The sequence below is a fragment of the Myxocyprinus asiaticus genome, chromosome 20 (assembly GCF_019703515.2).
Source record: "Myxocyprinus asiaticus isolate MX2 ecotype Aquarium Trade chromosome 20, UBuf_Myxa_2, whole genome shotgun sequence".
NCBI classification, from domain to species: Eukaryota; Metazoa; Chordata; class Actinopteri; order Cypriniformes; family Catostomidae; genus Myxocyprinus; species Myxocyprinus asiaticus.
The window spans coordinates 25,989,811-26,112,229 of NC_059363.1; the positions used below are offsets into that span (position 1 = coordinate 25,989,811).

Consider the following 122,419-nt stretch of genomic DNA (forward strand, 5'->3'; position numbering starts at 1 on the left):
TGTGATCTTAGTGAGCAAACCTTAGATAAAATCAAGAAGCAAACAGAATAGAATCCCAAAATCTTATAAACATTGCTTTAAGATTTGTGATTTCTTATAGGTTGGCAACCTTTTGCCCTGTTGAAGGATTTCATCCAAAGAACTGACCTGAGGTAAAGTGCCTTGTACAAGGGCATCAATGAAAGCACTTGGGAATGATAATTATTGTCCCATTGCCTAGGTCACAAGTTGTTCCGGCTAAACCAGATCCCTATTCATCAAGGTACTCCTGCCCTTAGGTGGCATTCAGACACTGCATTCTTAAAAAAAAAAAAAAAAAAGAAAAAGCAATAAATAGAACCAAATGGAAGTGTCTCGAGACATGTTTTGAAAAGTTGACTTTGTTTAACCTGACACTGCATCTAAAAAATGTGCCACTACGGTAAAAGATTTCCTTTCTAACGCATGTTAACTGGGAAACAATTGAAAAACTGGACGGATGCAAAGAAGCATTCGTTGTGTATGGGCTCTTAAGGCCAAAGTATCCTTCAGTTTTCTATCTGCCGGTACATACTGTGCACAGTGTGTGTGATGTAAATTTTGGCACAGGCACAGTCTGCACACACTGACTGTGTGCAGTCACGTCCATGCACGTCATCTATTGGCATTAACTGTCTAATGAGTGTCACAAAACATGTGCATGCATCGAACGGAACCACACAACAAAACAAAGTATACCCGAGCCTTTAAGTTCAATGTATACTTTGGTTTTCTGCATGCAGCCTAGTTTTTGTTGACACGTTGACTGTCCGCATCTTTGTGCGTCGCTGGTGCATGCAGCTGACTTAGTCTGTACTAAAAGACCATCACAAAGTAGTTGCAGTGTGCATGCGTTAAGCGCGTCCACATGGGCTTGCAGTCAAAAGAGTAAACTTTGAAAGGCTGAGTGGTCAACCGTGTGCGAGATGGAGCAGCATGTTGAAATGTGAAGTATACCCTTGCCTTTAGTCTGTCGAGCTGTCAAGATACATATGTTAATTTGCTACTATGCGTAGGAAATATACATTATAGTTTTGGATTGTAGGGAGAAACAGCCGGTGGAACTGAAATGGTTAGAAGGCTGATTAATTTTTGAACTGGCGTTAAGGATTCTTGTTTTACCCCTATGTAAACATGGGGAAGAACAAATGGGTAACTGGAAAAGTGCATCTCAAAAGTAGCCTGGTCATTCCTTAGCTGCTAACTCTCTCTAATATCTGTGAACCTTATGATGATTTGACCCATGGAGAATGAGGTCCTTTGTTGTCTTTCAGGGCAGCTTCAAACATTTTCACTCATTTAATTTATCTTGTATTGTTTAACAGGAGGCCGAGGTGCTCTATTTAGCCTCCATTCAAGAAAAGTGCTATATTAGTCTTTACTAAGTCAGGAACTGCAGTGTAGTATTATAGTGAATAATAAAACATTCATGTTACTTTTCACATTAAGTCTCAATATTTCTGGATAATGGACTCACCTAGAAGATGACATGCACTCTTTACCTCAACTGATGTTTAAGGTAATAGGTTGGTGTTTGCAGTTCAATGGCTCTGATCCAGGATTTTACAATAGCATGAATGTTGAATGCCATCTATGGATACTAAATGTTCACTTAGCGATGAAGTAGTCTGAAAACCTCATGAAAAGCAGATCTGGCAAAAAGGCTAGGATTTGGCACACATGGTCAAACTGAATTAGGTGTTCAATACATGCTTTCTACTTTATGTGGATCTTGGAAAACTGCAATATTATTTTCCTTTTGTCCCCTTTCTCCTAGGCAGAGGCATTTAATATCCTTGTTGTGCCTCACTTGATTCATTCATGTCTTGCTCTTTTGGTTACACAAAATACCTAGAGAGGTTATCCCAAGAGTAGAATTTGATGGGGATTCAAATTTTCCGGCCTTGGTTAAGAGGAGGTGGTAATCCGTACTAATGACTTAGACAGAGTTCAACTTCAGTGAAAACAAAGGCTGAACTTTTTAATGTGAATTGCTGAACACATTTATTTTGCCTGCTTTTTAAGTACTTTTGCTTTGCTCAGATTTCTCAATCTTATGAGTCACATGGTCAAATTTTATCATCAGCCCTTTTGCTGCCCATTGACCATTTTAACTCCTTTGTAAAAAGATAAAATTTCCTTGCTTATTGAAGAACACAAGATGCTCTTTGAAACGTTCTCAAATAGTTCAATTCAAACCAAATTCAAATTCAACTTTTTATTCAAAATGTTATGCAAATTATGCAGTATGTAATGGATTTTATTTAAATTAAAACATGAAAATGCAAATTAGAAGCTGTTTTGTGATGGCACTCCTGACTTTTGAACCCCATTCTACAGAGGTATTATTTTTTAATGCTAGCTCCATTGAATTCATATTTTTGTTATCCACAAAAGGATTATTAATGGTTCCCTGGTAAGCTTCTTGGACAGAAGAGTTTAGGGCACTTCGGGCTAATGCACTCTGACTGTACTGTCAACTCTGTGTTAACACACACACTGTCGCAGGCAACCAGAGCAGGACACCAAACATCAAGCACTATTAAAATAACTCCAGACATAACTGTGTTACAGTGCTGTTGAAAAGTATTTGCCCCCCATCCTGATTTCTTCTGTTTTTGTGTATCTTCAAACAAGATATTACATAAAACAAAGGCAACCTGAGTAAACACTAAATACAGTTTTCAAATATATATAAAGTACTGTGTAAAAGTCTTAGGTGCATTATATTTTTCACAACAACAAAAAAACAAACATTTGTCATAAGATGGTTCATTTATATATTCTGCTTTTAGTGTATCAGTTGGAAATATCAGTTATAGATTTCAACATTCCCTTTGCAAATAGATTTGAATAGGAGAAGAACAAGGGGCCTTACAATAGATCTCAACATCATTGATCAAGCAATTGAGACAGCCTAAATAGATAGAAGAACTGTGGCAATTTCTCCAAGAAGCTTGGAACATCCTCTGCCAACAACCAAGAAAAACTGTTGTCCAGGTGTACCTGGAGAATTGGATGCTGTTTTGAAGGCAAAGGTGGACACACCAAATATTGATTTAGCCTTTTTATGTTTACTGGACTTTGTATGACATTAATTGATATATGAAAATTATTTATGGCATTATTTTTGAAGACATCCTCACTGTGCAACATTTTCTCCCAAATGCCTAAAACTTTTGCACAGTACTGTATATATATTTTTTTATTGAAGCAAAATTTATCCAACTCCTATACCACACATGTGAAAAACTGACTGCCCCCTTAAACATAATGGCTGGTTGTGCCACCTTTAGCAGCAAAAACTGCAGCCAAATGCTTCCTGACATAACTGGAGATCAGTCTTTCACAACGCTGTGGTGGAATTTTGGCCCACTCTTCTTTGCAAAACTGCTTTAGTTCAGCCACATTGGAGGGTTTTCGAGCATAAACTGCCCGTTTAAGGCTCTGTCACAGCATCTCGATCGGATTCAAATCAGGACTTTGACTAGGCCACTCTAAAACTTTAATTTTGCTTCTTTTGAGCCATTCAGAGGTGGACTTACTCCTATGCTTTGGATCATTGTCTTGCTGCATAATCCAGTTGCGCTTGAGCTTCAACTCACGGACTGATGACCGGACGTTCTCCTTTAGGATTTTCTGATAGAGAGCAGAATTCATGTTTCCCTCAATTATTGCAAGTCGCCCTGGCCCTGAAGCAGCAAAGCATCCCCACACTATCACACTACCACCACCATGCTTGGCTGAAGGTATAATGTTCTTTTTGTGTAATTCTGTGTTTGATTTATGCCAGATGTAACAGGACCCCTATCTTCCAAAGAGTTCCACTTTCGACTCATTGGTCCACAGAACATTATCCCAAAAGGTTTGAGGATCATCAAGGTGTGTTTTGGCCAAATTCAGATGAGCATTAATGTTCTTCTGGGTTTGCAGTGGTTTTCGCCTCGCCACTCTTCCATGGATGGCATTTTTGGCCAGTGTCTTTCTGATAGTGGAGTCATGAACAGTGACTTATTTATTGATGCAGTAGAGGCCTGCAGTTCCTTTGCATGTTGTCCTTGGCTTTTTTGTGACTTCCTGGATGAGTCGTCGCTGTGCTCTTGGAGGAATTTTGGAAGGTCGGCCACTTCAGGGAAGGTTCACTACTGTGCCACTGTCAAGTTTTCTCCATTTGGAGATAATGGCTCTCACTGTGGTTATTTGGAGTCCCAGAGCCTTTGAAATAGCTTTGTAACCCTTCCCAGACTGATGTATTTCAATCACCTTTTTCCTCATTTCTGGTATTTCTTTCGACCTTAGCATAGTGTGCTACTGGGTGAGACCATTTACTTCATGCTGCTGAAAAAGTTCTATTTAGGTGTTGATTTGATTGAACAGGGCTGGCAGTAATCAGGTCAAGGTGTGTCTAGTCCAGCTGAACCCCATTATGAATGCAGTTTCATAGATTTGAGGATTTGGTAACTAAGGGCAAATACTTTTCACACAGACCCAGTTGGTATTGGATAACTTTTTTTCTTCAGTAAATAACATTGTCATTGAAAAACTGTATTTTGTGTTTACTCAGATTCCCTTGTTTTTTTGTTTGAATTTTTGAAACAGTTTGGTATGAGATATACAAAAACAGAAGAAATCAGGATATGGGCAAATTTTTTTCCACAGCACTGTATGTTAGTCTGTCTGTTTTTCTTCATTGTTTTGAATATTCATACATCCTGCTTTAAGTTCTGAATTACTTTTAAATTATGCTTATCTATCTCTTATTGATATTTCCAAAGATATAAATACATTTGTAAATTATTTTTTCTTTGTATAAGTTCGGTGTCAATTTGTTTTACATTAAGGAGCAGTATGTGCCCCCTGGATTTGATTATTTGGGGCATTTGTTGCCTTTATGAGGGCATTTTTATTTTCTTTTTTTTTCTTTTTTTTTTACAATTTAAAACAAACTGTGTCTAATCCGTTTGTTGAATACTCCAATTTAATCGATTCATTAATACAAATTCTCAAGACTGAGAATGATTACCTCATACTGTAATAATTAAATCAGCATTAATTCATATTGTATGCCATAATGTGTATAACTAGTACTATAATAAAATATATTAAGAACAATATCAGATTACGAGGGCATTTGTTTGCCCCCACGTTTCCCTAAATTTCTGACCCTGATATAGTTATATATTCCAATTAAATGCATATACAGTGAATTCTGTGGTCTCAATGCCAATATTCTTATCTTTTTCCTATGATTGCATTGCTCTACTTACCATTCACCTGGAGAGAGGGATTTAATTGTTCAGGTAATATAATATCAATGAGAAAAGCATCATCGGGGCATTTAACGTAAAAGCAGACACTGCCAGCTGGAAAAGTAGCAATTAGGGCATTTAAATGCTTGGGTGGGCATTGTTCAGGCAGCCTTTCATGAGATCAGAATAGCATCTATCACCAAGTATTCTGTTGGACAGTATTTTTTTTATTTTATTTTTTTCTATATGATCCACATTTTGCTTTATACATTTAAGGAATGCTTTAATAATTTTACAAATCATTTCAAATTGATAGTTTATAGCACTGCTACAGAAGCATTTAAAATACAGTACATGAAACATTTCGCCCTTGTTTCCAAAGTACAGAAAAAACTATTGTGAAGATTTATGTATTAACTGAGCTGGAAATATGTTCTTGTGGTTGTTCACATCCACCTCAGGTATGGGGGTACTCCGCATCCTAATAAATCTTGCTACCGTAAAGAACAATCACTTTTCATCACTGTCACTGAAAGCAAAATGGATAGCCCAGGTAGGTTAACCTCAAATGTATTTTCTGAACCTACAGTAGTTTCAGCTTGGAATGAGAGAACGCATTATAAGATCATTTAATTTTTAATCCTCGTAAGCATATTTCATCTTTTTTATCCAATGAATTACTCATTAAAAAATTTTAATCTTTAGTTTCTAGAGTAAACTTTACATAAAATAGGCATTTGTTATGCATCACACAGACACATCACACATTTTTAATGTATTTTATTTAAAAAATAATCACAAAAGGAGTTGTTCAGCAGAATGTTAGCCTCAGTCACCATTCACTTTCATTGCATGGATAAATATGCTTCTCCTTTTGAGCACTTAAAAATACAGTGTTACACAAATACAAACTTTCATACCAATGCTAATTTACAAGACAGAAAAATTTGTATATTCCTGAAACAGTGCGTGCAGAGGCATGCATTTGGTGAGCTAGCTGGTGCCATTCAATATGTTTAATGCAACCTTCATGTTGTCATTTCACCAGTGCTGACCCACCAGTCAAATGCAGGCACACCCTTTTAGCCCTGGTTTGTTGACTCTGGGCAGCAGGGCAGTAAAGGCCTGCACACGGAGTCTGGGCTATGGGTAGCTGAATTGTGCTACTTCAGCAGACCTTTATGCCTGTTTCAACAAGACCAGAACTGGGGGATGGGGTGTTGAGAAGAATGTGGTTTGTTGCATTATATTTATTTAAAAAAAAAAAAAAAAAAAAAAAAAGAACATCACCATTATGGAACGTTCTTGATCCAGTTAATAAAAATTAGAGATCAGTAACATTTTAAATTGCAAAGCTGGTGAGTCATCAGGTTGCAATAACCTGACAGTCCAGCTTTGAGCCATACAGTTTGTTTTTACTGGTTTCAGAATCAGAAGTTTCAGAATGAGCTTTTTTTGCCAAGTATGCTTACACATACAAGGAATTTGACTTGGTGACAGAAGCTTCCAGTGCACAAACAATACAACAACAAGACAGAGATCATAAAAAATAGAATAAAGAATAAAAATAAGTAAATGGAATATAAAGTTTCTATAAAAATATACAGTAAGACAAAAATATATGTATATGCAAATACAATCTGATATATACAGATAGAGCAAGGGAATGTAATGGCAGAAGAGGTAGGATATGTAAAATAAATATAATTGACTAAGCTGTGTATTGCACAGACCCTAAAGGCATTTCTACATAGTAAGTAGATGTGGGAGATTAAAGGGATAGTTCACCCAAAAATGAATATTCTGTCATCATTTACTGTACTCACCTTCATGTCTATTCAAACCTGTATGACTTTCTAACTTTTAGCCTTAGTCACCATTCACTTTCATTGTATAGAAAAAAGATACACTGTAAGTGAATGGTGACTGAGGCTAACATTCTGCCTAACATCTCCTTTTGTGTTCCAATGAAGAAAGAAAGCCATATGGATTTGGAATGGCAGGAAGGTGAGTAAAAGACAGAATTTTCATTTTTGAGTGAACTATCCCTTTTAGAACCTTTTACCTCAAACTATTTGTTAAGATTTATGCCCTGTACTAGATATATTCTTTGGCCGTTAAAAGGTTGTCCTCATGATTTTTTTTCTCTGCGATGCACTAGAGTTGCATAAAGCTTTTTGCACAGTCATACTAATCAAATCATCTCCATGAGTGAGTCTGGACTTCAGAAGCTCTGCAATCTGCTACAAAATGTGGCTTCAGAATCTTCTCCAATCTGCAGTTCTCATCTGGTACAGTGCTGCTCTTCCTCGCTGCTCTTATTCACTCATGTGGTCATGCTTAATTACCTTCCCGGGGAAAAGAGGTTTTCACAATCATGACGACCCCCATTAATTTTAACTGGTAAGTCTATGGCAGTGTTTTTAAACATGTTGTGAAGAGCAATGTACAGAGCTCCACAATGGCACCGCGATTTGTTAGTAGCAATTGTATTCACAACAGCTTTGTTACCAACCATTATCTGGTCAGGTTTTCAATGGACATTTCTTATAAGATATGTGAACACTGGGTTTCCTTTTGTTCAAGCACTTTCATTCAATATGAAAAAGGAATATATACTCACTGAGCACTTTATTAGGAACACCTGTACACCTACCTATTCATGTGACTATCTAATCAGCCAATCACGTGGCAGCAGTGCAATGCATAAAATCATGCAGATACAGGTCAGGAGTTCAGTTAATGTTCACATCAACCATCAGAATGGGGAAAAACGTGATGTCAGTGATTTCGACAGTGGCATGATTGTTGGTGCCATATGGGCTGCTTTGATTATTTCTGTAACTGCTGATCACCTGGGATTTTCACACACAATAGTCTCTAGAGTTTTCTCCAAATTGTGACAAAAATCAAAAACATCTAGTAAGTGGCAGTTCTGCAGGCAGAAACACCTTGTTGATGAGAGAGGTCAAAGGAGAATGGCCAGACTGATTCGAGCTGACAGAAAGGCTACGGTAACTCAGATAACCACTCTGTACAACTGTAGTGAGCAGAATAGCATGATACATTGAACATGGGCTACAACAGCAGAAATATATGACTGTGAATATTATAAATGAACCTCAAGGAACATATTAAAATAATTTTAAAAATGCATGTAATAACTTTAAAAGGACATGAAATATTGATACGAGTTTAAATTATGATATTATGTCAGAAGGAAGAGACCGCAGAGAGAAACTAGCACAGCTATGTAGGAAATCAGCTGCTTGGGACAACAGTCAGTTATACGGGGTAGGGGTTATTTTACAAAAATATTTGACTCAACATGCCATGACTGACCATAATCAAGTAATTTTTCTTTTGGTTGTTTTACAGTCTATAATTAAGGAATCTAGCCTGTTAGACCCTTCAGTAAATTTAACACACTTTTAAATCACTTTACTTTCTCAAAATTGACTCAGATTACATTTTAGGCGTGAAGACACTTGTTCTGATTTCAATGCATTAGCTTGATTTCAACCAGACTGAGTGCCTTCCTTTCTGCATCAGGATTCTTTACCTTTCCTGTAAGCATTTACATTTTTGAGTTGTCTATTGTATTTGTAAACACACAACTGACTTTGATGACTTCATGGATGGTGGAGCTGATAGAGAGGAACAGCCTGAGAGATCAAACGCTCATGGTCTCTATCACAGGCAGACAACTAGAATGGTGCCATGCATAGTGTTCTGACTATCTTCCTATCAGATTAGAGGAAGATGGCACTGAGGGACAGGCCAAAGACTATCTAAGGCTTTTATAGTCCATAAAAACAACAGAAATTCAACTTAATGAGTGAGCACAAAGGTCATTGTCCAGGACAAACTCAGGTCTAAAAGCACTGCATGTTTTGTACTAAAAGCATTTTTTTTTTTTTTTCAAATATAAGCCCAGACATTTGCTGAAAATGTTTCTGTTTTTGTGTTTTTATAATTGAACAAAATAAAGTAAAAACATTATTACAAATTAAATGACAAAATACCAGCTAACAAAATTAAGTGAAAAGTTTCAAACATTTCTGCAGACTGTGAATTCAGCAGCAGTGCATGAAAAGTTCTTCAGCTGAAATCGGTCTGTAGTTACCGAAATGCAAACCACTGCCCCCAGTGGCCAAAGCTGGAAATGCTGTTAAGCGTAGTGCTGGGTGGATTACTTGTGAATTGTAATCCGGTACTGATTACAAATTACATGACAAAAAATGTCATCAGTAATGTAATCTCATAGATTATATTTTTGGGGTAATCTAATCTGATTACTTTTGGATTACTTTCAACCTAATTCTATTTTATTTTATATCACATGCATTTAAGTAGGATAATAATATTAACATAAAAATACAAAGAGGAAGAAAATGTATTCCATTCTTTATTACTAACAAAAAGAGACTCACAAAAAGAGCTCTTTATGACATTTTTTAAAAGTGCATTTAACATTGCATGAATGAAATAAACATTAAATATAACAGCAATGACATTGCTAGGTCAAAGCTTTCATCTAAAACCACTTAAACACTTTTAACACTTACTGCTTACTGATAGTCCATCACCTATTCCAAAGCTGAGGTGCAAGATATTCTCTTTTGAACAGCAAGAATATTCTAAAAGAGCAGAATATTTTAAAATAGCAAAGTTCCACCGAGTCACACAAGCAACAATTCTGTCAAGTTTTCTGTCAAGTTTCATGCAGTGGCATCAGCAGCAACATTAGAGCGATGGGCTTTGTTTCATATTGCAGCACATTTTGCAGTTGAACTATTGTGTACCCTGCAGGCAGGACCCTTAAAGATGGCATCCACCAGATCCTTTAAAGCAATTAAATTCAATGTGTGAGCTGCACACCATTGGTGTAATTTCATTCTTAAAAATGAAATTATCTTTATAAATCCAGTGGTTAAATGCTGAGACCGCTCCATCTTCACCTGGCTGGCCAGTAGTGAGTATCAGTTCTAAGTGCAATACACACAACCCTCCCCCTCTCTTCCGAAAACACATGAAGACTTACTGAACGTATATCAGTGGTGTAGTGATTTAGAATGAAAAACTGAAAAGATTGAAAAAAGAGAATTATAATTATAAACAATGTACTGCCATTGCCTTGTTGATATGTAATCATGTAATCTATAAAAAAGAAACTGTAATCCGATTACGAGTTCTTTAAAATGTAATTTAATCCATTTACAAGAACTTGATTTTTCTAATCTGATTATGTAATCCATATTACATGTAATCCATTACTACCCAGCACTGGTTAAGCGTATGGGCATGTGTGAGCTCCAGTTCTGGCTGAAATGTCCACAAGACGTAAAACAAGTAGTATTTTTATTTTTTAAATGATGTACTGTAATACAGTCTAAAGGAATGTATATTTCAACAGGAGTAAAAAAGTGATTTTAGAGGGAAAATGCAACCTCTTAATCAAGCTCACTGTTGTTTATGTGAGCGTGATTAATTCCTGGTTTCTGTGGGACCAGAACTCATGTCTCTGAGGCTGCTCATGCAACACACTATCAGTAGCACTACAGCAAAAGGTAAACATTTTAACTGATGTAAAGATGTTAAATATAGGACGCCGCTTGTCAGTAAGGGTACGTTTACACGACAACGATGTACTGAAAACGGAAAAGTTTTTCCTTTGCGTTTTTGAAAAGTTTCGCGTACAGACGACAACGTTGTCAAAACGATCCCCATTCACACGGATCCATGAAAACGACTAAAAACGCTGTATTATGCATGCCAGGCCAGTAGTTGGCGATGTCAATTTGTAAAGAAACACTACGCGCCTGCGCAAATAAGCATTCTTCCACAGAGCGGTGAATAAAAACAATGAAGATGGCGATCGCTGATCGTAGTAGTGATGCAGTAAATCTACACTTTGCTGGAGAAGCGTCAATAAACTCAAAATCTTGAGCAGCACAAACACAGTCCTGTATTCTGCCATTGTAGTTTTGAATGTCTCGCGCATTGTTTTGAAGTACTCGCCCATGCCTATAGACTGAACACGTAATACGTGTGTGCATGACGTCATCATGTTCACAAATTCGCGTTTTTGTGTGTTTACACGGAGACGATAACGGCATCGTTTTCAAAAACTTGCACTTTGAAACCGTTTTCAAAAGTTTGCGTTTTCAGGCCCCAAAACGACGTTGTCGTGTAAACGAACAGCCAAGATGCATAAAAAGTTTTCCGTTTTTAGTTGAAAACGTTGTCGTGTAAACGGCCCCTAAATCGGCAGACTGGTGCCAATTTTACAGAGCCGGAACATTCGATAACAACATGTCAATTTCCTGTGTGATCATGTGGATTTCTGAATTGTCTTAGATTTGGTATGTCCTCCTTTTGCTTTAATGACAGCATGCTGGAGTTGGCAAGTTTGTGCAAAACCTGATGATCCAATGATTTGAGAATGTTCCAAAGAGCATCTTGTGATGACACTTAATCCATGCCTTTGCTAAAATTTTGTACAAAAATCAATGTCAAAAATTTGCTTGCATTTGATTAGTGAAATAGTAAAAAAAAAAAAAAATTAAAATACAAATATTTATTTTATACAAAAACTTATCTTTATTTTATTATATATATGTATATATATATATATATATATATATATATATATATATATATATATATATATTAGGGCTGTCGATTTAACGCGTTAATTCAGTGCGATTAATTATATAAAAAATGACGCAATTAATAATGTTCCCGGACCATAATAAGAAATACTGTATATTCCTTCCATCTGAGCAATTCAAGCTTGAAGTACCACCTGTTTTCTCCAGGGGGCAGTAAGCGAAACTTCAGCTGTTTGGGCAATGCGGTTTTTCTGAAAACAAATCATACTCGCCGACAGCAGACAAAACAAGAGAACGCGTTCTTGCGTTCAAACAGCTTGATGGAGCGCAAATACGTGTTTTTCTAAATATCAAACTATGTTTAACTTGACACAGCGACCTAAAACGGTATGTTTATGACGCAACAAAATAGAGATGCTCCAAAAGCGTCTGACGCAGGTGTGCATTGACGCGTCCATAGACAAGCCCTCATAATAAATCTTTCTCGGACAGATTGACGAATTCAACGCAAAATGGATTGCTGTGAACTGTAGGCCAATGATAGGCTTATGTTCAGTAATATGGAAATAAACAATATATTGCATACTAAAGCCACTTTTTGAATTGTCTTTGGTAACACACTTTACAATAACATTAGTTAATGCATTAGGTATCATAAACAATCAATGAACAATATATTGTTTACAGCATTTATTAATCTTTGTTAATATTAGTTAATAAAAATACAATTGTTCATTGTTAGTTCATATTATTTCATAGTGCATTAACTAGTGTTAACAAACACAACTTTTGATTTTAAATATGTTGAAATTAACATTAAATACGATTAATAAAAGCTTTTAAATTATTGTTCATTGTTATTTCATGTAAAATAATGTTGTTAACTAATGTTAACAATTAGAACCTTATTGTAAAGTGTTAGCATCTTTTTTAATCTTTACTCATGTGCTACGAGGTAATGTATTTTAATTATCTATAGTATAATTGTTTGTAATATATATATATATATATATATATATATATATATATATACTGTATTTTATGTATAATTATTTAAATGTAACTATATAACTATTTATAAGTATTTAATCATTATATATTGAATTATTGTTATTTAAGGGGCTTTCTTAGCAAATATTTATATATGTGATCAATTGCGATTAATTCGATTAATTAATCAGCATACCATGTAATAAATTTGATAAAATATTTTAATTAATTGACAGCCCTAATATTACACACACACACACACACACACACACACACACACACACACACACATATGTATATATATATATATATATATATATATATATATATATATATATATATATATATATATTATTATTATTATTATTATTATTATTATTATTAATTCCAAAATCCTTAAACTTCTCGTTTAATTCCAGGGTGAAACATAACTTTAAATTTCAGATTTTCAATGTAGACTTTTTAAACACATTTTGATGGCTACTGTGTTATGGTCAGCTAGCTGTTTTTCACCCCTGCTCTCACTTATAGTAATATTTTTGTATAAGTGTACAAAAATACTATTTCTCATAGCGACTTGGGGCAGAATTCCCAACAAAAGATAACAGGCAAATTCCAAGTCCAGGCTGAATGAAATTCCCATGTCATGTCGTGTTCTCTACCAGTCGTCCAACCATCCCCCTCCCTCTCTCTCTCTCTCTCTCTCTCTCTCTCTCTCTCTCTCTCTCTCTCTCTCTCCCCCTCTCTTTCTCTCTCAGACCTCCCTCTTTCCAATTCTTTCATACTCGCTGCTCTCTGGAGTTCCATTCTGACTTGGATGTGTCTGTCAGTTTGGTGAACACCAATTATTCTATCTTCTCCGTGTCACATTCCTGCTACAGGGGCTCAATGTCCTCCTGAAATGGGTTAAAAAGAGAAGCACATCATTATGATTATCTTTTATTTCCAACTACTTTTTTGAGTATCTTTCTAGGGCAGAGGCAGGAGAGGAGAAAGCAAGCTCTTGAAGAGAAGAGCTTGCTTTCCTTTTCTCTCTCTCTCTCTCTCTCTCTCTCTCTCTTTGTGGCTTATGGGATCAAATAGCTCACTTTTGCACAGAAGAATACTGAAGTGAGCCACGGTTTTCACGGCTTCAGCTCAGATATGTGCATGGGCAGGAGAAAGGACAGAATACTGGGTGAGTTTCAGTGGCTTCTTGATGGTGGGGTTAACAAAATTGTTGGGATGGTTGTGTGTCTTTGTGGATCTGACTCCGAAATTCCTCTTATGCATTAAACCTTGCACACTTACACATTAAATGTGATGCTGTCTTGATACCTGTGCAATCATATTTCAGTTAATATAAGGTGTATTATGTGCTGCTGTCTAGGTGCTTTACTGCCCTGTTGCTTTCATGTTTTTATGTATTATTGTATTTGGTGTAATAGTAAGAAAATACAGATAGTTTATGGATACCTGTCCAGGGACTTTTTTTTTTAGTCAAGATTGGGATTTGATGTTCAAATTTATATTAATATATAAGGGAATGTATTTATCTTAGGTCCTGTAACAATTTTTGCTTTCACTAGTTCCTTTTAAATGGTTCTGCGGTGTGACAGTTTAATTTTTTTAAATACAAATGGTCATTGTAGTCATGAGTTTAGAAAGGCTGGATGCATAATAATTATAAAATATTATAATTAATTATGGGTGCAAACTAATTAGAAAAATGCTATCTAAAATGGTTTTAGATGGAATAGCATGTCACAACACAAGACATGTCCACTTCCCAACAGTATTTTATGTCAGCTGCCTACTGTACATTAATATTTGGTGAGATCATAAACATTTGACTATCCATATGCATGTCTGTGCTTTAGAGTTTGTGAGCATCATTTAAGGAAGAGGTAAATGCATGGCACGCCACTGTCCTGATTGCAGAAATCAAACTGATCAATTCAGTCCTCACACAAAACTATTGTGTGGCTTCAGAAGACTATGGTGCTTTTTTTGGTGTATTTTTTGGTCTTATTTGGAGTTTAACGGCATTGTCTCTAAGACCTGTCATTGTATGGAAGATTTTTTTAATTGTTTTTATTAACTGATAAATAGTCAAATATGCCATGTTGTCTCTCAAATAATATGAGGTCATAAAAGTTGCATGCATAATGATTATAAAGGAATACTGTTTAAAAATAGTTTTGGAGTGTAGCATGTTCCACTACAGGATGTGAACCTCTCAAATTATTTCTTGTCAACTACCCAATTCTAACCCTGTAGCCTTCAAATCATTCTTATAAAGTCTATTTTATATGTGTTTTTTTTTAATTTATTTTATTTCTTTGAATTCCACTAGTTATTCTAGAAAGTTTGAGTCTGCTATCATAATGGCCTATTGAGATGATCCATATGTGTGGTTAATGATCATGGGATAAATGTTGCATTGTACTGATTTGGGACCAGATTCTCTTATCCACAGTCACAGGTATAAATTATACTGAAATACTGGCCTCAGATCAAGAGCCCAAAGTCACTTAATCAGTGTCAGGTGGGTGACATTGTAAGAGTACATTGGTGAAGTTGAAAGGGAACACCTTTGCTCTTCTTGTTAAATAAAAGCTGTTGAATAACTTTCCGGGGTGCTGAACTCTGTTTGAACAACAGCATGCTAGCAGGATTTCCTTTAACACTTCAGATTAGATTGATGTCTTTGCCTGCTCGGGTGGGCCAGCCAGGGTCAACATCATCCCTCAAGCACAACCAGACACCCACTAAGGACTGAAACAATCCTCACTGCTGTTTATGTGTGTTTGTGGACACCTTTGACACTTTAGAAACTCTGAGGCAAAGAAAATACCCCATGTCGCTCCAAACGCATATTAGTTTTTCTTCTGTGGAGCAAAACATTAGCTATTTTAAGAATCTTCATGCAAGACTTTTCCATACATAGTTCACAGTTCCAAACATGAAAAAAAAAAAAAAAATACACTAAAAAAGCGACATAAACATTAACCATATATGTGAAATCAGTCTGAATGATTCATTTTCGAATCAAACTGATCCGGTTCTCGAATTTGATAAATTAAGTCTGTTCGTCACAAAGCTATTGTATGGCTTCAGAAGTCTTGGAATATACAGCACACGTCCTATGGACTACTTTTATGTTGATTTTCTGGTCATTCTTGGAGCTTAACAGCATTGTATCTAAGACCTGTCATTGTATGGAAATTTAACATTGAGGCAAGAGGGCCATGTACAGTACATGCAATCACTCTCTCAATTGCAGGCACTGACCCACATATCTCCATTAGGTTGTTTAGCATCATCTTCTTATTTGAAGGCATCACGGGTTACTGCTGATAACAGGAGCTTCTCTGTGTTGAGCTTTATCCCCATATAGTGCCACCAGAGTTAGAGGAGAGGAAGTGACCTCCAGTCATTTCCAGTCATTTCACATCCATGCTTAAATACACAAAGAACTCAATGTTCTGATGTCTTGACCATTATTGAACAATTACTTGACAGCTACCTAGGCCAATGGTTAGAGTGTTGAGTCCTGGTGGCCATAGTCCACATGACAAAACAATTATTCCATTACAGAATTATATTAATTTTTTTCCACTCACCTTTGTAGTCCTTGTTTCTGTGTCTTGCTGTCACCTGCTTTGGTTCTCGAGGGTCTCTAATAGAAGGACCAGATGTTGGCAGAACTTCCTGCCATTCTAGTTCTCTCAGACAGCTGCTTTGTGTCAGCTCCCATCCTAGTTCCCGCTCCTAGTGCTTGGAAGGCATTAACAGTGTGGCCAGTGGGTCTGAACACACTGGTAGGCATTGTTCAATAGGAAAAGCTGCCTCAGAACTTGCAAGAGACACACAAGATTTACACTGGTCTAAATGAGTACACCATGTAAGTGTGGTGGATCCTCTGGATTTATACTGAATGGTGATTTGAAAGAAACACTGCTGTTTCACATGGGAGCCATTGACTGTTTTATTGCCTTTAAAGGAACAGTTCATCCAAAAATGAAAATATGGTTTTTATTTACTCACCCTTCTAACACTCCAAGCCTGTATGCCTTTCTTTCTTCAATAGAACACAAAAGAGATGATTAGCAGAATGTTGACACTGTGCTTTTCCATGAATGGAACGTGTATAGTGACCAGGGGTTGACAAACTCCTTAAGGCACAAACAAGTACCATAAAAGTCCATAAAACAAAAGTGCTTTAGTCAAAACCTACCGAAATGCTTACTTTTCAAACTTGTCATGCTAGGTTTGACATTGGTTCTCGTGGCTTATTGTCTTGTAACTGATTGTGACACACTATGGCTAGAAGCATACTTTACGTGAGTGCGCATACGCAGATGCGAGCTCTTGGCCCACACATTGCCTACGTGGTCCAGTTTAACATGCTTAACGTGCGTTCTTGTGGCGGTAACAGACCTCAGTACTCAAGGGGGCAACAGAAGTACCTTCAAAAGTCTGTGCCATTTAACTGGATGTGTTTTTATTCATGTAAGTTGCTCTAAATATATTGACTTTAACTTGCTCAGCAATATTCTCTTCATACTCTTGCTCCGCTATTACAGTAGTTGAATTGAAAGAGAAAACTCACCACAGAAGCAGACAAGCACACTAATGCCCACTTTACTGCCTCTTGTGGCAACGTTAAGAATGCAACGCTTAATTGAGTTATTAATTAACTGACTCATTGACTCATTTTGAAATTCAACAACGGACAAAATCATCTTCCATCTTGCATATAGTATGTTTCGGCCTTAAATTAGAACATGTGGAAAAACAGGACATTTTGTTGATCCTTTGATACCACACAGCATTGTGCTGGGTAGCCTTGCCCACTGTGAACTTTCATTAGTCCAGAATTCTGCCCTTTATTGCTGTACATTATTTGTACACTGCGTCACAGTGCAGTTTTGCATTAAGTGTGGTCAGACAAATCGCTTGTCACTGGAATCATATCACATGGCATCTGGTTAGGACACAGTGTTAGATTTGACCAAACTAAAATTATTTGGAGAGATTTAAAGTGATCTTGTCTACATCACTGATTAGTGTGCTTTGACATACCTAAAAAGTAGTTTGAGTCAAACTGAATCTCTCTTACATCTATTCAAATAAAACAGTACCAAGGAGCTGTTTTTTTATGGTTGTTCACTTTGCTTTATGTTTTATGTTCATTCTTTTTCCGTTGTTTCTCTGAACTCAATTTTATCTTTTCCCAGTTGGCTTGGCAGGCTGAAGTCACTAAGCAACCTTATAATGTAATACCACAAAGTAGAAAAAAGGCCTCTGTTAGAATAAATTAGGCTAAGAAATGCACAGGACCCTGGCAAGAAGCATGTGGTATTTTATGAGCCCCTTTCCCATTAAAACTCAAAGATTTGCCTATGTGTTGCATGAGATGTCTTTCGTGTAGCACTATGACCAGCCTAAATAATGTTTTCATGATTCAGCATGCGCAAGTGCTGCCAAGGGGCTGCAGCAACGCAATTACAAAAAGAACTAGTGGCTATGGTTAAAAACAAAATTGCAAGGAAATAAACTGAAACAATGGGCTGTTGTGTTTTCTTTTGGGGTTTACGTCATTTTAAAAAGCATGCAACTCCTATGAGTGATTGATATAAAGCTCCAAAATCCAATGGTTGTCATTTATAAAATTACAATTATGAAGATATGTGATTCTTTAGAGAAATTTATACAGCTTATAGGAAGTTCATAGATATCATGTCCATGGACTTTTTATATCAACATCAAGATGTTAGGTTAAAATGTCTATGAATCTATAAGGAACGGTATATTTTAGGTCCTTTAACTGGTTACCATTTCTTTAAAAAAAAAAAATTTAAATTAAACAATTTTAATCACCTTTTGTCTTTACTAGTTCATTTTAAATGGGCCTGCAGTGTGACAGATACATTTTTAATAGTACAAATATTCCATATATAGTCTCTCAAGTACTATTAGGTTGAAAAGTTACATGTGTAATCAAATGCAAAATGCTGTTAAAAGTAGTTTTAGGTGATGTACATTGCAGGATGTGTCAGCTTCCCAGTTGACCAATATGCTTGTATAATTAAGTTCATTTAAATCCTAAAATTTCAACAATAAGACCCAATGACTACTGATTACTCATAACTGAGTCTGTGGCACCCTCACACTCTAATCTACATTAAATGGCTAAAGCATTTTTTATTATTATTGTCAGGATCATTCAGCATGAACTCAGAGGCTGATCGTACTTGAGTTGCAATCTTGTTTTATGGTATTTTAGCCTACTTGTGTAAATATTTTAATACTTTACTACTGCCTGTGCTGCTGCCTCTCTTTCTGAACTGAAGATCATGTCTGGTGTTAATAGAGGTGAACCTTTGGCCTGTAATTATGGAGTAGATAATAGGTTAATTCTGAGTCAAGCCAGCCAGGTGCATATGTAACCGGTCCTGCTTGACCCACTCTGAGCAGGATTCGAACCGGCATGGGAGGCATGGGAGGAGGGCACGCTAACGAGGAGGCTAAAAGCTAAAGCCCCTTGCATCAGTCGCTAGTGCGCCTCATGAGGCCAGGGGAGTGAGGTTTACATACACTGCACGGCACGTACTAGTTGGCTCCTGTTACATTCATACCCCTAAACCTCACTCCCATCCGGGACATGGCACCACTGTAACCGGTCCTGCTCGACCCACTCTGAGCAGGATTTGAACCGGCATGGGAGGCGGGCGCGCTAACGAGGAGGCTAAAGGCTACAGCCCCTTGCATCAGTCGCTAGTGCGCCTCTTGAGGCCAGAGGAGTGAGGTTTACATACACTGCACGGCACGTACTAGCTGGCTCCTGTTACATTCACACCCCTAAACCTCACTCCCATCCGGGTCATGGCACCACTGTAACCGGTCCTGCTCGACCCACTCTGAGCAGGATTCGAACCGGCATGGGAGGCATGGGAGGCGGGCACGCTAACGAGGAGGCTAAAGGCTACAGCCCCTTGCATCAGTCGCTAGAGCGCCTCTTGAGGCCAGGGGAGTGAGGTTTACATACACTGCACAGTACATACCAGCTGGTTCCCGTTACATATACGTACCCTATAGCAGCTGTAGTAGCCATTTAACCATTTACATTGTACAATCTCTGAATCATGTATATTGGTGTCCAAAAGTGTCTAGATTGTTTGATTGTTTTTCATGTAAACCTGGAAGTAAACAGTGTTAGGATAAAAAAAAAAAAAAAAAAATGTAAACAAAGAAAATTTATGATATAAAAATAAGAAATATTAAAGATTCCGCACTAGGCCACTAAATTCAAATTAGCAAATTAGTGACAATGATCATGTTAATGCTAATTCATTTGCACAAAATGTTGGATTCGTTTTGCTTCCATTGCATCACACAAGATGTTTTTCGGAACATTCTCATATGTTGGAAAAACTGCGATGCTCTTAAAGGTTAACAGTTTTTTTTTTTTTTTTTGTATCCTTCATTTTGAAGGTTAAAAATATTCTAATATGTGACATTAGACTAAGTAAATAAAATTGGAATACATTTTGAAAATAATTAAATTATTGGGGTTGCTTCAACACAGAGTCAATAAACAGGCCGATCAAAGAACACACTGTGTTCCATGTGTGCTACTATGGCAAGATGCCTGGCTGAATGTTTATTTGTTTATCCAGTGAGGTCTGCTCTCTCTCTTTCTCTCTGCTGTGTGTGCATCGATGTGTGTTTGTGTGATCTGTCAGTAAGAGCATAATCTGGCCTCTGGCTTGCTTACGTGGTAAAGCCATTGCTGTGTTCTTTGAAACAGGACTTTTGTGAAGGACAGTGGAATGGCATGAACATCACAACAAGGTATCCATTAATTCTATTGTGTGAGAATTAATGCCCATTAAAATTCACTCGAAAGTACAATAATAATAATCACTAGCATCACTATAAATATTTCTCATATTTAGGGTTGAATGATACCTTAAATTGTGTGGCTTGTTCAAATTTTTACACGATCAGACTTACAGTACAATCTTTGCCCAGCGGATGATAAATTGTTGAAAAAATCCCATAAACTTGCATTGAAGGAGGGACCTGAGTCATATCTATGTACCAGAATATTATAGAGACTTGGGGGTGGACTTTTCACTTAGGCCAGTAATCAACCACCCACAACACCTTATGGTGGAGACTTTTGCATGGAAAAGCTCCACTCCCATTTTCTTCTCTAGTTGAACTATTTCTATTTATCACATCTGTCCCAGAACTGTACTTAATACTGCTGAGGATACAGAAGGCTGGACTGATACTGAATACTTGACTGAGCAATTGATGTTCTTTTCAATGCAGTCCTCCAGTAAATTACTGCCAATTTAAAGGTGCTGTAAGGTGCTGTTTTTATTATTATTATTTATATTTTTTAAATGACCTGCAGAAAATGTCCCTATTACATGTAGATATCACTGAAATAGGTGCTCATATAAGTGCCGGTACAGTGTCCATCCTCCGCAAAACGCACAGGGTCAGATGGCAAAATGCTCAGGGGCACCCATCCCCCTCCATCTGCTCCAACACAACTCTTATATATCTGTGCTTGTGCGTGTGTCTTTGGATTGTGGCTTTTGGAAATAGGGGGTGTGGCTAATTCATTGGCTGGGGTGGTGGAAGTTCCAGAACTTAAATACAGCATCTTTAATGGAAATTCCAAGTTGAAAGTCTGTCAAATTGGAGATGTATGTCTGCCTAATATGCCTCAATAGCCTCTGGCAATAGGTTCCTGCCTGAGATTCTCCTGTACATATTTCATGCCCATATGGATGTGGTGCATTCCATAAATAATTATCCACAACCCCCAGTTTAGAGAAACATTCACAGGAGAATAGGATTCTGCTCAAAACACTGTTCCAGTCTTTTACAGCCAAGGCATACAGAACAATGCAAACACAGGATACACACATTCACATTCTCCTGGGCTGTTTAACTAGACATACGTACATTAACCCTCTGATGCATGAATTATTTATTAAGGGGAAAAACGTCTTGTTTTGATGTTTCTTTTTACTTAAAAACAACAATATAACTACACCCAAAAAAAGTTTCCAAATGTATTTCAAGAATACATTTTTTTTCCTCTGTAGTGTACAATACACATTTAGAGTTGCAGTAATTAATGTAATGTGAGCTAAAGGTAAACTGTAGGTAACCAAAGAATATGCCCTTTTTCTTTTTTAATCATACAAGAAAAGGAACGTAAAGACAGTCATATGGAATTATGAGAAAGGGTCAGAGGTAGCCCACCCATGGTGGTTTGGGTCATGTATAATCATACCAGAAATGGTTAAAAATGCCATTTAAAGATCTTTACAATGTAGTGGACACCATGCAGGTTAAACATAGTCCTCCACTAACATACACAAAAAGTGATTCGACTAGTAATTCTCTTTAATCCAAAAGCTTGGTTCTGTTTCCAGGAAGCCTGTCTTAAATAACACATCATGTTTTTTTTTTTGTTTTTTTGCTTTTCAGCAGCATGTTAAACATGGCTCTCCTAAGCATTCAAGGCTCTTATAGTGGTTAGGGTTTTGAATCGGGTCAGGGAAACTGGAACAAAGTCAATCCAAAAGGGCAAGATCCTTCAGCAGCCCTCTGTTTTTCATAAAAATAGATCTCTCATCATGGCAATAAGAAGTTAAAATGTGGTGTTATAAAAACAGTTCTAAAAAGAAACAGGTCATAGTGACATTAAACAATGGCAGCGTGCCATCCTCCTCGCTTCTTGTCTAGGCAGTTGGGGTATGGAAAGGTTTGAGTTTCCCATCTGTGTGGGGTTAAGTACATTTAGCTCCTCCAGCTCCACTGTTCTGCTTCACTGAGCTAACAGAAGCTGAGTCGGAGAGTCGAGGCTGGCCACTGCATTCTGAAACCTAATATTAGAGGAGAAAAAAAAGTGAGGGAGAAAGAAAGAGCGAAAAAATGAGGTGGTGAGGAAGTGTAGCATTAAGGTTGGCAAATGAATCTGCCCAAAGTCATGTTTTGTGATTATAATGAGGGTGAAGTGGTGTGGCGCAGGCAAATGAGAGTGAAATAAACAAATGGCCATATTTACATTCTAAAGCCCTTTCACAAATATGAGATGACACAGATTTTATTCAGTTATGGATTCTGTCATTTTTCAAATTATGTTTTGGAGGGCAAGTTAGCATCTTTTTAAGACCCTGTGATATCACAATTGGAATTTTGTTGCTTTCAGTCCACCTCCGTTAGCTTTGAGGCCATATACGTATATGCTAGTATACTCACAGAAGTTGGCAAAATGTACTTTTAATACATTTATGCATTTACAATTTACAATCTTTCTATTCCAGGAAAACGGAGCAAAAATATTAATGACTCAAACACTCACAGGCGTAGCCAGTTTTTTTTTTTTTTTTTTTTTTCAATTAAATGCTCTCTAGAGTGAAAATGTCCCCTAATATGTCTTCATGTAACTAACAATAGCAAGCAGCCAATTATGGTTCATGACTGTGACATAAACAAAAAGCTTTTGGCTATTAAAGGAATGTTCCGGGTTCAATACAAGTTAGGCTCAATCGACAGCATTTGTGGCATAATGTTGATTACCACAAAAATTTATTTAGACTTGTCTCTCCTTTTCTTAAAAATAAATAAATAAATAAATAAAAAATAAAAAATCGAGGTTACAGTGATTACTTACTAGATCCGGCCCTGGGCGCAAGTCATAATTAATTTTTGTGTTATCAATATTATGCCACAAATGCTATCGACTGAGCTTAACTTGTACTGCACCCGGAATATTCCTTTAAAAAAGGAACACATTGCAATCAATAAAGATCACAAAAGAACAATATTCAATGCACCAGTTGTGTAGTATGCATTGTACTTAGTAACTAAGAACATTCTAAGAACAAAGTTCTACTATGACCTTCTTTAATGACTGTTTCTAGTAAATGTTTAATTTAGTTCAGCCTATAAACCATGCAGTCTCATTGTAGTAAGGGAAAGTATATTAAGTGAAAGGAATAATCAAGCAGAGTAAATATATGTGTTGGATTATGTGATCAGACATAGACATTTTGAGCAGTCACAGATACCATCTCTCCTAATCTTTCTTTATGAGGTGTGAGGAGATTTTCTGGTTATGTGGTTTAAGCCAACTCTAGATGGGACAAAAGTTGCACGAAACAGAAAACTCATTAGTGGTGGGAATTCAGTTTGCTTTATGTCTGATCAAATTATTGCTCACTCATTTTGCTCCGTTTACATTTTGGGCTCTTGATTTTATATATAGCAAAGACAAAATGGATCAAATATGGGACAGTATGATGGAAGTAAATGGCACTGCCTCTATTTGTCTTGTATGATGTCCTATTAAGGACAAACTGACCTATGTGACTAGATAGATGATTATTTGATCTTTTACAGTCCCATCTCTTTATTGTAATGAGTCTTTCTATCTTTATCTCTCTATCTCTGAATATCCTTCAGCCAGAGTTCCATTTTGCCATTCCTTGTGATCAGAAACAGCTGTTGGAAAACTGTGTGTAGTCCTCTATTTTTAAACATTTCCTATAAAAATAGAAATTTGAAACTCCCAGATAAATCTTATCTGCGGGATCTTCTTTCCCTGTTCTATAAAAACAGTGATGAAGTCTGAGTAATTCCTGGTCTTCTTTCATTTCTGAGTTCACAGTAAACAGAGACCCTTGTAAGAAGAGTTTTATAAGGCGACCTCATAAGGTATGAACAATATGAGGCTCCTGTTGATATTTAAGGGATTGAAATGGTCTTGGCTTGTACTTGGTTTATCCCAATCCTCTGACAAAATGAAAAGTTTATGTAATGTTTTTGCCCTATGAAATATGGGCACAGGTTTGAATGGCATGTTTCTGTTTATTAGTAAGAAATATTTGAAGGAAATGTAACTCTCTTACTCAATTTATTTCTTTTACCTGTACATAAGCAAACATAAGCATGTGGATAAGCAGTTTATCTGGTCACAAAACGTTCTTGTACTAAAATAAATCTCAATTCCTTATTTCTTAAACAAACTGTTCAGAATCAACATTTTGATTAGACGATCAGTGTTTGAATCACAAACTTCAAATTAGGAAAATAAACTATTTTACTTTTGCAGAACAATTGTTTATTCCAATCAGTATTGATAATAAATGTAACTGTTTATTGAACTTTGGTGAACATTTATATTGCTCTTGCAACCATTTTCTAAAACAAGCCACAGTTTTAATACAGTACAAATCACAGCTTATTTCTTTAGTTTACATTTAAGGCATGAAAACACAAACCACTGATTCTTGATATAAGAATACAAACGTCCTCTTTATTTTAAAAATCAAGAAATTCATTATAATAAAAATACTGGACAAAGTTAAATCTAAAGGAAATGTGTATACAGGGCATTTATTACTTAGATTTTAAAATAATTTCATTAGAATTTGTTAAAATGCATGCTCTATACTTGGAAGCACATAACTTAAACTGTCCTCAGCATGAGGTCACAATGTTAAACTGCCAAATAAAGTGTTAAAAAATGCAACAAATTCATAAATATAAATGTCAAATGAAAGTTAGGGATCTGTATGATCTCAAACAATACATAAAGTGAACTTTAAATTGTATTTTCCATAAAAAGCTGTCTATCAAAGTTGTGTCCTCACTTTGCATCAACTTTTTTTTATAATCCTGAATAAATCAGACAATGTCATAGTCAGCTATAACTCTGAGTATTCCTTTCCACCTTCCTGCTCATGGTGGATGCAACAGTAGGACACGTGGTCTGGTAAGTTTTACATTTTTTTTATATTTTAAACAATGTTTAAGTCTCTGCAGTCACAGCATCAACATGTCAACTCAGTCATTCCCATTATGATAATTTCTGTTAGAAATGTGGAATAATCGTGGCATTTTAGTTTAGGTTATAAAGGCAGCTTTTTATTTTTTTTATTTTCTCCCCAGTTTGCATGCCCAATTCCCAATGCGCTCTAAGTCCTTGTGGTGGCATAGTGACTCGCCTCAATCCGGGTGGCGGAGGACGAATCTCAGTTGCCTCTGTGTCTGAGAACGTCAATCCGCGCATCTTATCACGTGGCTTGTTGAGCGCGTTACTGCGGAGACGTAGCGTGTGTTGAGGCTCACGCTATTCTTCGCGGCATCCACGCACAACACACCACACGCCCCACCGAGAACCAGAACCACATTATAGCGACCACGAGGAGGTTACCCTAGTGTGACTCTACCCCCCCTAGCAAACGGGCCAATTGGTTGCTTAGGAAGCCTGACTGGAGGAGGCAGTTTTAACTGAGGAAGAAAAACCGAAAATGGCTCCAGTGTACAACACATGGTTAAGATGGAAAAATATAAGATTTTGTCAACTCCTTGCTTTTTAGTGTGTCTGACAGAGTTGATACATAATAAATAACTTACATCTTATGAAGTGAATAAATGTCAATTTTCAGGAAAAAGCGTTTTTATAAAAACCTGTTCCCTTTCATGGTTAGTTAGCTGAGACCTTTGTCTACAAATACTGTATAGTATGTAGACAATGTAGTATAAAAGAATAAAAACTAAGATTTAAAATCTGTTTTGTCCCTTATCTCAGGAATCATCGAAACACATGCTATTCCTTATTATTAATGCTTGTTTTCCCCTCTTCTTTTACTTATTTGTTGTCATGTGGAAATGAAGCTTTTAACTCTTAAAAAGCACTTGTAAATTGCACCTGTTAACCCTCCACCTGTCTGTTTGTTCTTCAGGAATTCACACCCATGGCAAAGGAAAATGCCTGGACAGCTAAAAGTGATCTGCTTGGTTAACAACGCTCTGCTGCAGCTGGCTATTTGGCATGCTTGTGGGGGGTCTAGTTGACATTGAATCATTTTAACGCTAGCTGTGAAAACTAATGACAACAGTTGTGCACCCATTATTGTCTCAACTTAAATATCAGGTTATAGTTGAGAAGCAGGTGCTCAAATTCCTTTTATAATCATTAGAGTCAACACATTTATAATAAGTCTGGGATTTGTGATCCTATGTAATTGAAAATGGGTGGACAATAATGCTGTTATAAACAAGGAAAGAAATAATTTAGAGTTAGTTGTTTGGCCAGCTTCTATCTGTGAAGTCAAATGAAAGAGTATTGGCTTGTGCCAGCTTTGAAGCTCAAGTTTGGGCATAGTTTGGCTTGGTGTCTGATTAAAGCCAGGCTCCGTTGGTCAGATCCCTGAAATACTACTGGCTTCTGGCTTCAATAAAGCCTTGCCAAACTAAGTTGCTGCTTTCCTCTATTGATTGTAGTACAGAATGTTAGTTCCATTTAGAGGACAGCACTGTTAAGATGAAAACACTGTCAAAGCATTTGTAATGGACAAAGGTGAAAAGACGAGACTGCCTTCAGAAAAACTAGTTCTTTATAATTGTATGCACGTAAAATAGAAGTGCAGTTCGTGTTTTTTGCAACCTGGTCTGATAGAATCACATTACAATAACATCTCGGTTACGTATGTAACCATGGTTCCCTCAGTAGGGAAAGAGACGCTGCGTCAGAGCTGACTCATTGGGAACACTCAGGTGGTCACAAGGTCTGAAGCCCTATACAGTCACACCAATTTTATTGGCTGATGCCGCTTAAGCGACGTCTAATAAGGAGCTACGTCATGGGCTCTTTATCAGCGTCCGCTTGGCACCATCCTCTTAGATAATCTTCTTAGATTTTCTTCACTTCAAGTGCACGATTTTCTCAGCCTGTGTTCTTCTAGTGAGTATTATGTTTTCCGTTTCGAGTGGCAATATGCAAGGACATAATTGAAAACAAAATAACCTAAAAGAGAACATTTCCGTTGCGGCTTCCCGCATTGCAACGAACTGAAAAAAACAACAGCGCTTCACTGAGGTTTGCCATTTTTTTGCAAAATGGTATCGTATCAGTTTCTTTATTAAATTAACATTCGAGGCGCTGCAACAACAATAACTGTTATTCACTTTCATACAAATCACGAGTAAAACAGCAGATTATCAGTTCATAAGCTTACTTTTCGCCCTGTTCCTTCCACAATGATGTCCTATGACAACAAAACACTTTAACTATTGTGCATGACATGTTAGGCGATACATACATTTGCATTAAATAACCAACTACATTTACAAGCTTAATTGATTGGGATCAAGTTGTGCGGTAGCTGAACTAATAGACTGTCTCAACGTGGAGGAGCAGGGTATGAGTTCAGGAGCGCGTGAGTCAACACGTAAGCCAAAAGTCTCATAAGCACCACAAAATGACATGGTTGCTTCAGCAATTGCATTGTGCATCTCCCATTTGCTTTTTTGACACTATCGGTTAGGTTTAAGGTTTAGGGTAGGCAGGTAGATTCTCTTGGATCAAAATGCGATAGAGCAATAACCTTTAAAAAACCTCATCTGTTTTTCATTGCTTTTTAAGACACTATCAGTTTTTCATTTACTACACTCAAACCTTACAATTTGTGTTAAAGGTTTAGTTCACCCAAAAATTATATTTCTGTCACAATTCACTCATTTTGTTCCAAACCTGTATGACAATGGCCATGTCCACACGTCACATCTCATTCAGTTTCCGACAGTATCATTTTCCAAAGTAAGCGGTTATGGAGAGCGTTCTAGTGTGGATGAGAGGCAGTAGTAAAAGTAGTGAAATTAATGCGTTTTCAAACAAAAACATATTAGTGTGGACGTGGCCTATATCATCATGGATTTGAATAGCTTTTCAGTCTTTAACTCTCAGTGTTTGGTCTTACTCATGATGAAGTATAAAGCCTTTATCATTGAATTCAGTTTCTGTGATTAAGCTTGATCATAGCTGATTGATCTAATCATCCTTTTCAGGTTTTAAGATGTAGTTCTAGGTCTCTCTTAACATTGTATTGATATTAAAAGAAGTTAAAAATAGTCAAGCTATTTAGAACTATTCAAATATGCTGACCGGATATGACACATGAGATTTCTGTGGGAAAAGAGCACTTGTCCTGGGAAAAGCCCAGTTTCTGAAAGCATGAAAAGGACAACAACTTCAAGATTTTTTTTCTTCAAGAATTTTGTCCTACACTGTTCAAATCATTGGAAAATAGCCTGAAGTGCAGATAGCAAAGTGAAAAATGTGAAAAGTTAGAAAAGTATGCTCACTTATTAGTTGGTTGCCACATGTAGCTGTTCTTGCATAAACAAGGTTTCCTTTCAAATGGTAAGATACAAAGATAATGGTTGGTGGTGGATTTTTTTCCCTGTTACTATCACATATTGCTCCTGCATCACATCTTCATGAGCATCGTGACCAAGTATTGTTCTGAAAAATGCCATAATTCTGAAAGCGGAAACTTTTTTTTTAAGCTCTCTTACTCATTGTGGTTTAAAGTAGTCAGATCAGTGATCTGTCCCAAGCATCCACACAGCGTCAACACATGTTATTGTTTTTGGTTCTTATGTCTAGTTTGGGAGGGTTTTTTTCCTGACTAATCACTGTGGTTGTATGGAGGAGTGTGTACCGTAAAAGGACACATAGTGAGACTGTGTGATGTATGACACACACACACATCTACTTGAACGCAGTTGAGGAAAGGATATTTATTTCCACTGAAGGTCTTATCGTAGCACTGAGGGGGCAGTTGAAGTGCTGTTATATAGATCAATATGACTCATACAGTAGCCCTCCATTTTTTGTCGTTTTTCTTTGTCCATCAACCCTGAAAAACCAAAAGGAGAATGCTAATGCTTTTTTCTCATTTTCTCTCCATTTCTTTTGGTCTCCTTTTTCATCTTCAGTGTGACCTCAGGATTTTTCATAGATGGACCTCTATGTGCCGACACTCAACCCAGGTAGGACTCTGATAAAGCTTTAAACTTATAGTGCTATCCTGTATAGTAGGGGAGACTGGGCTGTCACACAGGGAAGTTGTCACAAAGGCTAAATCTCAGTAAGGATAAGATTTAGAATCAAGTCCAATTATGCAAATGTATGTTTTCTCTCTCAGAGGTTTTGTATGTTGGTTTCAGATGCAGTTTAAAACCTTCTTAAATATATATTCTACCATCCAAAATAAGTTTTCACAATCATAATATTTTTATTGTAGCTTTTGGATAAACAAGTGGACATAATCACACAATCAAATGGCACACATTTAGGCAAGGGTCAAGTATATTATGAATACAGATATTTACAGAATGTTTTAAATGTGTTCTGAAGAAAAATGTATATTTATGAAAAAATTTTGTCGGGGCAGGTTGCCACAAATACATTTAATGTCATAAATTTATAATGGACAAAACAATGTTTTGATATTTTGTATGCTACCTTTTCCATTTTTGTTGTTTAATAAGTTGTTTGGTACTTCAAACTTATTTTACTTTTTTAATTTGGCTGAAAAGCCTTTTATAGGCTGTTTAATGTAGGTATAGATTTATAGAGAGCCGTAGCCTAGATTATGTTTTGGGGGTTGTGATGGTGGGGACACGATCCCTGTCACCCCCAATATTCACATGAAACCTATTTGCAACTGATTTAGAGGCAATTATTTCAGTAAGGATGCTGCCATAGAAGACAGCAAGGCATCTCACTAAGTTTTGGAACAGACCCAATATGTCCTGCTATTGGGGCATGTTGTCACGAAAGGTCAGCATGTCTTCAGTGAAGTGTATCTTTACTCCTAGGCAAGAACAGTGAAAATGTTCAAAAGCTTTTTTGTAGCCAAGAATTTGACTATGCAGAAATTGACAAAATAAACCTACCCTGAGAAATAATTACCAGAGTAAAAAGTGTGACAACTAGCCCCGGTCTCCCTATAGGTAAAATGAACCAATGAACCATGTAGCTCCGAAATTATAAATGTTCTACAATTACCATTAAATGGTGTTTGGTTACAAACAGACCAAATATTTTATGTCAAACTGGAGCACTTGAGTGCTAATTTATAGTAATTACCATTGCAGGAGAGTACCAACAGCATTACTTTATAGAATCTAGCACTTAGTAAAAAGTTATGAGATCACTTTGAATTTAGGCTTCTCATAATGTTAAATATTTACACCTGGATATACTGTTTAAACATCCAAATTATGATGCAGGGCCTGGAAGAGATTCATAATTATTAGGTAGTAATGAGGGAGAATGAAGAGCTTCATTAGATTTCACAGAAGAACAGACCCAACAGTAGAATGAGCTTAAGAGGACCAGGTAACAGTAATTCAGTCTAATTCCTCATTTCTGCTAAAAAAAAAAAAAAAAAGTAGCTCGTCTTCCTCTAAGTCAGACAGGATCCGAGACTCTGCATTCCTTTACACCCACGTGAAATGCTGGCTCTGGGTGCTGTCTCTACCTTTAGTCCAAACTTCTCTGAAAAGAACTCTTAGTAACCCAAACTTTTGGTCCAAGGGCCACACTGATTTTGTTTACAGTTTTTTTTAGATCAGTATATGCATTTCCTCTTCTTGTGATGAAAGACAAAACAAGCCAATATGTCCAGGCAATTTGGCAATAATTTATGGGTAAAATTTCCCAATGTCTAGTAGTGGTTTTACTAAGGGGAGAGAATGTCAGAGTAGGATGGTAAATCTATATATAATTCTTTATGAAAGCATATAATTTCTATTATGACTGTCTTTAAACTGTAATCATCAATCAACTTGTTAGTGAATAATAATGTAAACAGTGGATCAGAATGTCTCTTTTGTTTTGTTTGATCTTGTGTGACAGCTTGATGAGATGAAATTAAACTTTAGATTGTTACAATGTCTGAGGTTGTAAGTAATGCGTTATTCTGCTGTTCGGAAAATTCAGAAATTCTGTGATTCTGCACATCAGGTTATGGTACAGTCTAAATGCAGGGAGAAATCCCAATATAATTACACTCTGTAAAACAGCATCATTATAAGTTATGGTTCAGTGCTTCTGCTTATGAGAAATGAAGGTCGGTTCAGACCAGTTCTGACTTGCATTCTCTCTCTCTCTCTTTCACTTTCTTTTAGTATTACACAATAAGTTATCCATAGAACGTCAGTGGAAGAAATGGTTACTCCTTTCTTCAATGAAAGGCAAGCCAGTACTGAGGAGATGGCTTTAGTGAGCAATGCACTGGCTGCTTACTCCTTCATAGCAGGTAAAAACAAGTTTGATATCCTACAACTTCTCTAACTATCCTACCACCTCAATACTACCCTATCTTACTATACTACTCACTCCACTACTATCCACTTACCTCACCTCACTCACTCTGCTACTACCTGAATGCTAACCTACTCCTCCACTACCATCCTACTACCAAACTAGCCTACTACCCCGTATTATCTTACGACCCCACTTCTTCCGTACAACCTAGTTCCGGTTCCGTACAACCGGAGTTGAGACATTTATTTTCTGTTTTGACAAAAATGTTACATATTTTTCCATCTTAACCATGCGTTGTATACTGGAGCTATTTTGTTGTTTTTTTCCTCAGTTAAAGCTGCCTCTATAACCTACACTCAAATGCCAAAATTACTTTGGCAATTATCACAATGGGATGAAGGAGATGACATGTTGCAGCTGTGACCGCAGAGACTTCAACATTGTTTTTGTTTTTTTATTATAAAAAATTATTAAACTTACCAGACCACATGTCCTACTGTTGTATCCACCATGAGCAGGAAGTGGGAAAGGGGTACTCAAGAGTTATAGCCACTGATATATAATATAGAACTGGATTGCTCATGACGTCATAACAGTGAAGCCACTGCGCTGCCATATTGCTATGCCCAAACATTCCAATGTCCCTATTGACTTAACTGGAAATCATCTCATTTCAGTGAGTAAACAAATCACCGATTTCACATCTGAAATCTGCATGTACATCTCTACAACGCAAACGTCCTACACTTGTAATTATTTATTTATTTAAAGTCAGGAATTGTTCCTGTTTCTTGAAAGCCCGAGCAAGTTATGTATATCTATAACAGTATCCACCTCTAACAAACTTCCTCATCGATCAGATCAGCTGAATGTAAACTAGTTCACTGAAACTGAGGTAAGATACAGACAGACATTTTCAGATGTATTTATTGTGAACATCAAAGTGTTTGTTCAGAGTTAATTGTTTTATGTTTTCATAAAAAAGTGCCTCGTTCTTGCGGTCACTTGAATAAGAACGCGATCTCTCTCCCCCTATCACACGCGCAGTGGGCACGCAGAGAGTGTGGGAGATACGCTAGGTTTTAAAACATGCATCCATGTATGACTACTGAGAGCACTTGAAAACAATATGAAAACAAGTAAATCCCGGGCATTTAAGGCGATTTAGAAATCCCCGTCTGACTTTTTGAAAGTCCCTTTTGGGGGTAAGGACATGTTGTCACCCTAAACAAGCAGATATTGCTACTTTTCCTACTTACATTACAACTTGTGGACAGTTTTGCTGCTTCCTTTGGTGATTGTTGTGCTGCACTGATAGGCAGGTGAATGCTCTGACATCACGATCTGCATATATCTTCTCCCTCATTAAAGGAATATTATCCATAACCAGCTAATTAAAAATTAAACATGATTGTCACTAGAGGGCGAAATGCGACTGTCGTATCCGGAGGTCTGAGATGGTGAAACTGGGGTGTTTTTGCCTGTCAATCATTTGTATGCCCAAACTCTCATGCCCAAACTCTCTATGAGATGTACCAATATGCCTGCTCGAACACTTCCGGTGGCTTCACCTCCTGCTGGCAGTTTAACGTTGTGTTGGCGATCCAGTTGATATATTTATCTGTATATATCAGTGGTTATGGCTGACCATGACATTGTCTGATTTATTCAGGATTATAAAAAAATCTGAATGAGTTGATGCAAAGTGAGGACACAAATTTGATAGACAGTTTTTTTTATTATTTTTTTTATTTATTTTTTATGGTAAATATAATTTAAAGTTTGTTGATGAATTGTTTGATATCTTACAGATCCATACCTTTCATTTAATATTTATGCATTTTTTAACACTTTATTTGGCAGTTTAACATTGTGACCTCTTGCTGAAGACAGGTTAAGTTACAGTACATGTGCTTCCAAATTTAGAGCATGCATTAAAAAAGAATTTGAATTAAATTATTTAAAAATATAAGTAATGAATGCCCTGAGTATACACATTTCCTTTTGATTGAACTTTTTCAGTATTTTTATTATTATTAATTTGTGATTTTTAACATAAAGAGGACTTTTTATGTAGGACAAGGTTTGTCCCTTTTCTCAAGAATCAGTGTACTATCAGGGTTATTAAGGTATTACACTAACTTTTTTTAGGTTTTCCTTTGCCACACATTTAGTTTAACAAGGAAGAAACGAAACGAAACGAAACATTGGGGTCTGACACATTTTGGAATGTAACTGACTATTAAATTGAGCTTACATCTGTGTTGAGTGTGTTTCGACCTTAAAGGAATGTTCTGAGTTCAATACAAGTTAAGCTCAATTGACAGCATTTTTGGAGTAATGTTGATTATCACCTCCTTTTCTTAAAAAAAAAAAAAAATCGAGGTTACAGTGAGGCACTTACAATAGAAGTGAATGTGGCCAATTTTGGAGGGTTTAATCACAGAAATGTGAGGCTTTAATTGTATAAATGCATTAATTCTTCTGTTAAAACTTGTGTATTATTTGAGCTGTATAGTTGTTTAAATAGTACTTTTTACAGTCATTTTAGGGTTTGTTGACATTACATCTTCATGTTAACGAAGTTGTTAAACTGGCTATAACTTTATACAGAAAAGGTTAGTATTTGATTTTATCACACTAAAATCATGTTACACACATACAGTTGAAGTCAGAAGTTTACATAGACCTTAGTCACATACCTTTAAGCTCAGTTTTTCACAATTCCTGACATTTAATCATAGAAAACATTCCCTGTCTTAGGTCAGTTAGGATCACTTTATTTTAAGAACGTGAAATGTCAGAATAATAGTAGAGAGAATGATTTATTTCAGCTTTTATTTCTTTCATCACATTTCCAGTGGGTCAGAAGTTTACATACACTTTGTTAGTATTTGGTAGCATTGCCTTTAAATTGTTTAACTTGGGTCAAACATTTTGGGTAGCCCTCCACAAGCTTCTCACAATAAGTTGCTGGAATTTTTGCCCATTCCTCCAGACAGAAATGGTGTAACTGAGGCAGGTTTGTAGGCCTCCTTGCTCGCACACACTTTTTCAGTTCTGCCCACAAATTTTCTATCGGATTGAGGTCAGGGTTTTGTGTTGGCCACTCCAATACCTTGACTTTGTTGTCCTTAAGCCATTTTGCCAAAACTTTGAAGGTATGCTCGGGGTCACAGTCCATTTGGAAGACCCGTTTGTGACCAAGTTTTAACTTCCTGGCTGATGTCTTGAGATGTTGCTTCAATATATCCACATAATTTTCCTTCATTATTGTTGGGCCTCAAGTGCTCAGATAGGAGACAAAGGCAGGCCTACACACAGTTCATAAAGCCTGACTGAGGCCTGTAGGAACACTCAAAGCCTGATAACACAAAAACAGTGCCAAAATCAAACAAGGGACAGATCCCATCAAGCCTTGCTCACTTTACACCTAGGTGTGGAATTCTGAAGGATCAAACTCTCAACTCCTCTTGGATGAAATGCACGACAGAACACGTCCCTCAACCATAATGTCATCGAGAGTATAAAACCCTGGAGATTCCTCCTAAGCCTTGCTTCCAGCAACAGTATTCGCCGCGTCTAGTTGAAGCCTCGCTGCCCAAGGAAGTAACGTACGTACCTGAACTTTGGCCATACAATCTCCATCTCGCTGGACGAGCCGAGATTCTCCGTGTTCCACCAAGCACGCTAACGGTTCCGAAGGAGACTGACGAGCAATCCGCGTCTCACCCTTTTGCCTGCAGAAGTGAAGAAGGAAGATGTCTCTGAGTCGACTTCGCTGATATCTCCGCCAACCCACCGAGAATCAGCCGCCGTACCACCCGCCAACAGAGCGAGGAAGCGGCCTCCTGTCATCACCTGAGCTTCGAGGAACCGAGTCGGAGACGGACACACATTCTACCTGCATCCTCACGTGACTCAAGTAAGAGGTTTACATCTGGGCAGAGATAGATTATTATAGTGTATTACTCTTGTGTATCAAGGTTATTGCTTGTAAAGTTTACGGACCGCCGAGTCCACTCATTGCTGCTAATAATACTCAAGGTATTACTGTAACTTACTGTTACCACGAATGAGATTTGCTGTGTTGTAGTCCAACCTGTTGGGCTGTTTGTGCATTTCCGTCGCGGGTGAGACCGGCATACAGAGTTTATCCATTAAAGAACCAACGACCGTGGCGGATGGATTACAAACCGTTCACCGCGTCTCTGAGTGATAAAACTAACATTTGCAATCTCTCCCACGATCGCTAAACCGGCTTCAGTGCGGTCACCCTGTTCTCTCTCTCGTACTAACCGCACACACACACGACCCCTCACAAACATACCCGCACACACATTTGGCAAACAGATAACTTGGCGATAGAGCTCAGCTTTGTCCCAAAGTTATTGTATCAGCAGAGACACGTGTTAAACAGGCAGATGCCATTAACCAGTCTCTCTGCCCACATTCGCAGCCACATTCTCTGACTGGAAACCTCACGTGACGCACTCTCCACGAGAGCCACGCCTGCCATATTGTACACTCCTTCTCTACTCACACACACACACATACACACACCTCTACACTCCTCTCATGTATTATAGGCTTATCTGTTACCATATCCAATCATGTTACTGTTTAGTTTGTAGTTGGAAGTCGGAAGTTTATCGACTGCATTTTATTGATTATTGATTGATTTTACTTCATCAATAAACTTTGTTATACTTTAAAGAGGAGTGTTTTGGTATTGTTCTGCATGCACCTGTGCCAAGAGCTGGCAGGGGATGTCAGTGCTCGGATTCAAGCCTTCATTGTTACCCTTTTGAATGTCGATGTTCTCAGGACGTCGACTTTCCTAAGAGAAGAATCCTATATTGAGACTGATATACTGTCTGGTTATTAGTCCCTGATTCCAGGGTGGTACCCCGGCATTATTCATTCTTATTAATATTCTATTGGTTTTGATAATTGCTAATTATCTTTGATGATTTGAAGGATTAATCAGCTAATGTTGATTCTAATCAATGTTCTATTGATTTTAATAATGAATAATTATCTTTGATCATTATTATTGCTAATAACCAAACCTGCTCCTGAACAAAGCCCAAACATCATGATGGCATCTATTTTGTGAAGTGCACCAGTCCCTCCTGCACCAAAGCACCCCCACAACATGATGCTGCCATCCCCCATGCTTCACGGATGGGATGGTGTTCTTCGGCTTGCAAGCCTCACCATTTTTCCTCCAAACATAACAATGGTCATTATGGCCAAACAGTTCAACAAACAATTTTTGTTTCATTAGACCAGACAACATTTTTCCAAAAAGTAAGATCTTTGTCCCCATGTGCACATGCACACTGTAGTCTGGCTTCTTTATAGCGGTTTTGGAGCAGTGGCTTCTTCCTTGCTGAGCAGCCTTTCAGGTTATGTCGATATAGGACTCGTTTTACTGTGGATATATATACTGGTCTACCTTTTTCCTCCAGCATCTTCACAAGGCCCTTTGCTGTTGTTCTGGGATTGATTTGCACTTTTCACACCAAATTATGTTCATCTCTAGGAGACAGAATGCATCTCCTTACTGAGCAGTATGATAGCTGTGTGGTCCCATGGTGTTTATACTTGCGTACTATTGTTTGTACAGATGAGCGTGGTGCCTTCAGGCATTTGGAAATTGCTCCCAAGGATGAACCAGACTTGTGGAGGTCCACAATTATTTTTATTATTGTTCTGAGGTCTTGGCTGATTTCTTTAGATTTTCCCATGATGTCAAGCAAAGAAGCACTGAGTTTGAAGGTATGCCTTAAAATACATCCACAGGTACACCTCCAATTAAATACACTTCCTATCAGAAGCTAATTGGCTAAAGGCTTGACATCATTTTCTGTAATTTTCCAAGCTGCTTAAAGACACAGTTAACTTAGTGTATGTAAACTTCTGACCCACTGGAATTGTGATAGTCAATTAAAAGTGAAAAAATCTGTCTGTAAACAATTGTTGGAAAAATTACTCGTGTCATGCACAAAGTAGATGTTCTAAATGACTTGCCAAAACAATAGTTTGCTAATATTAAATCTGTGGAGTGGTTAAACAATTAGTTTTAATGTCTTCAGCCTAAATGTATGTAAACTTCTGACTTCAACTGTATCCTTTATGTCTTGTGGCTATTCTTTTGAAACAGTGAGTATTTTAATGTTAAAAAAATTGGCCTCCATTGTAAGTGCCTCACTGTAACCACAAGTTTGGCTTTTTTAAAGAAAAGGAGGAACATGTTGAAATTAATTTTTGTGGTAATCAGCATTATGCCACAAACGCTGTCGATTGAGCTTAACTATAACAAGTAGTTGCTGAGATGAACGCTGGATTTACGTGCAGGCTTTTAATGAAGGTGATGATTGTAATACAAATAATCATGAACTCAGGAAACAACAGCAACAAACAAGAACTGACAAAGAGGGAACAAAACTAGAGGGTATTTATACAAGCAGGAATAAATGAGGGAATGGAGAACAGGTGAGGATGATGGGAAACAGATGGCTGTGATGAGAGCAGTGCACCGTGGAAAATGTAGTTAATGGAAAACAGAGGGCAGAAGACAAAAACTATATCAAAATAAGAGTCCTTGGAAACATAACGTGACACACTACATTAACATTACATACATTAACTTGTATTGAACCCGGAACATTCTATTAAGTCTATCCCTCACAGCCTCGTTTTCATTCCCAAATAAAATATGGCGCTATAAGGTCAATAGTAGGCCTACCTACCTAGTAGTACCAGCAAGTTGTTGTTTCATTAACCACAATGCTAATTTTTTGCTCTTTTCTGCAGATCACCCGGAACGGGCGGCATTGTATTTTGTGTGTGGAGTGTGTTTGGGACTATTTCTCACTCTCATCACGCTAGTGGTACAGATCTCCTGTAGAACTGACTGCAAAACGCAACGAGCGCCCAAGAAAATAGGGAAACCTGCCGAGACCAGTAGCGACACCAGCGGCAGTGATTCGGACTGGGACAATACCTCTGACTTGTCGGCACGGCGCCACCGGCGCTTTGAACGGACGCTCGGTAACATGTTTACCTCCGCCGAAGAGCTGGAGCGCACGCAGCGACTGGAGGAACGAGAGCGAATAATTCGCGAGATCTGGATGAACGGACAGCCAGACATGCCGGGCACGCGAAGCCTGAACCGCTACTATTGAAGTTTTTGAAGCATTGCGGAAACAGCATCATGTGGACAATATCATGGATATTAGCTACACTTTTTGGGGGTAAATAGTAAGGGACTGATAAATGAGCAAAGCCAACACTTATTAGACTTCTGGGGACTGTTCTTCTGGTGGTGGCGCTAAAGTGAAGGAGTAGTTGCTGTTTTAAATAAAACCTGGTTTTATGAAGAATTCGTCATACATTATAAAACAGTGGAGGATAAAATAACATTCTTGAGCTTTTATTATGCTTGACTTGAAATACTGTAATTAGAGTTAAATTTCGTCTGAAATAATTAGAATACAAAAATGCTATGGTCACATTATTAGTGTGCATTTGACAATTCAGATACCTAATTTTTAACTTTTTACTGTTATTTAAGCAAAATGTATTTCTGTTACAAAATGTTTTATGATACAAAAGCTTTGTCTTGGAGCTCAGGGTTTACATGACCTATCCCTCTGTGAAGGATTTGTTGTTGTTGTTAACTGATATAACAAAGGACTGTGCCTTTATTTTAGAACAATTCTTCTAGTTTTAATCGTGCATGGAAGACAATCACCTCTGTTTTTATAATAAATGTTTCACAGTGTGAATTTGTATATGGTGCTAATTTCCTGTAGGTAAAATCCATTCATTTTTTTAGCTCAGCACAGGCAATCTGACAATGGTTCAGAATAGGCAAAATATCCTAATTCTTCATCAGCCATTCTGTTCCCATGACATTCAATACATGCAGCACTCCGATTCCACACTGATTCAATACAATAGTTAAAAAAAAATATTGAATTTGTGAGAAACTTGCATCTGGTTGCCTGTCAGGATCCTGTCACCTTTGTCAGTCTGGTTTATTGTGGTGTCTGGATCCTGACTCTTCGGTCTGGTTCGGTCTTGTTTCTGAGTCGGGATCTGGACACTCATGCTCCATGTCTTGTCTTTTTGTTTGAGCACATGGCTAATGATGGCTTCATTGCCATGTGCTCTTCCTGTCTAGTCTGTTGTGTTTGGTTTGAGCACATGGTTCTTAGTAAGTTCTTTGACATGTGCTCTCCTGTACTGTCTCTCGTCCTGACCCCACCCCCTTGTTACCTCGTTATTAGTTCATTTGCTTCTAATGCTCTCCTTATTACCATCCTTGTTTTCTTGCCTATTTAACCCCATTGTGTTTTTTCTCTTGTGCCAGTTCGTTGTGGATGTTTCCTTGTTACAGGTATTCTGTCTGTGCCACTGGAGATTACTGTTTTGAGCCTGGACCTCAAGGCTCCCCTTCTCCAGCCCTGCAGGGTGGTTTCTGTTGTGTTTTTGTTTATTTTTCATATTAATAAAGCCCATCTACTCTGCTTTTGAGTCCTCACCCTCTCTCTCTCTCCAACCCAACCATGGCAGTTTCCTTCGTTTATATTTAATTTTAAATGTGTATAAGGAGTAATGTGCCAAAAGTTTGTCTGTGCATCCAGTTGCTACATATTTCAATAAAATAAAACTGAATCTTTTAAAACATTTTCTTTTTGACAATACTCCTGTAAGTATATTCTGAAGGTCTCTGCTTCTGCTGCAAGCCAGCTTTGCACAAGCTATCTGAGGTTTGTATTATTGCCCTCTGCTGTCTGTTAAGAACATTCAGTTGAATGACCTTTATTTTGAATTGAGTTTAAATTCCCATTTTAGTACAGATTAGTGGTAGGACAACAAAATTACTTATAAATAACTTTCATAATTTTAAATATTTATAGTAATATGGTAAAGAAGAAATATATAGGCCTAAATGTAAAATGAAAAGTTAATTGATGTTCAGTGTAAAAACTATTAAATAAAAAGCAAACATGATAAAATATATCGTGAAAATATAGATGCTATAAGAGTTCAAACAGATCAAAGAATTCTGATGATGATGAAATGATTTATCAAGCTAACACTGGCATTTGATTTATTGTCAACTATTTTGACATTGAATTGAAAGTTTTGAATTGACAAAATTTTGTCATTTTATAATATATATATAAAAAAAACATGTAAACTGATTTTAATTCACTGAGCTTAAAACGAATTTATATATATATATATATATATATATATATTATAATTTTGTTTAGTTTTGAGGTCTGGTATTGGTGTCGAGGTATAGCATGGGTCCCTGTTTAAAAATTGTTTGGCCGTCAACTGCAGTGCAGCTCCATTATAATGGGACTGATTATGCCAAAATTCTCTTTATCTAAAGTAGCTTCTCTGAGACTATGCGGAGACTGGGGTTCTGCACTAAAGTAAACAGTGCTACTGGAGTCTGCAGGACAGGTGTCATACATTGCACCCTTCAGCATCTTTGATTCACCCTCTGGAGAATGTCTAAACTCAGCACCAGAGAGACCATTGATATGTTCAGCTTCTTCTCTGTTTTCTGTATGGTCAGGACAACTTTCAAAGTGTTCACCTACAACCAATGATGGCTGCTCACAGTGCTTCAGTCCAGAATCTGTCTTGGATACATCATTATTTCCCAGTAAGGCTGAAAGTCCTCTGTCTCCATAGAGGCTGTTGATTTTGCTCGAGTTTCCAGTTTTGAGAGCCAGGTATATTAACATACGATGATGGTGCCAGCAACCCTCTATAAGCTGAACAGAACAGGCTCCTGCTTGTTCCTCAAGAGACAGCACAGCCAGTAACTGAGAAAGTGCCATGCCTGTATTTGGAGAATTCAGGTGTGGTCTCTTTACAGTGTACATCAGAGGTTGTTCTGTTAATAGTTTTAAGGCTCAGTTGACTGAGTCTAAATCTCTGGAGGATCTCAGTGGATTTGGGATGAAGAAATCAGTAGTGAAGGACAACAAAAATGACACCTAGAAAAATAGAGAACAGAAAAAGTATAATTATAACAAGTTACATTATATTATATCAGAGCTGATTAGAAATTGTTCCCAGTTATAGTTGATATTTACTAATGAAGAAGCAACACAGGACAGACACAAGATCACTCATGTTATCCCACAAAGGTTCACTGAGTGAGTCTGAGGCCAGAAGTAGAAGAAAAGTGTTCTCCAACAACATTAACTACAACACAGAAAGAAGGTACTTATCAGTTATCAAAATCAATGAACTATAAAATTATAAAAAGATAAAGAATGGAATTAAAGATGAAAGACCTATAATTTCAGAGTGTTTCTTCAGTTTCGGGTAATTATTTATTAAAACCTCTTTAATTTAATTTAATTTAAAATGTATTAAAACAGATTTAAACTTTTTCTTTTTGTGATATAAAGGTCTTATTACTTGGAAACCTTTTTACAATGCCTTCATCATTTATTTGATGTACTTTTCAAATACTTTTTATGTATAGATTTTATTGTTTTAGCCTTGTCCCAGATATTAAACTATGAAAATCCATAATAAAAATATTTATTATTACATTTTTAAAACTTTGATAATTTGAACAAAGTAAAATAAACATAAACCATTTCGATATTTATTGTGTGAAAATGATTTCTATCCATTTTTCAAAAATTATGACAAGCACACTAAACAATTTTTCCCCTTTGCCCACAAGTGGACAAAAATGTCAGTGAAGAGCATGCTTGAGATGAAATATGAGACATGTATTGTTTGAAGAAATCAAGGTAAACATCACTTGTGAGCAGAATATTTTTATTGGGTGTAATGTCCAGTAAATTTGTAATTTTGAAAAATTATGCAAAAAGTATGAAAATATTTTAATTGTGTATTTAGGATAGAGTCTGCTATTTTATTTCAAAAACATTAATAATGTCATTTCCGCTCCAAGGTGACGCCATGCAAGAAGCAGACGTGTGAGCGACGAGCTCTGCGCACTTTGCTAATTTTTTATTATTCTCATGTTATAAACTGGTGAAATTCGATACACCCAGTTACACATTTGCTCTTTGAGGTAAAACATGGCAAAGAAGTCAAAATCCTCGGGCTCTGGAGACATTAAAAGTCACTTACGTGTTCAGGATGAAAGCCCCGACAGGCCTACAGACCGGGGACTCAATTTAGATGGCGCGGCGGGAGAGGAGATCCAGCGTCAGTTGTCCAACATGTCGGTGATGCTGACGAAGGATCTTGCTGACTTGGACGATCTCGCTGTAAAACGTCGATCGATTACGGTGATGGAAATAAAATTCTCTGAGTTAGTTGCAAGAGTGGCAGATGCTGAGAAACAAATCGATTATTTGGAGTCTTCGGAGAGGGAATCATCCGCTAATCTGCCCGCGACCAAAGTTGATTTGGAACGGGTTCTTGAAAAGCTTGAAGATCTTGAGAATAGAAGCCGCAGGAATAACATTAGAATAGTTGGAATTCCTGAGCATAAGGAGGGCAGAGATATGGTGAAATACCTGGATGAGCTCTTCCCGAGTCTGCTCGACATAACAGGCCACAAGCTGGAAATTGAGCGAGCTCACAGAGTCCCTGCTCGCAGATTGGCTGAGGGAGACAGGCCCCGATCGATTCTGGCCAGATTTCTGAGATCATCCGATAAAGATCTTGTGTTGTGCCAGGCGAGGAGCAAAGGAAAGCTTTCTTGGAGGAATCATAATATTTTCTTGTTCCCGGACTTTGCGAGTTCAACAAGAGAGAAACGCGATCAGTTCAGGGAATACAAGAAACTCTTGCATCAACGTAAGATCACTTTTGCATTTGCGAAGAATGGTCGCAAAGTATTTACATGTCCCAATCAGGCAATGTCTTTTATAGAATCAATAGGTGAGTAAACCATCAGATGTTTCTCATGTGAGTGGGTCGACTCGCTCTACTCTGGTTTTTGAGGAAACTGGGCGTCATTTTGGTTTCTTTCTGCTTTGGCTCCGCCTAGCGGCTGGAGTTTGTTTTGTGAATAACACTTTTCCTTAAAGAAACTTTTGCATTGACAGAAGATCACTTTTACATTGAAGTTCCCAGCAAGTTTGAGAGTGGACACTACAGATGACCACAAAATATCTACATGCTGCTCACACAAAGGATGTCTTTTATAAAGTTGATGGATTGAGTAAGTCATGGTATATACTTTTATACGGCCTCCGAGTGAATTGACTTGATCATCCGGGGAACCGGGATGCCGGATTTGTTTCTTTTTGTGTTGGTTCCGCCTAGCGGCTGGAGTATGTTCTGTTAAATAACACTCCTTTGGAACAGCTGGGGATTTATCTTTCGTTCTTCGTGCTTATGCCTCCTGCTGGCTGGAGTTTGTTTTGTTGAGTATCTTTACGGGACACTGGAATGATCACGTCATCTGCTGAACTCATAACAGCTGGCTCACTGAACATTCGTTTGTCTGTCCGAGGAATCTGAACGGTTTTATATCAGACGGAATTTGTTTTGTGGAAGATCACACCTTTGAGACAGTTCTGTGAATGAATCTACATGTTCTTTGTGTTCATTCTGCCTATTGGCTAAGGTTTATTTTACAAAGTATTTTCTGTTATGTAATTGTGCCTCACAAATTTGTGAGGCAAAATTGTGCATTACGATGGCAAAGCTGTCGTGGGGGCTCGTGGGCGTTCATGGACCTTTTGAGTTTAGAGGGATTGTCGCCGGTTGGCACTTACGTGCGCGGGGTTAATGCACACGTTTTTCTTTTTTCTGTTTGTTTTGTTCGGGGAGACGTTCGGGGTTTGATTGTTTCACTAATGGGGAATGTGGTCTGTATTATTTTATTTTTGACACAATTTATTTTTTCTACTTTATCAAAATGTCAATTGTTAAAATGAGTGGATTGTCTCTCTCCACATGGCATGTAAATGGGTTGGGGCACCCTATAAAAAGAAGGAAGGTTATTACGTAAGAAATATGATATAGTGTTTCTTCAAGAAACGCATCTTTCCCCACAGGATGCTGAAAAATTTGGGAAGATATGGGGTGGACATGTTTTTTTTAGTGCTGGCTCAAGTAAGAGCAAAGGAGTCATTATATTGGTAAATAAGCATCTATAATTCTCAAATCTCAAACAGATTAAAGATAAATTAGGCAGAGTAATTATTGTTTAAGCTGAAATTCAGGGGCAAAGGTTTATTTTGGCTAATATTTACGCACCTAATGCTGATGATCAGGGCTTTTTTTTTAGATCTTGAAGGGATGTTGCAAGCCGCTGGCACCCCTCATGATATAATATTGGGAGGAGACTTTAATCTATTGACGGACTCAGTCCTTGATCATAGTGAAGCAAAAGTGTATAAGCCCCCTAGAGCGACAATGACACTTCACAGGATGTGTAAAAATCTTGGTCTTACAGATATTTGGAGACTTTTGAACCCATCTGGTAGGGACTATACATTTTTTTCATCAGTCCATAAGATTTATTCTAGAACAGATTTTTTTTTTTTATATCTAAGTCCCTCATTTCATCTGTTGTTGATTGCTCAATTGGAAACATCTTAGTCTCAGATCACGCCCTGGTGAGTTTAGAGGTGTTGCCACATATAGAGAAAAATAAATCATATAGTTGGAGCTTTAATTTATCCCTTTTGCAAAATCCTGATTTCCAACAAATGTTAAAGACTGAAATCAGTGTTTATATGGAGACCAACTGGTCCTCAGTATCCTCTGTGGGCATGGCTTGGGAGGCACTTCAGGCGGTTCTTAGGGATCGGATCATACAGTATGCCTCATTCATCAAAAAATCCAAAGCACGAGAATTCGTGGAGTTGGAAGGAAATATTAAAAGTGCCGAGGCAGAGCTGAAGCGCCGTTTGTCGTCTGATGGCCTCAGAGAATTGACCTGATTGAAATATAAATATAATACTATTTTGTCGTGGAAAGTGGAGTTTTGGTTATTCAGGGCAAGAAAGTCATACTTTGAGTCGGGGACAAAGCAGGGAAGCTTTTGGCTAGATATATAAAGCAGAGAGTCTCTTTTTCTATCATTCCCTCAGTGAAATCTGCTGGTGGTGAAATATTTACCTTGGCCATTGATATTAATAATGCCTTTAAAGAATTCTATCTTGATATTTATAGCTCCATGATGAAGATATTAGGAACTTTGTGGAACCATTAGATCTCCCTAAACTGACAACTGAGCAAAAAAACTCTCTTGATTCTGAGATAACCTTGGAGGAGCTTGATGAGGTGATTAAGGCCCTGCCTACAGGCAAGGGCCTGACGGCTTTGCCGCTGAGTTTTTCAAATCTTATGCTACAGAAATGGCTCCACTTTTGTTAGAAGTTTATATGGAATCATTAAAGAATGGAAAGCTTCCTCCAACCATGACACAAGCCCGGATCAGTCTGATTCTTAAAAAGGACAAAGATCCAAGTGAGTGTAAGTTACCGTCCAATTTCCCTGATCCAGTTAGATGTAAAAATTTTGTCAAAAATTCTGGCTAACCGATTAAGTAAAGTTATGACATCTCTTATACATATAGATCAGGTGGGGTTTATTCAGGGCTGTAGCTCTTCTGATAACATTAGGCGTTTCATCAATATCATGTGGTCAGTAGCGAATGATCAATCTCCGGAAGGCATTTGATATGGTAGAATGGGATTATCTTTTTAAGATTTTGGAAATGTATGGGTTTGGGAGTACTTTTATTGGTTGGATTAAGTTACTTTATAGACACCTTGTAGCAGCGGTACTAACAAATGGACTAAATTCAGATTATTTTCCTCTGGATAGGGGCACCCGGCAAGGTTTCCCTCTTTCCCCATTATTGTTCAGTCTTGCCCTGGAAACATTAGCAACCGTGATAAGAAAGGAGGATGATTTTCCAGGGGTGATTGCGGGAGGTGTGGCGCATAAGCTTCTGCTTTACGCAGATGATATTTTATTATTCGTCTCCAACCCCTCTAGATCTATGCCTTGCCTCCACGTAATTATTAATTCCTTTTCCAAGTTCGAAGGATACAAAGTCAATTGGTCTAAATCCGAAGCTTTGGCTTTGACAGCGTACTGTCCAGTAACGGCCTTCCAGCCGGGCGCCTTCCAGTGGCCCAAACAGGGCATTAAGTATTTGGGAATTTTATTCCCAGCAAATTTGTCTGATTTAGTCAGAGTTAATTTTGATCCCTTAATAAAAAGGTTTTCGAATGATGTGGACAGGTGGGCTTCATTACACTTATCGATGATTGGGAAGTTTAATGTAATTAAAATGAATTGTATTCCAAAATTCAACTACCTGTTACAATCTCTCCCTATAGATGTCCCCCTCTCTTATTTCAGGCAATTTGATAGCATAGCGAAGTCCTTCATTTGGAATGGTAAGCGTGCCAGGTTCAATTTTAATAAGTTACATAGGCCGATGGACAAAGATGGGCTAGGCCTACCCAAGATTCTGACATTTGGCTCATTGGTCGCTTCCACCTGAAACAGCCCCTCCCTGGTTTTGCATTGAACAAGAACTTCTTGCCCCTATTTTGCCATTGCAAAGCCTTTCCATCAAACTAACCAAAGAAGTTAAATCACACCCCGTTATTTCACATTTGCACTCAGTATGGACAAAAGTGTCCAGAGTGTTTAATTCAGATATTTATCTAAATGTTGCTTCGAGCCTATGGCTAAACCCCAAACTATGCATTAATAAGTCCCCTTTTTGTTGGTCTGAGTGGATTGCGAGGGGGGTTAATACACTCGGTGATCTTTATGAGAGTGGTGTGATGAGATCCTTTGAAAATTTGGTTCAATATTTTGGGATCCCTAGATCTCAGTTTTTTTAGGTATCTTCAGCTACGACACTTGCTCTGTACTATTTTTGGGAATAGCATACACCCCCCTAGAGCGGCAGATACTCTGGGAGAGGTGATTTCTGCTTTTGGAAAAGGCCATGAGTCATCAGTGTATTACTCCTTATTAATTCAGAGTCTGGGGGACGGAGTCTCAACCACTCTCAAAAGATTATGGGAGAGGGACTTAGACCTGGAATTGGAGGAGGGAGAATGGGCTAGGATTTTAAAAAAACATAAAAACTGCATCTAGAGATGCAAGGGTGAGCCTTATACAATTCAAGATTTTACATCGGTTCTATTGGACCCCCTCTAAATTGTACAGGCTTGGTCTTAAAGACACACCCACCTGCTGCAGATGCCAATCAGAGTATGGAGATTTAACCCATGTCTTTTGGGGGTGTGTGGAAATTCAAAAGTTTTGGTTAAAGGTGCAGAGTCTGGTTTGCGAGGTGTTAGGTATTCAGGTATTATTCTGCCCCAGACTCTATATCTTGGGTGATGGGGCGGTCATTGACATTGTAAGTAGACACATAAAGAATTGGGTCTTAACCAGTTTCATGATCGCCAGGCAGATCATTTTGAGGGGCTGGAGGGCGGCTGGAGCACCCTCTTTTCAGGAGTGGTGCTCTTAGATGGGAAGGGTGGAGGCCTTTGAGGAAGTTACATTCAGAGGAATGGGGAGGTATAAAGTGTTCGTGGAGAAATGGGGTGGGTATTTGTAATTTGTGGATGTGTGATTATTGTTGTGTTTTTTTTTATTATTTGTTTATTTATTTATTTTTTATGTATTTTTTTTATTTGTGTGCATGTGTGTCTATGTCATTTAAGACCACTGCTATGTTGCTGGGGCTAGGGTGGGATTGCGAGGGGGAGGAGTAATTTTATTACTTCCATTAAAAAAAAATTTTAAGCTGAGCTGGCTTGTTCCCAAATTACTGTAAGAGAAATGAAGTCATCTACCTGGTGACAGATCAAGTCATCAAGTTGGTGTGTAGGATGAATAAACTGTAGGTCTGCAGTAGACTCTGAGGCAGGCTGAGTGACAGGGCCTCGATCATACACAGAGCAGACACATCAACCTGCTGCATTAGTAATGCCCCAACCTTAACTTGCCCACCCTGAGACTTCAAACAATGTCATAACCTACTAAAAAACACTATGTTAATTTTAATTAATGTTTTTTTTTTATGTTTAATTTAGTATTTAATGAATAATTCTAGCCAAGAATTTTATGTAATGTTTCTGACTTCTGAAAGATGCCCAGATGAAAACAGGGCACAAGAATGAGTGAAGGCTTGGGTTTTTCTGCTTCAGTGATGTGCCACTTCAGACTAGGCAGTTGCACAGCTGTGGCCGGCAGACACAGACCCAAAGTCAGCCAAGCCAGCAGCTCATTTCCCATGCAGAGGTAGTTCATAAAGAACAGTACAACTGAAAAGACAAATAATCACACAACAAAGTAAAATTTGATTACATTAGAGATCAGACTATGCTGTTGAATGTTATTTAGGAGGATCCTTGGACTGAAGACAAATGCTTATATGTGTGATTGCATGGCTGAAAAAAAGTGGGGGTTTTCAATTCACTTTGGAAGAACTTTTAAATAAATGTATATTACATTTCTCTTTTCTGAACAACTGGTGAACATTTTCAATAACACTTTATAATAGCTAATGTTCAATAATAATTAATAGTAAATAATTAGTAATTAACAAACATTCCATTTTGCAGAACAGATCAGAAGTTCTTTCAAATATGAGTAATATGAACAAATATGGATTCAGTTTCATTTCAGTTACATTTCTTTATATTTCAGGGTACATTAACTAATGATCTGTTAAGCATTATGTTTGTTAATAACGTTAAAATGTACTATAACGTATAAAAAATGTTCTTTATCGAGTATGTCTCTAATGTGAAGCAGCTGTGTCAGTAGAACACGCCCCCTCTAGTCTCCATTCATGAAAAGGGCGCTCAAATACAGTGAAACCATGGCAACAATAATGTACAAGAACACAAGAACGGAACTCATAAAACGACAAGTCCAAGCAGGCAAAAACACCATTCACGGCTCAACCTAAACGCAACATGTTGTCAAATATGTGTTTGTAGTCAAAGAAAGTGGTTTGGAAAGGAACTAAAATAAAAAAAATAAAATAAAATAACTCACGTGCCGCTTTCTCCAATAAAATAATGACTCCTGAAAAAGAGTAGAGGCAAACGTGACTCCATATGACCACTCTTCTTTATTGATTCTGCATTGTTGCACTGTACCTTCCTCTTTCAAAGTTTGTGGTAATACTTCAGGTTTGGAAGGACAGGAGCCTCGCGCTTTGTATAATATTGGCTCGTTCAGTTTTTTGGAGACTGGGGCTTAATGTGACGTCATAACTCGAGCAACCCAATATAAAAGTTATAACATCGCAGATATGTGTTATTCTTGCCATTAATTATGAGTTTAAGTTATTGTATGAAATGAGAAATGTCAACTTATTCTTTCACTGAGAATTTTTATTTAGTTAGTTTTTTTATGTAATTTTATATTACATACTTATATTTAATTTAGGCCTATTATAGATGATGTAGGGTACAACGTAGCTAAAGGTACCCCTTAAGGAAAATTAGCTTTTTTTTCTGGTCACAAAGTGTATCAAGTTTGATTAATATATATATATATATATATATATATATATATATATATATATATATATATATATATATATATATATTGAATATCGATGGAGCAAAATAATTTGTGTTTTGTTATAATAATTTGTTATAATAATAATTTGTGTTGTTTTGATTATTATTATTTTGATTGAAATTTTAAAAGGAAATTTGGGGTAAAAGGCCCCCACACTTGAGGCCAAATTCCAAAATGCAGATTTCATCACATTTACATATGAAACTAAATCACAAGAGCACTGAGATTACTCAAGTGAAGCGATTTGTGATCACGTGAGGGTCATCAGATTTTGCGCACATGATTCATCACGTGGTCTCTCTTTGCTTTATAAACGCCACCATTGTGCGTCGCGTTTGGACTGTTGTTTATTTCCGCCCAGTGAGGCAGTTTTAAGAGCACAAGGAACGCTGTCAGCAGACGAAACACAGGTATGTTTGTTATATTCTTAAAATATACATGTAAACCATTTAGGTATGTTAATATCTGATAAGTTATTCTCAGGCATGTTTGATCACATCGGTTGACAGTGCAGCATATCTCTAATATTGCAAGTCACCGTAGGAAACAGTTATGAGGAAATCAAGTTAATCTTTCTTTACTAAAACACATCATTATCTGATAAATTCAGTTATATGAATAAGGTTACCGTCTTGTATTGATGAGAAATGCATTCACGCTGTCTTTGTTTGTTTTGTTTTTTTAAGCTATGTAAACAAGGCCTGCAGTTAAAAGCGAAACGAAAGTGAGCGATCTGGAAATCAGAGCTCATTTTGAGCACATGTGAACGCTTCACTAGCTGTAGTAGACATCTCGTCGCCAGTTTTTCTTACAAATACACTATTAGGTTTCAAACACTGGTGATATCACATAGTAAACTGCTTTGATGCGGTATGTGGCTTTGGATTTTTATTTTTTTACATCTACGTTCTATAAAGGACTCTCAAGTGATTTAACCCATCTTGATTCAGTGCTTTTGAGTTTATGTAGTAGTCCAGTTTACATCAAGGTTATTGTGGATCAGAATAGGCTGGGATTGCCTGTAAATCAGCAGGTAATTTCTGCTGACTCATGCACTATCAAAGATCATGATGGTGATGTCAATAGTCAGACCACCTTTACAGGAAGTGTAACTAACATTCACTTTAATACCTGACCCTACTTGTTTTGTCTTCTGGTTGTGTAACCATTGAGGTGTAGAGCATGTTGTTCTTAAACGTCTTGAGCTTTCATTTCTGCATCATTGCAGCCCAAAGAGGACACTACTGTTGGCAGTCAGAGGTCCGTTTCGCCTCAAGTGCCACGGAACGTGTTCTTGAAGTTATGTAGCACTTTATGCTTGTGGTGTTATTTGAGATTTCAGTGTACTGTTTACAGTATTTTTATTGAAATGATAGGATGAGATGCTGTTATTTCTAAGTATTTGAAAAGGTCTTTGTTTTGGGGTTGCTTAAACCCCTTTCAGATATGTTGGCTGAAGTGGAAATGTAAAATTATTATTTTGTCTTTCAGAATGTGGCGACTAGCCTTCCTGTGCCTGATCTCAGCCCTCTCTGTTAGCTGGGCTCGACCGCGCCTTGCTCCTCTCTCCCATGAGATGGTCAATTTCATCAATAAAGCAAACACTACTTGGATGGTAAGCCATGCAATCTTACCAGAGATGGACCCGATAATCTGTTTGACTGATTATCTGATATTTTCACTTTCACTTTACCGGTTATTGGTTCTTTAATATCTGGTTTACTGAAAGATTGACAAGGCTTCACATTTTTAAATATTAAGTTGGGGGGTCCTGGGTAGCTCAAAGTAAAGATGCTGACTATCACACCTGGAGATGCAAGTTCGAATCCAGGGCGTGCTGAGTGACCAGTTGGACAGGTTGCTAGGGTGGGTAGAGTCATGTTGTGTTAACCTCCTTGTGGTCGCTATAATGTGGTTCTCGCTCTCGGTGGGGTGTGTGGATGCCACAGAGGATAGCGCGAGCCTTCACGCGCTACATCTCCGTGGTAACGCACTCAAGCCACGTGATAAGATGTGCGGATTGACCGTCTCAGACGCAGAGGCAACGGAGACTTGTCGTCCAACACCCGGATTGAGGCGAGTCACTACGCCACCACGAGGACCTAGAGCGCACTGGGAATTGGGGAAAAAAAGGGGAGAAAATCCCCCACAAAAATAAAGTTAGGGCCTTTGCACAAGTGTACATGGCTACTAAAACTAGTCAAATTAATTATGTCGAACGTGTGCAATAAACAGTTCACCTTTTAGAGGTTTAAAAAAATAATATTCGGTCATGAATATTGGTTATCAGACGCTTAACAAAAAGATAATTGGTATCGGATCAGTCATTAAAAAATGATGTTGGTCAATCTCTAAGCTTTATGCGGTCATTTTAAAGAGTACTATGAGTCTGTATTGGGTTTAAACAGTTTGTCTGTAAGGTGGTTTCATTCTCTTGTTTAAAGGGTTAGTTCACCCAAAAATGAATTCTCTCATTTACTCACCCTCATACATTTAAGATGTGTATGAATGACTTTCTTCTGCAGAACAAAAATGAAGATTTTAGAAGAATATTTAAACTCTGTAGGTTCATACAATGCAATTGAATTGTGACCAGAACTGTGAAGCTCTAAAAAGCACAACGTCATCATTAAAGTATCCAAACAACTCCAGGGATTTAATTGGTGTCATCTGAAGTGATTGGTTTTGGGGGAGAACAGACCAAAATGTAACGCTTTTTTTTTTTTTTTTTTTTCCCACTCAATCCTGACGGCAGTCTACTTGGCGATCATGATTTAAAGCTCTATTACACTTCCTATAGCGCCAACTAGTGCTCTGCGCTTGCTTCAAGTACTTGGAAATGTAATCGATTTGGAAATCATGATCGTGCCTAGAGATTGCAATGGCAAGATGTACAGTGAATAAGGAGGTATATTTTGGTCTGTCCTCATGCAAAACCAACTGGATGACTTCAGAGGGCATGGATTAAACTACTGGAGTCGAATGGATTACTTTAAAGCTGCCTTTATTTGCTTTAAGCTTCAAAGCTCTGGCCACCATTAACTAGCGTTGAAATGACCTACAGAGATGAAATATTCTACAAAACAAAACAAACAAAACAATTGTGTTCTACAGAAGAAAGTCATGGACATATGTAAAGACTTGAGGGTGAGTAAATAAGAGAATTTTCATTTTGGGATGAACTGTCCTTTTAATGCTGTAGAATATTAAACATTGAATTAATTTTTAATGTCTATATGAATTTTTCTCTTCTGAAGGCTGGGCATAACTTCCATAATGTGGACTACAGCTATGTGAAGAGGCTCTGTGGGACTTTTCTGAAAGGACCCAAACTCCCTGTCATGTGAGTGCAACTTGTGTATGGTGTAGGGGTGAGACATATAGAGGAAGTACAAATAGCTAATTTGCGGTCTTTCTCTGCATTTGACATTGCTCTGTCACATGCTGCTGCTATTTTTATTTCCTTGGTAAAGGATCTTTTATAGAATTGATTTACTGTACTGGATTGAATTGTCTTTTTTTTTTCTGTTTTTGCAAGGTGTGTTATTTTTTAATTGTTTGATCGCCGCCTGTATTTGCCATGAAATAGCCATTGTAGCTGATATGGCAATAAACGCCAAACATGCTGAACATTATTTCCTTGGTCAATTTACTGCTTTCACTTCTGCCTTCTCAATCTTGTGTAACACCCCATCTTATTTTAAACAGGGTGCAGTATGCTGATGATCTCAAGCTTCCTACTAACTTTGATGCCAGAGAACAGTGGCCCAACTGCCCCACTATTAAAGAGATCCGAGACCAGGGCTCTTGTGGTTCATGCTGGGTGAGGACTCTTTCTGGTGGACACAGTGTAATCATAAATGCAGTGATATATGGGTTAGTTTTGTGTCTTTACTGCTGTTTGACCAGAACTTGCTCATCTTTGCAGGCTTTTGGTGCTGCTGAAGCAATCTCGGACAGAGTGTGTATCCACAGCAATGCCAAAGTGAGTGTAGAGATCTCCTCTCAGGACCTGCTAACCTGCTGTGACCGCTGTGGCATGGGGTAAGTAAGGCTGCAGAGTGAGCTTGGGCACATTTAGCAAGGTTGTCAAGGGATTTCTAATATTGGAATACATTTTATCCAGTTTTTGTAATGTATGGTGGCTGACAAGGTCTCGTTTTCTTTGTAACTCCAGATGTAATGGTGGCTATCCATCTGCTGCCTGGAACTTCTGGAGCGAAGAAGGCTTGGTGACTGGTGGACTATACAACTCTCACATTGGTTGGTGTTTGTCCTGCTGTAGAAGTTCTGCATGTTTACAAAGAATGCTTAACTACATTTGTAATTTTTTTTTTTTTTTTATTTATTTTTTTTATTTTTTATTTTTTAAATAATAAAAAAAAAAACAGGCTGTCGCCCATACACTATTGAGCCCTGTGAGCATCATGTGAACGGCAGCCGCCCGCCCTGTACTGGAGAGGGTGGAGACACGCCCAACTGTGAGATGTCATGTGAACCTGGCTACAGTCCCCCTTACAAGCAGGACAAACACTTTGGTAAGAACACCGTGGAAACCAGATTCCATCTCCCTTGCTATTTGCTTTTAGTTCATGGCATCTCCCTTGTATAACTTTCAGTACCAGTTTAGATGCGAGATGCTTTCAATATTGAACGTTGCTGATCTGTTTGTGCTTAAAGATGTGAATTCTCGGATGGAATTCTTCTGTTTGGTCACACTGTTTGTCATTGCAGGAAAGACTTCCTATAGTGTCCCATCCAATGAGAAGCAGATTATGAAGGAGCTGTATAAGAATGGACCAGTAGAGGGAGCTTTCACTGTTTATGAGGACTTCCTACTTTATAAGTCTGGTTGGTTTCAGTCTATTATCTATTTATTTGGCTAAAGTCACATGAATAGGTTGATTTTGTTGGTTCTCTCCTAAACATCATCATCTGTTGTAGGGGTTTATCAGCATGTTAGTGGATCTGCATTAGGTGGCCATGCTATTAAGATTCTGGGTTGGGGAGAGGAGAATGGCACCCCCTACTGGCTAGCTGCTAATTCCTGGAACACTGACTGGGGTGAAAATGGTGAGGATTTTTTTTTTTTTTAAGGATGGTGATCCAAGAAATTGTCTTCAGTTTGCTACCTTTTTGTTGCAGTGCATTACCAGATTTTCTCATGGAATAATCTGCATTAATTGTGGGTTCATATGATATTCTTGTCTCAAGGTTTTTTCAAGATTCTCAGAGGTGAGGACCACTGTGGCATTGAATCAGAAATTGTGGCTGGAATTCCCATGTAATTTCTTGACATCTAGGAGAAGAGAGGTGGAGAAACGAGCGCCCTGTTCAAAATGAAGACAAGGAATGTCTCTAATTTCAGTTTAAGAGGACTGCCATCCTTGATGGCCATAATACAATGACCGACAAGTTGAGACATACCCTTTTAAGATAGGGGCCCTCTGATCAGGTACATTTCTTTTAGAAGTTTTTAATTTGAGCGGTTTGAATTTGAGTAAGACTTCATGTACAACTACTGAATGTGTCACTAGTGCAAGTCATTGAAGTCCAGTTTTAGACCACAGTATAAAAGTATTTTTAACGTAACTTGCTCTCAAAAAAAAGATTTGCTTTAGGTTAAATTTGTTTTTACTTTGTATTTGAGTTTTAATGCCTTGTCTCAAATGTAATAAAAATGTATATAGAGTCCCAAAACGCTTTGCCTGGATTTGATCACTTTCATTTAGCAGGGAGATATTTCCAAGCCATTATTTTGGTTCTGTCTGGGCAAAACTGAGAAACAACTTTTTTTTTTTTTTCCCCCCCCTTTGCATTACCTTGTATTGAAAGGAACCGTATAGATTTTATTTTCTTAGAGTAGACAAGTCAGAAATTGAGTTGGCACTAATGCAGGGGAAACACCCCCTTAACATGTGATTTATATTTTATTCTAAGCCTAATACCTGGTCACAGAGTTTAAATTCATAGGTAACTTTAAGAATTTTAAATTCATGTTAATAAACTGACTAAATTAAAGTACTTGACATAAGGCTGATGCACACTGTTCTTTTAAGTGCCCTTATAAACTAGATCCAGGTTGCAAACACTGCCCCATAATACAATTTATAAACCTACTGTAGAAGTTGTCAGTGTTTACCATAGACTTGTTGGTAGGGCTGTCATGATTATGAAATTTGACTGATTGTCAAACAAATAATTGCAATTGTTTTAGGGCATGATAATTGTTTAAATTGTCATACCGTATTAAGGCGCACATGTGCTTCATACACCTGAAGTCATTTCTCCGTATTTAACGTCAAATATGTAAATATTAAAAAAGGGATATGATTTCCTTTTAAGGCTTTAAAAAAATTGAGTGACGTGAGATGTTTTATATATCAAAATATTTCTGAATACTTTGTCTCTTTTTGATCAACTTTTTAGTTTTGGTCAATTTTACATTTACACTGTTTTTGGAACTCTGAAATTTTTATAAATTTTTTTCAATTTATATATATTATGCAATAGCATAAAATTTATGACCTAATTTCATACGTTATTTTTATTTTAAACCCGCAACCCCTTGCTTCTCATGAAGCAAAACCATTGAATTCGTTTCATTTGGTCACTCCACAGAAACAGAGTAATCATGCCCATTAACAATGCGTGTGTGAACAAGCTATGACCGGAAACATTTGCCATTTACGCGATCATTTTAAAGTGAAGCCGGAGAGCTTTTGCGATCACTGTAAGGGGGAAGTCACCCACTGGTCCAAGGACTGTATCCAATGGCGTGGCTAAAGGTCTCCTGCGTGTTCTGTCTTATCGTGTACGACATTAAATAATACTTTTGATTTGAGTTCCATGTTTTATTAATCTTATTTATTTTCTTTATTTCATCTGACTCCAATTATGAAAAACCTCGATGTATCTATGCTCTGAATTTTAGTAATTCTCTCTTCTAGACTGCATTTGTTATTTCAATGTTATTTGGGTCCTGTGCTGGCTGGACACAGGTCCTTTTTAAATACAAATTCATCAGTTTCAGATATTAGTAAGTTTTAGACTAAGTCCTTATAGGTTCTCTGCTTTATCAGTTTAGTCTTATTTGGCTAAGTTCTATAATAGATTCTCTGTTTACCGTTTAGCCCCAGTCAATTAAAGTCTTGTTTTACAGATTCTCGGTCCTACCTTTTAGTATTCCCATTTAATTCTACTTGGCTAAGATCTATAATAGATTCTCGGTTTACTGTTTGGCCTTTTATATACTTAACTAATGGGTTACTTCTGAAGTAGCTTAAGCCAACTGACCATAGATTTGTAGTTAATAAGAAATACTAGAAAATAGTCCTTCAGAATGAATCATAATAATTTATTTACCAGGTAATAGTAATAGTCAAACAATCAAATTAAAATAATAAATCAAACTCAAAGCCATCAGTGAACCAAGCATAATAAAGTTGTATTCCATCAAACATTTACCAAACATAAGAAATACAAATTGCAATTACCTGGTATTGAGAAAAAACTACATGCAAACAACGAAGCATGGGAGATCCGATTTACAGATTGCCAGAGCTTCTCTGCCATCCTTAAGTACCAAACGATTCCACTGTTATTTCAGATGTGCGTGTTTGATGTTATTTAGGATTTGGTTTCCAATTTAGGGAGTTGCAAGTCGAACTTCTGAGTAGGTTGTTTGTTTACAAAGAACAATGTTTACAAGTCTCTGTGTGAGACTTGGGAGGGGCATGCCCTGGATAGACTACTGTATTTTATTAAGTCCTTAAATCTTGTGATTTGACTGAGACCGTTTTACCAGTTGCACTGAGACCTCTTGAATGATACCAAACATGTATGATCAGAAAACCTTTTACATTACAGAACAGAATAAGGCATAACTTTAGTTTTTAGTGTCCTTAAAGTGACCTACAGTGAGAGGGAGCAGATGTGAGTGTGATTTGTGTTTTATGGTCCCCAATCAGTGGGGTGTGTTTTCTCAGGTGGAGATGCTGCTCTGTGTGTTTTATGACGTGGGTTCTCGCAGAGTTCTTTCACTTTCCCGGAAGTGATGCAGATCACTTGTGACACTTACACTATCAAAGTTAATATTTGTTTATATTTTCGCGGGAGTTTGGCGTGAGCTTCTGCTGACGGTGCGTCCATCACAGCGCTTAAAGCCGGACAGCAGCTGCTCTTGTTGACAGTCTGGTGCGGCTCAGTGACGCTCGGAGTTCATCTGAAAGACTCAAACCAGTGGCTGGTGGTTTTCAAAAGAGGGGAGGCACAGATGTTGGTTTTTAAAAAAAAAAAAAAAAAAAAGTGTACTCCTATATTTTTCTATTTTAGTGTCATTTTAACTTATTTCTAGTTTCGCAACTTCAATATGAAGTTTATGGAGTAAATTTCCCGCCTAAAGTATTGCGGTCGCAGATCAAAAAATAATAAATGTGAAAAAACAAATATATAGCAAAAAACAATATCGAAAGCAAAATAATCAATTGCAAACAAAATGATGCTTTCCTTGGAGATTTTTATTTATTATTATTATTATTATTATTATTATTTTATTTTATTTATTTTTTTGCTCTTAAATGTTTTGCACACTTGCTGTGTTTATCTTTGCTCATGTTTCCAAGTTCTTCACTTGTGCTTCCAGATTTTGCAGGTAGAGTTTTATGCTAAACAGGGCAGGGTTTGGTGTCCCCATTGGTCCAGTCTGACAGCTATTCTCTAGCCCTGGGGTCTTTAACCATTTTCAGGCCAAGGACCCCTTGGTATGTTGAAAGACATAGCATGGACCCCCGTTTCATATTGTCTGCAAACTGAGTGTTGCATTTTATGCCTATAAAAACATGTATGGTACCATATTATTGCATGTACTTATTAGATGTTCACATTGCAAAGCCAATAAAATAATCATTAAGTATACCAGAGGTCTGCAACCTTTTTGACCTGAAGTGCTATTTTTAATTTTCCTTTTTAATCGCTGTGCTACAACCCCTAAAAAATAAAAATATATAGACAAACAGAAAGACAGACTGTCCATGCAGAATAAACTTTTATAAGGTTACTGATAGGCCTATACCTGGTGTCTTATGTTAGTGGTCAATTTTATACATGCATTAGGAAACTTTTGTAATGAGGACAAAATAACTATGCACCTTTTGCTGATTTGGCAGTCACCATCGGTGTAGCCTATGGCAGCTTGATAATCTCAATGGTAACTATTTAGACATAGTACATAAACAGTACTGTGCAAGTTTTAGGCACTTGTGAAAAATGTTGCATAGTGAGGATGTCTTCATAAATAATGCCATAGTTTTCATTTATCACTTAATGTCATACAAAGTCCAGTAAACACAAAAAAAAGCTAAATCAATATTTGGTGTATCCACGTTTGCCTTTAAAACGGCACCAATACTCCTAGGTACACCTGGGCACAGTTTTTCTTGGTTGTTGGCAGATAGGATGTTCCAAGCTTCTTGGAGAATTCACCACAGTTCTATCAATTTAGGCTGTCACAATTGCTGTCTCATGTAATCTCTGACATGATGTTCAGTGGGGGGCTCTGTGGGGGTCATGACATCTGTTGTAGGGCTCCCTGTTCTTCTATTCTAATCTTTTCTATTTGCAAAAGTAATGTTTTAGAGTCTAAAATGTATTTTTCCATATTGACACACTAAAGCTGAAGATATAAATAACCATCTTAAGACAAATATTTTTGTGACACATCTTGGTACCTAAAATTTTGCAAGGTACTGTATATAAATATACACGCAGTAAATGGGGACCAAGGCTGTCGGTCCCTAATATTCTGTCTCGCATATCCTTTTGTATTTAACAGAAGTAAATCATATGAGATTTGAACATGAGATTAGATTAGTTTCAACTATATAATTGTGCAGAGAACATGTACAGAGCCAGTGAAATACAGTAGCATCCAAACAGAAGTGCAAATAGCAAAATGTATTTAAATTAAAGTGCAAGTGTTGTGAATGGCAGGTAACTATAACAAAGCAAAATAATGTAAAAATACAGAACCCAGAGTTGGTCAGGTAGGTCAAAAATTTGAGGCACGATTAATGGGTAAAAAGGAGGTATAAAACATGGCCAACTGAGTAGATGACATTAATATTGCTAATTATCCCTTAATTTTAAGTCTTCAGTTTTACCATAGCATTTTTTTTTTTTTTAGGTTAGTAAGATTTTAAGAGAACATGTCTCTAAAATAAGTGACTTAAAGGTAAGTCTGTTGACTCAAGATATTTATAAATCAGAACCAGAAAGAGCTTTAATGCCAAGCATCCATCCACATACAAGGATTTTTTTTTTTTTTTTTTGGTGACAAGCTTCCAGTGCACAAACAATACAACAAGACAGAGATAATAATTATAATACAAAATAGAATAAATAAGTATATATAGAAATACACAATAAATATACATAGTATGTACAAATACAAATATGTTATACAGTGCAAGGGAATGTAATGCAAAAGTGGTAGTATATGTTAAATAATATAACGGACTAGGTTGTGTATTGCACACTCACTGTTCATGAGATGGATAGCCTGAGGGACAAAAAAAACTGTTCTTTTGCCTGATGGTTCTGGTGCTCTGTATCGTCAGCCAGAAGGCAACAGTTCAAAAAGGTAGTGTGCTGGGACAGGATCAGAATGAGCTTTATTGCCAAGTGTGCTCGTATACACTATTTTTATTTTTTTTTTTTTTGGCGATAGGTGAAACAAGCAAGTGCAAACAGAACATAAAACAAGGTAAGAGTATAAATAATAGGACATATAACATAGAATGACAGATGTACACGAGCAAGTGTTAATGTATATGCAAGATAGGGGTATGTACATTTATTGAATTAAATATGCGTGAATGAGATTACATTAGGTGTTTACATTATTGCACTATGGGGGAGTCCTGAGGCAGTTTAAATGTGGAAAATAGCCTGTCCTTGTGCCTGGATGTCCTGGCGCTTGGTGCTCTGTAGCGCTGGCCAGAGGGCAACAGTTCAAAGAGGGAGTGGGCAAAATCATCAAAATTGCAAACAAACTAATGTTTTCCTTGGTTACATTACTCTGTTTTTTACGCTCTCTCTCTCTCTCTGACATTTTTTGCTCTTGTTTAAACTTTTTGCACACTTGCTGTGTTTTTCTTTGCTCATGTTTCTAAGTTCATCACTTGTGCTTCCAGATTTTGACTGGCAGCTATTCTCTAGCCAATCAATCAAAGTGGGGAGTTGACGTTACTCCAGTGCGACTCTGGCTTACGCTGACATATAACATATAATGCCGTGTGTACATGTACAAGTGGTAATATACATTGTATGGACAAAAGTATTGGGACACCTACACATTACACCTACAGGAGCTTTTATGACATTCCATTCTAAATCCATAGGCATTAATATCGTGTTGGTTACACCTTTGCAGCTATAACAGCTTCCACTCTTCAGGGAAGGCTTTCTACAAGATTTTGGAGAGTGTCTATTGGAATTTATGTCCATACTGCCAGAAGAGCAATTGTGAGATGTTGGACGAGAAGGCCTGGCTCGCAATCTCCGTTCTAGTTCATCCCAAAGGTGTTCGACAGGGTTGAGGTCAGGGCTCTGTGTGGGCCAGTCAAGTTCTTCCACACCAAACTCATCCAACCATGCCTTTATGGACCTTGTTTTGTGCACTGGGGCACAGTCATGCTGGAACAGAAAAGGGCCTTCCCCAAACTGTTTCCACAAAGTTGGAAGCATAGAATTTTCCAAAATGTCTTAAGCTGAGACATTAACATTTCCCTTCAGTGGAACTAAGGGACCTAGGCCAACCCCAGAAAAACAACCCCATAGCATTATCCCTTCTCCACCAAACATTACAGTTGGCACAATGCAGTCAGGCAGGAAACGTTCTCCTGGCATTCGCCAAACCCAGACTCGTCCATCAGACTGCCAGATAGAGAAGCATGATTCATCACTCCACAGAACACGTTTCCACTGCTCCAGAGTCCAGTGGCGGCATGCTTTACACCACTCCATCCGATGCTTGGCATTGTGCTTGGTGATGTAAGGCTTACATACAGCTGCTCGACCATGGAAACCCATGCCATGAAGCTCCCGGTGCACAGTTTTTGTACTGATGTTAATGCCAGAGGAGGTTTGGAACTCTGCAGTTATTGAGTCAGCAGAGCATTGGTGACTCTTACGCACTATGCACCTCAGCACTCGGCGACCCCGCTCTGTAACTTTACGTGGTCTGCCACTTCATGGCTGAGTTGCTGCGGTTCCTAAAGGCTTCCACTTTGCAATAATATCACTTACAGTTGATCGTGGAATATCTAGGAGGGAAGAAATTTCACGAACTGACTTGTTGCAACGGTGGCATCCTATTACAGTACCATGCTCTAATTCAGTGAGCTCTTTAGAACGACCTAAATGTTTGTAAAGGCAGACTGCATTGCTAGGTGCTTGATTTTATACACCTTTGGCAATGGGACTGAGTGAAACACCTGAATTCAATGATTAAGGGGTGTGGCCCAATACTTTTGTCCATATAGTGTATGTGCAAGGTAGGGGTATGTACAGTTACTGAATTAAATATGAGTGAATTTGCATATGTACATGACATTTATACATTACTGCACTATGGGAGTCCTGAAGGCAGTTTAATTGTTCATGTACCGAAAATAATGAATGATTACACATAACATGTCTATGTATTGAAAGGATAACATTAAACAAAGTAACAAGACTAAACGATTTCCATCTCTTTGTGATGCCAAGCAGAAAGCACCATTTCTCCAGTATCCTCCCAATTCTTTGATCCTCCTGAACCTCACAGCCATATACCAATATGTGGTATGCACATTGTTTACATAATATTTCTCATCAGTGACATTGGACTTGTCTGCCAGAACACTCACATAAAAGTGCTAAAGAATGCAAAATACAATGTCTTTGAAATGTAATGTCTTTTGAAACATTACTTCACTGAAGAAAGACAGTGAGATTGTACAATTTGATTTGGTGTTGTCTTGTGTCTTTATAATACCAGCTTCTAAACCTGACACAGCATGCAACAGGTGTTTGGATCAAACATGCAACATTAAGAATCAATGTTTTGATGACACAAACAGATATTTCTCATGATGTAGAAAGAAGTTAAGTTTAGAAACTTAGTAAAGATTAAAACAGCAGACTGACTGATGCCTAAAACATCAAATGACACAGCCAAGTGTCATTTTAGCTATAAAGCTAATGCCATGTAACATAAAAGTGCTGTAATCAGGATTTTCACTTCTAAAATGAGCTATTTTCAACTTAGATAATTTGATGTGACACAGTTCTTAGTTTAAATGAGACAAACATTGAACCACAGTGAGGTTTTCTCCGTTGTCTTAACAATTTTCATCTGTTCACATTTGAGCACAGCAGTAAGCCAGAGTCGCACTGGAGTCACGTCAACTCCCAGTTTTGATTGATTGGCTAGAGAATAGCTGTCAGTCTAGAACTCATGGACCAATGAGGACACCAAACCCAGCCCTGTTTTGCATGAAACTCTACCTGCAAAATCTGGGAGTTCTTCACCACCTGAATTGTCTCCCCTTTTCTCCCCAATTTGGTATGACCAATTCCCAATGCGCTCTAGGTCCTCGTGGTGGCATAGTGACTTGTCTCAGTCCAGGTGGTGGAGGACGAATCTCGGTTGCCTCTGCATCTGAGACCGTCAATCCACGCATCTTATCACATGGCTTGTTGAGCACGTACCGTGGAGTCTTCAATGTGCCAGAATTTCAGCCAATCAGAGATGAGGTGGTACATTTTGATTGGCTGGCTAGATCACAGATCAAACTGCTAATCAAAACAGAAGGAAGAGGAGAAGGGGATAGTTTATTTTCAAGAAAGGAAATGTGTAACACTCTGACCACATGAAAGCAGTTCTTTTATTGACTTAACTTTTTATTTAACCTTAATGAAATATGTGTTAGTCTGTACACTGCCAATAGGCTTACTAGCTAGATAACTATCAGTCTAGCTCTCTTAGTTTGGTCTATATTAGTAGTTGGTTCTCTTGACTAGTATTTGGTTATCCAGGTTTCCAAGTTACACTTACGTTGCTACTAGCTTGGCCATGTTAGCTACCACCTTCATCTGAAATTATATTAATTTAATCTCTCTCTTGTGTAAAACTACATTGTAAAATGTAATAGTGTAGTTTTTGGGGAACTTAATTTGACTTCTGTCTATCCCACAGGATATTCTGAGAGATCAGTTTATTAAAATAAATGTGACCAGATTACAGTCTACCATGGATCAGCATCCACTGAACCTTCTTCTTTTTGTTATTAGTACATGAAATACTATTTTCTGTAATAAACATGTAATTTTGTCCACCTTCTTTAGTGTGTCCTCTCCCATTTTTCGTCAGCTGTGTGTATTATAAATATTAGGAATATGATAAATATTACCTGAATTAACATATTCTTTTCTTGATAGTAAATGAGAAAAGCTGTTTATGTTTGCATTTCAAAGCTGTGGGGTATCTTGAAATGTTTAATATTCAGTTTATGTATTCTACCACAACCCTTATGGCAAAACTGATTAATGAGAAGAAACGGAAGAAAATGAAAAGAGGCTAATTATGTCTCCTGTCATAGTTTGGGGTAAATTACATGTACAGTGTATTGAAACCCAATTGTTTGAGACTGCAAAATGTTTTTAAAAATAGAAAGAAATCCCCATTAGCATTGCATGAACCCAGGCTACTATATTTTGTAAAACTTACATTACAGTAAATGAAGCCTGAAACTTTTGGGGCCTGAAAACGCAAACTTTTGAAAAACGGTTTCAAAGTGCAAGTTTTTGAAAACGATGCCATTATCGTCTCCGTGTAAACATACAAAAACGCGAATCTGTGAAAACGATGACGTCATGCGCACGCGTATTACGTGTTATATAAAGAATGATGGATTGATAGGCATCAATTTGATTTGTATAATTATCAATATGTGGTGTCTGTGCAAATAACAATAATCAACAATTTATTCATTTGGAGTGTTTTGTATGGAGTGTGAACATTGTACAGTAGGCAGAACCTGCAATTTGAAAATCTTGAAATTAATGTATGGATTCAGATGGGAAAAATGTATTTGTATTTTAAATGTTATTTATTTACTTAATTTTATTTGATGTACCTTTACCCTGCAATTCATTCGCCCACCGCTTATGTATATAGCCTATAGACAGAGGTGTGATGTACAGTATTCAATGATATGCTTAGAATATGAAAACATGAGTCAGTGAAAATGCATGTTAGATCCAGTGTACACAAGACCTCTTTCTCCATCAGAAGATATCCATATATCAGAGTTCTGTCGGATAACCAAAACCAGTAAACAGCAACAGCTTATGTTAACTTACTCACCTACCAGCGCAAGAGTCCGCAGGGGTTATACAGAAGAAGGCAGGAGACGAAGTGATGGTAAAAATGAGCAGAGTTTATTGAATAATCTTGAGAGTTCAGTCTATAGGCATGTGCGTGAGTACTTCAAAACAACGCGCGAGACTACAATGGCGGAATACAGGACTGTGTTTGTGCTGCTCAAGATTTTGAGTTTATTGATGCTTCTCCAGCAAAGTGTAGATTTACTGCATCACTACTACGACCAGCGATCGCCATCTTCATTGTTTGTATTCACCGCTGTGGCGCGTAGTGTTTCTTTACAAAGTGACATCGCCAACTACTGGCCTGGCATGCATAATACAGCATTTTTAGTCGTTTTCGCGGATCCGTGTGAATGGGGATCGTTTTGAAAACGTTGTCGTCTGTACGCGGAACTTTTCAAAAACGCAAAGGAAAAACTTTTTCCGTTTTTAGTACATCGTTGTCGTGTAAACGTACCCTTAGTTCCAAACGCACGGAGAGCGCATACAAGGAGAGAATGAGTGAGATCTTGCACACACAAACATATTATTAATCTTTGCAAGAAGATACATTGCTTTACAAAACTGAGTTTAAGCGTGGCCAAAATAACTTTTTTTAATATCATCATGTGCGGGCAAAACATTTTTGTGTGCTCAGAATATAAATATGCACTCACAGAACAATATTGTGCGCTCAAAATATAATTTTGCACGCTAAAAATAAAATTTTGAGCGCGCAGAATTTTGGCATGTATACTGTATAAATCCATAGTTATAGAAGAGACTGTGAAGTCTATCCCTCTCAGCCTCGTTGTCATTCCCATTAAAAATCAAAGATGGCGCTTGCGTAAATAAGTTCGAACAGAATTTAATAATCGCGAGAGTCCTACTTGTTGGGGACTGTTTAACCATTATCAACATAAAAAAAAACTTTTTAATTTATTTATTTATTCACAAGCTCCATATAAGGGCACCACATTTGTCTTTAAAACAACCCTCCTGGATAAAACATGCATTCTTAAAAAAGCAACACATAGGCCAAAATGATGCATTGCACATGGTGTTGATTTGTAAAATAATGTCACTTCATAAGTGAAAAGAAATGGAAGCAAAATTCGTGTCTGAAATTGAGGATCAGTGTCTCTTTGAGAAAAAAAAAAGACAAATATCTTTGCTTATAACTATTCTAACTAGCTGTGCATTTTTCACCAGCTGTTTGGCAACACAAAATTATTTTTAAGAAATCAGAGGCATCCAAATCTTCTGTTGCACCCAAGTCAGAAAAATGTACTTTGTAAAAATCGATCTTTGTAACAGCAGATCAAAAGTATACACTCCACCTCTAATTTTGGCTGTTTCATTCCAAGGAATTTTAACCCAAGAAAACAGTTGGGCATAGAAACATTATGCACTAATTTAGGTACAAAACAGTAAGAATGGATCTTGGCTATTACTTTTTTACTTGTCTTAATTTTTTTTTTGTTTTGTTTTTTTTTTTTTTTGCATTAAAATACAAGCTTTTCTGGGTTTGCATAGTTTGAATAACACATAAGATAAATAGAATAAAAACAAAGTAAATTAGAGTTTTGTACAGTTTGGTGAACTCTAATAATTAAATCATTAACACATGCTTTTGGACTCAAAATCTTTAGTACCTGGAAATACATTATGCTTCAGTCAAAAATTATATGCAGCAAGTGAAACTGAATAGGAGACTGACAAGCTTTGAGGTTTCCAAAGTATGGCTGATTTGTCTCTAAAGTTGCTCATGCTTAATTTGACATTACATCTCTAGGTCACTTTAATGGACTAGCATGTTCTCCTATTCCTGTTGACCATCTTGGAGCTCCTGCTCTTCTAAAGGCTGTAGACTGCCCTGCTCTTCTTAATTTTAATCTGGTATCTGGTTCTAATCTGATGGCTCCTCAGCCTGTTTTTGTTCTTCTTGAGCTGGATTTGTCTCATTATGATCTTCAGCAGGTTATAGTTGTTTCTGTCCAGGCTCTTGGAGGTTGTCTTTGACCTCTGCCACTTGCTGGTGTGTTTCAGCATCTCCACCCTCTGTTTTTGTATCTGTTTGCTCCTGTTTTAAATTGTCCTCCACCAGCTCAGCTGGTGCGTCAGGGGGCACAATGTTGTTTTCTTGCTGATGGTCCTGCGTGGATGATGACAGCAGCTCTGAGGGAGCCAGTAATCCATCCTGGTTCAGATCCTCAGTTTGTAACAGGTAATCCACCAAAGACACTACCTACAATGTAGAAAAGCTCAAGTCAAAACAGAATTTAAAAGCTCTTTTAATGTTGTAAATTTGTTTCCAACAGTTCCAAACTCTCACAGAATCTGTTGACTTTGGCATTAATGCATGATGAGACAGGAAATCTGTTAGAAGCTGCATCAATTCAAGGCCATCCATCTGCCCACTTCTATCATAGTCATACAAGGAGAAGAGGAAGAACACCTCTGTGACAAGGAGAAGAAAACAAATCAGTGGACGATTTGCATGATTTTATTTTACATAATCTGCCTTACGAAACCTGATAAACAGCACGTAGCCGCAGCCACATTTACCTCCACATGGTAATTAATCTACAGTATATGGAATGGAAACCAAAGTGTAGCTATAAATGAAATAGATTGTGTTAATAAATGTTTAGAGTGCATTTTCAGCATATTTTCTAATGGATTCAGTGCACTGTGAGTGGCAAAAATAGGCTCAGCTGCGAAACTTTTCCTATGCAGCACCACGCTGTTAACATTTGCTGTTTAAATACTGTAACCTGTTGATATGGGGGCCAAAATAAATACACGTTGTAACGAGTGCGGTGTAAACCAGGTCTACCATATACCAGACAGCTGAGATTAGGCAATATGTACTGGTTTTACATTTACTGTATAACTACTGATATATTAAGTACTACTTTGTAATATAAAGTAGAAAATAACAAACATGTACAGTACTGAAATTGTGTTTCATGCAAGTGCACAAAATGAAAAAGAAGCACTCAGGAGTAGGGGTGGGTAAAAATATTGTTTTTCCGATTAATCATGATCTTCATTTGAACGATCTCGATATCGAGGTGTGTGCACTTGCATACACTGGATAAGCCAGTAAGAATGGCGGTAAAGGTGTTTACATGCAATGTGAAATCAGGGTAATGGGCAAAAATCTACACGTGTCGATCGGTTTACTCTTAAGCCATTTATGACCTTACACAGATAAAGGAAAGCCATTTAATGCATTTATATGACCACACACATTGTCTGTTTAGTAAGCATTATCGGTGTAAAAACGTGCATGTTAATGTGCTCATTGTTAATGATTAACTACTGTATTATTAACCTTGTTCCCTTGTTTTAAGCTCCAGATTGGCCTGCCCCTCCTTCAGGTTGCTCTTGATGTAGCTTTGCAAGAGCCTGTCATTCAGAATCAAAGATCAGCATCCACTTTTGTTCAGTCTTATTTGATTACAGTATTTATTGAGAAAAAGAGCAAGGATTCAAAGTGCTGAGCGACTCAGTTCTGGTGTTGAAACATTTTAAATGAGAAAAACGTGCAACTGAACCAACTGCCTATCATTTTCATTTATCTATTAGATGAAGTATTAGAAGTTCTATCTATTAGATGAAGGCAATAAGAACAATGACAACACAAACACACATTCTGTCACCTTTTTTAGGCATAATTTGTTCAAGCAGTGAGCGTGTAATCGTGTCAGCTGGAGAATTCTCAGTTATCTAGAGTTATAAAGGACTTTGAACCTTGAGGCAACTACGCAATATATCAGGTGCACTATTGCACCTCAAGACTGGGGAAGTGCACTTTAGCTTTATTCAAAATAAAAGAAGTGATAACCTGTGGTTGTCTTCACTGGACCCAAAAGGATTGGCAAGGTCTGTTGGGAGAATGCCATCACTAGAAAAAGACACCAAAGCAAACATCACAAAAAAGGGACAAATTTACTTTTCACATTTAGAAAAAATGTTGCACAAATGTTGTTTTACTTTACATATCAATCCTATACACAACCTGCATCCACTATGGTAAATCTAATTTACATTCATCCAATTTTGTAAAGCAATGCAGCTTGGAATGTAGTCAGACAAGACACTCCTTGAGTAAATCTGTATACCCATATTATCAGCTGTTAGCACTATTATGAAATATATCTAATTCTGAGGCTAAATGATGTTCGTGATTAACCATTCACTGACACTAAATCTGTTCTACTCTAGCAATGGCCTTGATAAGTATAGTATAATATAGTATAGTATAGTATAGTATAATAGTACAGTATAGACCAGAACAGTATAGTATAGAATAGAACAGTATAGTATAGCATAGTATAGTATAGAACAGTATAGTATAGAATAGTATAGAACAGTATAGTATAGAATAGAACAGTACAGAATAGTATAAAACAGTACTGTATAGAATTGTACAGTATAGTATAGAATAGAACAGTATAGAATAGTACAGTATAGTATAGAACAGTATAGTATAGAATAGAACAGTACAGACTAGTATGGAATAGTATAAAACAGTACAGTATAGAATTGTACAGTATAGTATAGAACAGTATAGTATAGAATAGAACAGTACAGTGTAGTATGGAATAGTATAAAACAGTACCGTATAAAATTGTACAGTATAGTATAGAATAGTATACAATAGAACAGTATAGTATAGCATAGTATAGTATAGAACAGTATAGAATAGTATAGAACAGTATAGAATAGTACAGTATAGTATAGAATAGTATACAATAGAACAGTATAGTATAGCATAGTATAGTATAGTATAGAACAGTATAGTATAGAATAGTATAGAACAGTATAGTATAGAATAGAACAGTACAGTATAGTATGGAATAGTATAAAACAGTACTGTATAGAATTGTATAGTATAGAATAGAACAGTATAGCATAGTATAGAATAGTACAGTATAGTATAGAATAGAACAGTACAGGCTAGTATGGAATAGTATAAAACAGTACAGTATAGAATTGTACAGTATAGTATAGAACAGTATAGTATAGAATAGAACAGTACAGTGTAGTATGGAATAGTATAAAACAGTACCGTATAAAATTGTACAGTATAGTATAGAATAGTATAAAATAGAACAGTATAGTATAGAACAGTATAGTATAGTATAGAACAGTATAGTATAGAATAGAACAGTACAGTGTAGTATGGAATAGTACAGTATAGTATAGAATAGTACAGTATAGTATAGAATAATATAGAACAGTGTAGAATAGTACAGTACCGTATACAATTGTACAGTACAGTATAGTATAGAACAGTATAGTATAGAATAGAACAGTATAGAACAGTACAGTGTAGTATGGAATAGTACAGTACCGTATAGAATTGTACAGTACAGTATAGTATAGAACAGTACAGTGTAGTATGGAATAGTACAGTATAGTATAGAGCAGTATAGAATAGTACAGTACCGTATAGAATTGTACATTACAGTATAGTATACAACAGTACAATAGAGTAGTGTAGTGTAGTGTAAATTGCGGCCTACCTGGAGGTTTTCTGTACTTGTGGAGCACACATACCCAGTGAAGGAAGGATGAGCAAGAACAGAAGTCTTGCTATGATCATGTTAACTACTCCGTTGGGTTTCTTTGGCTCACCTGTCAAAAAACTTCCCTCTCAATATGCATTTGTTGTGTGGAATAACTCAAGAATGATAAAGCAACTAAATATGCTGTTTGAATCAAGTAACAAAAGTATGTTTAGCTTCGGACCTATAGATAATGACAGTTGACCCTACATCATACTGTACATTGCGACAGTGGAAGCATGTGTTCTCTTTCTAATCACTGCATAAAAGAAAGCTATATTTACTATAATGCTAAATATAATGAAGTTTTAAACTCGTACATGATGATTTTGGGAAATGAATAATATGTGAACTGCAGCTATACCTCGTTCTGCAGCAGTAAGCAGTCGCTCCATGATGCAGCGGTGTTCAGCGAGACCCACTCCGGCTGATGAATGCGGCAAAACACCGTGTGTTTTCATCGTTACAGTGTACACGTGGATTCCGTGGAGATGTCGTGGACCGAATAATTAAAAAAAAAAAAATCAGCTCCTCCTAAAACACTATTCCGCCTTCCATCAGCTATCATCATCGCCACGTAGATGGCGCTGACACTGCATTTGCAACATACAATTCACTTACACGGACCGCCTCTTACATTATATCCTATCATTGACTGAATGTTTGCAATTTGCCAATGACCTCCGCAAGTAAAGGCGGTAAGACATTTATTAAAGGGGATTTATTCTTATCGTACGTTTTTAACACGAGAGAACCAACAACCACACAGCAGAATAAAAGAAGAAAAAACGTGCTATTTTCCCTCACATAAAGAATAAAGCGTGTAGGCTAATGCACACATGTTTTATACAATCCAACTGCCGAGATACCCGTTTCTTCTTTATTTATTTAATATTATGATTCAAGGATTATTACCTTGGCTTGAATCATAATATCCACTAACTCATACAGCCAGCCCTGTGAGAAGCGTGAGATGAGAGTGCAGTCAGACAGGACACCCCTTTGAAATTGTTGTCCATATTTTGCATAGTTTGTCCTAAGGTGGCATACATCTATTTGTTCTCCTGGAGATGTTGGCTCAATAAGACTCCCTCAACAAGTATAATAATAATAATAATAACACATTTTCATTTTTGACGTTTGAAAATGGTTGTTATATTCATCATAGTTATAGGGTTAATGTAGCTTGACATAGTTTTGCCACAAGGTGGCATTCAGGCAATTTGAGCAAAGAAGAGTGCACACAAGCCAGGTGCTACCATCAACTGAATCGTTTTGTTTACAAATCCTTCGAATTTATTCAGTTTATTTGCTGGTGTGTGGGAAACAATCACATATGACAGGACAGTTAAATAAGATGTGAAAGGGTGTATTGCAGTACAGAGTCATTTAAGAGCTGCACGTGGGGTGCAAGGTCTGGCAGGCCATCAACTTTGAGAAAAAAAAATAAAAAATTATATATAGGCTTGAATATGTGGCCCCCACAGCTGTCAGTTTATACAAGGCCCCCTCAATAGGGCCCCGTGACTATGAGGGCCCCAGCCCACTTTATAGGACCTTTTTGCCTTCCTGTTTCTAATTTAAAAACTTTTCAGCCACTCTTTAAAAATTTGAAATTTCTGACTATTATTTCATACTTTAGGCTTTATAGGGTTAAGCTTTATTCTTTGTATAAAAAGTGCTGTCGAACAAAATCATTTATTATACTATTCATTGCTATAATTGCATTTCTCCCCAATATTACCAAAAAACTATTTTAAATAAAAAAAATAACTAGGCTTAGGTTGTTGGGAAAAAGAAGATATTGATATTTTATTTTGTGTGGTACAAAAGTACTGACCTAGAAATGTAAAGTTTGTCGAGACAAACCATAAAGTTGGTTTAATAAAACCTTGTCTGAAAGTTTAAAGTAGTTTTAAATGCTTGAAATTATAAATTTTAACAGGTCTTACAGTAAGAGAAAGAAAGAAAGAAAGAAAGAAAGAGAAAGAAGAGAGCATCTTAAAGCAGATTAAAGGGCTTGTGTGTAAGTTTTGACCTCTGAAGTTTGAAATCATGAACAATCAAAAACAGACTCTTAGATCTTTTAAAAATTCTGTTAATATAATCTACTCTAAAGAGTAAGTCTAAGAGCTTACATGATGCCTTCACAGGACTTTTCGATGGGAGAATAATAATGGTAGCCAAGCTGTAGAGTCATGGCAAACAGAATTTACAATAAAATGACCAAATGACCACTATTTATGAGCCCCACACCTTTCAGCCCTTCGAAGCTCTCACAATGAAGGGTAAAGTCTTTAAAGGAAATGGGGAATAGGGATGATCACTTCTGAATGGAACACACCCCATCATTCAGATGAGTTAGAAAATATATAGCAGCGCGAGCCAGAACTGCCTGAACTCTTTGCCAAGTTTCACCAAACCCATATGTACATGCTGTAATCCCCGTTTGAGATTTTTGCATCAATTTGAACATGTTCACCTTTCCCCCGTGACACTACTGATAACATATTGTGTGCACATTCTTTGAGACATGGGATCTGGTTCCATGGGAACCAGGAAGTAATCACGTTCACTCGGAAACACCGATTCTGGTCCTGGGGAAACCAGGAAGTATTTGTGTTTACATAAACAATGGAGGTTTAGGTGTTTAGAGCATTTTTGCTCTAAAATGACTTTGCTACTCCACTGACGATTAGGTTTAAGGTTGGGGTTTGGGTTAGGATGTAGGGTTAATAAAATAAAATAAAATAAAATACTGTTGACTGTATTATGTAATTTACAACTAAAAATACAACTCGCTTTTGGCGCCACTCTTTTGACATTTCACCTCAACAAGACTTTCAGCTTCGGCCACTGGGGGCAGTGGTTTCGTAGTTTGGAAAGCACAGACCAATTTTAGGAGCAGAACATTCGACCTGTCACCAAATACATACACAGTGTGATCAATCTGGCTGTACTGCACATAACTGATAAGATAGGTTGCATGAAAATACAGTATGTGTACCTTTGTTTTTCACCGGTTTAATAAAATTAATACAGTATACTCTTAGACTCATGGAAATCTAAAGAAGTTTGTGTTGTGTAGGAGATGGAGTATTAGATTTCCTAACAGCTTTGCCAGTTACATGTATTGCTTTTTGTATCATCTGTTAGTTCTTACTGCCAGTTAGTGTGTTCAGCCAGAATGCCACAATGTTTTCATGACCAGAAAACAAGTATATGCTAATCCTATCCATATGGCCAAGGGTGAAAAATACAAGATATTTACACATCTGCATGTATACCAATTTACAATTTCGCATGAGTGTGAAATTGGCCCTGTGAAAGTTTTTTTGAATTTAAAGGGAAAGCTTACTGTTGGGACAACAGTTTAAATCAGATTTTAAAAAATCTTAACTCAGCCAAGTGGCATTATAAAGTGAACACTAAACAGTCACTGGAATTAGTCCACCTATTGGGGGCAGAACGGGTATGACTCTATGGGTAAGAGTCAAGATTTCCTGCAAAGACTCTCCCAAGGACATCACTGTAGGATGGACCTGTCTATAAGGGAACAGTCATTCTGGGAAAAGTCTCACAAGAGTGTTTATTTGGAGTCGCACTGAAACTCTACAGCTACCTCTACCTTTAACCCGAGCCCTAACTCTAATCTTAACTTTAATAACAGCAAATGTGACACAAAAAGAGTAACTGACCTCTAGGCTGTCTACCAGGGTTGATGAGTTCCAGACTGGAAACAATTTTTAAAGTAAAATAACAAAGGCACAATCTGTTTACAACAAGAAGGTTCAAAAAGCACGCACAAGGAAGATCAAATCAAAACTGAGCAGAGATTAAGCCAACGAATGGAATTTAAAAGTGAAGTGTGTAATTATTTCGATGTTAAAATACTTCCTCCCATCCTGGGTTAGTATGCAAAGGCAACTGCAAAGGTGTGGTCACATTTACTTTTAATTCCATAGGCGAAATACAGTCATCTCAATGGGAATTCGTGCAATCGGGAATTTCACGCGATGGACTTCTAGTGGCTAAGAATTTTGCCTGGCGGATTTCATGTTTATGCAAATTTGCCGCATTGACCAATAGGAAGTTTCTTGGTTTGACAGTGACCTCTGTGTGGGCAGTGCTTTGTACACAGCTACACAACTGGAGATTCACCATTGACAAGGGTATAATTTTAGATATCTGAGTTTCTTTTTAACTTCACTACCACAGAGTACTGTATAAAGTGCAGCATTAAAAAGATGCTGCTTGGCAATTCGTTTTTTGCTGGTTTTACATTTGCTTTACATCCACCCATGCCAAATTAACCTGCAGAATTTCGCAGTGCAAAGGCAAATGTGACCACACCTTTAACCATTCAAAGATTGATTACCCAGAAAAGCATAAACACTTTGACTCAGAAATGCATTCAACACTGCTGAGATTGGGGCGGGACTATCTGTTTGTAAGACAAATGGCAGATGGAGGGAGTGTTCAGGAAACTTGTTTGAAACAATCAGAAAACAGTGCAATTCCATTTGTTGACACTAGTGGCACAGAAATGACACACTTGAGTGGCAACTAAATCATACTGTTCGTTACATGTGATTAGGTCTTAGCGTAATGTGTAGGTGCTGGACAGAATGACCCAGGGGCAGAGGTAACAGTTCCAAAATATTTATTCACAAAGTCAGAAATGCACCACCGCGCAGAGTTGAGAGTTGTGTGTTTGTCAGTGGAGTGTGTGCGTTGTGGAAGTCAGGAGAAATCCTCCGCAGGAGCTAGGCGATGAGAGAGATGTCCAGCAGACAATGAGAGCAACAGCAGAAGTGTAGATCCCTGGCACGCGGGGATAGGCCAGAATTCCTTCGTGGATTACCAGGCTGAACTCAGCGAAGACTAGAAGGCAAACAACAACCCGAACAATGCGGGCAACCAACAGAGTGACAAGATAGGACCAGCTAAACAAGGGGAGCGAGGTTAGTACTCAACTTAGTATAACAATCTGGCAAAGAATCAGAGAAACATGAGGGCATATGTAGGCAGTGAAATCATTCTGGAACAGGTGTTGCTCGACAAGCTAATCAGTGGCATGATCGGCGCCTCCCTGAGAACAATGAACATTCCCATGGAAACACCAATCATGCCAGTCAAGCACGCCTGTGAAACACAAGGGAGAGAAAATGACAAAACAAACCTGCGGGGTCACCAGAACCATGACACAGAGACCTACTCAACAGATTGGATCTGATCATTGATTAAAAATGGCTCTACGCAACGCTATCACGTCATATTTGATTAAGCTATACACAAAAAAACGAATTTACTTAATCCAGGCAATTTGAATAGATATGCAGATAGGTCTCATTATGCAAAAAGCAGCACTAATGCATTTTTTGTCTCTATAATGAAAAATATGTTAATGCAAATAATACTGTAACTAGAGCATGACAGAGCTGGCAGTAGAGAGATTCTTTGTGTTATGACTGATGCAAACAGCATTTCTGCACTCTATGCACGAGCTGCTCTTTTTTTCTTTCTATCTGATCCTGAGCAGTATCAGTGGGTTGAGCAGCACAAACAGAACCTGTTCAGAAGGTGCTGGACCAGGGAGAGATGTTTATTGAGTCTTGCTACAAAGTTATTTGAAGTCAGATGGGTTTCGGCCAGGATCTTTTAAAAACTATAGTGAATATGTTTGGTGCATTTTAAAGCATGATGCTTTACCAGTCATTCATGGTTACTGGATAAGGATTTGACCAAATTGGCCCGGTTGCTAGGGAGGGTAGAGTCACATGAGGTAACCTCCTTGTGGATGCTATAATGTGGTTCGTTCTCAGTGGGGTGCGTGGTGAGTTGAGCGTGGATGCCGCGGTGGATGATGTGAAGCTATGGCCTTGAAGCATGGACACGCGCTATGTCTCCATGGCTCAACAAGCTACGTGATAAAGTGAGCGAGTTGGCGGTCTCAGATGCGGAGGCAGCTGGGATTCGTCCTCCGCCACCCGGATTGAGGCGAATCACTATGCGACCACGAGGACTTAAAAGCACATTGGGAATTGGGCATTCCAAATTGGGTGAAAAAGGGTAAAAATCCCCCAAATAATAATAATAATAATAATAATAATAATAATAATAATAATAATAATAATAATATTAATTAATCATACTGATGAATGCTGCTGCTTTGTATGCTAAATGCTTCTGCCTCATACAGATTAGATAACCAAGAACTCGTTCAAGAACAGAAGTTTTTTTTATGCCTTTCTTTAAAAAAAAAAAAGTACCTGTATAAGAAACAGCAGAATTTATTTCTGATTGACAAGACTGCATTAGCTTAATGATTTATATCATATGCACCTCATTGATGTTCTCTTTTCATATCTGGCTTATCATGAGAAAAGAAAGAGTAGAAAGATAGTTGTAGAAATTAATTATTTTATACCGTATTTTTTCGCACATAATATACAAGCACTAAACAATTTTTTTTTTAGAAAAAAACAAGTTCCCACAAATCAGAAACAAATTACATGTTTCTATAAATTACTATAACAATAACAAAATGTACAGGCAGGTACATAAAATAATTACAAGAATAATTACATGTAGTTCATTAATATTACTCAGTAATTACCTAATACACAGTAACATGAACACTATATAATAAAGTGTGACCCACAGTAGATTTTAAAACAAGCAAAACAACAAAAAATACTATTGAAAGTAACAAAAGAAAGTTTTTTGAATTTGAGGCATTGTATTATGTTTCATTAGTAGAGTAGCGGGTTTAGTGGCTTTCTTTCTGTTTTCATGAATCAGTGTGTGAATGTTTTGCTTTCTCACCAGATATTACCTTTGGGAGCGTGAACTGTGTGTTTGAGGTAGTGTGTCTGCTTGGCTGTCACTCACACTCTGTATTAACTAAATGACATCGGAAGTCTGCAGTATCATGGGAAGTTACTGTACAGACTGTCTGCCTCAATGAGCTGCTCAGCTCCCCTGAGAACCGTTTTATGAAGTGTTTACAGAACTGGACTGAAACAACAGATTCTGGTCTTCGCATGATGAGTAAAGTGAGAAATGTATAATGGTTAAGTCATTTAAATTACTATAATTATTTTCATGTTTACCATTGTGCTGATCCATTATGTTTATAATTTACTGAAGCCGGTATTTTTATGTGACGTTAACAATAGTTAGTGCATGATTAGATTTAAACGAGGCTGACACTGCTTTGAGGTCAGTCCAAACAAGTGAAATCACTAGGCCTAAGTAAAATTGAAAAAAACAAGACCTGCATCTGATGTACAGTACATTCACTGGCATTGAGTTACAATTTTTCTTAATTACAGTAAATGAAAAGGATAAGTAAGGGATAATGTACGGTCACTCGGTTTTTATATTAAATAAACCCAGACAGGATGATCAGGAGTTGTCTTGTATCATCCTGAAGGGGTTTATTTTGCAATAACAACAGAGTGTCTGTACATGATCCAGCTTACATGGCTACTAAACAATAAATAAATAAATGGACATAAAAGATTGATTTCCATTGAAATTATGTAATTATGTGAGAAGTATTACATCGCTGAACATCTGAAATCCACCTCTAGTTTGAATCGGAGTTCTGCTGGTGTTTATTTTGTAATTATTACATGAGTCTCTGGAATACTCACATGGAATACTGGTCTGGAAGACCAGTTCTGATTGGTCAACGGCCCCATATAGCAATCTGATATTTCTCTGTAACAACCACACATCCACATATCAAACTGCTCATCTGGGTATTTGAGCCATCTTCACTGCTTCTCGGATCAATATGTGATCTCTACAAGTAAGCTAATAAAATAATTTCAACTCAAAGCAGTCAGACGTTTATTCATTACAAAATTAGCAGCAACAGAACTCCGATGCAAATAGGAAGTTGATTTCAGTTCAGTGATTTACAGGTGCATCTCAATAAATTAGAATGTCGTGGAAAAGTTCATTTATTTCAGTAATTCAACTCAAATTGTGAAACTCGTGTATTAAATAAATCCAGTGCACACAGACTGAAGTAGTTTAAGTCTTTGGTTCTTTTAATTGTGATGATTTTGGCTCACATTTAACAAAAACCCACCAATTCAAATCTCAAAAAATTAGAATATGGTGACATGCCAATCAGCTAATCAACTCAAAACACCTGCAAAGGTTTCCTGAGCCTTCAAAATGGTCTCTCAGTTTGGTTCACTAGGCTACACAATCATGGGGAAGACTGCTGATCTGACAGTTGTCCAGAAGACAATCATTGACACCCTTCACAAGGAGGGTAAGCCACAAACATTCATTGCCAAAGAAGCTGGCTGTTCACAGAGTGCTGTATCCAAGCATGTTAACAGAAAGTTGAGTGGAAGGAAACAGTGTTGAAGAAAAAGATGCACAACCAACCGAGAGAACCGCAGCCTTATGATTGTCCAGCAAAATCGATTCAAGAATTTGGGTGAACTTCACAAGGAATGGACTGAGGCTGGGGTCAAGGCATCAAGAGCCACCACACACAGACGTGTCAAGGAATTTGGCTACAGTTGTCGTAGTATTCCTCTTGTTAAGCCACTCCTGAACCACAGACAACGTCAGAAGCGTCTTACCTGGGCTAAGGAGAAGAAGAACTGGACTGTTGCCCAGTGGTCCAAAGTCCTCTTTTCAGATGAGAGCAAGTTTTGTATTTCATTTGGAAACCAAGGTCCTAGAGTCTGGAGGAAGGGTGGAGAAGCTCATAGCCCAAGTTGCTTGAAGTCCAGTGTTAAGTTTCCACAGTCTGTGATGATTTGGGGTGCAATGTCATCTGCTGGTGTTAGTCCATTGTGTTTTTTGAAAACCAAAGTCACTGCACCCATTTACCAAGAAATTTTGGAGCACTTCATGCTTCCTTCTGCTGACCAGCTTTTTAAAGATACTGATTTCATTTTCCAGCAGGATTTGGCACCTGCCCACACTGCCAAAAGCACCAAAAGTTGGTTAAATGACCATGGTGTTGGTGTGCTTGACTGGCCAGCAAACTCACCAGACCTGAACCCCATAGAGAATCTATGGGGTATTGTCAAGAGGAAATGAGAAAAAAGAGACCAAAAAATGCAGATGAGCTGAAGGCCACTATCAAAGAAACCTGGGCTTCCATACCACCTCAGCAGTGCCACAAACTGATCACCTCCATGCCACGCCGAATTGAGGCAGTAATTAAAGCAAAAGGAGCCCCTACCAAGTATTGAGTACATATACAGTAAATGAACATACTTTCCAGAAGGCCAACAATTCACTAAAAATATTTTTTTTATTGGTCTTATGATGTATTCTAATTTTTTGAGATAGTGAATTGGTGGGTTTTTGTTAAATGTGAGCCAAAATCATCACAATTAAAATAACCAAAGACTTAAACTACTTCAGTCTGTGTGCACTGAATTTATTTAATACACGAGTTTCACAATTTGAGTTGAATTACTGAAATAAATTAACTTTTCCATGACATTCTAATTTATTGAGATGCACCTGTATTTCTTGTCACATAATTACATAATTTTAATGCAAATCAATATTTTATGTCTGTGTATTTATTTATTTGGTTAAAAGCCTTGTAATAAGCAGGATAATGTACAGTCAGCTGGTTATTTTCACAAAATAAACCCCTTCAGGCTGATAAAAGACCCCTCCGCATCGCGTCGGGATCCTGATCACTCTAACAGGGTTTATTTTGTGATAACAACTGGCTGACTGTACATTATCCCTTACATAATGACTGTCTGACTGCTCATTATGCATCTTATTACAAGACTTGCTTGCCAAATAACTTGCCAAATAACAAGACTTGCCTGCAAAATAAATAAATAAATGGACGTGAAACACTGAATTGTGTTCAAATTGTTTTATTAGCTTACTTGTAGAGATGCACAGTGATCAGAGAAGCAGGAAAGATGACTCGCAAAACCCAGATCAGCGGTCTGATATGTGGATGTGCGGTTATTACTCAAAAAGATCAGACCACTAGATGGCGCCATTGACCAATCAGAAGTGAGTATTCCAGAGAGCCATATTATAAATAAAAATAAATTTCCAGCATGGGAATTGAACCTAGGTAATTCTGCATAGAGACCTACTCCTACTTGAGGCCCAACTAGACACTGCATATTTCCATTGGTGTAGAAGAACATTTTAATAATTTAGTAAGTGTAGGATCTCAACATAGTTATATTAAATATTTGTTGATGAAAATTGTGTGTTAATAAATTAGAAGCAATAAATGTGAGATCAACAAAAACAGCTCATCAACATCAAAGACCTGGACACCAGAGAACCCCTCAGAGATGTCCCACAGCTACTCCATGGATATATCTACACTTCATACTCGAGGCTTTTTGCAGTGCACAGAGTACAGTCTCAGAACTTTGGCCAAAGGAATCATCGATCAACTGGAACAAACTATCCTTTCTATATTGGGTTAAAATTAGTTAAATATTTTTCCCCATTAAAAAAGATTTACTCCAAAATAAATAAATTGTAATTTTGAAACATATGTATAAAATCATGACCACTCACATGAGATGAGGACTGTAGTCATATCAGTAACCTTATAAAAGTTGTTTTATTCTACATGGGGGAGGGGCGCCCTCATGGGGGTTGCCATTTCAGAATCACATGACCAGCTGAATACTACTCGCTTAATCTCAGTAACCGTCTTGTTATTGGACTCCTTCACTCTTGGATTAAATTAATCATGGGTGATTGTGAATTTCTACAGTGGCATCTGTAACTGAAAACTATTGATTTTGAATGATGCTGCATCCACACCACTAGGTGCCACTGTAAATCCAAGACGACACAAGCAAAAAGTTACTGAGTGCACCTTTAAGGTCTGGACCATTCTTCATTTGCTTAATTTAATTTTAATTTGCGTAGTCAAGCCAAGAACATGTCTTGCAAATCCAAATGAATATTCTTCCAAACCAAGTCTCATACACATGACCCAAGGCTGTTACATTTATGAGCAGATGGATCATCATGGTAACAGCTAAAAATAGAGCAGTTCAACAGAAGCAGAATGCTCTAGATAACAACTTCAGTAAAGGCAGAGGGAACAACATTTGTTTAGAAAAACAGCAATTTATCCTTGCCAACTTTCTAAGCCTCAAAAAGGAAAGCAAAGCACATCAAGTCCTCTCTAGCGAGAAAGAAACATACAAGAGCTCTCTTAACCAAAGTCAAATTCTGATTCAAATTCAGAGCCCTGAAGCTACAGTAGTTATTAGCAATAAAACATTCACCAGTTCCTGTATACTGTATATTTCTGTATATTAAAAAAAAAATAAAAAATAAAAGATTTTCAGAGAGAATTCTACTTTTAAGATAAATATTTTTCAAATCCAATGAGCAATTCTAATTTTACTACGCTTTGTAGTGTGCATGTAAAGATACAAAGTGTGCATTTTAGTGTGCAATGTAAAAATAAACCTATAAAAAGCAATCTGGGAACAGCAAGTGTTTATTAAATAATAAATTATGACATTTACTTCTTGCCATGCAGTTGAATTATAAATGAGGACAGACACATGTTCAGCTTGATATTTGGCATCAAATATCTCTCAACATTGTCTACATCTTCATATATTTATGCCTGTTAGATATTGCAAAAAGGATGGATGGATGAATTTGTAGATGGATTAATAGGTTAATGGACGGATAGTTTATTGGGTGGATGAATAGATAGACAGATAGATAGATGGATGGATGGATGGATGGTCTGTTTTGTTTTTGGAGTTATCCAAGTTCACACAAGTTCTGTTTACAGATATAAACTCTTGTGTTGTTTTAGTTCCGACTGACCCTGATCAGACTAGTGGCATAGCAAGAGGATTTATTGAGTGGCAATGTTCTTTCACACTGCGGCTCTTGTTGTCTTTGGACGTTCAGACATGCTTACATAATATCTGCTCATGCTTGAAGTGCACAGCCTTGATTGGCTCATAATGATGGCAAGATTTGTTGTCAACTTCCTTCTATATCAGGGAGTGCTATGGGACAGCGTTATGGGGGAATGTCTGATAGTGGAATCTGCGTTTGGGGCTTTTGTAGGGCACTTGTTTAGTGTGGTATCGCTCTTTCACACAAGGGCTCAATCCAGCAGCCCACTTTCCCACAAGCAGTCTATAGATCTTCAGCAGTCTTGCAAGGAAGATTGGATTTTCCACAGAAATTATCAATGTGGCAATTTTTCTAGACATGAAAACAATGTCCTCAATCGCTTCTTTAAATGCAAATCACTGAGATGTTAAACCATCTAGAAACATCACAAATAATGTCCAAATGCTTTTTGAAAAAAATATAAAAATGTTAGCATAACAAGGAAACCAAGCTTAATAATCATTATAAGACTTTTAGAAGTTTCAAGAAATGTTAGCTTAAAAGATAGTTTGCCAAAAATGAAAACGATCTCATCATTTACTCACCCTCAGGCTATCCCAGATGTGTATGACTTTTTTGTTCTGATAGTTTCAGAGTAAATGATGAGGGAATTTTCACTTTTGGGTGAAGTATTCCTTTAAGTGGATGTAAAGTACTACGTGGTGTAGTCAGAGTAAAGGCAACATGAATTTACAATGTTTCTACAATTAGTATGGCACAACTTTTCTGTCATTTGACATCTGCCAAATAAAATGTACCAAATCTAAAATCAGTAATCAAGGCAATGAAAATTGTGTAAAAAACAAAAACAAAGAAACATTCAGTAAAAATGTTGGCATCACATTGCAATGCATAGGTATTTTTTTAACAAACAGAATATGTTTACTTTGAAAAACTTTACTCAATCTTTCTAACTCATCACTGTTGAAACTGTGTTTGTATATGCACTCTTATGCACTAAAGTATGCACTATTAAGTGTGGATGCTGCTATTCATATTTCATTTAATGCAAGTGTCAAAAATAAAGCTTTTGCAATCTAAAAACAATAAAACAATGTTTGTGCAAAAAATTTACTCTTTCAAAGTCAAAACAGCACATTACCCAAGATGTATGCTATTATTAAAACCATATGATAAAATAGTTGTTTATGATCAAATAAATTGTTAATGAATAGTCTGAAATCATAGCTTGTTTCTCCAGTGGAGAAAACACACATTTCTATTTGGCCTTTCTTCTTTCTACCTGTTTCCACAGTCAAGTTACATTTGAATATATGTAACTATGTTACAGTTAACTTAAACCATGTCGAGGCTAAAGGCAAATATAGGTGATTGCCAAACAATAAATCAGGCATTCCAAGCCAGCCAGCAATAGGCTACTAGAAATGTATTTACACATTGCACTGACACACAACTTTCTTTATCCAGCAGGCATAAACTAATGGTCAAGCTAATTAACTTATGGTGATCATATGATCATTATGTTTTTTCGTTCCAAATACATATAAAATCAGAATCTAAAATCTCATTTTATTCATATTTCAGGAATATCATGTCTTGATTTTGTGTTGGAAAAAGATTTTGCTTACAAAATCATGCTGTTGGTGGCACATCCCACTGAAAACGGAAATAAAATTAGGTGAGACAGAGCAAAGCTGTGTCAATATCATAAACGCTCACCCATTTTTGCCTGGTACCCTGTAAAACAAACACTCACAGAATTTTTGCAGAATACACATCAAAAAACCAAATAAATTTGTCTGTGTTTGGATAAGATGATGTAAGAGCTGGAGATGTGGTTAATTAAAAACAGCAATATAAATTTTTCTTTATAATTCGACATGTAGCAGCTTCCAGAAAGTCTGTTCCTCATGGCATATAAGGCACAAATATGATTCACTGGATAATAAAAGCTGCTGTCCTGTTTTGATACAGAATATTGACCTCATCGAATATTATCTTAATCCCTACAAAATGTAGACAGATTAATTATACAAGGTACAAGGCATAAAGTTACCATTTCAATGATTCTAATACATCGATAATTGTGATAACAGCACAAAACATCCAGGAAAGAAAGACCTAGATATGAAAGTTTTTGATATAACTTTGTAATCATGCATAGATGTAGACCCATATATATACATACATATATATACATACATATATATATATATATATATATATATATATATATATATATATATATATATATATACATATGTATATATATATATATATATATATATATATATATATATATATATATATATATATATATATATACATACATATATATATATATACATATGTATATATATATATATATATATATACACACACACACACACACACACACACACACACACAGTTGTGCTCGAAAGTTTGCATACCCTTGCTGAAATTGTGAAATTTTGGCTTTGATTTTGAAAATATGACTGATCATGCAAAAAAAACTGTCTTTTATTTAAGGATAGTGATCATATGGAGCCATTTATTATCACATAGTTGTTTGGCTCCTTTTTAAATCATAATGACAACAGAAATCACCCAAATGGCCCTGATCAAAAGTTTACATACCTTTGAATGTTTGGCCTTGTTACAGACACACAAGGTGACACACACAGGTTTAAATGGCAATTAAAGGTTAATTTCCCACACCTGTGGCTTTTTAAATTGCAATTAGTGTCTGTGTATAAATAGTCAATGAGTTTGTTAGCTCTCACATGGATGCACTGAGCAGGCTAGATACTGAGCCATGGGGAGCAGAAAAGAACTGTCAAAAGACCTGCGTAACAAGGTAATGGAAATTTATAAAGATGGAAAAAGATATAAAAAGATATCCAAAGCCTTGAAAATGCATGTCAGTACTGTTCAATCACTTATTAAGAAGTGGAAAAATGTAGGATCTCTTGATATCAAGCCAAGGTCAGGTAGACCAAGAAAGATTTCAGCCAAAACTGCCAGAAGAATTGTTCGAGATACAAAGGAAAACCCACAGGTAACCTCAGGAGAAATACAGGCTGCTCTGGAAAAAGATGGTGTGGTTGTTTCAAGGAGCACAATACGACAATACTTGAACAAAATGAGCTGCATGGTCGAGTTGCCAGAAAGAAGCCTTTACTGTGCAAATGCCACAAAAAAGCCTGGTTACAATATGCCCGACAACACCTTGACACACCTCACAGCTTCTGGCACACTGTAATTTGGAGTGACGAGACAAAAATAGAGCTTTATGGTCACAACCATAAGCGCTTTGTTTGGAGAGGGGTCAACAAGGCCTATAGTGAAAAGAATACCATCCCCACTGTGAAGCATGGTGGTGGCTCACTGATGTTTTGGGAGTGTGTGAGCTCTAAAGGCACGGGGAATCTTGTTAAAATTGATGGCAAGATGAATGCAGCATGTTATCAGAATATACTGGCAGACAATTTGCATTCTTCTGCACAAAAGCTACGCATGGGACACTCTTGGACTTTCCAGCACGACAATGACCCTAAGCACAAGGCCAAGTTGACCCTCCAATGGTTACAGCAGAAAAAGGTGAAGGTTCTGGAGTGGCCATCACAGTCTCCTGGCCTTTATATCATCAAGCCACTCTGGGGAGATCTCAAACGTGCGGTTCATGCAAGACGACCAAAGACTTTGCATGACCTGGAGGCATTTTGCCAAGATGAATGGGCAGCTATACCTCCTGCAAGAATTTGGGGCCTCATAGACAACTATTACAAAAGACTGCACGCTGTCATTGATGCTAAAGGGGGCAATACACAGTATTAAGAACTAAGGGTATGTAGACTTATGAACAGGGGTCATTTCATTTTTTTCTTTGTTGCCATGTTTTGTTTTATGATTGTGCCATTCTGTTATAACATACAGTTGAATATGTATCCCATAAGAAATAAAAGAAATGTGTTTTGCCTGCTCACTCATGTTTTCTTTCAAAATGGTACATATATTACCAATTCTCCAAGTGTGTGCAAACTTTTGAGCACAACTGTATATTACTGTTTCTATGGGCATCTGAGGCTCAAGTTCTTTGGCTTATTTGAGATGTTCAATAATGGAGATCTCGCCCCGATCATGGCACTCTAGGGTAAGACCGTTCAGGTAGAGGCTGCCATTTTTGGTCAGAGTCAGGGGTGGTTCTTTCTCCAGTTCATCTGTTAAGTTAACGGACAGGGTCCTCTTGCATGGCATCATGTCCTGACCTGGATTTTGATCTAGCTCTGACGACAGCTTGCGTTTGATGTATGCCGCCCGCTGAAATTTGTCGTAAATTTCCACGCTTAGACGGCGCCTTGTTTCTTTGAATTCTGCTGACACATTGGCCGTCCATTCTGCAGCGTGAGCACGGAACTCTCCAACCTGGAAAAGAAGGAATACTTAGTTGGGACCTTAATGCAAACTACAATCCAGTGTAACATTTATGTTTAAAAGTGTTTAAAGTGGTAAAAATCTGTACTTTAAAAACCCATTTCTGCTCATGAAATGAGAAGCACATTTAGATGCAGGCTGATCCAGCCTCTGTACAACATGAAGCATGATAGAAAGTCCCTTGTGCCTAATGCTTTAAGACTGTATAATTCCTCAGTTATGTGAACAGGTGGCATTCACGGCAGCCAGTCATGTAAAATATCATATAATGTTGACTCTTGTTTAAAATGTTTACACTTTCCAATTTTTTGTATTCATGGTAACAAATACCATGTGAATTGTGGAACATATGTACCTTGTTTATAATTCCATTCTAATGTCCTTTATGTGACTTTACAGGTTACTGTCTGGTTGCCGATTTCCCAAATGGGATCAATAAAATACCTACCTACCAACCAACCAACAAACCTACCAACCAACCAACTTACCAACCACACTACTGTATTAACCAACCTACAAACCTACCAAACAACCCATTAACCAACCAACCAACCTACAAACCACAGCCTTCCAATCTACCAATCTACCTACCTACCTACCTACTGTACCTACCAACCAACCAACCAAATTTTTTTTTATTAATACACACGCACAGTATTAAATAGTATTTAAATTCAATTTAGAATTAATTGATCTCTAGCCTTTAACCACAACCACAACTATCGGTTGCTGGTCCAGGATGGCTACAGGAGATATCTGCTTCTGTAAAATGCAGATGTTATCTTTTTCTTTCCACACCACAGGTGATAGTAAAACAACACAAATAGTGGGTTTGCTTCTTAAGAAATCAATCAAGCATCTTTTATGCGCTCCCGATGAGTGAAAGACATTAAATGAAATACAGAGTGCAAGAGGAGAGAAAGGCATTGGAAAGCAGGAAACAAAAAACTATTAGAAACCCCCCCAACCACCAACCAAGCAACCAACCAACCTACTGTACCAACCAACCTAAACAGTTATATTTGATTTTCTAATTTATAAAAATAAAATTAATGAATTACTAGGAATCAAATAAATGTTAGACAGAAATTCTACATTGAAATATTCTCTAATATTCTCTCTGACTTGTGCTTGAAATTCTCCTGATGAACTTTTACCAGGAAGCCCCCTAACATACATAAAACTAACCCTTTATTTTATGCTGGAATAATTGATTTTCTATGAGCCTAAAAAAAGTACTCAAGACAGCTTGCATGGGTGGACTGTAAAATAAGTAGCAGCCTTTCAAAACACCAGTTGTAGAGGTAGAAAAAAGTAATAAAAAGAGTCAAACTTATTAATATACAGTAACAACACAATGTGATATCAAAGTTCATAAGTAGCCTGCTTTCTTTTTCCTTTGTGAGTTGGTGGCTTACAGGAGTCTAGAAGCTCTAAACTGAGTTTATTCAAGTTTATTCATGATACAGCATGCAGAGAGCTAAGACAAGAGTGTTCTACACAGAGTCTTGGCAACATTTGAAAGACCCTGAAAAGAGATGTATTATAGATGAGAATCAGACAGCAGAACTGGGTCATTCAGACCTTTCACTCACATTAAACCTGAACTTCCCTTCCTCTCCATTCCCAATGAGATGTGTTTAAAGAATTCAGAGTGATCCATTTTCAAGTTCAGATTTACTGTACTCTGCTGTTTCATATAGTCATCTTACTGAGCTGAATAACACTGATTCTAAAGGCCTAGAGACCTAAATTTCTTTTTTTTTTTTTTTGAAAGACATGTTCTTGTGAAGGACAAATTACAACTCCTTAACATGAATTATGTGCTTTGTGATACTAGAGTATAACATCAGAAAATTGCACTTTTATGATTTCACAAGAAAAGCACAAGAGGTCCAGTGAGAAAGCCTCATTATGTGTTTCAAACAAAGAAGACCTTCTGTTCCTGTTATTCCAAGCACATTCTTCTCCGGTCTGAAGCCAATTCACATGCTGTTGAGTAATTGAAAGTTAAATACAGGGTGGATCAGTGGTTGGCTGTCTTTACTCTGTGAATTACATAGCAAACAATGCCACAATAACATATAATGACCTTCCCAACATGAATTGGAAAATTTAATGTATGAAGCTTCATAAACCACAAAATAAGGTGCTTCCCCATAATCACTTTATAGAGTGGTGGCCAAAAATATTGGCACCCTTGGTAAATATGAGCAAAGAAGGCTGTGAAAAATATGTCTTTATTATTTTTATCTTTCATTCAAAATATTCACAAAAATATATCCTCCAATGGATTTCAAACAATTGCAAACACAACACAAGTCACCAGTACATTGGAGTCAGCAAACGTTGACAGCTCTTCTGACTATGGGCCATGTGACCCGTAAACTAGGTACTCTTACCACCACACTTGGCAGCCCACCGCCATGTGTGGGTTGCTCAGGCGAAACTGCCTGAGGATTGTAGAAGACTCTGCGGGATCTCCCAATCGTTCCTGGGCACCTCTTTGGGCCTAACGTTCCAGAACTACTGGAAAAGAGGGTGAAATTGTCTGAGGCCACTCGCCAGCTGACACAGGTGCAGCGCAATCGTGCCTTTAAGGTGCTGACAGCTCAAGCTTGCTATCACTATACAATGCCAGAACAATGCTTCCACCAGCATCCTACACCACTTCCTCAGAGCCCTCAGTGGCCCCGTGCATGCGATTGTCCCTACAGTGGTCAGGGATGCAGTTCGTTCAGTGGCTCTCTCAGGAAATTCGTTCTCTGTTGGAGAAGGGAGCCATAGAAAAGGTTCATCCCCTCATTCAAAGGGAGGGTTTTTATTCAACTTATTGTCTAGTTCCAAAAAATGATGGTGGTTTTCGTCCATTTCTCGATTTAAGGTATCTAAACTTGTTCCTGAAAACTCTGCCCTTTCGTATGTTTCATGCAACCAACATTCTTCGGTCTGTCATGAGGGAGGATTGGTTTATGAGCATTGACTTGAAGGACGCATACTTTCATTTTCTGATTGCACCTCAGCACAGGAAGTTTCTTCGATTCAGTTTCGAAAACCAAGCCTACCAATTCAAGGTCCTACCATTCGGTCTGTCTCTGGCCCCTCATGTTTTCACGAGGTGCATGAGTGCAGCTCTGTATCCTCTATGGTCCAGAGGACTGCAGATCCTCCCTTATTTGGATGACTGGCTGCTTTGCGCCCCCTCAAGGCATCAAACGTCTACGACACCACACTGCTTTTAGAGCATTTGCAGAAACTGGGTCTCGCTGTAAACGAGACAAAGAGTTGCCTGATTCCAGTGCAATTGGTTCATTGGAATGACTCTGGACTCTGGACTCTAGTGCAATGTCTGCCACTCCTTCACATGCTCGGGCAGGCAATATTCTGCAGCTCCTTGCTCGATTCCGGCTGGGAACAATGTTGCCATACAGAGTGTAACTACAGCTTATGGGGATGCTGACTGCCGCCACTTCTGTTATTCCATTGGGCTTAATCCACCTCAAACCTCTCCAGCGGTGGAACAACAGTTTGCGGTTGAACCCCACCAGACATCGTCATCAGTTGATTGTTGTTTCCCACCATTGTGTTCATAAATTCACACAATGGAATCCTTTTAATGACAGTGTGGTGATGGGGGCGGGGGCGGGGGCGTGGTCGTGTGTCTGTCTGTGGGAGAGAGAGAGCGGTAAGGCTCATCACCTGGGTTGTAATAATCTCTAACACCTGTCTCTTGTTATAGTGATGGCGGAGGGAGACTGCTCCAGTGCATCAGTTCAGGAGAGAGTGAGAGCGACCTGAGAGCACAATTTCGATGCTACAGAGTGTATTGAAAAGTTTTTTCTGTTATCTTATTGAGTGTTGTGAATCTATGTGAATTGAGTGCATTAAAGAAATCCAAAACCCTGAAGGCAGAAAATAAAAGACTTGCCTGCACTGCTTCGTTGTCTCCTGACTCCTCCATTGCCAAAATAACTTTCCCTACTACAGACAGGTGTACCCCTAGGGGTCATTCCTTCTCATCGGGAAGTGGCCAAGACCAATGCTTCCCTCTGGGGATGGGGTGCAACATGGAATCACAGGGATATTTGTGGCCATGTGTCTCCAGATCAGTCCACGGACCACATCAACCTCCTGGAGTTAGGCACATTATTCCTAGCCCTGCAATATTTCTTGCCAGTTCTGGCAGGCCGTCATGTCCTCATTCAGTCCAACAACACCTCAACGGTGTTCCACCTGAAACATCAGGGTGGCATGATGTCCCTCAAGAAAAAACTTTTAAGGATAGTGATCATATGAAGCCATTTATTATCACATAGTTGTTTGGCTCCTTTTTAAATCATAATGGTAACAGAAATCACCCAAATGGCCCTGATCAAAAGTTTTCATACCTTTGAATGTTTGGCCTTGTTACAGACACACAAGGTGACACACAGAGGTTTAAATGGCAATTAAAGGTTAATTTCCCACACCTGTGGCTTTTTAAATTGCAATTAGTGTCTGTGTATAAATAGTCAATGAGTTTGTTAGCTCTCACGTGGATGCACTGAGCAGGCTAGATACTGAGCCATGGGGAGCAGAAAAGAACTGTCAAAAGACCTGCGTAACAAGGTAATGGAAATTTATAAAGATGGAAAAGGATATAAAAAGATATCCAAAGCCTTGAAAATGCCAGTCAGTACTGTTCAATCACTTATTAAGAAGTGGAAAATTCAGGGATCTCTTGATACCAAGCCAAGGTCAGGTAGACCAAGAAAGATTTCAGCCACATCTGCCAGAAGAATTGTTCGAGATACAAAGGAAAACCCACAGGTAACCTCAGGAGAAATACAGGCTGCTCTGGAAAAATACAGTGTGGTTGTTTCAAGGAGCACAATATGACGATACTTGAACAAAAATGAGCTGCATGGTCGAGTTGCCAGAAAGAAGCGAATGCCACAAAAAAGCCCGATAACAATATGCCCAACAACACCTTGACACGCCTCAGAGCTTCTGGCACACTGTAATTTGGAGTGACGAGACCAAAAGAGAGCTTTATGGTCACAACCATAAGCGCTATGTTTGGAGAGGTGTCAACAAGTATTATGCTCCTTGAAACAATCACACCATATATATATATCAATGTAAACCGCACAAGTGTGTAAAAACAAACATATTACAACAGTAATGCAGAAAGTGTAATAAATGTGTAAATACATAAATATTTAAAGGTACAATCATACATTATGAAATATTTTAACTTCAACAAACACTGTAAATATGGAAGAATTTGACAAATAGGCTCTTGCAGCATTTATGCTGGGTTTTTTTTTACAAAACCTAATGTTTTTACATGTTACTTTTGATATAGCAGCACTTAGATTACAATTTTTATAATACAATTATTAAATAATTGTTATATTTGTGATTCTATTTTCATTATTAGGTTCCAACCTTGTGAATATTTTGTGATTCATGCCATTAAGAAAACACAGTTTCACAATGAATAAGACACCCTATGCCTTTGGGCATCATACATTATGTTGCAGCTAACTAGTAATACCAATTGACATTTTAACTGCAGCATGACTGTTTTTTGAATTGAACGTCTCCCAAACAGACATTCAAAAATCATAATTTTTCATATGAATCTACCAAGGAGGTCTATAATACCTGGAAAAATCTATCTAATAATATTTGTGATATAAATGTTGCTTGCAATAAATTTCATTTCGTCTGGGTACACGGTTATGCTGCGTTCCATTCAAGTTGGATGTGGGATATTCCTACTTGATATCTCTGACCATAAATGCATTCTATTCCCCGATATTCGGAACTGCAATGCTCCCGTTAGCTTAGCAGGGGTTTGACTCTCATTAGAGATGTCTCCTAGCAACCCAACTGATAAACAATGCTGCAGCGCTAGCATTTGTGCTACAGGTGTACGATTATCAAAAGAGATTATAATGTTTTATACACCTGTTTCTGCAGGCGTTTGTTAAACAAGCTTTAATGTCATGTGATGTGGAAACAAACTCATTTATCAATATTACTTAATAAAGTAAATGTTTATCACTTACTTTGTATATCTCCCTGAGTGTCGACATGTTTGTATGACATCATGCCCCTGCATCTCAGTGAAATCGGAGTTGAGAATTTCTGCACGAGTCTACTAGTTATAATTCTGACTTCAAGATGCATTCCATTGCACTTTTCCTAGTAGGAAGCTATAAAATCCAACTTTCCGAGTTGAATGGAACGCAGCACTACTTTTCAAAACTTGATCCGACACTGAATGCTCAAGCAGCCTCATTTACACTTAGAAAACTCCTCATGATGCTATAACAATCCAAAAAGCACTTAACAATTTACTTGAAGTGAAAATCAGTCCTCCTTTCCTGTTTAATAAATTAAGCAATCACACGGTCATGCAGAACATCTCATGTTTTTAAATCCATAAGGATCTCTTTCTCAACGGCGATAGCGGCAGTGATGACAGCCGACTCGTCAGACAGCTTGATCTTAAGCTTTTCGCTCTTGAATTACGTACATCACTTAAAGTGTGATTGCATCACTCAAGGCCAGCTAGAAGGCCTCGACCAGGACATATTCTAAAGATCACACCCACCAAGAACAAATAAATCAATCTGATTGGCTGATGAATCTGACAGTCTGACTTTAGTTGCTCATTTATTTGCACTGTTGAGGGATTTTGTAGATATTCTGAAGGCCTGACGGGGTGGAGCTCAAACTCATGCGCTGCTTTGGGCATGTGATTTGTGAAACAGTTGTCACACTTCACTTGTAAGCATCAAGGAATAAATTCTGACTGGATAAACTTTTCGTTTTTTCTCTATTTGTTTGTAGATTAATTAATAGTGGAAAGCGATTGAAAATACATAGGCAAAAAGGTGACTAAGAATGAAAGGATGAAAAATATTTATTTATTTGGCATGTTACACCAGCAGAGAAGGCTTTGCTGGCCCTGAGAATTCACCACTGGTATATATATATATATATATATATATATATATATATATACAGTATATATATACTACAGGTCAAAAGTTTTGAAACACTTGACTGAAATGTTTCTCATGATCTTAAAAATCTTTTGATCTGAAGGCATATGCTTAAATGTTTGAAATTAGTTTTGTAGACAAAAATATAATTGTGCCACCATATTAATTTATTTCATTATAAATTTATTTCATTATAAAATTATAAAACTAAAATTTAATAAAAAAAAAAAAAGTTTTTGAAATTGATGACTTGGACCAAATAATAAAGAAAAGCAGCCAATAAGTGCCCAACATAGATGGGAACTCCTTCAATACTGTTTAAAAGCATCCCAGGGTGATACCTCAAGAAGTTGTCAAGAGTACATGTCTGCAGATTCTAGGCAAAGGGTGACTACTTTGAAGATGCTAAAATATAACACAGTTTTGATTTATTTTGGATTTTGTTTAGTCACAACACAATTCCCATAGTTCCATTTATGTTATTCCATAGTTTTGATGACTTTACTATTATTCTAAAATGTGAAGAAAAAAAATTATAAAGAATGAGTGTGTTTCAAAACTTTTGAACGGTAGTGTGTGTATATATATATATATATATATATATATATATATATATATATATATATATATATATACACACACACACACACACATATATACATACAGTATCGTTTATTTGATTACATCATTTGCATTGTTTCATAGGAGTAGTTCATTCAGTCAAAAAGACGTTAAGCACAGTCTTTTTTATATTTTTACGAATGTTATGTTATTTTTTGCTTCAAGTTTGTTGTGATTGCTGCAATTCAATCAAGGGTTGGTTTGGCTTAGAGCTCTTTATCGATGAATGTTTTGAAATCCCTATGGAGAAAATGAATGTGAAAGATGCTTCCGGAACCAGTGTGCTCTATTGCCTGAGAGTGTAGCAGTAAACACATACCTCCTCTTTGGTTTTCTTGGAGATGACTCGAAGCCAGTCTCCAATCATACTGAGAACTGCAGCGAAGTAGGCTAGACCCACCAGGATCCAGAACCACACAATTGGCTTATAATATTCCAGATACTCAATCTCGGACCCTCCTAAATGAGTAAGAGAGAAAATGAGAGAGAGAGAGAGAGAAAAAAAGGAAATAATGAACTTGTTTTTCACCTCAAGCCACTGAAAAAAGCACATCCAAGTTCTAATAAGCATTGTTTCTTTGTATGTACTTGGCTCTTCAGAAATGCTTTTGCAGATGGTTTAGACTTGCAGAATGACAGGCATTTCATATGTTTGGCATGTGGATGAATTATGTTTGAAGTGGAGTCCAAGATTACAACAACTATGCGACAGCGTAACATTAAAAATACCACATAAAATGTATTTCTATGTAGTTCCGGTCCTCTAATGTTATATAATATGCAGTGATCTACAAGTGCTGATATTAAGTAGATAAACTATTATCTAACATAAAATGAACATGAAAAGTAGCTAGTTTAAGACACATCAAATGTTACCTTGTATCCAACAATTAAAATCATATAACAATATAATATTTTTGACGTCATTTTTTTTTTATTGAACTGATATTCAATTAATAAGTATTATAAAATAATATGAATAATAAATAATATAAAATGTATTTATAATTATTAACTAATTTGAATTAAACTTAATTTAACTTTCTACAGCATGGAGGAAGACAAGTAAAGAATCTTATTAAATTTTCTCAATTTTTACACAAACTTAATTGTTGACTGTATTTGTCAATTTCAACCCTGATACCCAAGTTATTGTGGAAAAAAATGATCAAACACACATTTCTGTTTTATTTTTGGAAAATGCAATTTTACCAATAACTACAAACCAAAATTTGATCAAAAACAAGCAAGCAACTATTGAGTAACTGCGTAATTCTGGATTTAATTTGCAACCCTGTAACCTTCAACCCTTTTATACATTTTGGCATTTTTTTATTATTATTATTATTACATTATTATTATTATTTTAATATTTTTTTATTATTAATTTTTTTTTTTTTTAAATATTTTAAAAAATAAAATATGTATCTATTTAATGTTTATGTTTATTTAATGTTTATAGCTAAAACTTCAAGGTTTAAACTTTATTTAGTGATGACCCAAGTTTTAGTTACAGGATTGCAAAAAAAAAAAAAAAAAGAAGAAGAAAAAAATACAATAAAACAGCTCATGTAATATTTAGTTTGACTTCTTGAGGTTGATGATCAATCGGAAGATAAAGTATCTCCTTTCACTGACCATTTACTGAAAAAAGTACGTTTCAGGCTCTATCTTTGTATGCTATTTGTGGAAAGTGCCACAGGTAATGCACAGCATTAATGCATTTGACTTCAGTTTGATGTGTTGCATTGTTTGTTTTCAATAACCAATGCAATTCAGACTGAGGCAGCAAAGTAGTGACTTCATTCACCTGCCACAAAGTCCCCAAATCCAATAGTGGTTAATGTGATGACAACAAAGTAGATAGCCTCCAAAGCACTCCAGTCTTCAATATGCTGGAAGATGAGGGCAGGGATGGCCACAAAGAGCAGGCATCCAAACAGGATGAACAGGACTGTGGATGTCACACGGATTTTAGTTTGGCTCACATTCCATTTCTGAGAGAAAAAAATCAGTCAGACAGAATGGAGGTGAGAATGGAAGGAGGCAAAGACCATTAAGTACATAATAATCACTGCAGAACACCGTTTACACAATGTTTGACCAGACACCATCTGAAAACGTTCACTCTTATGCAACACCTACCAATATAAAATCTAGTATACACTGTCCTACATGAGACTCTTGCAGTATTAATAAATAATTGCTTCATTAAAAATGAATGAATTTTAAGGGACAGTTCACACAACAATTAAAATTCTGCATTCATTTACTTACGCTCATGTCGTTCCAAATCCATATGAGCTTCTTTGTTCCATGGAGCACACAAGTTTTAAAGAATGTTTACGCTGATGTTTTACATAGAATGAAAGTGGATGGGGACCAGGGGCTGTCAAGCTCCAAAAGGATAAAAAAAAAAGCACCATAAAAGCAAAACAAACTCTTACACTATATACCAAGTCTTCCGAAGCCATATGATAGCTTTGTGTGAGGAACACATTGAAATTTAAATCATTACTCAATAAAAACTTTGCCTTGCCATAGTCACCATTCACTTTCATTGTATGGAAATGAGCAGCTTGTGCATTCTGCTAAAAATAACTCATTTTGGGTTTCATAGAAGAAAGTCGTAATGGTTTCGAAAGGCATGAGGATGAGTTTCAGGAAAATTCAGGAAGACTGAATTACATTTTAGGGTGAACTGTTCAATATTCAGCTATTCAATAGGAGTCGATTTCCCATTAAATTTCAAACTGTTCACACTGTCATTTAACCCAGTAAACACTGCTGTAAAATTGTATTGTTTTCTACTGTACAAGTGCTTAAAGGGAAAAAGATGCAGCCATTCTCAGAACAGCCATGCAGGACTTTATTTTTAATTTATGTTCTTAGAGAAGTGCATCTTTCGTGCGTCAGGCTGGAGCTTAACTGAAAATATAGACTAAATAATCGACCGATATGGGTTTTTTAGTGGCCAGTGCTGATGCTTCTATCTTAGGTCATGTGACCATATTTAAAAACTCTGGCATCAACTCAGGGTGCATCCCACTCCCTATATCGTAAATCAGTATATCGTGAACAAGAATTCGGGCACTGGCAAGGGTGTTCATTAACTGAACACTGGGACACTGATGACTCAATAACCTGCAACACGAGGTCGTTCATTAAAACACAGTTGGTAATAATTAACAACATTGCTCTACAAATTACACTATTGTGCATTTGTTGTTGTTGATACTAAAATGTACAGTGCTATTATGATAGGTAAATGACAAAAAAAAAAAAGTTATAAAAATACAAATGAGTGTATTTGTATGGTTCTTTTTTAATTTTTTTAACTTTCATATTTAATTTTTTTTTCCCTTTCATGCATATTATGGATGAAAGATAAATGCAAACAAAACCTCGGAAGACATGATGACATTTCCAGTAAGGAAACATAGTGAGCAACGACGCTCCCTTGTTTTTACAGTGCATTCTGGGAATTTTTAGAGAGCAAACATTTCAGTGCACTGGAACGATTTTGCGATTGGGACAGCCCTAGAAATGGCCGACTCCCTGGTTAGTGCCCTGACTACTGAACTAGAGTAGGGAGCTGACTGAGACACACCCACAAGCTTTAACTTCAAGTAACATGTCAGTATTTTGTAAGAAGTCCACTGACCTTGAGGGAAATCTTTTTTAATATTATTTTCTTGAGGGGTAAAAGATGTAATAATTGAAAATAAAAATGTAAAAAAGAAATAAAAACTTGAAAAACTGATGTGAAAAGAGCATTTATTTTGCACAATATCTTCTAAAATTAACTAAAAAAATATTTTAAACAAGAATATGTGTACTCTGAAGTTCAGACATCTGTTAATTGACCAGTGCCAATACAGGACGATTAATCAGCCTTCATTCCATAACTAGTTTAAAGCAGCAGAGTCTGAGAAAAAAATACTTAATGCCCAAATTGTGTTTACTATGAGGTACACAAAGAAATAAACATAACAGCAATGAATAATTCACTATGGCAAATAAACAATAAACTGTGTTTTTCACAGTAGACATCAACGTTCACCAACACGGCTCAGCAGAAAATGAAAGTGTGTGCATGTGCAAAGCGTGTAAACAAGAGGCACTTAAGTGATTACATTGAATCATCAAAAGTGTCAGAGTGTTCTGCAGCACAAAATAAGCCTAATAGTAGTCAGCATGCATTTCTGCCAAACAAACATTATTGAGACACAGGGGATTACTGAACAAAGACAATAAAATAAAATTTCAAATTAAAAGGCTTTGTGATGCATTGTCTTAAATAAATGTAATAATAGTGTTGTCTAGATGTAATCAGGTTCTTTTGTCAACTCATGATTCTATATTTTTATGGTGGTAAATTCACATAATTTTTTTCCTAAAAATATCTCACATAATTGGTCTAATCTGTTGTATTTATTTGTTTTGCCACTGTGCTGCTCAACTTAAGTTGAAAAATAACTGATTATGTCATTTATTTCTACATTTCTTTGATACGTACCTGATATAAACTCAGGAATAAAAGTGTTGACGCAAGAAAATACTGCACAAGTAAAACGATTCACCCTATGAAAAAGGGATATGTTACAGTCAGCTGGTCATTATAACAAAATAACCCTGATAGTGATATAAGATGCCTCCTCTTCATGTTGCGGAGGGGTCTTGCATCACACTGAAGGGCTTTATTTTGCAATAATGGCCAGCAGACTAAACATTGATCCACCTTACCAAACAAGCAAATAAATTCAACTTATTCTATTATGTGCTCTGAGAGACACAAAACAAGTGTAGGATACTGGTTGCCAGGGACAATGATCAATAACACTAAAATATTTGACCACAAAATGATTAATCTAGTATTTCAGAAAGGTGTGTAATAAAAAGTAGTGATATTAAGTGACATAAAATATTTTTACAATCAGTACTGAGGTAAAGATCTGGTTTGCTTTGATGAAACTCACCACAAACATCTTTTCCACTTTGGCAATTCCTTTGCCGAATATGGTTCCCAGCTGATCGCCCACTCCAGCCAAGAGGAACCCAAAGAGTGGAATCCCCAGCAGGGCGTAGATAATGCAAAAGATCCTGCCACCCTTTGTGTGTGGAGAGACGTTTCCAAACCCTGCAGTAAGAAGAAATGCAAATCGGTCAGTAAGTCTCTAATCCTAATGATTCTAGAGATAATGTGTGGATACAACAGCATGTGGAGTGATCTGGCAAAACCAATAGATGCGTCAGTACGTGTCAAATCAGACAGAATTGTGTGTGGCTGCACTAACTCTGATTTTGATGACTTCATATTTATTTATGGACTATTTGGGACCTAAGACTAAGATTTATGTAAATTCTAACATTTTCATATATTTTGAGCCCTCTGAAATATTATTATTATTTCCAGGTGGAATAAATGTCTTATCTGGGAAGCCATGTTTAATAATAACTTTATAATTAAAACTTTATTTTTATAGCTCCTTTCAGTGATTTAGCACAATGTGCTTCAAAAAACATAAAATCAAAATACACAAAGAAAAACACAATACATTCACATAATAATAAAAACAAGTCTATACAAATGAGTTTTTAAAGGAGACTTAAAAACAGATAACAGCAGATAATATCCCAGTGCAGTTTGCTCCATTATCGTGGGGCCTTCACTACAAAAATCACCTTTAGTTTTGTATCTGGATCTTGGAACAGCCAACTGTTCATGACAAGTTTCATAAGGTCCTGTCACTCAGGACACACTGTCTGTGTTTTGGTCTTACAGGACCGTGGGTGGCATCATCGTCCCATGTCTGTCTTGTGTTTCGTTGTCTGTCTTTGTGTGAGCACGCAGTTTCGCTTGTATTCCCTGCCGTGCGCTCTTCTGTCTGTCTTGTTTCATGTCGGGAGCATGGTGTCTGGGTCCTGACCTCCTGTCTTCACGTTGTGCTGAGGTTCGGTCACTTTGGTCTAATGTGTCGGGTGTTTGTGTTTGGCTGAACTCTTGCACAGGTGTCCTGTCTTGTTTTTGTCACCTGTTGCATGCATCGCGTGGCTTTTGCCTCGCAATGTACGCTCAGGTTTTATTTAGAGTGAGAATGCGTGGCATCGCTTTGCCATTTATCGGTTGTCATGGGCGTATATTGCCTTAGTGTCTTGGCGATGTGCGCTCATGCCATTCGGGTGTTTCGTTGTCCTGTTAGAGCACGTGGCTTTGTTTTGTTTCTATATCCCTGCGTGTCTCTCTGTCTGACGTCATACCCCACCTCTTTGTTTGCCCATTATTAGTTTATTAGCCTCATCTGTCCCCTGTTAACTCATTTTTTCTCTCCCTATTTTAGTCTCCTTGTGTTTGCTGTCCAGTGCCAGTTCATCTTGCTTCCAGTCTTGTGTGTCTTGTGATAGGTCCTGATTCCCCATTACCCTCTGCCCCAGCCTTGGATTATAATTACTTTACGTTTTCCCCTACGGAGTAGTTTGTGTTTGTTTTTAAAACCCTGTGGGAGTTTTATGTTGGATTTTTGTGTTTTATTTTTGTATTAAATAAACCTTTATTTTTCACTCTGTGTTTGGGTCCTGAGCCTCTCTGTTATCTACTATACAAGCTTGAAGAACATTTAAATTAGCTAGATCATTGGGATTCAACAACAAATATAACAGCAGGTCATCCGCATAGCAATGAAATCACAGTACCAAGAGGTAACATAGTGAAAACAATATTGGCCCTAACAGGGATCCTTGCAGAACACCACAATTACTTTTTGAAGAGGAGGATATCTCATCTCTAACAGACACTACAAATTTCCTATTCGACAAATAGGAAACAAACCAGTCTAAAGCCACCCCAAGATATTCCCACACATCTCTTCAATGTATCAGTTAAAACTGAATGATCAGCTGTATTAAACACTGCAGTTAAATCAAGCAACACTAAAATGGAGCACTTTACAGCATCCTCTGCTATCAATAAGACATTGGTCATCCTAAGAAGGCCAGTTTTTTGTGGTTTTCTCTAAAACCTGACTGAAATTTCTCAAAAATTGTATTATCCTTCACTACCTCCAACAGTTGCTTAGCTACAACTTTCTCTAATATTTTAGAGATGAAAGGTAATTTTGAGATTGGTCTATAGTTATTTGCAACCAAAGGATCTAATGAGGGCTTCTTCAAAAGCGGTTGTACTATCGCAGTCTTTAACTCCTCTGGAACACAAGCGAGCTATTTACTATAGACAACAAAGATGGGCCTAAAGTCCCACTAACTTCCTTGAAAAGTCTTAAAGGAACAACATCTGTATGACAACTATAGTTTTAACTGTTGTACAATCTTATATAGATCTTGCTCTGAAATTGGTGAGAAAGAATTCAACAAACTCTCCCTATAACCCAATTTTTCCACACATGGTCAAGGGGGAATAATTGATGCCCTCGAGACCTTATTAACAAAAAAAGTGTTACAATCTATAGGACAAAAAGCAGCATTAGACACCGAGTTGGTCAGATCATTAATTGTATTAAATAAAACCCTAGCATTCTGACCTAGTTCTTGTTTTGACAGGGGCAATTGAGTTTAATATTGTTTAGGGTATGATATCTCAAAAATTATCTTCGCTGGCCTCATTTGAATTGGTAGGTACACCACATTTACTCACAATCATGCCATCCCAGATGCATATGACTTTCTTTCTTGTGCAGAACATAAAGATTTTTAGAAGAAAATCTCAACTCTGTAGGTCCATATAATGTACAGTAAGTGAATGGTGACCAAAACTTTAAAGTAACTTGTGGTGATGGGGGCGTGGTCGTGTGTCCGTCTGCGGGAGAGAGAGAGTGGTAAGTCTTGTCACCTGGGTTGTAATTATCTCTAACACCTGTCTCTTGTTATAGAGATGGCGGAGGGAGACTTAAAAGCCGCACCAGCTCACCAGCTCGGGAGAGAGAGAGAGCCCTGAGAGCATGAACTCGATGCTTGCTGAGTGTATTTGTTCTCTGACTGAGTGTTTAAAAAGTTTCTTTTGTTATCTGATTGAGTGTCTGAATCTACGTGAATAGACTGCATTAAGTCACCCCAGAACCTAAGGCAGAAAAATAAAAGTCTTGCCTGCACTGCTTCATTGTCTCCTGACTCCTCCATTGCCAAAGAGAACCGATCTTCTTACATAACGTTAAAGATTTCACTATAAATATTGACATCAGAAGTCTCCTTGGTGATCATGATTTCAAGCTTGACTACACTTCCTAGCACCATCTAGCACTCTGCGCATGCATCAAGCACTAAGAAGTGTAATCAAGCTTAAAATCATGATGGTGCCTAGAGACTGCAATGGCAAGATTTACTGTGAAAAGGAGTTATATTTTAGTCTGTTCTCACCCAAAACCAGTTAAATCGCTTCAGAAGACATGGATTAAACCACTGGAGTTGAATTAATTATTTTATGCTGCCTTTACGTACTTTTTGCAGGTTGGAAATTTTGGTCACCATTGATTTGCATTGTATGGACCTACAGAGCTGAGATATTCTAAGATATTGCTGAGATAAGTCTTACACATCAGGAATGGCATGAGGGCGATTATATGATGAGAGAATTTTCATTTTTGGGTAAACTATCCCTTTAAGTCCAGATGATTGAGAGACTCCTTAGGGTACAAATTGACCCTTAAAGTTGGAAATATTTCTATACATAGGTGGGACTGGGGCTTTGATTAACTATCTGTCAATTTAACTCAAGTATGTTACAATAGTTTGCTTATTTTGCAGCACTTATTTGACAGTGTTGACTACCTAGGAGAATGCTAAAAAGTAGCATGGAAGTAGGTCTGTGTGTGCCCTGTTTCCCAGCCCATTTGACACAGACTGACAGATAATAATCACAACATATTTATGTAATATAATACTGAACTTGCTGAACTTTATTATTTTGTTGCATCAAAATCTTCTAAGATATTGTTGACAATCTAATTAGTGTTATTTCAGCAAATTTGGTCAAATAGCAAATAAATAAATAAATCAAATTCCACTTAGGATAGAGCACTCAAAAGAGTGATGAGGGTATTTCAAAAGAGTTTAATTTGATTTAGTCTGCAGTTCTATGAGAATTTAGGTTGGGCACCTTATTTATCTCTCAGGGAACATTAGGGCTATATTACTCAGTGTCTCCCACTGAAGATTTCTTTAACCTCTAAATTTAGCCATTGAAAAGACAGAGCAAAGCAGATAAAAAACTTTAACCACATGTACCGGTAATTGGGATGAATTACAGCTGCGTAAAAATGCTCATTTTAATATGAAATCAAGCCAAAAATATGAGTACGAAAAATAAGTGCACAATACTTAGACAAGGTCACAGTCAGTTGAGATAAATTATACATGACATCACATTCACCGATGAAAAAATGACCCCAAGGAACTTTTTTTAAATTTTTTTAATGTAATTTTTTTTTTTAGATTTCTTGGTTTAAATTCCAGACTCATTCTCAGGAAATCTCATTATAATAATCAAGTTTGCTTGAAAGGATTACATTTTTGGTTTAGCTTAAAATTTAGAATTATTAAAGTGAAACTACATAAACTGATGGTGGTGGTTGAGAAACTTTTCTGGGAAACAATTATTGGGGCTCTGCATGATTTTACAAGAAAGTTTAACTCAGTGCAGGAACAAGAGAGTGAGAGACAGAGGGAGATAAAGAGACAGGAAGAGAGAGAGAATACTAATGGTTGTAGGTACTAATATACCAGGAATTTGAGCAATTATAAGAGCAAAAAGCTGAGCCACAGGACAGGCCCACCCTGAGTCAAGTGGAACAGTGGGGGACAATTTGCCAGAGCCTCCATCCAATTATGCTTCAATTTTCCTTGAGGCTTATTAACTGGGGTTTCAATTTGTCCTCTCTGAAGTCTAATTAAATAAAAAAAAACCTTGAGAGCCATACACATTGGTTTGCACAAAGACTAAATTAATTGCACAAAGCACATCTCTTCACACAGTGTCTTTTGGAAAAGTGATGCACATCTATTCATGGTTGGACAAAAATATCATACTTGTTCTGTCAGCTTAACTATAAGGATTTTAGTTCCTCAGCAGTAAAATCTGATCCACTTGTTCAGACAGTGTAGTCAATATCAGGTCCAACCAATCAACCAATCTACATTGTTTGCCATAAAAACGACAGAAGCATCAGCATGACTCCAAGAGACATAAGGGAGCAGTCCATGTCAAGAGAGAATGGGAAACTGGAAATTTGTCCATCATGACATCTTACCATGGCACTGAACTCAAGAGGCGCATTAAAAAAATTATTACATAGTGAATGCCACATGTGAATGTAAAGTGAGCGAGAGTAAATTCAAACACAGCTGTAGCAGACTGATCATGAATTAGGCAACAGTAGGTTGAACGTTTTGCTGATGAAATGAGATATATCCATCTGCAGAGCCATACGTCACAGCATTTTCAGGCTAGCAGTCTCAGGCTGGAGCTAATGACAAAACAACAATCATGGCGGAAAACACGGTGAATTGTTGTCTTTGTAATATCTTAATAAATCTATCATTATTTGGTGAACAATGAATCTATATATTAATGCTTAGTTTTTATATGCCTACTACTCAATCAGTAGGTGTGTTTCTTATTATTTTTATTGAAGCTTGAATTTTTTTTGTTATGCTTTATTAAATCAAATATTATTCTGGGGAAATTTCAATTACCCTTCGAATTCTGTTTTGTGAATAGGCATTCCGATAAAGTCACTGATACTTTTTTTTTTTAATATATCTGAATATGTATAGGTTTTTCCCTTTTGTTTTGTTTTATTTAGGCCTATGGGTTGTGAGTTTATGGAAGCTTACTAATACTCTTGAGTGCTGTAAGTATTTTGTTGCGTTGGTCAAAGCTCCCGAAACTGTGCAATGCGTGTGGTGCATGATTTCCCTTGTAGAGACATATTGCGATTCTGAGAGGTCAAAAATTACCTCAGTTGCAGCAATGCAAACCTATTGCAGTGATTTTCACTGCCCTTTTTGCATAGCAAGTGTGCTTAAGCAGACAAGACTGGACAAATTAAAATTGCATCTCCAAAAATAGTTTTCGAATTATGTGGACAGGTGGGCTTCATTGCACTTATCGATGATTGGGAAGGTTAATGTAATTAAAATGAATTGTATTCCAAAATTCATCTACCTGTTACATTCTCTCCCAAAAGATGTCCCCCTCTCTTATTTCAAGCAATTTGATAGCATAGAGAAGTCCTTCATTTGGAATGGTAAGCGTGCCAGGTTAAATTTCAATAAGTTACATAGGCCAGTTGACAAAGGTGGGCTACGCCTACCCAAGATTTTGTTTTATTATTATGCGTTCGATCTAAGACATTTGGCTCATTGGTCGCTTCCATCTGAGAGAGCCCCTCCCTGGTTTTGTATCGAAAAGGAAGCTCTTGCCCCTATCTCGCCTCTGCATAGCCTTTCGATCAAATTAATCGGAGACGTTAAGTCACACCCCGTTATTTTGCATTTACACTCGATATGGACAAAAGTGTCCAGAGTGTTTAATTCGGATATTTATTTAAACGTAGCCTCGAGCATATGGCAGAACCCTAAACTATGTATTAAAAAGTCCCCTTACTGTTGGTCAGATTGGATTGTGAGGGGGGTTAATACACTCTGTGACCTATATGAGAGTATTGAGACCTTTTGAAAATTTGGTTCACAATTTTGGGATTCCCAGATCTCAATTTTATAAGTATTTACAGCTGCGGCACCTACTCTGCACTGTTTTTGGGAGTGGCAGGCACCCCCCTAGTGTGGCAGATAATCTGGGAATGGTGATTACTGCTTTTGGAAAAGGTCATGAAGCATCAGTGTATTACTCCCTGCTAATTCAGAGTCTGGGGGACGGAGCTTTAAATTCCCTCAAAAGATTATGGGAGGAAGATTTAAATTTGTTTTTAGAGGAGGGAGTGTGGGCTAGGATTCTTAAAAACATCAAGTCTGCATCTAGAGATGCAAGGGTGCGCCTTATGCAATTTAAGATTCTACATAGATTCTATTGGACCCCTTCTAAATTGTATAGACTTGGTCTTAAGGACACACCCACCTGCTGGGAATGCCATTTAGAAGATGGAGACACCGCCCATGTTTTTTGGGGGTGTCGTAAGACACAGGAGTTCTGGTTGAGGATCCAGAATTTTATGGCCAACGTATTGGGTACTCGGATCTCCTTTTGCCCCAGGCTCTATATTTTGGGTGACGGGGCGGTCATTGATGTAGGAGATAAGTACATGAAGAACTGAATCCTGGCCGGTGTTATGGTGGGCAGACAGATTATCCTTAGAGGATGGAAATCAGCTGGAGCCCCCTGGTTTCGTGAGGGGTGCGAGGAGATGGGCAGGGTGGCAGCTTGGGAAGAGTTGTCATATAGAAGGCTAGGCAACATGGATATGTTCATTAGGAGGTGGGGCAGCTATTTGGCCTTTTTGGAGGGCTCTCGGGGAGGGACAGTGGAGGGAGACGTGTTGTTTTAAATGTGTATATTGTAGCCTTTTTGTTTCTGAACATATACTTTTTTTAAATGTATTTCTAAATATTTTCTTCTATTTTATTGTTTGTTTGTGTGTCTTTGTCAATTGTATTTGACCACTGGGGTATCTGTTTGTGTTGGGTGGTGGGGTGGGGTGGTTAATGTTCGGGAGGAAGGGTTGTAAATAATATAATGTGATTCCAAATATTCTGTTATTTATATATATATATATTTTTTTATATGTTATATGGAATCAATAAAAACTTTTAATAACAAAATTGCATCTCTAAAGCCATTCCATTAAGGCAGTTGTCAATATATGTAGCACAAATATTTATATTTACTTTACTTTTCACAGACAGAGCACCACTCCATTACCACTGTCTGTACTGAGCAACTACAGTTTTAAGGAGAGACGATTTTGAAATTCATTCACATGTTTGTATACATAACAAAGTTTACATGCAACAGTGCCCACGCCAGCAGTTAGAGGCACACCATCAATCACCAGTGCAACAGTGCCCACGCCAGCTGTCAGACTGTGGGGTTTTCATGTTGATGGTGAGGAATATAGAGAAATCATGTTTTTGACATAAATAAACCTATAATTGGTGTGCTTTATAAGTATTTTTTGGAAGGAAGAATAAGGACACATGCTTTAACATTTATTCAATTGGCAGATGCATTTATTGAAAACAACTTACAGTATATTCAATCTATTGACTTATAAATGTATGCATTTCCTTGGAATATCACGCTGTCACGAACTGCCTTGTGTTTTTCCCTCACCTTCAGTTCTGTTTCAGTGATTGTTTAGTTCTCCCCTAGTTCATGGACTTAATTTCCTAGTATGCACCTTTTTGATTTCACTCACCTGCCCTCCATCTTCCACAGCTGTTCCCTGTTCCCTCATTATTCATTTGTGTATAAATACCCTCATTTCAAACAGTTCTTGTCTGTTTGTTGTGTTAGCGTGTAGTGTTCTTAGCCAGCGTACTGCTGTTATGTTTGATTTCCCTTTTGCTCCAGTGTTTTATGTTCATCATTGTTTCTTCTTCATTCTGAGTTCCTTTATAAATATTCTGCATTTGGATCCCCAGTCTCTCATCTCGTCCTTCCTAGCAGTGTAACATGCCCTTGCTCTATCTCTACTGGTTGAAGTGCAGGAGCTCTGTAGCTCAACTGATAGAGCATAGATCATGTTTAACCTGGCATATACGATACTGTAAACACATATGCATAGTACTTTTAATGCAACTTGAACCGTTCTTGAAATGTTTTTTTTTTTTTTACATTTATTGTTGTTTTTCAGTATTTATTACCACTTCAAGTAATTAAATTGGACTTCATGCTGTTGTTGCAGTTGATATTTAAAAATGTTCTCTTTTTTTCTGTCTTCAAGTGTGACCTTCCCATTATAAGGAAATACAGGACTCTAATTCTTTTGGAGAAGTTTGGAATTACCTCTGAAAGGTATCTCCCTATTTCCCTCCAGACCACACTAGCCACCCCCTGAACGACAATTCAAAATCAGCCAAAAATGTATATTACAAGACAGCAGCCTTTGTTGAGGAGTTACTTCCAAGAGGAGAACAAGGCACTCCCAGCAGCAATGAAGTATGTGTCAAATCCAGACATATAGATATGTATGTATATTACACACACACACACAAATATTCTGTGTGTGTGTATGTATATATATATATATATATATATATATATATATATATATATATATATATATATATATATAGGTGTTGTTGCAAATATTAAAACCAATAATTACGTTATTCTTTACTCTTCTGTAATGAAGCTACCGATAATTAAAGACCTCAAAACAGTTGTGAAATGGCTGCATGGGAATAAACAGCAGTTCAGGGGCACAAGTGAAGAGCTTTGTTTTCCTACAGTTTGAAGAACCAGAACTTTCCAGAGAGACCTTCACATTTCATTTTCTATGTTTTAAGTTGTCTATTTGTTGTATAAAGTTTGAGTGTTTCTATTAAAATGTTGCTGTGGCTTACAAATTTAAATTATTATTTCAGTTCCATTTTATCAATATTAACATTTCTTATTAGTTTTCTAATTGTTCAATGTACATTTGTATATTAATGAAAGGTGCATATCCAAAAGGCACTAAATACAATCAACGTTATGATAGCCATGTGCAATAGCAATGACCTGACTGAATGAGTTATTGTCATGCAATTATTCTAAAAGTCAGTTGCTCTTTTACTCTACTAAATGACCACCATCATCTGAGACATAGAGAACTGATGTGATGGAGAGCAGCCCCAGACCTTGGCCTCTTTCGACTCTTAATGGAAGGTCAAGCTATCAGATATGCTTGGTTCATTAATTACAATTTACACTTCACAACCTATTAAGGACATTGGAGGGCTGGGGGAGGGGAGAAAGAGCAGTGGGCCTGGGTTGCACTTTAATCCACTACCTGGCACTATTCCAGCAGATTTCAAAGGTGATGTACATATGTATTCAAGAACGGTCAAAACTGTCTAAAGAACTAGTAACCGTTCATTAATCATGCTTATTAAATAATGTTAACACAATTCCCTACACACCCTTGGTGATAAAGTCAAAATATGCATTTGCTGATTATTTGCATCAATAATATGTTCCAACTGCAGAGCTTAGATAACCTTGTGATCTGTTCATTTGAGGGCCGTGCACAAGATATTTTGAGAGACAGTTGCCAAAACTAAGAAAAAGGGTATCCCCCTCCTTTACACTTGCAGGTATGTGTGTTTGTACTTGTACACACACGCTGCAAAAATTAGTTCTTAATGAGTTTTTCATTAGTCTGTTTCACTTTTGTTCCAATAAAATCTAAAAATTCTTAAAACTAGATGTGGCAAGGAGGAGGGCCGGGCCGGGCCGTGATGACGCACGCCCGGCCCCTAATCAGGCTAATCAAGCTGACGAGAGGGATAAAGGCGGCCGGAGGTGGCAGTTCAGGAGAGAGAGAGCTACAGGCAGCTGCCCTGTATGCGTTCATGTTTGTGTGTTTAAGTTTATAAAAACATTACTTTGATGCTTTGTCCGGTTCCCGCCACCTCCTTTCCATTGAGCCTGTTACATTAGTGCCGAAAACCCAGGAAGGAGGAGGGATGCGCCGTAGTAGAGTCCTCGCCGCTACCATCCACCCCAAAGGAGTAGCCGCAGCCATCTGCCGGGGGACTGAGGAGCCAGCCGCCTGAAATCGGAGGAACGACCGTCGACTGCGAGGGGAGGAGGGGGTCCCTACCGACTGCCTGTGGCCGGAGGAGACCCCTACCGGCCGCTAAAACATGGCGGGTCAAAAATAAGACCGCCATCCGCAAGTGGGGAGGGGCTCACTGCCGACCGCCTGGAGCGGTAGAACCACTAGCACGGGCGGAGGAGATCCCTACCATCCACCAAAATGCGACGGGGCGTTCCGTCTGCCAGGGACCGGAGGACTGCCTCCGATCCACCCGGGGAGGAGCGGCTGTCATCCACTAGAGGGTGGAGGAGTGACCGAGGACCAGGCTACGGCGTATCAGAGAACCGGCGAGTACATTTTTTTTTTTCCTCTCTCTCTCCCGCTGTTGCTCCGTGTTGGCCTTTCCCTCTCTCTTTCTCTTGTCTCCCTCCCAGGCAGGGCCGGAAGGGCATGCCCCCCCCGGAAAGGAGGTGGGGGGATGTACATCATACCGGGGGCTCCCAAGCCTGAAGCAAAGGAGGGAGGAGTGTAGCAAGGAGGAGGGCGGGGCCAGGCGTGATGACGCACGCCCGGCCCCTAATCAGGCTAATCAAGGCAACGAGAGGGATAAAGGCAGCCGGAGGCGGCAGTTCGGGAGAGAGAGCGCTACAGGCAGCTGCCCTGTATGTGTTTATGTTTGTGTGTTTAAGTTTATTAAAACATTACTTTGATGCTTCGTCCGGTTCCCACCTCCTGCTTTCCATTAAACCTGTTACACTAGATAAATGTTATTTATATATTTAGACTTGATTTAGAGAATATATCTTTAAAAAAAGTAAAAGTTATCTTGTGGCACTTTCAAAAGTTTTGCAAAAATTATATTTTACACAAAACACTAAAACAATTCTCCTTAATTCAGGTCATTGTAGAGAATCTTGTTACTCTAGTCAAGTGGGCATGTTTCTCTGTTACTTTTTTCTCTTCACTAAAAGTCACAGACACATTTAAAGTGTAAAGCTGTTACCTATAGTGGTGATGACAGTCCCTGCAAAGAAGAAGGAGCTGCTGATGTCCCACATACTGCTCTCATAGGACAGGTTACCTGAGGGATTCACCCCTGCACGGATAGCTAACACCACTTTCTGTGGAGAAGAGAACAGGTATAATCAGGAATAATCTCCAAGAATGTAACCAAATACTGTAAGTTTAAAACAATTACAAGAGGAATGATCACAGAAGAAACTCTTGTTGAAAAAAACAGTACACCCAAAATGAAAAACCCTCATTTCGTTGCCATATTATTTTAATCTTCCATGAAACAAGAAAGGAATTGTTAAGCAGAAGGAGCAGCTCTTTTCCATACAATGAGAAGACCGATCTGTGAATTCAGCAACAGTAGGTTGAAAGTTCTTCAGCTGAAATCGGTCTGTGCTTACCGAATTTTGAACCACTGCCCCCAGTGGCCAAAGCTGGGATTGTTGTTGAATGTATAGGAACGTGTGATCTCCAGTTTCTGGGTAAATGTCCACAGTGGTACCAAATGCAAGTTGTATTTTTAGTTGTAAATGATGTATTACAGTTAACAGGAATGCATGTTTTCTTAAATCTGCCCCCTAACCCAAACCCCAACCCAAAACCTAACCATCAGTGGAGTAAAAATGTAATTTTAGAGCAAAAATGCACTCTCCGAATCATGCTTATCTTTGTGAGACAATTACTTCCTAGTTTCCATGGGACCAGAACCTATAACACAAAAGCTGATCTCACAACACACTATCAGTCATCTCATTCATGCTTGAGTTCCATTATAAAATGGCACCTTCAAATGCATCATGGCAGAGTTTGTCAATGAAGCCAAATGCCATTTTGGTTTGTTCTTCACACAAAACTATTGTATGATTCAGAAGACTTGGACAATAGATAAAGTTACTGTTTACAAACAAACAAACGCTCGGCTCTGGCACTTCCAGGTTCTTTTGGCACTGCAGAAAAGAACTGCTTTCATTGGTCACTTTGCACAAATTGAGCTGAAAATGGCCAAAATGTGGTGATTGCGTGGTTGAATCACCCCGTTTCCAAAAGATTATTGGAGAGTTGGGCTTCTTTAAATTTTCATCAGGATTGGTGGATCAGGAAAAACTCAGGATTTGGCATAAATTATGATATTTCACAGATCTCTGTCATTGTTACTGAGTCTGCTTTAATAAGACCTGTTTGCCCAACAGCTGCTGTTTGTAGATTTAAACTTTTCACTAATAAATCTCGCAAACTCTGAGTGAAAACTCTTTTTTTTTTTTTTTTCAAAGTGCAATCGCTCTGACAGATATGATGTCAAATATGATCTAAAGACGATCTTATAATTCTGTGGTTGAGCAGGACCCCGTCTCCACCAGCTGCTATTTGTGAAAGGATATGCAAATAAAAATAATGTAATGCTTCTAAAATGTTGTCTTTGCATTTATTTTGACTGCAATATGTAATGTGTTTAATCAAAACCGGCTGTTATTAAATTTGATTATAAAATATGATGATATTGATGTCAACTATTAATAGTTTGTGTATGTGGACCAATAATTTAAGACGCATATTGTATGTCTCCTAGTAATTAAATTTTTTATATGCAATATTACTCAAGCTTTAGAATTGTGTTAATGTGTATCCATCAACTTTTTACAGGTCCGACATTATTATACAGGCCTATGGGCCTAAACTGGATTTGCCGACAATTCAGAAAGAACCTACATATATTTCTTCACTGTAAACCATAACTTTTATTAACATTACTACATTATGTAATGCTTAACTGATTATTAAATCTGCAGCAATGCTCATACCCACCACTGAAATCTGCTTCACAAAAGAACCCAGAAGCACAGCTGCCTGCTGTGTGACGTTATTTCAGTGATCAACAGATAAATATTACATAAATATAAAGGACATTTACTTAGAAACTGGCAGTGTACTATTTACCCTGGCTGAACCATACTGTGCGTTACTGTATTGCCAGTCGCTATTGTGTGGCCAACCATAACACGTTTAAATTTGAAGCAGACTGCATTTCTCTGAATGAGCAGAATGGCTGGCTCCAATTGTCTGCATTTTGAGCTACTAACAAAAGCACAGCTCTGTTCTTTATCAGTGTTCCACAGAGACTGTGGATTTTACGTCACACATTACTGTGCCAGCTGGGAGTGAAGACAGAAGTTGGTCGGTAATTTAATTCACTTTCAAATCCCTTATAGTAAATGGCTGCCTCAAATGTGTGTTCCAGTGTGTGTGCAGCTGGGAGAACATCCTTGTACTGTACTGTTTTAGACTGTGACTCTTCCACAGAAAGGATCTTGACAAAATTGAGATCAATATTCCAGCTTTCTCTGATCAATGTTCCTGACAGGCTAAAGTTCCTTAATACTGTGAAGCAGGGATTGTTTTCAATCCAAAGGAATTTGCGGCTCTTTAAAGAGTTATTTTCTTTGACATCTTACTATATCCTCTTTACACTAGGTAAGGTCTTCTCGTACTTCTCTGACGCATGGTTGGTGTTCATTACAATGAACAGCTCTTTAAAAACCATTTCTAACCATTCAAGGTGTGATGTTGCATCCAAACCAACGTGGGTGATTACATTTGACCCTTTACTATCATTCTACATGATTGTTCTCTTTATAAACAATTCACATTGCATGTACCTCTAGAATATATATTGATCTTCTATTGCAGTGCACAGATGTGTAACACTGCATGATTTTGAAGAGGGAAAAAAAGAGATTGGGAATGATTATATATATATATTTGTTTTGTTTTTTTTTTAAGTAAAAAGAAACATGAAGATATTTTTCCTTTGTGACTGAATAATAGCATCAGACCTACAATGAACTCTTAACAAAGGCAGTGTTTTTAAAGAGTCAATGGAACGTTACAGTTTAGCTGAACAGCTGGTGTGAATCTATGGTAGATGTTCTGTTCTCATTTCATTACATATTTTAGCAACTAAACTAAGCAGAGGCAAGAAGTGGAGCTGTCCATGGTCCTTAACTCATAACACTCTCTCTCTCTTTCTCTCTGATAACACATGACTCGGGGTTATTCATTACATGTACATTAGGAGGGTTTTCTCAAATTCCAGTAGGTTGCCGTGAGTGTTTGAAAAAACTCCACAGAAGTAATGCCCATTCAAATATACCCAACTGTTGAGCCAAGTGCATTTTGAATGGAGTCATAAATATTGGGGCTAGTTTTCACACAGGGAAGTTGTCACAAGGACTACAGTATAATCTAACTATAATGATAAGATTTGGATTCAAAATTGCGCAAATGCAGTGGTTTTCTATGTTGGTTTTCAAACAACTAGTTTAAAACCCTCTTAAATTATCATATTTTTTGAGAATTCTACCCTACAAAGTACATTTTCACTATTATTATATTATTGGTTATAGCTCTGGTAAACAAGTGAAAATAATCAAACCACACTGTCATACATTCAAGCAAGGATTAACCATATTATGAAGGCATTCATAAATGGTTTCCCAAATGGTTTAAATGTGTTTTTAGGATAAAGGTATATTTCAAGTCAGGTCAGGGCACGTTGTCACATTTTTGGTGGGGTAGGGTGTCATGTGTTTTAAAGGAATATTCTGGGTTCAATACAAGTTAAGCTCAATCAATAGCATTTGTTACATAATTTGTGGCTAAATGAATTTTGACTTGCCCCTCCTTTCTTTAAAAAAAGCAGAAATCTGGGTTTCAGTGAGACATATCCAATGGAAATGAACAGGGGCCAATTTTAGACTGTTAAAATACTCACTTTTTCATAAGTATAGACACAAGACGTAAACAACAACATGCATGTAAGCAGGATTTTAGAGTAATAAAATCGCCTACTAACCTTTTCTGTGTAAAGTTATAGCCCATTTTCACAACCAATGTCAACAAATCCTAAAACCATAAAATGACTGTAAAAATGTTCTTTACAACACAAGTAATACATGAGTTTTAACAAAAGAATGAATGTAAGTGCTTTTATAAAATTATACGCTTCACGTTTCTGCCTTTAAACCTTCAAAAAATTGGCCCCATTCACTTCCATTGTAGGTGCCTCACTATAACTCGATTTCTGCTTTTTTTTAAAGGAGGGACAAGCCAAAATAAATTCTCAATTTATTAATCAATATCATGCCACAAATGCTGTCAGTTGAGCTTAAATTGTACTGAACCCAAAATATTCCTTTAAATGTCATACATTTATGCAATTTATAAATCACATTTGTTGGCCAGAACAATGGTTTGATATTTTTATATGTTACCTTTTCCATTTTTGTTTTTCATGAGTTGTGAAATGAATTTTGTGCCTCAAAACTGTTTTGCTTTTTAAATTTCACTAAAAAGCCTTTAATAGGCTGTTTAATGCAGGTGCACATTTAAAGAGAGGCATAGATTTTGTTATAGTGCTGGTGGTGGTGAGATGACGTGGGAACGTGCCCCCCTCAATGTCTACATGAAACCTAGCCGCTGGTTTAATGGCAGGTTCCACTATGACAACTTACCCCATAAAGAATGACAACATGCCCCACTAATATTTGCTTCAAACTTAAGATTCTGTCATTATCTTTCATGTTACTATGTTCCTAGAAACTCATGGAACACAAAAGGAGTTATTATTAAAATGTCAAAGCTGCTTTTTCTATGCAGTGAAATACTAAATGATGATGTGAATGGTGATCACTGGCTGTCAAATTTGTAGTTTTGCTTGGTTTTTAAATAACATATTTAAGTGTATATGGGCCGGGAGTTGCACGCTGGGACACCTTGCTCGCTAATGAAATACTGTACCACAAGACTAACACCTTTTACTTGCAAAAAAAGAACTGCTAACTACTGCCACTGGTGTCCTCTTAATTAAATAGGTGAGTGACATTTCTGCACCATAGTGCACATTTTCACAACTTAACCAGTATGTGTACATACGCGGTCAAAGTGAGTAAACATCTACACATGAGCATGCAGGTCCTCTCGACCTACATACATGAATCCCACAGCATATAACAGCTGCTCCCCGAAGCCTCCGGCTATTAGCCGGCTGCAGGAGAACCCATCCATAAAATAGAGATTCTCTCCATGGTCAGGCCTTCCTTACAGCCAAAACCTCCCAATGAACGGCTACTAAGTGCCACCACAAACAGCACTTTACTTGTCGGCAGTTGGCAGTTAAATTAAACTTGGCAGAAATGAACATCTGTTCAGAGGTGTGTGCATGTGAGTGTTGGCACACAAACAATTAAAGAGATGGGAAGTAGGTTTATGCAGTGTTCAATTGTAATTTACTGCAACGACTGGGGGGGGGATATTCCATCAAATGTAACATGTTTTACACAGACTAAAATCTGCATTGAAAAGACAACAATGTGACTTTATATTCAATCTGCATATTCCAAGAAGGTAAATACAACAGGCACTGGCAGACAGAACCAATTCATGATTCAAATTCAGAGGCCGATTTAATTACCTCACAGATGCAATAGATCTGACTGAACTTACTACAGCTAAAATAAAAAGAAAATTGTTACAGAGCAAATTGGCAGCAACCTCCCTTTGGTCAGAACAGATAAAGCATAGATTACAATCCATATGATTGTTACATACTGTAAATGCACTCAGTGTGAACACATCGCTCTTCAGTGTAGAGTGAATACAGGTAAATTGTGACAACTGCCAAAGAGGGAGGGACACTTACACTGAACAAAAATGAAAATTCTGTCATTAATACTCACCCTCATGTTGTTACAAACCCATCAGTCACCATTCACTTTCATAGCAGCTTTTTCAATACAATGAATGGTTACTGAGGCTGTCATTCTACCTAACATCTCCTTCTGTGTTCTGCATATTGCATTATCCATTGAGCAATAGCTGTGAGAACCATATCATAGTGACCAAGTTGCATGTTAACATTTCCTGTCACTAGCTAGCATATCACTAAGAGTTTCATTTAAGTTATTTTGACATGTTATATTTTGTTGGGTTTACTCTAAGTTTTCAAGTTGAAATTAAGTGGTAATTTTAATTTAAGAAAACTCATTTCAAACATGTGGAACCACTGTTCATGACTGAATTAAGTTCAACCAAAGAGTTTTTTTTTTGTTTGTTTGTTTGTTTTTTTTAAGGTATGGGTTTGGAACAACATGGGGTTATTCTCACGAAACCTGTTAAGAAAATGTTCTGGTCCTATTTTACTCCAAAATCCAAATAAGAAATTATATTGTGCATATGGACAATGAAGCCTATTTTTGGGGCCATTAAGAATTACAGGTGCATCTCAATAAATTAGAATGTCATGGAAAAGTTCATTTATTTCAGTAATTCAACTCAAATTGTGAAATTTGTGTATTAAATAAATTCAATGCACACAGACTGAAGTAGTTTAAGTCTTTGGTTCTTTTCATTGTGATGATTTTGGCTCACATTTAACAAAAACCCACCAATTCACTATCTCAAAAAATTAGAATATGGGGACATGCCAATCAGCTAATCAACTCAAAACACCTGCAAAGGTTTCCTGAGCCTTCAAAATGATCTCTCAGTTTGGTTCACTAGGCTACACAATCATGGGGAAGACTGCTGATCTGACAGTTGTCCAGAAGACAATCATTGACACCCTTCACAAGGAGGGTAAGCCACAAACATTCATTGCCAAAGAAGCTGGCTGTTCACAGAGTGCTGTATCCAAGCATGTTAACAGAAAGTTGAGTGGAAGGAAAAAGTGTGGAAGAAAAAGATGCACAACCAACTGAGAGAACCGCAGCCTTATGAGGATTGTCAAGCAAAATCGATTCAAGAATTTGGGTGAACTTCACAAGGAATGGACTGAGGCTGGGGTCAAGGCATCAAGAGCCACCACACACAGACATGTCAAGGAATTTGGCTACAGTTGTCGTATTCCTCTTGTTAAGCCACTCCTGAACCACAGACAATGTCAGAGGCGTCTTACCTGGGCTAAGGAGAAGAAGAACTGGACTGTTGCCCAGTGTTCCAAAGTCCTCTTTTCAGATGAGAGCAAGTTTTGTATTTCATTTGGAAACCAAGGTCCTAGAGTCTGGAGGAAGGGTGGAGAAGCTCATAGCCCAAGTTGCTTGAAGTCCAGTGTTAAGTTTCCACAGTCTGTGATGATTTGGGGTGCAATGTCATCTGCTGGTGTTGGTCCATTGTGTTTTTTGAAAACCAAAGTCACTGCACCCATTTACCAAGAAATTTTGGAGCACTTCATGCTTCCTTCTGCTGACCAGCTTTTTAAAGATGCTGATTTCATTTTCCAGCAGGATTTGGCACCTGCCCACACTGCCAAAAGCACCAAAAGTTGGTTAAATGACCATGGTGTTGGTGTGCTTGACTGGCCAGCAAACTCACCAGACCTGAACCCCATAGAGAATCTATGGGGTATTGTCAAGAGGAAAATGAGAAACAAGAGACCAAAAAATGCAGATGAGCTGAAGGCCACTGTCAAAGAAACCTGGGCTTCCATACCACCACAGCAGTGCCACAAACTGATCACCTCCATGCCACGCCGAATTGAGGCAGTAATTAAAGCAAAAGGAGCCCCTACCAAGTATTGAGTACATATACAGTAAATGAACATACTTTCCAGAAGGCCAACAATTCACTAAAAATGTTTTTTTTATTGGTCTTATGATGTATTCTAATTTGTTGAGATAGTGAATTGGTGGGTTTTCATTAAATGTGAGCCAAAATCATCACAATTAAAAGAACCAAAGACTTAAACTACTTCAGTCTGTGTGCATTGAATTTATTTAATACACAAGTTTCACAATTTGAGTTGAATTACTGAAATAAATGAACTTTTCCACGACATTCTAATTTATTGAGATGCACCTGTATATACTGTCCACTGTGACACTGTGACAGTTAAGCACATTTACCCACCAATTTTCATTACCGCAATGGTAAAAATTATATTCATTATAATAGATGTTCTCATTACTGCAACATGAAAAAAAATTATACCAGGACATTTTCTTGACAGGTTTCATAAGAATCACAATTCATCTTTTATTATGCACATATTCTTCCATTACTCTGCATTAAGTTAATCCTAATATGTATTTACTCTACATATAGTGAATTGTTAAGGTTTGTACCTTGACCAGGTCCTCCAGCTCAGACACGTTGACACAGGCATGCCTGGAGAGGAAGTTAATTTTCTCACTTGTGATGAGGTACTTCTGCGAGCTCTCCTGGGGCTGTTCCAGGGCTTTGAAGACTGTGGCTCCAATGATCAGGTACAGAACTACCAGCAGGAAAATCGCCAATACTGTTTTCCACTTCATTACGGTGGTTATGGTGTCACAATCATCCTCCGAGTTGAATGCAATGGGCTTGGAGGAGAAAGACAACCGTGGTTTGGTGTTGTGTGTGGCTGATTTGGGGTCTAAAAAATCAGGTGCAGCCACTGGGGGGAACAGAGAGAGAGAGAGAGAGAGAGAGAGAGAGAGAGAGAGAGAGAGAGAGAGAGAGAGAGATTGTAACATTGTGATCTTGACATCAGAGTCTGCATTCAAGGTATAACACCATGTTGGGAACTTTAAACTGAAACAATACTGATTATTATCATGGACATTTGTAGGCTATTTGGGAGTATACATTTTATTTAAAAGCACACCATAGCAGACTAGCAATTGGTACTTCATGGATATAAATGTTGTTCTTTCTCGCGATCTTACCTGGCTTCTGCAGTGTTCCAGCCAAGTGTGAAAACCCTCTCTAGCAAACCAGTGAATGTGAACGTGATGTTCTCCTCACTATTTTCCAGGGGAGCTGTGATTTTACGCAAGGTAAGACAAGTTTGAGGACTAGGCTAATTTAGGGCTCCAGATTTTTCCTTTACATATCTTATACAAACGTCTATTCACACCAGAACGTTTAACTGAAGATCCATTAATTAGCTTCTAAAGCACAGACCGATTCAAGCAATGCATGTCCACTTCTGTCGCCTTGCAACGAAAGAGAATATCAGGAACTTTTTAGCAGAATGCCAAATAAACTATGCAAAACAATACAAGTTTTTTTTTTCTTTTTTCTTTTTTTTTTTTTTTTTTGCGAGGTGATAAAATGAAGAAATCTTTAAAAATGACTCACTACTTTGTCAAATCTTATCTTCTTCTTCTTGCAGCTCCTCATCAGCTGTTTTTAGTGTTGCTCCACTTGAGTTGTTGTCTTGTTTTTCTCATTAGCACACCGGCATTAACAGGGTGTTAATTATGACACGCGCTCGCGTCCCTCCGTCTGCTCTTCTGGACAGTCATGGCTCTGTCGAGTTTTAAATCTCCATCCGAGCGGTCTCTTGGAATCCAGCGCTGGATTTCGTGGTTGAGCACTGAAGTGAGAAGGGAGTGTCCAGAGGGGGCACACGAACAATTGGACAGGCTGTTCTCATCATGAGCGCGCTCACTCACTCATAGGCGCGTTCTCCATAAGGGGCTGTTCACACCGAACACGTTTTTACGTTCGTCAGCGCTGTTTTTCCAATTTTCTCCTACATAAAGATGCGCTGGACGGCTGTTTTTCAGCGCCGCAAAAAGAACTTCAACTGTTATTCCCCCCTTCCCATATGTGGATGACTTTCCTTCTTCTGCAGAACACAAACGAAGATTTTTAGAGGAATATTTCAGCTCTGTAGGTCCTCAAAATGCAAGAATGGTTACCAATATTTTGAAGCTCCAAAAGCACATAAAAGCAGTTTAAAAAGAATCCATAGGACACCTCCAATATGATAGGTGTGAGTGAAAAATAGATAAATATTTAAGACGTTCTTTACTATAAATTCTCCTCCCTGTGACGATATGCACGAAGAATGTGAATCGCCAAAAACACAAGAAGAATGTGAAGGAGACTTATCTACCCTTTTCCTTAAAGGAATATTCTGGGTTTAATACAAGTTGAGCTCAGTCGACAGCATTAGTGGCATAATGTTGATTATCATAAAAAATCATTTCGAGTCGTCCCTCATTTTCTTTAAAAACAAAAGCAAAAATCAAAGTTACAGTGTTGCACTTACAATGGAAGTGAATGGGGACAATGAAAGTGAATGTGGCTAATTATTTGGAGGGTTTAAACAGAAATGTGAAGCTTATAATTTTATAAAAGCACTTGTATTAATTCTTCTGTTAAAACTTGTGTATTATTTGAGCTGTAAAGTTGTTGACATTACATCGTCATGGCAACTTAGTTGTAAAACGGCC

The 122,419-nt window shown here is 37.5% G+C and overlaps 4 protein-coding genes and 1 pseudogene across 10 annotated transcripts; 2 read left to right on the plus strand and 3 right to left on the minus strand.

The window, feature by feature from the left end:
• Nucleotides 1-7,579: 7,579 nt before the first annotated feature.
• On the plus strand, nt 7,580-39,808 carry LOC127410914 (protein eva-1 homolog A-like). Of its 3 annotated transcripts, none has more exons than XM_051646162.1 (4): nt 7,580-7,670; nt 29,675-29,728; nt 31,874-32,004; nt 38,835-39,808. In XM_051646162.1, exons 3-4 carry the CDS (start codon nt 31,914-31,916, stop codon nt 39,203-39,205), a joined length of 462 nt encoding a protein of 153 aa, XP_051502122.1. In that variant the 5' UTR covers nt 7,580-7,670; nt 29,675-29,728; nt 31,874-31,913; the 3' UTR covers nt 39,206-39,808. The 3 variants fall into 3 exon arrangements, with proteins under 3 accessions (XP_051502122.1, XP_051502123.1, XP_051502121.1); XM_051646161.1 differs by lacking the exon at nt 7,580-7,670 and adding an exon at nt 13,677-14,048; XM_051646163.1 differs by lacking the exons at nt 7,580-7,670; nt 29,675-29,728; nt 31,874-32,004 and adding an exon at nt 13,675-14,048.
• Nucleotides 39,809-41,306: 1,498 nt separating this feature from the next.
• On the minus strand, nt 41,307-42,254 carry LOC127411090 (XK-related protein 5-like; annotated as a pseudogene).
• An 8,611-nt stretch (nt 42,255-50,865) lies between these two features.
• On the plus strand, nt 50,866-56,279 carry LOC127410904 (cathepsin B-like). Of its 2 annotated transcripts, XM_051646146.1 has the most exons (10): nt 50,866-50,989; nt 52,071-52,194; nt 53,837-53,922; nt 54,288-54,402; nt 54,508-54,623; nt 54,757-54,842; nt 54,971-55,117; nt 55,314-55,430; nt 55,524-55,652; nt 55,794-56,279. In XM_051646146.1, exons 2-10 carry the CDS (start codon nt 52,072-52,074, stop codon nt 55,865-55,867), a joined length of 993 nt encoding a protein of 330 aa, XP_051502106.1. In that variant the 5' UTR covers nt 50,866-50,989; nt 52,071; the 3' UTR covers nt 55,868-56,279. The 2 variants fall into 2 exon arrangements, with proteins under 2 accessions (XP_051502106.1, XP_051502107.1); XM_051646147.1 differs by lacking the exons at nt 50,866-50,989; nt 52,071-52,194; nt 53,837-53,922; nt 54,508-54,623 and having other exon boundaries at nt 54,329-54,402.
• Nucleotides 56,280-58,881: 2,602 nt separating this feature from the next.
• Nucleotides 58,882-72,135, minus strand: LOC127410910 (cell growth regulator with EF hand domain protein 1-like). Of its 4 annotated transcripts, none has more exons than XM_051646157.1 (7): nt 71,931-72,135; nt 71,525-71,636; nt 69,841-69,900; nt 69,328-69,401; nt 68,323-68,447; nt 65,993-68,235; nt 58,882-64,415 (listed from the first exon to the last, which is right to left on the minus strand). In XM_051646157.1, exons 1-6 carry the CDS (start codon nt 72,025-72,027, stop codon nt 67,969-67,971), a joined length of 735 nt encoding a protein of 244 aa, XP_051502117.1. In that variant the 5' UTR covers nt 72,028-72,135; the 3' UTR covers nt 58,882-64,415; nt 65,993-67,968. The 4 variants fall into 4 exon arrangements, with proteins under 4 accessions (XP_051502117.1, XP_051502116.1, XP_051502115.1 ...); XM_051646156.1 differs by having other exon boundaries at nt 58,882-64,418; XM_051646155.1 differs by having other exon boundaries at nt 65,989-68,235.
• Nucleotides 72,136-85,835: 13,700 nt separating this feature from the next.
• On the minus strand, nt 85,836-121,537 carry LOC127410899 (potassium channel subfamily K member 2-like). The gene is made up of 7 exons (XM_051646139.1): nt 121,317-121,537; nt 120,320-120,630; nt 112,195-112,312; nt 100,458-100,618; nt 97,289-97,475; nt 95,798-95,937; nt 85,836-87,850 (listed from the first exon to the last, which is right to left on the minus strand). Coding segments are annotated over exons 1-7 (1,242 nt in total). The 5' UTR covers nt 121,318-121,537; the 3' UTR covers nt 85,836-87,526.
• Nucleotides 121,538-122,419: the final 882 nt, after the last annotated feature.

What these genes read in the sequence shown, in the direction of transcription:
- LOC127410899 (XM_051646139.1), bottom strand. An exon ending in AAGTGGAAAAGATGTTTGTG is followed by an intron (nt 97,476 to 100,457) that starts GTGAGTTTCATC and finishes TTTTTCTCTCAG; the next exon opens with AAATGGAATGTGAGCCAAAC. An exon ending in CCAAGAAAACCAAAGAGGAG is followed by an intron (nt 87,851 to 95,797) that starts GTATGTGTTTAC and finishes CTTCTTTTCCAG; the next exon opens with GTTGGAGAGTTCCGTGCTCA.
- LOC127410910 (XM_051646157.1), bottom strand. Translation starts at nt 72,027, where the DNA reads ATGAAAACACACGGTGTTTTGCCGCATTCATCAGCCGGAGTGGGTCTC. An exon ending in TCCAGTGAAGACAACCACAG is followed by an intron (nt 69,402 to 69,840) that starts GTTATCACTTCT and finishes TCTGAATGACAG; the next exon opens with GCTCTTGCAAAGCTACATCA. An exon ending in GCTTAAAACAAGGGAACAAG is followed by an intron (nt 68,448 to 69,327) that starts GTTAATAATACA and finishes TCCTTGTCACAG; the next exon opens with AGGTGTTCTTCCTCTTCTCC.
- LOC127410914 (XM_051646162.1), top strand. Translation starts at nt 31,914, where the DNA reads ATGGTTACTCCTTTCTTCAATGAAAGGCAAGCCAGTACTGAGGAGATG. An exon ending in TGCTTACTCCTTCATAGCAG is followed by an intron (nt 32,005 to 38,834) that starts GTAAAAACAAGT and finishes TCTTTTCTGCAG; the next exon opens with ATCACCCGGAACGGGCGGCA.
- LOC127410904 (XM_051646146.1), top strand. Translation starts at nt 52,072, where the DNA reads ATGTGGCGACTAGCCTTCCTGTGCCTGATCTCAGCCCTCTCTGTTAGC. An exon ending in CAAGCAGGACAAACACTTTG is followed by an intron (nt 55,118 to 55,313) that starts GTAAGAACACCG and finishes TTGTCATTGCAG; the next exon opens with GAAAGACTTCCTATAGTGTC. An exon ending in CTTCCTACTTTATAAGTCTG is followed by an intron (nt 55,431 to 55,523) that starts GTTGGTTTCAGT and finishes CATCTGTTGTAG; the next exon opens with GGGTTTATCAGCATGTTAGT.